Source organism: Oryzias latipes, chromosome 17 (assembly GCF_053564925.1).
Source record: "Oryzias latipes strain Hd-rR chromosome 17, Olatipes_Hd-rR_3.1".
NCBI classification, from domain to species: Eukaryota; Metazoa; Chordata; class Actinopteri; order Beloniformes; family Adrianichthyidae; genus Oryzias; species Oryzias latipes.
In genome coordinates this window covers 26354897-26462017 of record NC_136253.1, presented here as the reverse complement: position 1 = coordinate 26462017, position 107121 = coordinate 26354897, and the positions used below count along the sequence as shown (strand labels likewise).

Below are 107121 nucleotides of genomic sequence, written 5' to 3'. Positions count from 1 at the left end.
AAATACATAAAATTCTGAACTGTACAAATGCCAATTGTTGAAAAAGATCCCTTTCCTGTTGTGTTTCTCTGATGACTCGAGATGTTGTGTTGGTACTGAATGCAGTTAATGGATTCAAATAAAATCTGCCTTCATTTCCATGACTGATTTTGTCTACAGACAAATAATGAAAGTTACTGGATGTACACCTCCTGATAAATCCATTAAGGAAGTGCTGCATCAAAGCCTGACAATAACAATCCTTTACAGAACAATGCATTCCTCTAACCTTCTTTTTCCATGCTGGTTAACTCAGCTTTTTCACTTTTGCACGTCACCACACATGACATTCTTGAAAACAGGATGTCTCAGAAAGTCAAAGAACATTACATCATGTAATGTGCTTTGTATCTCTAATTCCAGAACTATTGCAGTTTGTCTACATTTATGTGTTTAACTCTACACCAAAGCGGAAAAAAAACAACCTAAAGTATAACTTAAATTATTATAAAAATTATTACTTCATGGTAGCAGAGATTATTATTTTGTCTGCTCTTGGTCAGGGATGTGATTTAAAGATGCCATATGCAAATGAACAGCTGTCTCTTTGAGATAGAGGGCTTCAGTGGCTCAAATTGTCATGATAAGGAACTCTACATGATAAGAAGTCAGGAACCCCACATTTTACGCAGACGACGAAATTTAGAAAGCAGTTTTCCTGATTTGTGACTTTTACACACAAAAGAAAATCAAAAGCATGTTTGTGGTTTTTATTGGAAAGAGAAACAAGGAGCTTCGAAGAGTTCCGGTGTTAGCAGGCGATACCATCGTCTAGTAAAAAGGTGTGCAATTAAATCACTAAATATAATAAAACAAAACCTCTCACTTTGACAGAGGGACATTTTGGTAGATGGTAATGCATGTGGAGGACTTGTTAATGTTCTTGGAAAGAACTGCAGAGGTAGAATACAACAATCTAAAGTGACAAATATTCACTAGAGCATTTTATATTTACAGCTACTCTCTATTTACTAATGCTTAATAATATAATGTAGGTTATGTAGTTTATTTGTGGGTAATTGGAGGCAGATGCGTGAAAACAATCCAAGACAGTTCTTGGTATGAAAGATATAAAGTGATTATCAGGTCAATTCTGTGATTTGCATTGGTCCATTTATGAGACAGGTATGAATGTCACGGTGAATACATACTGAGTAAAAAATAATATACGCTCACTGGCCTGGTGCCCTCAGAACTGCCTCAGTCATTCGTGGCATAGATTCAGCAAGGTACTGGAAGCATTCCTCAGAGAGTTTGGTCCACATTGAAATAATGGGATCACGCAATTGTAGCACATTTGTCGGCTGCATGTCCATGATGTCAATCTGCATGAATGCAATGAGTTGATGACATGTGATGGCGCATTTTACACTGTGGTCATAAAGGGATGGACATGGTAAGCAACAAAACTCAGGTAGGCTATGGCATTGTATTGATGCTCAACTGGTACTCAGGGACCCAAAGTGTGCCAAGAAAATATCCCCCAGGCCATTACACCACCACCACCACCACCACCCTGAACTGTTGACACAAGGCAGGATGCTTCCATATTGTTGACGCCAAATTCTGACCCTACCATCCGAATCTTGCATCAGAAATGGAGACTCATCAGACCAGACAACGTTGTTCCAATTCTCTTTTGTCCAATTTTGATGAATCTTTGTGAGTTGTAGCCTCAGTTTCCTGTTCTTAGCTGACAGAAGTGGTCTTCTGCTGCTGTAGCCCATCAGCCTCAAGGTTAGACGTGTTGTGCGTCCAGAGATGTTCTTCCGCAGACCTCGGTTGTAACAAGTGGTTATTTTGAGTTCCTGTTGTCTTTCTATCAGCTAGAACCAGTCTGGCCAATCTTTTCTGACCTCTGGCATCAACAAGGTATTTCTGCCCACAGAACTGTCTCTCGCTGGATTTTTTTCTTTTTCAGACCATTCTCTGTAAACCCCAGAGATGGTTGTGGGTGAAAATCCCAGTAGATCAGCAGTTTCTGAAATACTCTGACCAGTCCGTCTGGCACCAACAACCATGCCACGTTCAAAGTCACCTCAATCACCTTTCTTCTCTATTCTGATGCTTGGTTTGAACTGTAGCAGATCGTCTTGACCATGTCGACATGCCTACATGCATTTAGGTGCTGCCATTTGATTGGCTGATTAGAAATTTGGGCTAACAAGCACTTGGACAGGTGTGCCTAATAAAGTAGCCAGTGAGTGAATATTCTTTAGTAATCATTTGAAATATACTGTTATAGAAAAAGTAATATATTAAAATAATCTTTTAACCCTTGTGCTATCTTAGATGACCCCACCCTTACATTGACGTGTTTTTCCTACCATGACAAAGGTGGATAATTATAGTGACTTACCAGTAATCAAATGACATATTCTGGGTTGAATTAGGTGAGAATTGGTTTTTGACTTTGGCTCCATCTTGTGGAAGAAAATAGAACAGACACAAAAAAAGAACCAAGCTGCTCGATGTGCTGTATATCCAATCATCCTGCTTTTAATACAAATTCCAAGGTACAATATCTACATCTATGGTCTGAAAGGAAAGAACAAGTACATAAGTGAGGGGGATGGCATCATCAGAGCTGGCCCTCAACACATTTCATAGTAGGTTACGAGTGTGCTTGTTATATTTCTCTTGACACAATAATCATTAGAAAACAAAGGAATAACATATTTCATATATGTCAAACATCGTCAAGACTTCTGGACCACACATAGAGTTCATAAGAGAATAATTTCAAATTCAAACGATATCTTTCTCAGGGTGTGCAACGTGTGTAGCTAGGCAACTCTCACCTAATTTGGTCAAAAATACACTTGCTACCATGTGCCTTTAAGCAAACTAAACATCCACGGTTTGTCAGAAGTTTTCCACTGATAAGCCGGCGCTATATATCTATAACATCTCTGATGCTTTTTAAACTTTTCCCCCTGGGACCATGCCTCTGCTTCCATGATCCCCTTGCTGTGTGTCATGTAGATTGAGGGTATCAAAAGGGGCTCACTGATAACTTAAACTGCCTCTAATGTACATCTCTAGCTAACTAATCAGACATCAGTAATCAGTATCAAATAGCACCCTGCACAGAGGGTATACTTCATCAGAACAAAGCAAATAATAAAAAAAAGCACCAAAACGGACCATTATAAAAGAAACTGTGACAATATTGTCCTTCAACGTTGGCTCATCAAAGAAAAACGGTACAATATTGTATTGGTCATGACTATTGGACATCCCAAATAAATGTAAAAAAATAACAAAAAGAATAACAAATGTATCTGAAACTGATACAAAACAAAAATGACAGAGTGAACGATAACAATAAGGCTTTTTTGCGACATTGAGTACTACATCACATCCAACCCCTACATTATATTTGTGTGACATATGTAACCGTACTGTAAAGAACTCCAATGAGAAGACTGTATGTACAAAAAACAGTGAGTTTGCCCAACATTTCAGACACACTGTGCTGTTTATTCATTACACGGGACCAGTTATGATAACACATCAGGTTGTGATAGAGCAGATCTGTTGAAGTTAAAATGCAGATGGAGTAAAAAAAACAAAAAGATAAAACTAAGATTAGTGCGAGCACTAATTAATCTTTAATTTCCTTAATTATGAAAACAAACATGGTGAACTTAAATACAAAGCAATGCAGTTCAAGTAGGGAGACTTCTGAGGAGAAAACAAAACAAAAATAAAGATTAGATAAAAAAGCTTAGTACACAATACATAAACATGAAGCAGCATGTTAAAAAAATCCACATAAGGCAACAAAATACCTTAAAAACGTGAAAAAAAAGAAGAAAACTGAGACATAAACTAACTTGAGCTCAGTTCTTTCGTCGTCTTGTTCAATAAGCCACTGCTTGAGTGACACGGGGGATTGACATCAAAAAAGGAGCAGAGCCGGAGCATGAACAACAACAATAGCAGGTAGCAAGCAGGCATTGTTAAGTGGCAAATGCACTGGACTACAAATCCCAGCCCAGTTAAAGATACCGAGGGTTTTAATTGCTGTTCTGAGAGCAAGACCAGGGGCAGAAGACTGACCGTTTTATATTTTTTTTTTCCTCCAGAGCGATATGACTTCATGTTATGACAAAAGGAGCCATGTCTCCTTATAGGCCACAGTTCATGTTCGCGCTGCATGGTTTCTCTTGGCACTGTGCATGGAGTAAATGAGCATCCACATGCTTCTTCTGCAGTCCTCAGGGTGATGAGGCCAGACCCAAGCTCCTGCTCATGCAGAATCCGGTCATGTGCTTCAGACTGTTGTCAGAACTACCTGTGGTGGCAGTAGATGTCTCGCAAACAGACTCACAGATACATAGAAATGTTCACTTTGTAACTCCTTTAGAACATTAAACCAATAGATACAAAGTTGAAGATAAAAAGCCCATTTAGGGTGCAGCAAATATCCAGGCTTGTGTTTTTTTTTCCTCAAATCTTTTTGTATTTTATTATACACACAGAGTATCATAACTCCTGTTCAAAAGCCATTTGTATGTTACTGGTTCATATTGGAGATAGCTGACCACAACACACATGTATTATATGTCCTTCACACTGGAACACTGAGGTAAGTATATGGATTACACATGAATATTCTCCACACCCAGCAGAGAAACTACTGATGGGCATTCTTCTTGTTGTTGGTGAAAAATTGGTCTTTAAATCTGGACTCTGCAAAAGGTTCAACGTTATGCCAGACTGGCCTTTCCTCTCTGTTCATGTGTTGGGTTGTTTTCGTGGACGTCAAAGGGAACGATGGATGGACGGTTGTCTCTGCTCTTATGTTGCATAGTGGTCAAAGCTACCCAGATATTCCAGAGCAGCCTGGTAGCAGAACTGATACTCATCCTGATGAGAGAAAAAAGATAAATGAGACTTTTCACATGCTGAAATAAACCTACAGTCGGTGAAAAAAAAAAGATTTCTTAAATTTTGTCGTTTTACTGTAGAGTTATTCCAACTGTGCATATTCTCCTTTTGGCGTCTTTAATTTATTTCAAACAATAATAAAAACAACAACGGACAAATCAATAAAAACAATCAGCTATTCAGTCAAGCAGTCCTTTTTAGTCACAGAGAAAAAAAAGAGTATTTGGGGGAAAAAAGCATCTTTCCTTTTCCTCCTGTTTTGCTTTGAAAAGTTTTCCCCTTTCGTCTTACTTTGCTTCACTTTTTATTTAGCTTTTTCTCATTACCTCATTCCTTTGTGCAACTTGTTGTCTGTTTTCCCATCAGCCCTAGAGGGCATGTACATCATCCTTTCTCTCCCTCTTGCTTGTTCTGTTTTTGCAGCTTGTTTACTGGTCTTATATTCCTCCGGTACCTGTCTGTGTTTTGCATAATCTTTCTAAGCCGTTATACTCCATGCTATGGGTTTGACAACGATTCGAATCATTTCATCATTTGTGGTTGCTGTTATGATTTATAGTAAGTATTGGTCCATTTTGAAGGATTCGATTCACTGACCTAAATTTGATTAAAAATGTTTGGATTCATTTTGCTTCCCCTCTTCAGTCAAACAAATCAGTGACATCCACATGCCTCTGCACTGTTTACCTCCGTCTGCACCATGGCTGGTCTTTGTGTCCGCAGCATTTTGACAGTTTGGAAGATGTCCACTGCTCCTTCATAACGCATCCTCTCCAGGACAATGCTCAGAGTGATGAAGACACCCGTCCGCCCCACACCGGCGCTGCAGGCATCAGCACAGTCGACAGTGAGTGTAAGGTTACATTAAAGCATGGACGTCATGAGGCGCACACATGAAAGCAGCTTGTCACCTGCAGTGAACTGTTATCGGTCCATCCTGGCCGAACTGCTCCTTGGTCTTGTGAACTTGGCCGATGAAGTCGATGAAACCCTCCCCGGATTTTGGCACCCCTTGTTCTGGCCAATCGGTGAACTGGAACTGACGCACCGTCCTCGACTGGCCATCCTAAACAGATGCATGGCAATAATGAGGTCATATAATAAAAGACATGATTTAAAATGGTTATTCTTGTTATTTCAATGTGTAGAAAATTTGGTTGATGTTTCTTTTTATATTTAAAGAACTGTTTGCTTCCTCTTGTGCATTAAAAGAAAGGACCGTTTTTCTTCTTCTAACGATTGGTGTTATCTGACCCCGGATCAGTGGCTGTGGTTAACTTAAAGTTGTAACGTCAGTACATCTGCTACTGTCAGCCTCTCTGAAGGCAATTACATCTTTTCTCTTCTGCTCAGCCTTTCTGACTCCTCTTTAATGGAGATCAATAAGGCATCTGTCGATGTGGCATCACTGCAGGACAGGCTTAACTAGAGTTATCTATGACTGGCACATGGATGTGCTGGAGTGTGTGTGCGCACAGCTGCACACGCGTGTTGTGACAATCTGGAGACGGCACGGTTGAATGAAGAGCCTATTTGTCAAACGTGCCGATCTGTGGCAACACCCTACAGGTCTATAAGGGTTGCTTTGCACTGCTGGCCTCTATAGACAGGAAACGAAAAGTCTTATGTTTCAGAAAACAAGGATGGCTGTTGACATACAGATGGCAAGAACTCACCCTAGCATCTGTAACTTTGAACTCTCTGAGGATGTACTGAGGCATGTTGTACTCCGCCATCGGGTCGACGACAAAGTACTGATACCTGGCCGAGCGCTCAGCAGGCCAGTACTGATGACACTTTTCCTGAAGAGCAAAACCCAATCAGAAAACACTCCAAATGTGTGCTTGGTGTGACACTTTCTGTGAACATTGCTCTGTCCTACCCGTCCCATTTCTCTCAGCTTAGTCAGCATGACCACTATGGTGGAGTTGTGTTCCCACAGCATCCTCCAGAAGTCCTCCGTGGTCTCAGCCAGAGGACCCTGCGTGGCGATGTAGCCTCGCTGTTGCCTGAACACATAAACAGTCAGGGTTCAGCTCCTTCGTTCCTTCATCTTCAGTCAGAAAACGGGGTCAGGCTCGAGGCAAGAACAGGAACAGTCAAAACACGTGGGTTCAACCGCTGCGTGCAGCTGAATCATCAGAAAGTCCCCAGCATCTTCAGTGAGACGAAGAGACACAAACGGAGCGAATGTGTACACAGGAATGACGGATCTGACTGCTTCAAGGGGAGGAGACGGATGAAACGAGGAAAGAGAGGACAGAGGGGTCAGGTCAGATTACCGTTTGCAGAAAAACATACCTGTATCCATCTATGTAACTGGCATTGATGTAGTCAGAGCCCTCCAGACCTCGGATAGGCTGTAGGCAGACGCGGGTGGTTTCATAGGGCATTATGTTCACCAGTCTGTTCTTGAATTTGTTGCAGGGCAGGTTGGCTGTGACAAACCGGGATGTGTGGGCTTTGGTGTTTGCCAGGCGCTGGAATATAAAAAAAAGGAAAGAAAAGGCAGCCAAGAATGCATCATCTGTCCAATTGAATTATGTAAAAAAATAAACAGATATTAGGACACTGACCTGCTATCAGTGTACATCACGTGAGTATAAAGAAAAATTGCAGTCATATCTAATTTTTTATATAGTGTAAACAATGTTTTTTAACCCTGTAAAGCCCACTACATCATAGAATTGACAGAACATTTTTGGAATAAAGATGTTTTTTAAACCCTTTAATGAAATTTCACAAAACATTTTCGTAATATCCTTACAGTAGATAGTATCAATTATGATTTGTTGAGGGATTTGGTAAGTTTTTCTTCCCAACTGTTAGTTTAAGATGCTAAAATATTGACCCACTGTCTTAAATTTCATCCACACATTTTAAACATTGCAACGGTTTTATAAAGAATTAATTAATCATAAATGATTCATATAAAAAAAAAGGAAAAAGAAAAACAATAGATGAGTTTTTCTAACCAAAAAGTTTTAATAACTAATAAAAAAACTTTTTCCTCCAAAAGTGTTTTTGAGATTTCATGTGAAACTAATTTTGAAATACTGTTGAATGAAGCAGCAAAAACAACAGAAAAGAACAATAATACTTATAACCAAGAACTTGGATAAATGTTTTCTTTTTGCTACCTGATAAAAAAGGACCTAAGGAATAAATAAAATAGCATTTATTTCATTTTTTAAGTAAAATTCCTTTCTATATTTGAACATTTCTTTGTATCAGAAAATTCTAAAATCCTTTCATTTAGGATAAAATCCATGTATTATTTCCTCCTATGTTCTTCCCTACCTTAAACTCCAGCTCCATGCCTGGGACATGCTCTCCAGGCTCCACCTTGGACAGCTTCTGCATGTAGGAGTACAGACTCCGCGCCGCCACCTCGGTGATCCCGCAGGCCACGGCCTCCAGCAGGGCCTCATGGATGAAGCTGTACTGGTCTTCTGTTTGCACCATGTAGTTTCTTTGCGAGCGCATCAGCGTCACGTGACCGTAGATGTCCACGGTGCGCTCTTGTCGAATGCGCTCCAGCATGGCATCAATGACGATAAAGCAGCCGGTGCGACCAACACCAGCACTGAAGGGAGGGGGGGGCAATGAATGACTTTACATTTTGAAAGAAAATGCCTCTGATGATTCATTTTGAGATGAACCATTATCAATAATATACTTTAACAATAAAAGGCCAACTTGAAGATTTAAAATTGTCCCAAGTTTGATACGTCATTGTATGAATGTATAACTTGATTGTAATGTTTTTGTGTACTATTCTTATTTGATTGCTTGAAATAAACCATTTCAAATCAAACCAAAATCAAATCAAAATGAAACTGAAATAGAACTGGGCTCATCTTACACTACATTTGTTGCCAGAGTATACTTAGAGCTGCTCAGAAGACAGACCTCGATGTTTGTTTACCTGCAGTGAGCAATGATGGGTCCAGCATCCGGAGGGTTGCAGGCTTTGACCCTGCGGAGGAAGTTGAGAAAGGGGGTAGGATACTCTGGCACCCCGTGGTCAGGCCAGGCCGTAAACTGGAACTGACGCACCTCTCTCCTCTCACTGTTTCCGTTCTAAAAGGAAATAAAGGAGCAAAAAAATAAAAAAACAAAAAAACAACAGAATTTACTAAAGCTGTCACTGTGCTTGCATGAGTATTATTAGAACTCATTATTAGGGCAGTTTGTTCAGGTCCTTGGAATTTTGGGCTATAAACTGAGGTCCCATTCTGATCCTCTTCTGATTTTTTCTAAAAGTGTTCCCAGTTGTATTTTGATTATGATAATGTTGTTTTAGCAAAAATCAAAAAAGCATCATTTTCTAACAATAAAAGGCCAATATGTGTCCTCCATCATCAGAAAAATCCCACAAGAACATGTTAAAACCACCAAAAGCATAGTTTTCATTGGAGTGATTATTTAACCACTTTATCATATATCCTCCCACAGGTTTCCTTTTAAAAGATATTAAAAAAATATAAAAACAAATCAATTTAAAAAAAAAATCACTGATCCTAATTCAAGTTTAGTGTGGGGTTTCACTACTGCAACACTATATATAATTGAGTTTGATTCACAAATTCACAAAATTTTAATAAAATTAAAACAATTGATCAGTTTAAATGTTTAAAAGGTGGACTGTTCTATTTTAAAATGAGAAAATATTACAATAAAATGTAACTGAAAGCAGATTTTTGCCTGAAAAGTTCGTTTTTTTCTAGGAAAAATAAATTCATGAATCCGACGTCTCTAATATTTAACCTAACATGTATAAATTACACAGTATTTACATATTTAAAAAGCAAGTATTTTAACAGGCGTCAATAGAAACATAGTGAGGTGATGCTGCAAAGGGACCCTTCAGATGGCCTAATTTCTGTCTAAGTAGGCCAGTGAGACATGCCAGCCTGGCGGTCTGGGATGAGTTAGAGGAAACCACTCTGCTTCCAGCGGTGATCTGGTCTCTGACACAGCGAGGCTGGCCTGGATTGAGCCCCACACGGCGCCCAGACTATAAAATTACCCTCTGTGTGTCCACATACATTACTCGCTCTGGGATGGTTGAATTTCATGATTACTGCAGATGCACCTGGCTCCAAACTGGAAGCTCAAGGGATCAAAGACATTTTCAGAGGCAATAAGCTTAATAGAGGTGAGGGCAGAGCAGTGAGTCGCGCAGAGGATAAAGATTGAAGTGGAGGCTTGAAGAACAGCTTAATTTTTCACCTTATGCAGGGAAAAGGTGCGAACACAGAAAGTGGCGAGCTCCATTGTGTCCAGCAGTGTGACTTGGATCATGCCGTAGGTCTCTGTGCCGCGACTCGGCCAGTACTGATCACACTTTATCTATGAAAACAAATCCAAACCTTCAAATTAGTCAAGTTTTTGCTTGGTTCAGTTGCATTTCTCAACTATAAAAAGCAGATAAGTCTGAAAGTACTTAAGCGTGAACTCTAGAAGAGAACTATTGCAGATTTAGTTCAGTAGGCGAGGAGCTGCCTACTTACCCGGGACTTCTCCTCCAGTCGTGTCATCATGACGACTGAGGCCGTTCGCTGCTCCCACACCATCCTCCAGAAATCCCCGAATGTCTCAGACAGTGGTCCCTGGGTAGCGATGTAGGCATTTTGCTTTCTGTAGCCATCAATGAAGTTGGCATTGATGTAGTCACTTCCCAGGATGCCTGCAAAAACAGCCACATGTGAGGCTTTCGACAAATAAAATCCAGTCTGTGACATAAAAAATGAAGCTGCACGCATGACACCAAAGAAGATTTGTTTCTGGCAAGTGACAGGCTCCACGAGGCGGCAACAAAAGCAGGAATTTGTCGGTGTAAAAGCGTGAGATGCGGATCCAATCCGTTCTCCTTCTTTTACTGGAGAAGTCCTGGCTGCAGTTGAATGCTCTCCCTTCAGTTTCAGTGGATATTCAGGACTGGATGAAGCTTCTGGTCTCCTCCTCTACATTTTTCTTTACCTTCTGTCCTTTTCAGCGAACACTCACCTTCTATGGGCGACAGGATGACTCTGGTGTGGTCGTACGCTATCACATTTGCATAGCGATTCTTGGTTTTGTTAACCTCCAAGTTGGAGTGCTCCCAGGTGAACTGCTGACCAGGGTCGATTGACTGGAAAGGAGAAGCAAATGGACACATTAATATTGTGTAGTGGCATATCAAGTGGAGCATTTGAGGGTAATAGAAAGAGAGTGCTTTGTAATGTAGACAAGCTGCAGCAACAAATTTCAAGCCTGAATAAATCATGAAGGTGTAATTGGAACATAGATGAACAAAGTCTTAAAAACATTTGCTTTATGAGGTGGATGCTTAACAGGGTTAACATCACTAAACAATAAGGATGCTATCCATTCATGTATGCATATGGAAGGAAGATTTATTGCTCACCTCGTACTCTTGAGAAAGTCTCAAGTTGTCGTTGGCTTTCAGCAGCTCTATGTGCTCTGCCAGCTCGCCGATGGGGATGGGAGGGTGGCTCATCATTCCTGCAGGGTTGTACAAAGTCAGAACTTTAGCCAACCTAAATAAAACCACAGGTTGGTTTGACTCTTATGTAAAGATGCAGGGCTAATTAGAAAAGCAGACCACATCACATTTCATGAGGGAACACGGGGAGGCAGAAAAATCAATTTTCACCCACGTGCGAGGACAGGCGAGCCTGGTTTGTTTGGGAATTGTTTTTCTTTGATTAATGACTTTCTCAGCGATCAGAGGAGAAACAAAAATATACAGAAGTCTAATTAGGATTGCACACAAACACATAAAGGAAGCTACCTATGGGTCCTACACCATTTTCTTTCAGCAGCCGGAGGGGGGAAATGTAACGTTAAAGCAGCCGGATCTTCGTTTGAAGAGCAGCTGGTTCTGGCAGGGTTTAAATGACAAAAAGTTGAAACCAGAATGAGAATCAATATTTTTTGCTCTGGTATCTTAAAGTTCCACTCCAATCATCTTTTGATCTATTGTAAAAACGTTCCCCGTGGTCTTTTAATTATGAATATGCCATTTTTAGCCAAAAGTTGTGGAAAGCCCTCATCTCCCTTAACCTCTTTATTTGCACTCTCTCCCACTAGCTTACAGCCCCTAAACAATACCAGTACTACAAAAATGGTGAGCAACGTTGGAGCTATACAGCCATACAGTTTTGAGCCAGATGCCAGCTTGTATGAGAAAAACAAAGGCATGTATGGATCTATTGGTCTGTAAGTGAATGCATCTGAATAAAGCGAATCAGTCGCAATGTTCCAGGAAAGTATATTTTCTATGTAACAAATATGATCTTTTTCAAATGGCATTTTATCCTCTGCTCCTGATTCACAACAATTGAAATAAAGAAAAGCTCAGAAATGCAATTTTATTCTTAATTTTCTTTTTACGTGTCCTCCATCATCAGAAAAATGTCACAAATTCATGTTAAAAAACACAATTTTCCTTGGAGTAGGTCTTTAAATATCTGCAGTATTTCTTTTCAAGCTGTCTCAACCACTTTTCCATCACGACCATATTGACCTCTGACAGAATTTGCGGCTTTTCCAGGCAAAAGAATAACAACTGTGGAGCGTCTTAAAAGCACAAATCTCTAGGGAGAAGAGGAGGAGGAGGAGGAGGGAGTTTCAAGGTTCCTGCTGCACAAGAGAAAAAAAAAAAACATCTGATAAAAGAGAGGAGCCAAAGTCTGAGGGGAGGGGGGACGCTTTACTGGCTTCCAAAGAAGATGTAAAAATAGAAGACTTCCAGCCTTCATCGATTGAATACATGTAAAACTGTTTCTTTTTGACCTTTGTGTCTGTTGATGCTGATCTCCATGGTGACACTTCCTGTTACCTTTTTAAGTGACACACTGCAGAGAAGCAGCATCAAACAAAACTGCGGTTAGACTCGCAGCAGTATCTTAAGTGAAGCATTGGTAGCCTGTAGGCCACGCCCTGATCACTCAGGGAGCCTGTTTACTCATTCCCAACTTTTTTTGCACAGTAAGACATCAAATTCTCCGAACTTTCCCACGTGTGAACGCTCAGTTGCTGCCTGCAGTTTGCCGCCTGGCATGTGGAGTGTGGGCGAGCAGAGATGATGAGCTCTTGTCACACTCAGACATGACTCACCCCTGACGGTACTACCTGGGTGGCGTCCATTTTGATCTCTAAAAAAGTACTGGGAGCAGCCAGGTATGGGATCTCTGTGATGAGGACGGAGAACTTTTCAAGTCTAACCTATTTCCTTTTCCTTTTAAAATTAGCTGCATGAATATTTTATTTTCAAATGAACTAAGAAGAGCACTTTATCACAGAAATTCAAAGAGCATGCGCATTTATGTGCCTGTGCGGAAACACGCTTCATACCAGGAGTCTGGAAATTGATGCGTCTCATCGCCACGGGGTCGGTTGGATGATGGGCCATCATTTCTGCATTGCTCAAAAGGCTCTTGGTTCCGGGCTCAGAGTCCTTTCGCTTGCTGATCAGACAGTAACAAGACAAAAATGCAATTACCGCAGGCAGACAACCAGGACAGAAAACCACTGAAGTCTATTTGATTCGTGCAAAAAAATGCACTAACAGATATTCCATTTTAAGGCTCTGCACAAACCGTACTAACAACATGTATTTGGTAAGAGCTAAAAAGAACAGGGGCTTTGACATTGGTTAAATCTTACCTGTCAGGCTTGCTGCTTCCCATGAAACAAAAGGAAGGATACAAGCAGATTGTTAGAGAGGAAAATCAATAGTTTGCATTAGTATTCAAAAGCTTGGTAGCTTGCAGCACATAGCCCGGGCCTACAGCAGGGTCAGACCTCTTTGATGGCTGTCTGTAGGCAGAACAAACGTCCAAACTTGAGCAAATCTGACAGATTTCAAGCATTTGTGAGGGAAAAGAGCTGAACATTTAACATTTCCGTTTGCAGAATCATAAACAGGAGCAGCAAGCACAGATCAAGCAGAGGGTCAGAGAATGCACATGTACGTGTTACTGCACTGTGCCAAATCAGTGTTCAGCACTGTGTAAAGGTGTCAAACAGGATTAGCAATTTGAATATAGTGTCTTTTATTGAGTTTCACAGACTTACATTTATCAATTTGTCCTTTCATAAAAGGAAAAATTACTCATTGATGAGTGTTGATCAATATTAGCATAAAAGTTGGTTTAAAAGAGTAATTTTCAATATCAATCTCAACATTTCTTTGGAATTAGTGAATCACATCTAAACAAAATGGATAGTGCGTTTATATTTACTACAACATTTGCATGGAATTATAAACAATGATAATTAGGTAGAATTCAATATAGTGTAAGAGTGTGTCTGTAGGAAGTAGTGGGGAAGTTTGTAGAGGAGCAAAATATTGCCTCGAATAGTTTGAGAGTAATATTATAATACAAAGAAAACAATTACTGGTAGGTTAAAGGCGCACTGTGATTCTTTTTTGATCTATTTGAAAAGTGCTCACAGTGGTCTTTTAAATATCATTATAAAGTTTTTAGCCAGAATAAAAAAAAAAGATCAGAGCAGGAGGAGTTCATAAAAAATTTACCTATGAGTTGTGGGTGGGGTAAGCCTGCCCCCATTTCCCATCACCCATCTGTTTACACACTCTCCTGTTAGCTTACAGACCCTTACAACCCCAACCTAAGGTTACTGGTGCAACAAAAATGGTGAGCAGTATCAGAGCTTTTTAACTGTACAGGTTCGAGTCAGATACCAGCTCGAATGAGGAAAACAAAGATGTACATGGATCTATTAGTGTGCAGGTGGATGCATCAGAATGGAGTGGAGCAGGGAGCTTGTGGCTTGCTGTTGTTACTTTTACCTCACACCTACTCGCTTTTTGACCCATAGTAGAAACATTCTTAATTTTCCCCTTGGTCAGAGATAAATAAGTAGAAAATCATCACAATAAACTTTTAACATTCAGTTTACAAAATCCCAAGGATTATCATGGAAACTAAGCTTTTTGATGAGATCTGTGAATAAACTTGTGAGAATTTCATGCCAGTTTTTAGAGATCGAAAGTAAAAAAAAAAAGGATGAGTAAAACATATATGATGATGAAGATCATGTTAAACAAAATCTTCCTCTCAGCGTATCCTGAGTGAAGCGTCTCTGTCCTGACGGATAAACAGATTCTAAAGAGTTATAAACATCTCGTTCCAGAGAAGTCTGCAGCTATTCCTTCATGGAGTTTCCTTTGAAAAACCTTCAAGCAAATTCTTGTTTTTGTAAATCTTTCATTGTAGTCATCCAGTGTTTTCCTAATCAAGAAATACGGTTTGAGAAAAAACTGACCTTCAAGAGGATTTATGTCCCATTGGGACTGTTAGCAGATCCGCAGATGTTTTAAGAAGACCCCCAAGGGAGCTTTTATGGCCGTGGTGGAGCTTTTGAATACATTCCTTATTAGTGGACTCAGAGTTCTTCCTTAATATCCAATGTTTTACGAGATTAAACATGTCAGAAGGCATTGTAGCATGCTGCAACTGGAATTTCAAATCAACCCAATGTAAACTGCTGCTGCTGCTGCTGTCAAATTCTTATGCTTAATAATTTCCTTTAGGAACAAACATTATTTACTTTAACTTTTAGCAAAATTTGAAGCCTTTTTAAGTGTTATTTTTCCTGTTTTCATATTTATGTGAAACATTTTTGAAAAGTTTTGGTGTAGTATAAATTTGAAGACACAGACAGGGAATCTGAAATGCATCGGAAAACAAAACACAACTTGTTGACATTAAAAAAAAAAGAATAAAGCCAGTCTTATCCTCTTATCCTATGAGAATGAAAAGCGCTTTGGCATTTACTTGGAGCGATTAACACTCTGAGTCACTGCCATCGCTGTAAACTTGACATTTGCTTTTTATGAAGGTCATCCCACTTACTTTTTGTAGAGCAGGATGGCAATAACGATGCAGATGATGAAGACCACGGCCAGGACAGGACCCACCACCCAGATCAGCCCATCGCCGGCATCAAAAGGCTGGGGGTCGGAGTGCGGGGCAGTCACTTGGCTGGTGTAAGGGCTGGCCACGTACATTTTCTGCAGAAAACATCCAACACTGAACTTTATTTTGACTTTTTTGAGACAAAATGTTCAGAATTTCTTAAAAATAACAGTTCTCAGTTTGAGAAAATGATAAAATTTATTGCACCGATCTCTTCTAGTTCTCTTTTGCAGTGCAGTCTTTGAATCAGAGAAAAGGGTTGCAGAGGATTGCATTAGACTGAACAGATCTTGCTGTAATTGTGACCAGGGTGGCTTTATGTCCTGAGGTGACAACATCTTGTAAAAAGTATATACCAACACTTAGTAAAGCTAATGTTTTTGAGTCAATGTTTGCGCGACTCAACAGTATTGATCGCAATATATGTTGAGATCCTAAAGGAGGGGAAATACAGCTGATCGTGCTGGAAGGAAATAAAAGAGGAGCAGGTTGGCTTTCGTACCCCTGTTGTGGAGTTTAGCTCAGCCAGGATGAAGAAGACGTACTCCTGCCCCGGATCCAGCGCTTGGTTCTGAAAGCCTCCATAGTCCAGCTGGTCCCCCAGGGTGAAGAATGCTGGCAGGGTGGCAGGTGTGAAACGGGCCGTGATGTAAGCCCGCTTCAGATCCACCTGCTTCTGCTGCCTGGAATCCCTCTGCCTTTGACTGATGTCTTTCAACAGCTGAAGAGACAGTGAAGACATCAAGCAAGACGATACCTTAAAAACCCACGATTAATGTTTGAACAAGAATGATTTGAATGTATTATTCAGTTCTTGTTTCTGAGCTCATGCCTTAATGTAGGCAGATAGAGGTGTGATTTCTTACATCTTCCAGGTCCATTTCGTCTGGACTTTTCAGGTGTTTGATGACGCCTCGGGCTCGCCGTAGAGGAACCACCACAACGTACACATTTCTGCATAAAGAAAGAATGAAATGTCACGAGGCCAGAAGCCCTCATATGTTAATCTGCAGGATCTTGTCAGTCATGCGGTGCTATCATCCCCATTCTTAGTATGATCACATTACTTCAGCACAGCAAAGTCAGATTACTCTGATGGATGGTGACTGATAAGTATAAATACCGCCATGCCCTTATAAGAAAAGCATTACAGATAATAAAAGTCAGTTAGTAAATCTCACTTGACAGGAGTTCTGGTTTCCAACGACGGCAGAATTATAGTGATTGTTGTTTCAGTGTCACGAGTGTGGTCAATCTCAGGGCGGCGGATGGTGATCGGTGGGGATGTCTTAGCGGTGATGCGGTGGCGAAGGCCTCCCATGTTGCCTTCAGTAGAGGTGATTTTAAAGTCGTAGCTGGTGTCAGGCTGAAGGTTGGGAATGACTGCCTTTTTCAGACGAGCGTCCACCTCCATCTTCTGACGGTTGTACTCCACCTGAACAGACGGGAGGGTGTAAACAACAACAAGAAAAATGTCGGAAACATTTCAACTAAACATTTTGTCACTATGTAATAGTATATATTATTTCTGATGATAGACTAAATTAGTTATACTGTTTGTTTTTTAAAAACCTAATAACTCTAGTAAATTTTTAAATGAAACTTTATATTATTAGGTATATTTAACACAATAGAAAGGAAATCTCTTCACAACATACTAATCAACAGAAAGTAGAAAAATGAAAAAGAAAAGAAACAAAAATTCAGGTTTTTATACATTTTGCATTAAAACATGAGATGCTCATTTAACCAAAGTTATTCAGTTTAACTAAAATAATTAACAATAATGCAAAATAAAAATAAGCAAGGGATCAGATCCTAAGATAAAACAGACAAGGAGACCAGATTTATTTAGAGAAAGTTTTGTTTTCCAAATAAAAATGGTGCCGATCTTTGTTCTAAAATTGCATTTCCTATTATCAAATAGTTGCCTTTTAACAAAATTTTTTTTTATGTTTTAGATAGATTTGAATCACGCACCATGGATGAGAAGGAAGGAACATTGAAAAACAACTGATGTTTAATGTAAATAATGTTGACAGCAAAAGTGATATTCTGTCATCTGTGAGGTCAGAAATCGTTTTTCTCTGTTTTTAAAAGATGATTTTATTTTTAAAGCCTCAAAACTTATGTGTAAAAAGTGCTTCAGTGTATATATATATAAGCTGATAAATGAAGTTTTAAAAAAAAAGACTCCAAACAGTCAGAAACAGCTATTTTCTCTACAGACAATTGTTTTCTATTAAATCAGTAAAAAAGTATAGAAATATAAAAAAGTACTGTTTTAAGGGAAGAGTGGTTCCAAAAATAGTTCTTGTTTTTGTCTATTTACCAGCAAAAAGACTGGGCTCGGTCAAAACTCCACATCTAAGAGTCCGTAAGCCTTTTCTCTAAATCAAGTGTCAGTTAAAATTCTCCACAATAGAGTCTCCCTTTGTATATTTTTGCAATTGCTTCAAAGGAGCCAGTCTTTCATGTCTTCTTCTAAAATGACCTTAACATGAGGTTTTTTTCGGCTTTTCTAAAGATATTTAACAATTTTCCTTCTGCCCACAGGGACTGGTTTCTTTATTCTCCAAGTCATTTAAAGCTGACTTAATGAATCATTCAAGTGCAGAAAACTCAAAGAATAAAACAGAAAAATCCTCTAAAAAACGGTCACCTCCATAAAATGAACTGAAAATTAGGATTCTGCATGAAAATGGGAACTTTGAAAAGAACCATTGCCTAATCTCAGTTTAAAAGATTAAAATTAATTCTGGCTTTCTTGAAGTTAAAGCAAACAGAAAGGAGTTCAAACGGCTGCAGGTCACGACGTACAATGAAGCGGTACGGATTGCTGGTCTCTGGAAACTCCCAGGTGAGGAGAACGCTGGTCATTGTAGCCAGATTGACTGAAAAATTCCTTGGCACATCTGTGGGATGAAAACACAAACACAAACAAACAGAGCTCGAGTTAATGGAAGCAAAGAGTTTGATTCAAATCTGCAAAGCTGGTGCTCTCCCAGTGCTAACCTGCAAAAGTGGAGAAGAGTGTTACTTGGGGAAAGACTCATGACAGTTAGGAGGATGGGGAAGTGATGGGGAGAGTGGATGGCAACATTAATAAGAATATGTAACAGACAGGTTGGCTGCAGGAATGTGACATGCCACACTGTCAGTTTGTGTTTGCTCTACTCTAAGTCCAGCCTGTCAGCTGAGGCTTTGGAAAAGGTGGCAGTGAAGGTCTACCAAGAAAACAAAAACCCAAACCAAACAAATGACCGAACTAAACTTACCTGCAGATTCAGCTTCAGGTGCCAGTTTTATACTTCAAATAGACTGAGCACCTACCTCCTCTGAAGATCATTTGCAGTCCCTTTGTTTACCAGGGGGTTTGTGCTAAGCAGTGCTCTCGAAGCAAACCTGTTTCCACTGGTGGTGAAGGGGAAGTGATGGAGGTATACGTGAGTGAGTGGAGGAGAGTTGGGGGAGGAGTTCCTTTGAGCTTTGCATTTCTCCATCTCTCTGGGTTGATCTGCTGGGAGGCAGACCTGTAAGAGCTGGCCCAGACTTTGTTTATTTTTGTGATTTGGGGTGAACTCCAGAAAAAAACAAGGCATGTGAAGCGGAATCAGTGCTTGGGAGTAGAAAAAGGGCGCTCAGGCCTGAGGCCCGCCCTACCTGTTTCAAAGGCCAGAGTGAGGCACACTAGAGGAGGGCTGAAGGGGCCCGGCCCTGCCTTGTTGTGGGCTCGGATTCGCACCTCATAGGCTGTGCTGTGATTGAGGCCCAGGATGGTGTAGCTGGACTCACTTGCTGGCAGTGTGATCAGCCATGGAGGAACAGATGGGTCGGGTATGGCAGAGGGGACTGGGCCAGAAGAAGGTTTGGGGGGTGGAGCCATTCTGTATGCTATGGTATATTGGGTAATGACACCATTGCGCTCTTCTGAGGCTGGAGGCAGCCAGGAGAGCTGGAGGGAGCAGCAAGTAGCATTAACAAATTCGATTATTTTGGGGTTTCCCACAGGTGGGAACATGGGGATTGTTAATTCCTTCCTGGCAGCATCTCCATATCCTGCTCGGCTCCGTGCGGAGAGGACAAAGACGTAGGAGGAGCCTGGAGAGAGGTCTCCTGCGGTGAAGTTTCTCTCACGATGAGAGAACTCCACGGTGGCGTTTAAAGAAGCATTTTTCGGGCCAAACTGTAGGCGGTAGCCCTGGATTTCCACAAGCACCCTCTGGCCATCAGAGCCCGTCTCCGAGCAGTCCAGTGGAGGGGCCCACCTCACCACCGCAGATGAACCCGAACCTGGGAGTACCCAGAGGGAGGGGGAGCCTGGCACTGAGAACGACAGTGGAAAATGAGTTGCAATATGTTTCATAAAACTGTATATCATGTAAATTGCAGAGGAATTAGAATTGATCTGGCTGTTTATTTATGACTCTCCTTTGCTTCAGCTTGCTGTAAAATCAATGCTTGAATGTGTCATTAAATCCGGAGCTTTATATTCCTGACATATGCTCACCAATCCCTGTGGTCTTCACCAGCCTGGCTTTACTGTGTGCTCCATCTCCTTTGGTGGTGTATGCTGCCACTGAGACGGAGTACAAAGTCTCTGCTTTCAAACCTCCTAAAATCAGCTCCTGCAGGAGAAAAAAAAGCACAAAAATTAATTGCTGAGCCTTCAGACTAAGAGTAGATCTATTCTACATCTTTTCCTTAATAATTTAGCATCAGTGATGATCTAATTACATAACAGGATGATCAGATTTGCTGTGCTCAGACCTAATGAGAATTTTAATATATTGGATGTATGATATTAACAGAGAGCTTGTTAATAATGAGAGGCAGTCGGTCTGCACTCACATACAGAGTGGATTCGTCCTCCTCCATCTTGTTGCAAAGGCAGAACACACGCCGCAGGCAGGCGAGACAGAAAGGAGACGGATGAGTCAAAAATGCTTAAAGATGGAGCGCTCAAACATGACTGAGGCCCCTCAAACTCCAATCTTAACTACAATCATCTCACCTGAGACTCGTCCAGTAACAGGTCTTTGATTCGGGGCAGGGTGCGTGATTCACCGCTCTCTGCGCGGCTGAAATGCACCTGGTATCCTCGGATCTGGCCTTGCCGTAACTGTGGCAACACAGAGCGCCATGTCACTCGCAGTGCTGAGGAATTAAGCGGCTGGACGTCCACCTGGCGAGGCGCTGCACCGGGAACTACACACACAAACGGAATTAACGCGGCTATAAAACAGGAAAAACTTGAATCAAATAAGTATAATGGACTGAGTTTAATTAAATATCCAATAATTAAATTTCCCTTAAATTAAATGAATAAAAATATTACAAAATATGATCAAACCAAGTCACAACAGCTAATTATAGTTTTATGTACATTTTTAACATTTTTTTTAGTGAAAATAAAGGAAAAAGAAAATTATAACAAATATTCATGTCAGCTCAACTTTTTTTTATTGACTTTAGAATTAAACAATAAAAAAAGAAATTAAATGGTTTCAAGTCCACCCTGTTTGTTTTATCTCTATTTAGATATCCATTTAACTCAATTTATCCAACAAAACTAAATAAAATAAAATAAAAATATACTTCAAAATGCTTTATTGTATTTTAATTCATTAAAAATCTTTACAGAGCCTTGGACATGACATCCAACAACATTTTCCCTTTCAATCACATTTGCCACAATTTAGTATTTTGCGGTCACATTTTATTAGCATTTTTTTGCACAAGTTAGCATTTTGTGCTAACAAACTAGCATTTAATGTCCACAAATGAGCATTTTTGTGTACAAATTAGAAATAAATGCACACAAATTATTAATTTATTAGCAAGAATTAGCATTTTGAGGACAACAATTTGTACTTTGTGTGCACAATTTAGTATTTGAAGAGCACAAATTAGCAGTTTTTGGCCACAAATTATTATTATGTTTACAAAAATTAGTATTTTTTGCACACAAATAAATATTTGGTGGTCTCAAATTTGTATTACTTTTATACTGTTTGTGCACAAAACACTGATTTGTGTGCAGAAATGTGAACTTGTACTCACAAAATACTGAATTGTGTACACAAAACGCAAGTTAAAAGCTAATTTATAATCACAAAAGACTAATTTGTGTGTACAAAATAATAATTCATGGCCACAAATTATTCAATTGAGCGATCCATTTATTATTATTTTCTGAATGTCGTGTCCATAAAATGAACATGTAAATAAAATGTGTGTTAGCACACCTACCATCCTCATCGGTTCTACAGATCACAGGTGGGCTGCTGGGTCCGGTTCCAGCTGCAGTGGATGCTGCCATGGTAATATTGTACCAGCTCCATTTCTCCAACCCATCTATCACAGTCTGGCCCTGATGGGCTGGGATAGGAAGCTGTTTCACCTCCAGGCCCTGATCTCCACCTCCTGGCCCAGAAACCCTCTGGTATTTCAGCTCATAACTTTCCAATTCCCCATTCTGGCCCTCCACTGGAGGCGGCCTCCAACTCACTCTGAGCGAGGTGGAGGCGACCCGCTCGCAGGACACACCCTCTGGTGCAGCCGAGGGCTCTGATTGGAGAAGGGGCGAGCAGGGCAATTGAGTTTAGGAAAGAACCAAGAAAGAAGGGCCAAAAAAAGTGACAGAGGGGAAATTTACAAGCAAGCGGATAGAAATAAGGATAAGAAAGGAAACAATAAGAAACTAAAGTAAACTGAAAGTAATAACACTCGGCTGACAAAACATGGTTTGGGATACAAGAGGTGGTGTTGTATTATAAAAGCATAGAGTCACAGCCCAATGAAACAAGGCAGAAACAAATGCTTTGACTTGGCAACTTAATTATAAGCAAAGAAAAAACAGCATCTGAAAACCAGTAATTACTTTTGGGGCTTATAGGAAAGAGTAGGGTTAACCCTTTCAAGAAATTCAACTAGATCATGTCGGTATTTTTCTTTTTAAAGGAGGGATAAAACTCTCACCACACAGGAGAACAGAAATATATATATATATCCACACAGCAGCCCTCATTGCAGCATAATCCTCGAGTCTTCTTGATAATAGAGCAGTGTCAGACTTTCCTCTGGTGGCCAGAAGAGGATCTTGAGCATCACGGCCAGAGATAAAGTGAACTTATATAGATTTTAGTCGCTGTCAAAAGCATTTGGAATTTAAAAAAAATAGGGGAAAAAAAGGCACTCGGGTGAGCTAGAATGAAAGAAAGAGATGAATTAGGAAAATAAACAAACCCAAGTTGAGAAACATGTAAAATCACCTTCACCACCACTGATTTCCAAGCCGCAGATATCACTCAGCTCCTACAATGTCATTAAAGTAACACACCCTCAAAAGCCGAGCCTGGCCCAGGTGTTGGGGTTTGTTTGTGCCCCTCGAGTGTGTGTGTGTAACAGTCTTAGCTGACAGGTTCAAGTATCTATTCACTCAGCCGTACAGCCACTGTTCTGTTGGCCTCGGGGGACAATCTTGATGTGCACCAAAGCTTGGCGATAACAAAGCACACGCAACCTCCCTGGGAAATGAATTCTGCTGCATGAAATAGTCTGCTTATCTAGCACCACACTCGCCCTGCGCTTTGCCACCTCCTCTTGTGGTCTCCCTTTTAATTTAACAAAGAAAGGAGAGACAGCAAGCTACAACTGCTGTCTTCAGTGTGATCCCAAATACAGAAACTTACCACAACCTGCAGGATGCATTTTTGCAGCTTCTTTGTTAATTCTTTTTTAAAACTATTTTGGTGTCTTTTTAATATTCTTTGTAGATGTGACTACATTAAAGACCCACTCCAATGAAAATCGTGTTTTGGGTGTTTTTAACCTGTTCTTGTGGCATTTTTCCTCATATTCAAAGGAAATTAAGATTAAAATTGAATTTCTAAGTATTTATTTTCTGAAATCATTGTGAATCAGGAAAAGACGAAAAATGCTGTTGAAAAGAGCAAATAGCTGAGATCTAGAAACTACTAGCTCCCTGCTCTGCTCCATTCCTATGCATCCACCTGCAGACAAATAGATCCATGTCTGTCTTTGTTTTCTTCATCTGAGGAAAGTTCCAATATTTCTCTCTATTTTTGTTGCAGTGGTAATGTTAGGTTGGGGGTGTAAGGGGCTGTAAGCTAGCGGGAGAGAGTAAACAGATGGATGACGGAAGGTGAGGGCAGGCTTACTCCATGCCAACAGTCCTGACCACAACTCAGAGGCAAATTTCGGCTGCTCTGCAGAAACTATGTCCTAGAAAATGATAGGTTTTTGATTTTGGCTAATCATAATAAAAAAAGACAACTGGAAACACTTTTACAAAAGATTAAAATTTGATTGGAGTGGAACTTGAATGAAGTTAAAGTGAAGTTAGAGAGAAAGGATCCTTTTCGGTGTACAAAGTTCAGACCTTACCTCCCAGCACACCCTGCTGACCACCTTTCAGTAAAAACCCCAAATCACTTTCAGGCTGCAGACGGTTTCATTCTCTCTAAGACATTCGATACTGACAGAGTGGAAAATATGAAAGGAGGACTAAGAGAAGGAAAATAGAAACGTTAATCGGTGCTCCATCTCCATTTGCCAGGATGACTTGGCTGTGGAAGAAAGACAGCAGCTGAGCCGAGGGGGAAAGGCACAGTCAAATGTAGACGGATGGGCGGATGAATTTAGAAACAAAACATATGGAGGAATGAAAAGATAGTTTGTAGACTTTTCCAGGCCAGGAACTGAGGACAAAACACGTGTAAAGACCCTTCCGGCACAAAACCCAAACATTACAGTGAAGGAGCTGCACATGGGCGCTCACATGAGTACAGTATGTGAACACAGGTGAGTTGAGACGTACTGGCTTGTGTCGTCCTCTGCACCATTTCATGAGAGAAAGCTCCGATGCCTTTGCTGGAGATGGCGGCAAGGGAGAAGGAGTACTCGGTGTTTGCCTTCAGACCTTCCACGGTGTAGGTGGTTCTTGGCGTGAAGGTCAGCTTCTCCTGCGAGACAAGTGCCAGAGGAGAGAGCAGAGAGGCCAGGTGACAAAAAGAGAGAAGAGAGGAGGCACGTGTGAAAATGGAAGGATGGTTACTATAAAACACACTGAAACTAGTTTTCATTTTAGCCAGCATCCTGTTATGCTTTGTTCACACCAAGCTTAGAAATGTGCATTCAAGGAAAAGTCTATGTAATCGTGCGTATCTGCGTTTTTCACTTTCAATGCTCTCGAGTTCACGCATCGCTATGCACGTTTTAATTCCATTTTTTGGCGCAATGTACATTGAACGTGAATTGAAAGTTAAACCAGTTGAACTCTGACCAATCAGGGACCGAATTTGATGGTGACATATGCATGGCATTCTTTTCAAAACACGGAAGTAGAAACTTGATCATGAAGAACAAAATAATAATTGTGGTTTGTGCACGGCTGGAATTATATGGCACCAAGTCTTTTATAAATCAGAATAGAGCTGTGAAAGAAAAAGCCTTGAAGAAGATTTGCACCGCTCCGACACTGTTAGTATAAACACTGTCTGCTAAAAGCGCGTTTAAGAACCCGTGTTCAGCGTGTTCTTGAACGTGCATCACATGCCCAATGTATACGTAGCATTAGGAAATCACATCAGAAGAGTTTAAGGAAATCTTACCAGACTTCCGAACTTCACAGGCTTGTAGAGGAGCTCATAGTTGATAATTTTCTCCTTAGTGAATGGAGGATCCCAGGTCAGCTCAATACTGGTGTCTGTCACTTTTCCGGCCCTAAACTTCCCAGGTTGGCCTGGAACTGAAATGGACATGCTAAAATGTTCCTTTGTTGCACTTTAAGTCGCTGTGGTTTCTGACATAAATTTTACAGTTAGAAAACATTTTCATTACTCAAATCAACTCATAAGTTGAAGAAAACAAAATTATGTTGATTTTCATTTCTTTAGGTAGCTGCTACAGATTGACAGTCCGGCTGGTAACAGCATCAGAGATATAAAGCTGTCATCTGTGTGTCTCTTCCTACACATCCAGTTGCTTCACAGCGGCTGTCAAAGCGACACAATCAGCACTGAGACATAAGTGACACTTTTGAATCCTTGTTCCTGTTTGAATTCTGCAAATTGCACCACTTCTATCTAAACAGCAAAAATTGTGTTCGAGAAATTGCATTTCCTGACAGGTCAAGTCTTCACCATGGATTGAGAACCACATTTCCCATAAGCCAACAAACAAATGATCAGATTCAGATTCATGATATACTGCTTTTTTTTTTCTAAAACAGCTTGAAAAACTTCTAAAAGACAACAAAAAAAACTAAGTTTAGGAACAGTTTTACTTTACAAAACAGAAACAAATACAAAGGAAATGTTTCTCAGTAACTTCAGCAGATTTAAGACATGTATTAAAAACAACAACTAAACTTAAAGTTATAAAGCTTCTAAATCAGAGAGAAAAGAAAAAAAAGGCTTAAAGGTTTATAGCTTTGAAAGGGTTATTAACTTATTAAGTTAATTAGATTTGATGTGATGAATTATCGTCCATCTAGCTTCAGAACCCACTGAATCCCTTTACGCACACACGAAGCCAAAGTTACGCACGGATCTACCGTGAGACTGTTTTCACGTCTCACAAATTCGTCCGTAAGTGCTGCGTTTAAATACCAGTGGAATGCTCGGTCATTAGAATTTTCCTATCAGCCTTCCGTGCGTAACTTTGGCTTCGTGTGTGCGTAACAAGGGATTCGTGCGTGTTTTTTAAAGATGTGTTTGTGTAAGTAGTTTCAAGCTGTTGTAATCTTAATTTGTGCATACGTAAATTGCATTTTGTATTTTTTTCATTTTATATTTTTTTCACTTATACACAAAACGTATTATGTGAGTAACAAATCACGCACAAATCCAAATTTATGCACAAATCCTAATTTACGCACGCACAAAGCGAGAATATGCATACACAAAGCCTAATTTACGCACAAATCAAGATTTACGCACGCACAAATCCGACTGAGTCTAATTTCTCTCCATATAAAACAGTTATCTAGCACTTGATCACTTTGTTTGAAAATCCATCAGAAACCCACAGATGTGTAATGTTGAAAAGCTATTTTTCTAATCTGCAGCGCTTATTGCTCAGGAAGAATCAGAGTTGATGTGAAATTTAATGTTGGTGACCTTTGCTGGATGTGCCGGACCAGGGAGCCCTCAGGCAGCTCAGCATGACAAGCCGTAATGTCGGCTGCACGGTGACTTTAGCCATATGCAGTCCCTCAGACAAACCACAGCCTCTCTACACAGTCCGTGGCTACTTCCTGTTGTCATTTTTTAAATGGAACCTAAAGGCCGTGCATCCACTCAGTGTGGACATCCACCCACTTTACTCAAATGAGCTCATCCCAGACTGACCAAAACAAAATAGGATGGGAAAAATGATGCAGAAATTCAGCTTTGGCACTAGACATCTTTAACCATGGGTGATCTAAACATGCTTGATGCTTGCTTTTATTTCAGAAAACGCATCGATATGACATTGATTTTTGCTGACACGAACCTCCATGCAACACTTTGACTTTGATAGGAATTGAGAAGGGTCCATCCCCCACAGAGGTGAAAGCGAGGACTTGGACAATGTAGGTCTCTGAGGCGACGAGGTTCTGGATGGTGGTGATTAGGCTGTCCTGGACATTCTGGATCTGCCACTCATTTATAGGCCGGGATGGGTCCATAGTGTAGTACACACGGTAACCTTTCACCTACAAGTTAAAAAACAGAAAAAAACAAAATAGAGGTAGGGTTGAGCTTTCTGAGGTTACCGGAGACTGGTCTTGGATTTATGGTTTTCCCTTTAATCCCATCGCCACACAACCCATAGTAATCCCTAAATACCATGTTTTAACACTACTAAAATGTATGACACGCCAAAGTCATGGTCTTGTTTATTTAAAAAGGTTTTTGCCCTGCAGAGCTCGGTCAAACATTTACCTAAGAGGAATTCTCTTATTCTAGCAATTAAGATCTGATCAACCCTCCCCCCCCTTTTTTTTTTTTACCAATGCAGCAGATTGGTCAGAATGTATGTAATCCCTTTTGCAAACTTCTTAAATCTCCAGCTCCCCCACCTCGACTGTTGTTACTTTTTAATATCTATAATCCCCATATGCACTCAATTCTGTGCTTTTATGAATGCGGCGAGTCTTGAAAGAAGGAATTAGGTCTCAAGAGGGAGTGTTATCAATTTAGAGTGGACAGTCCTATTACCTTTTTCTTTCTTTGAAGAGCAACGGAAGCAGCAAGGGATAGAAATCTTAAGCAAGACATAATCCCTGTGTGCTGCCCCAAATGATACAGTCTTAGATCTTTCTGTCATTTTGGGGATACACATTTTTTTTGATTGAATCCTTTGCTCACCTGCCCATTGGGCTCCTCAGGTTCTTCCCAGCGGATGAACACACTGTTCTCAGAAATGACGTGAGCCTGGACGCTTTGTGGAGGGCTGGCAGGGGCTTGTTCTCCTGTACGAGCCTCCACACGGGTGGATGGGGGACCCTGGCCGATGCTGTTGAAAGCTGACACCCGGATCTCGTACTCAGTGTTGGGGTAGAGCCCCCCAATGCTGTAGCGGGTGGTGGTGATGCTGTCCACGGTCTCGTATTTGCTGTCCGGCCCTTTGGCTCGGTACTGAATAATGTAGTATGACACAGGGTCGGGATTACCAGAATCCCAGGTGATGGTGATGCTGGTGGCTGTGGTCTCCGTGACGATGGGAGTGCCAGGAGGTTTTGGTAAAGCTGGGGTTCAGAAAGACACACATAGATGTTTAATTTCTTTAATATAAATTGTCCAACTAATAAATAATGTTGTCAGTTCCCTGCACATTCTGTGTTTTGTTTGAGATAAAAATCTCAGGAGAATCCTGATATTGCAGTCTGAGAGAATCATTTTGTGGTCTGCACATTTGTTTTTTCTTCATATAGAAAATGTTTGCTTATGTTTCCTCAGTCTGGTCAGATTCCAAACACATTTTTCCTTTTTTCTTTTCCATGTAAACTTACATTACTACAGGGCATGCCTGAGCTGCACATCTCTACAGAGGAAGATTAAAGGAGAAATTTATTTTTGTGTTTTTGTACATGTGCAAGCATCTGTTCCAAAAGAACTTTGGGAAATGCTTCAACTGTTATTTGCACTTAAGATCTTAAATTAGCTAAAAATACAAGAAAATGGGATTTTTTGTTTTTAGATGTTTTGTTAATACACACCTATTCTAACATTTAGCACATTAAAATAAGTTAAAGGTTAAAAAAAGGTACAAAAGCTGAAACTTGAAAATTGTGACTTGTGACATTATCTACCAACATTAATGGAGAAAAGTAGGAGGATTTTTCCCATCAAAATCACAATTCAAACAGTTTAACTTAGATGTAAAGATGTTTAAAACCAACATGTGCTGCTTTCAAGATGCAAATTTGAATTTAACAGTGAAAAAAAGGGAAAAAACAGACTAAATGATTTTTTAGGTAAAAAAACTAAACTAGACTGGCATGTTTTCTAACGAGATATCTGGAAACCCTAATACGATGTAATGTTTGCTCTATTACACACAATAACAAAATGTTGCCATCACTAAACTGTGTTAAGACTTCCACTTCGATCATTTTTTTAATCTATTTTTCAAAAGTTTTTATTTTATTTTGATTATGCCGTTTTTAGCAAAAACTTTGTTTTTAAGACAAAGTTCCTGCAGTGTGACAGTAGTTAAGAAGAAATGTATTTCGGAGTTGTGGGTGGGACTGTTGGCATTGAGCCCTCCTTCCATCAAACTTAACATTAGCTGTGCAAAAAAACAGCGAGCAATATTGGAGCTATTCAGCCGTACAGTTTTGAGCCATTTTCCAGCTCAAACTGAGAAAACCAAGACGTACATGGATCTATTTGTCTATGACTGGATGCATCAGGATGGAGTGGAGCAGGGAGCGTATGGTCCGCTGATTGTAGCTTTTAAGTCACATCTACAAGCTTTTTGCAATGCAGTTTTAATCCTAATTTTCTTTACATAAGTCCTTCATCATGAGAAAATCCTCCCAAGATGTTAATACACCAAAAAAGACAATTTTTATCAGATTGGGTATTTAAGGGTTAAGAGAAGAAAAATAAAATGCAGGTGTACATTACCATTACCAATTTTATATTGAAGAAAAAATTGATTAAAAACAAAATAAAAACAAGTCTTAAATATTTTTCCTAGATATTTTCTATAGTTTCTGATTTTTTCTGCTTTAAGAAGGCAGGTTTTTATATTAGATGTAAAAAGTGCAATTTTCAAGCAGAACACCAGGACTGTGTGGATTATTCCCTCAGCTTCCAGAATGTAAACTCATTTTGGATCCTATTACAAGCTTTTTTTTTCTTCGAATCAGTAGGTTTAAAAATAAAGTGGAGGAAATTAGGTTTCCTCAGACAGGAGCAATCACTGCAGAGGTTTTTATGAAAAAAAACAAACAAAATAAATTTACACAAAAAAACCAGCAAGTGAGAAAGTAATACCACCGGTGATACATAATGGTAAACTATTTAAAATAAAAATTAAAAAGAAACCCAATTTTTACTTCAGAAAGGGAAATAACAAAGCCAGCGTTAAGAACAAAGTGTCTCTTACTCTTGACTAACACCTGAGCAGTGGCCTCCAGGATTCCCAGGCTGCTCATGGCCACGCAGGTGTAGTTGGCAGACTCTCGGACACCGTTGAGCTCCAGAACATTCCGTCCGATGGGCATTTCATCCTCGGGGGTCAAGTCCTCGTTGCCCAGCATCCACTTGACGTAAGGCATGGGGGACCCCACGGCCACGCAGGTGATGTTGACGCTCCCTCCTGGCATGATCTCATGGTTGGAGGGTAGGATAGAAAAACGAGGGGGCACACGACGGACTGAGAAAGGAGGAGAGTCGGGGTAGAAAGGAAGGGGTAGGGGGGTAAGAGATTAAAGGGGGTTAGGCAGGGGAGTGGGGAGGGGAGCAAGGAAAAGAAACATGGAGAGAAAGAAGGAAGGAAAAAGAGGGAGATTGAGAGAGAGAGAGCAAAGCATAGAGCAGAGAGATGGAGAGAAAGAGAGATTAAGAGCAAGAGAAGATAAAAAGAAAAAGAGGAAGAAAGAGAGGAGAGGTAACAGGAAGGGGGAGAATGAACTTCAGGGTTTTTACAGAAAATTACAAAGGGATATTTCAAGTTTAGTCCCAATTACTTTATGGTATTGATGATTCCAACAAAAAGACACAAAACTTGTGTTGAGCTCAACCATTCAGTGTGAGCTGCCTACTCAAAATAAAACAGTGACAAACTCTTGAGTATCGTTTCAACCAGGACATGGCAACTCTAGTCAGCTTCTCTTTAACAAATTGATCTGTTTAACAGAAGATTGAAGGATTTATTTTGTATTTTTTAATAACTATACAAGTTCTCCCTCTAAACAGAGACTGAAGGGAAACTTAAACTGCTTGAGGTTTCCTTGTTACTTGTGCAGCAGATGGGCTGTTTTTGGAGGGAGTGTATGCATCATGGAGGCCGATCAATAGGATCTGCCTGCTATTTGTGTCCCCCGTGTGAAGAACAAGCAAAGTGGCGAGTTATATCCAATACTGCATCTGTCAGAGCTGCCTAGACTACATTTTTTTTTTCCCAGGGAGATTCATCGAGAGACTGAACTCATAGGTCAGTTGCATGCCTGGGCGACTCAAGAGGAATAAAAATGGTTGAGAAACACAAAGAAGAGAACGAAGAACTGAGGAGAGGGGAGACAGAGAGGAGCGACGGAAGAGACGGAGGGGACAGACAGAGAGCGAAAGGAGGGAAAAGACAGAGAGGGAGAGGCAGCTCTGCGTCTCTTCCAGACAATGACAGGCAATGTAGCAAAGGACAGCCACATTGTGCAACAAGATACTGTACAATACAGAGGATTCATAACTGATACAGTGTGTAGGAAAAAATGAATTTGAGATGTGGACAGGAGTGGGTCCAAGGAGGTGTTGTGGCAACTACAAAGTGATCATTGGACACTGAGTAAAAAACACCAAGACAGCATGAAAGAGGCAAAACGGGAAAGTGCGAGCAAAAAGATAGATATGTGAGGTAGTATGTGCATGTTTATAAGTTAATAAACTTATGTACATGTGTCTGTCGCTCCTACACATCAGGGTGCAGACAGAATGCAAAGGAAGAAGAGAAAAAAGGGGGAGGAAAGGAGGGGAGTGAAGATAAAGAGAGGGTTAGGAGAGGGTTGCGGGGTTAGGAGGGAAAAAGGGGGGAGAAAAGAGGAGCGAGGAAGAAGAAAACACATGGATCTATTTTAAAACACGGCTATATACCAGAGTCAGGCCCATTCAGAAAGTAGATGCTTCAAAAGTGAAGAAAGTAAGGAAAAAAAAGAAAGAAGACTGATATAAATCGGATGTTGAAGGAGCAGAGAGGAAGAGGATACCCGAGAGTCACAACACAGGAAACAGAAAGTTACAGAAAAAAATAACCAGACAAACGTCTCTGGATGAGACGAGAGAATGGAAGGGAAGGGAGACTAAGAGCAGAAACACTGTCAAAAAACAGAACTCAAACTTAGAAAGCTTAAATGGGTAAAAAAAAAAAAAGATTGAGCAAATGACTTAAAGGTAAGAAGATTTCATAAAAAAGGTATTTTAAAAATCTCGCAGTAACAATTTATAAAAACTATCCTTTATTGCTAGTTAACAAATCATTAATGAACAGTTCGTTAGTTGGTTAAATCCCGGTTTAGGGGTTCATAAATGTGCCTTATAGATAGCCCATAGATAAAGATGTTAGTTAGCAAGGTATTAATGACTTGTTAACAATATATTAATGATTTATAACTTTATTAGTTATTAAAAGATCATGAATAATTTGTTAGTTAAATTATAACTAATGACTTAAGTATCAGTTAATAGTTAACATTTGGTTACAGGGCTGTTATGTTAAACGTGAAACTATTGCTTTTCAATAACTTCTAGTAAATGACTAACATCCAATTAATAATAATGAACTAATATATTAACTCACACTTTACAGATCTGTTGGTAATAATTTGTTGAAACTATTTTACTAAAACAAGTAAAGCTGTGTTGAACAGCCAATGGGTAGAACAAGTGAAAGGTACAGAAATTTGATGTGATTTTGAAATTGTCCCATTTTTGTACCTTAACCTTGTTACACCCACACGAGTTGGTTCTTTACCAAAGAAAAACCACAAAGGAAATGTTGAACATTCTGTCAAATGTCATCACATGGGAGAACAGCAGTCTACAACAGTACACAAACCCATGATGTTTGGGCACTTTGTGTGCAGAAAAAGCTCAATAGATCAATATCAAGCCATTGGAATTATTGATAACGCACAAATTAGCACAACTTGGACCCTCTTTCTATTGGCTATCTATAAGGTACATTTATAAATCTGTAACAAACCACTAACTGTTATTTAACAAGTCATTTATAGATCATTAATGAACAATTTATTAGTGATTTGTGAACTAGCTATGATAGAAAGGTATTACAAGGTCTTACCAAACTTATAATTCTATAACACTTTAAAGAAATGACTTCAGCAAACTAAAAAGAATAAATAAATACACACAATAGCAGGTAAAAGTAAACCAAAAAATAAATAAACACCGGGACATCTGCTGCTTAACCTTCACTCCATGACAAGTTACATCATGGAGTCTCATCCCCTCGCTTAAAGAATCTAGAAATGTTGGCATTTTTCCACTAATTAAAAAAAGTTGTCACGGTCGTTTAATGAGTAACAGACAAAGGTCAAAACATTTGGAACAAAAGAAAAAAAGAAGAGCCCAAAATACCCAGAATTGGAAACAGAAGTTGAAGAGAAGAAAGAGACAAAGAGACAAAAACAGGTAGATCTGTTAGAAACCAGACGTGACTGGGCAGGCATCTCCTCATCTGAGCATGCTGAGGTCAGACAGGCAGGCAGGCAGGCGGGCAGGCGGGCAGACTGCTCCATGCATTAGACAGACCCAGCAGGTGCAATGTAACATGGCAAAAAATCTGTTATTTACAAATGCAACCAAACCACAAATAATAACGATCTTCTATGCATATTTTGAGTTAGTTTGAATGTATGGAGTGACAGGATGAAGGTGACAGCTCAAGATGATTATTAAGGAACTCTGAGGACTGAGCTCTAAGAACCATCAGACCTTCTCAGTGACATGGCTGAGCGGGAGGATAACGTGGACTCATAACTGAAGTTAATGCATTACGTGCTCCCAGAGCCTCGAGCTTAAAGAAAATTAGGCTTTCGCTCAATTGGCCTCCACGTTTTAGACAGTTTGTAAGAGCTAGGCCCTGCAATCTTTATTAGCAGAGCTATCATTAGACCGCTTCTTTGCAGGGAGTCTGGAAGCTACAGGATGGGAAGACCTTGGCACAGCCGTGAGGATTACCACCGCATCTTTGCGCTGATATATAGCTGACATTTACTCAGCTCTATCCTGTCCATCTCAAGGACACAGCTCTTACTAACCACTTTAATAAGAGGGAATCATTAAAGTCCCCTCAATAACTAAAAACGAGAGTGGACGTGATTAATTGGAAATGTCATTCAATAGAGGGGTTTTAGATTGAACGCTGGAGATAGTAACAATAAAAAACACGAGTTATTTTACATTAATATGTCAACATATTTAAATACAGCCAGTAAAACTAAAAGTATGATTAAAGGACAGGATTATTTAAAACAGAACAAAACTAGACCTTTTTGGCTGATCTGAAAGCCAATCTGAACTTTGATATGGACAAAACAAGTGAACTCTGGTCCAAGTGAAACCAGGTTTGGTCATTTTGTAAGTAAACCCTGGTGCGATTAAACAACATTGGATTCTTTCAATCATCACATCAATTGGAACTCAGTTTTATCAGGGATTATTGTAACAACTCCTTAAAAGGGTAATAAAAACTGAAGTGGAGCAAACTGCCAAGAAAAGTCACACAATTACAGCAGCCACTGGCACGGGGGCTCTTCTGATAAAAAATGAGCTCCAACCAGGGAGGAAAGAAAAGCATAGAGAAGATAACAGGCTGCTCCTTATAGTCCTTCTGAGTATCGCCTTCACCTCATCACTTCATCACATTTACAGACAAAACAATTTAATTTCTGAGTCAAGCTTCTTCAGATCAGGAGTACCACTGTATATTCCTACTGCACTGTGCCTATACTCCTTACTCCTTTGGCTCACTTTAATTCTTTGGTCCAAGGATAAATCTATTCTCAGAGTCACACAAACTTTTTTTTTTTTTTAGGCACATCACTCTTTTGTTTTGCACCAGAGTTCAGATGCGTTTTCACAACGGTGAAACAAAGTGGACTATTAAAAAAAAGAACTCTGGTGTGAACCAAAAATGCCCAGCATGACGTCAATATGGGCAATATGTAATCTAAAGCTAGTGACTGATCCCTTAGCAAAACGTAGTACACTTGACGTTTATTTTAATCAGAGTATAGTACAGCATAGACCATGTACGTGTAGTTTAGGAAGTACACTGAATGTCTCTTCAGACTAAATTGTAACATTTTAAGTTTACAACTTAAAGATAGTATATAAAAGTAAATTTCAAGTATTTCATTTCGTTTTTAGTAAAGACTAAGTATACTCAGAGTCCACTTAAACTTCTTGGGATGTAAGTGCCTAGTTAAAACAGCAGCCAAATTTTTAATTTTAATTTTTAAATTTAAATTTAAATTTTTAAAAAGCAAGAATTAGAAAATTAGAAAAAAATGTTTTATGGGTAAACATGTTTTAGTGAACTTGTTTGGTGACAATTATCCCGTAGTGACAATTAGGGACAATTATCCCTAAAACACAATATTAGCACGAGTTACACTAGATCATTTTCTCCTTTGGGCTTCCTTTTTACCAATAATACTGCCCCCACATAACACAGTGTGTGAAAGCAAAGTCCTTTTTTTTTGGGGGGGGGGGGGGGGGGGTATTTTCTACTCGTTTCCCACCATAATACTACTATGTAAAAGCTTCCAAGTAAAAAAAGTTTAGACAGAAAATTAAAAACTTTTAAATCTTCAGGAATAATGGAAAACGTTTTCTAAATATAAAATAAAGAAAAAGAGAACTTCTTTGAAAAGTACAGCTAAAAAGCAAGCATCCTCTAATCTGAGGAAATATCTTGCTTATCTGAGCTGTTTTGCTTGTAGACACTGCATTTAGCAGCTCCGTATTCTCTAAATTACAATTGTTTAAAAACAACTTTATAGCTTATTTTTCAGCCTATTGGATTCTTAAAGAATACTTGCAGCCCTGTTATATTGCTTCATTTACAGAGACACATTTGCAGGGCAACATGGTGCTTAGTTTCCCTGCTTTTTTGATAGGTGAAGTGGGGCAGCTGGAAATCTGATCAGAAATCCTCTGACTAAAAGACATCAAGTTCATCTCCTGAGCTTTAAAAGCTCTCCCTTAAAACATTTGGCATGTGAGGGGAGGCCGGAACATCTGAGGAGCTGAAATCTCACATCAAACACGTCTAAAGCTTTGACTTTCTTTACCGCAGCAGATGGATTCCTCGATCCACAAAAGCTTATGGTGTTTAAAAGAAAACTGATGCAATGCTGCTGTAAACATGCTCCTGCTCCAGATTCTTAGAAACTGCCTTCTATGGTCAACTGAAAATGAAAGAAGTTTTTCATTGAGGTGCTTGGAATGGAATCCTAAGTATCAATAAATCTGAGTCATCAGGGGTTTGCTCTCTGGACCTTAGGTGACAGTATGTATCCTAGAATTTGTATGTAATGCATCAATTATCTATTACTAGTGATATGATGTCTGCCATCTTGAGTTTAAGTCATGGATTCAGCCCTGCAGGTGATGCCTCTAAAGCAAACATAAACTTCAGAACAAAGGCGACTATAGAAGCTTGACTATGAATGCAACTTTCCCAGTGAGTGCATCAACGGGAGCAGATGTGATGACATGGGAGCAGAGCCACAAAGTTTCAAAAAGAAAAAGCAACAAAAAAAAAAGACATGAGACGGCAGCAAGTTTAGTAAAACCACAATCTGAGCAGATCAGTAGGCGTGAGCGCACACTGTGCCATGCTCCTGTGTCAGTCCATCAGTCAAAGATCATGCAAGCAGAGCTCCTTTCTCTTTCTCTCCCACTCCTTTCATGCAAACATTGCCTCTTTTTAATCTTCCAATTCTTGGGTCTCCATGACAACAACATCATACCATGCAGAAAACATTGATCAGGGAGTGAAGGCAATACCAAGGCTTCTGTACACAAGGCCTCACAATGCAGTCAATGCACTCTGCTGCATAAGCAGACCACCTCTTCAGCGCAGCAGCTACGCTCCTCGTTTTTTGACACAGCTTGTCATCCTTTCACTCAGAGGCTACTCCTCTGGTTTTGTCTTTTTTTTTCCTCTCCTTTTTTTGTTTCTCTCTGTTTCAATAAGTGACGCTTTCTCTGAAACAAAGGAGTAACAAAAGAAAAGAAAAGAGCGCACCAACCTTCTCGAAGCTCTGAGGGATGGAAGGGGTTTGATGCAGAACACAATGACGTGAGAGGGGGAGGGGGGTGGGGGGGAAGAGAGAACGAGGAAACACAGAGAGAATAAAAACGGCCAGCGCAAAGCCACTCCACCGCCCCGTGCATTCGCCCCCCACACACACACACCTCTGATCCTCCACATTCACATAGAAACCCAACTTGTAAATCTGAACATCGGCTGTGGTCTTTCAACCACCAGCAGCTGTGCACAGGGCTGCATACAGATAAAGTTGTGCCAATTTAAAAACAAAATCATAACTTTTTTTAGCCTCTAGCACAGAAACCACATTAGTAGACAGATCAGTGATGCTTGCATTAAACTGAGGTGTGGGCCATTTTTAGTCTGGGATCACACCAAAGCTTAAGGCAGACTTGTTAAAGGTGGTTGTGGGAAATATAAAACAACAAGATCCACATGTATTGTAGACAATGGATGGGTTAGTAATACTAGTTTAAGTTATGGAAAAAGAGGTATCTTCTTACAACCAGTCATATTTATGTGCTAGTGTGTGTGTGTGTGTGTGTGTGTGTGTCTGTGGATGTGCATGAGTTTTCATCATTCTACCTCGAACGTAAAGGTTTGCAGGAGAAGAGTAGCGCACGCCTTTAGAGTTGGTGGCCACACACTCGTACTTCCCTTGGTCCGTCTCATCGCTGTTCTCAATCTGCAAAGCTCCTGTGGGAAAACAACAGAACTCTGAGTTGTTCTTGCAGGAAATGGTCCTTTTTTAATATTGTTTAACACTGTCAAATACCCAGTTTATGGCATTTGGTAAGACCAGCTTTTCTTTTGACAGTTTTCTTTCATAAAACTGTCGAAATTACCTTAATTTTGTTTTTATTTCTAAATAATTTCCAATCACTTACAGAAAAAAGCTTCCAGGTTTTTCCAACAGAACAAGACATAAAAACAAAAAACAAATAAGAAAAAAATGAATGCCAGATTTTATTGTATTTCAAAATAGAACAGAAAAATATAAAAAGACCACTCAAAGAAATAGTTATTGACATGAAACAAGAAATTATCAAAAAAGTTTTCAAAAATATATTTAAAAAACTGTGACTGCATAATACATGTAAAAACAATTATATTCATATAGACCCACTCAGATGAAAATTGTGTTTTGTAGCAACTTTTGATTATGGAGGAAATATATAAAAAAAATAAAGTCAAATTTGCATTTTGGAATATTTCTTTATTCAAATCATTGTGAATCAGGAACAGATGTATCTTATTTGTAATGTAGAAACTAGCTACTAGCTCCCTGCTCCACTCCATTCTGATGTAATCACTTGCAGACAACAAGTTCCTCGTCTGAGCTGGCATCTGGCTCAAAACTGTACAGCTGGATAAAGTTAGTTCAGTTGTGGGTGACCGGAAGTGGGGGCGGGCTTGCTCCATGCTAGTTGTCCCACCAACAACTCAGAGGCGAATTCCATATTAACTACTGCCCCTCTGCAGAAACGAAGTTCATGTAAACAATATAGGTTTTTTGATTTTGGCTAAAAAAAGCATAATCATAGTCAAAATACTACTGGGAACGCTTTTTTATTTTTTATTTAGATACTTGTTAATATAAAATACGTTTTTATACTTCATTCAACATATTCATCCAACAATTTATTCCTTTTTTTAAGGGTAGTATTTAAAGGGTAAGTATTTTATTTAACGCTCCTCTATATTTTCAGAGATAAAATTTTTCTTTCTCAAAGTTTAGAAAGGAAAAAAACAACAACAACAACAAAACAAGTAAACTCAGCTGTCATGTTTCTGCATCACCAAGTGATCCCTTACCCACAGCAGGCAGTTCTGTGAAGACAACCTTTTACTCTCTTGGCAGTAAACTTGCAGTAGCTTTACCCTGAGGAAGCGACCCAACAATGCTCTTGACTTCTTCACTTTTATCCTCCTACCAAAAACCTGCTGTGATAAACAGTATCTCCCAAAACATAACTATAATTACACTCATGCTCATCAGGTGTTCTTTGCATTCAAAAGGTGTTATCCTCCATCTGCCTCTTTTTTCTGAAAGCTTTTAAATGACCAACAGAGATATTTAAAAATGGTTGTTTTCTTTTTTTTTTCCAGCTGCTCTGTCACATTCATGTCACCGGAAACAGACTTTGACATGATGCCTGAGGAGGAAGCTCAAAATCAGGCATCACATTCTGCTGCAAAGCGAACTGGAAAGATTCAGGCGGGCAGAATCCAATGTGGAAAATGCGCATATTCTAAAATAGACACAATTATTTCAAACAAGTGTGTTGATAAACAGGCTTGTCCACACACACAGACAGCAGAGGGAATATTCTAAATGTGCTATTTTTAAAAGGGATCCTTTGAGAGGCTGACAGGAAATGGAGAAAAATTGCATCACAGAACATTTAGCTGGTTTTATTTATACACATTCAATTATTGGTCAAACAAAGGCTCATATTGATTTAGCACCGACATAAAAGGAGGAATGCTATCATGTCATAGATAATACAAGTCTTGAATTTTAAAATAAAAATGTAGAAATATCCTTTTTTCTGCAGCACCATCATGCTGATAGTGATGTGATTCTATTACATGAGACAAAAAAAACACATTTATGTTTATACATATTCAAAAGAGTTTAGGGTATCTAAAATATATCCTAAAATATATCCAAGAACCATTTTCTTTCTTACTTTCCTACAAGCCCCGCCCACTCTCACTGACTTTCACTGCTATCTTGGCACGGTGAGGGACAGATGATAAGCTGCTTTACTTAGCATTACCAGTGTGAAAATGTGTTATATAACAGCCTTCCGTCTCATCTTCCTGTCATTTGCTTTGCTTCAGCAAAGTGTTAAAGTAACACAAAATGAACAGAAAAAGAACCTTAAAGATGTTTTTTAATGTGAAACTCTGACCTCCAGCTGTCAACTTTGTTAACTGGGGGGTGGGGAGTGTAGTTTGTTGTCTCCTGATGAACATATCTGAACAAATCACCACGTTACACCAAGAGCGGCTCCTTTAATTACAACTTTGTATCACTGAACTACATTGGCATCAAGAATACCTGCTCCCCCCTTGAGGTACTTTGACAACGCCATCTGGAGTTAAAGATGAGCTGAGAAATATCAGACTAATTTGCATCAGAAGAGTAGATGACTGACATCAGGTTTGATGCCTAAAACTGTGTACCGGTATTTGTGGGGGGAAAAAAGAGACAAACAATGATACAAGCATGCAAAACATTGCTGCAGAACCTGGGTCACCTAACTGTTTAGCTACTGGTATAGCTGCTTACAGATAGGGATGTGTTATTTGTTAGTATTTATACTAACAAGGAATCGGCTCATGTCATCATTTGTGGTTGCTGATATGATTCATAGTTGATATTGGTTAATTTGGAATGATCATTGACCGGAAAACCCAATCCATGACATCTTTAGTCAGATATTTTCCAATACCGATTATCACTGACTTATTTCATTTTGATACAATTCTATGTTGACATAGGTCAATTTGATTACCAACTCGCCTCAGACAGATTGATTAAAATATAAATCAGTTCATTGATTAAGTCGATTAATCATTTTACCACTATTTACAGCCTTTATGTATTATTTTTGGTCAAAAACTGTATGAAAAAGCAAATCAAAATAATTACTCAACAGTTTTTTCACGAGGAGTGTTGTCATCTGTTTGTCACCCAAAGCGCGTATATATATATATATATATATATATATATATATATATATATATATATATATATATATATATATATATATATATATATATATATATATATATATATATATATATATATATATATATATATATATATATATATATTTATATATATATATATATATATATATATATATATACAAACGCACATATACAACCAAGCCCTAATTTTCAGTGAAGTAGTGTGCTCTAAACATATTTCTGAGTAACTGCTCGTCAAGACAGGTCAAAAAACCTTGTCTAGAGTAAATTAGTGGGGGTATGACAGTTGGATGATGCCAGAAAGTAGTAAATATCATTGAAAAACAAAACAAACTTAAGTCTCAGACCATCTTTCCATCCAAGTTATGGGTCTAGTTTGGTTTCATATATTCTCTACAGATACATTGTTTTTGCCCACATCTGCTTAAATTTAGATTTTGACAGGACTAAAAGTGAAAGAAATAGTATCATTTTAAGTAGAAAAGAGGTAAAGTTCAGCTCGTCACACTCAGCTGGAACACGAGGGGGTGTTTTGTGCATGAAAGTGTGTTTGGTGAGATTAGTCTCTTCTAGCTGAAGCTGTCATCCATTTGCCTCTGTGTTTTGCAGTTACATGAAAGGAAACCAGCTTGTGGCCCCCTCTTTCTCCCTATTTCTGTTCTCTCATTTCCCCTGGTGCAGAGCAGTGTTAGGAAATAAACAGGAATAAATTATTCGCCATACAAGACAAATCTTCGCTTCAGAAAGCGGTGAAGGCAAAAGAAGAGACAAGAGAAAGATGAGGGAGAGACGACGTGGAGTTGGACAGGTGGGTTTCTGCAAATGCAAGCTCTCCTGACAGCTGGAAGCGGTTCACAGGCCCAGACAGCACAAATTTTAAACTGACAAGTGAAATATTTTTCTATGCAAAACAAGTAATTATCATTCGTATAGAAAGAAAGCTGTTCTGTAAACTCAGACATAGAAAGGTCAGCTGGCACATATTCAAGAAGGGCAGACAGAGAACTGGAAATGAACCAAAGGTCTGAGGAATTAACAAGATGAGGGTGAGGACTTTGTTGGCCAGTCTTGAAGCAACTGAGAGAATGAGTCGCCTGAGGTAAACGGAGCTGCTGCAAATTTGTGGACGGTGTACTGTGTCTGCTGTTCTGTGTCGACAGCTCACTTGATAGCTTCACAAGAACACTCAGGTCAAAAAGCTCACCTGGACTCGTGACAGCACACAAGGTGAACAAAAAAATCCAACTACAAGTTGAAAAGCATAAAAATGTCATTAAGTTATCAAAAGAGGAGAAAAATCCTTTAACCAGCTCATTTTTATTAGATTATATGCAAACATGTTGATCACCCCTTTCACAACTAGATAAATAATGCTCAAGTCTTTCATATGGTGAAACTCATCAAGCAGGAGATGAAGTCTGGACACAACCAACATTTATTAAACATATTTAGAAGGAAACTCTCAGAGTTATGGTTCAGACACATTTGGCACCACAGTAATGTAAAACTGGATCAGATTTCTCACTAAATAACTAACAAAACCTTCAATCTTCTAAAATGTACACACAACTGTTTATATCCAACCTGTGATAAACTTTCAAGGGAAAATGTGACTGTAATTAGCATCAAAATTAGTTGCACTTAAGCACACCAGCAAAGAAAATAATAGCCAGGAATTATTTTTATTGTTTGGCTACTTTAATTTTTTTGTCACAACATCTGCTGTTGCATTAATTAATAACAACCTTGTCTTGAGGGGATACTTTCCAAATAAGGTCTTCTTTAGCCTGCTTCAAAGTTTCTTATTTAAGTTAAACTCTGACTTCTGTGGTGGCTTAGTCATTTAAGACAAGTACATGTCTTTGTCTCCTAGAACGATTCTTTCAAGTTTGGCCCTAAGGAATCTTCACATAGTCATCTTTGACTAAGCTTATGACTTCAGGCAGAAAGAAGAAAAACAATACAGGCAAGGACAAGCAACACATTTGTCCATCCAGCCTGTGGAAAAAATACAGCCTTAATGCAGATTTGTGTGTTTTTTATTAAATTCCTTTACTTATAAAAGAAAATAAGTAAGTTTCATTGGCCATAAGAGCCACAAAAGTTGTGTGTAGTGTTTGTTGTCTTTGCATTTACATAAATAATAAGCCAGAGAGGATGTGTTTCACCCGGAAAAGCCCACTACATCAAAGAATTGACAGAAAATTCGAATTCTTGGGATTTAAAGATATTGTTAAACCCTTTGAAAAGCCACTAAAGGTTTTTGCTCATAACAAGTTTAAGATGGAAAAATATTGACATGAGTGCACAGGGGGAAAAAAATACATTACCTATTCTATTGTCTTAAATTTGATCCACATATCCTTTAACATGGTTTAACTGTATTAATTAAAAAAACATTATCAACAAATTTTATATTCCTACAATACAGCAATCCTCTTTAAAAAAATGAATAGATGTTAAAATGTGTGAATCAAATATGGTATGATTGGTTATATGGGGTTAAGAAGTTTCATGTTTGTAATCCATAATAAACCATATAGCAGTGGTTGCAGTGTATTTGTAAGGGCATAAAAGCAGCTGGGATGCATTAGTTGTTTGTGTTTTTCCCCAAATAACAGCTTTACAGACTCAAAATAAAGCTTGGGAGTTGGGTTTTTACATTGAGGAAGGTCTATAATTAGTCAGAATTTCTTCGGAAAAGAGTGAATGTCTTCTCGGTCACATCTGCATTTGTAACAGTCTAAAGATAGATCTGTCCATAGTGAAAATATGCTGGGAGAGACAAGTGTGCTTCATTTAAAACAGTTCTAAACTACCTGTAGACTAAAACTGTATAAATGAATCAAAATCATAGGGTCGTGTGATAAAAACAGTGGTTCGTATCACCAAACAGGCATTCATCTGCTGTGTTTTGCCAATAAGAGGTTACAATGGCGGGCCAGTCGGAAAACATGCAGGACAATGGGCCCCATGGGCTGGAGTTTGACACATGTGGTGTACAGAGACGATGGAGGGTCCCACTTCTGAACTGGAAGTCATTAGGAAGAGTGTTAGCTCAGCACAAAGTATTAAAAAAGCCCAGAGATGTAACCAGATCAGAAAACATCTGGCATCAGGGTGGGTGGGGCTTTACCTCAAAAAACTTGTGTTTGATCAGGGTTTGGGGTAGACAAGCGGCAAACTAATGGCTTTCAATAAACATGAGCTGCGGAAGAAACATTTTATGCTGGTGTAAAGATATATACGATCACAACTGCACATTACGGCCTCTTTGCAAAGGGTACACTATTGTGTTTGGATGCAGACAGATGTCTGACCAGTTTCTCCTCTATCCTGACACACAGCACGGTTTAATGACTAATAGAACAGGAAACAAAACTCGACTAAATTATTTATAGAAACATTTTGAATTTGCAACCTAAGTTGTGACCGTCCCTAATGGGAAAATGAGAACTGAAACATGACACATTTCCTAAGAAAGACGGGATTTACCAGAAGTCGGTGTATGGGTCCACACTGTGCGCCATCTGTTAGAATTTTGGTTTATGAAGGTTGTTAAGTGGTTTGGTAAGCTTCTAGTCCCCAACGACAGGGATAGAAGGATCGCTTGTCAGGGATAACCTCACGCACATCTAAACTGCTGCAGCAGATGGCATGGAAATACAAATGGATGCCCGTTTGTGGTATATACATTTCAGAAAAGTTCATCTCAACACTGTACCATATGTCTCTCTCCCCAGGAGCAGACAATGTGTGTGTGTGTGCAGGTATCATATTAGCGGTATAAGCACAGTGTTCCCGGCTGTGGACCTGCTCAAGGAATGCCCCGCAGATGATGAGTACTTAAGAGCTGCGAGACAGCTCAGAGTTCCGCTTTGTGAGATGCACAGGCAGTCTTTTTTCTTTTTTTTTTATTTTTCACCTCGACCAATATAGGGCACACAGTTATTTCCCAGACCCAACACAGAGAGAGAAAGGAACAGCAGAGATTATGGACCAAAACACATCAAGTGCGGACCAGTGAATGTAATCCACTGCCTGACCACCATTAGCCATTTTACCCTAAAGAAGTGCTTCATCCATAACGCATTTTAGTGCTACTTTGTGCCTCGTTCATGTGTGATTGATTTTCTTAAAGCCATTTCACTGCAGCATTTGGTTCATTATGCAGCACATTTTGTTGCTCAGGTTTGCGATACTTTGGGTGATTTGAAATCCTATTAAAGTTGGCGATGGCTCTCACTGAGAGATTTGTCTTGCTGCTGTTTCACTGATGATAAATAGACTTTAAAACAGTGTGTTACTCTTGAAAAGGGCCAAACACAGTAAGGTAACAGGGAAAAAAGGTCTAAAAACTAAAGCATCTGCAAAAAAAGAGCATTTATTTTTCTGTCTTACGTGATATGACACACACAAAAAATTAATACACGAATAAATGTGTCCAAGACAAACATTATCAGACTGTTTTCATAAGATAAAAATACCTTGGGGCATGCCGATGACATTTCTGATGAATATATTTCAGGTCTGAAAGCTTTGCTTCTCTTCAAACCTCATGTGTGCCTCATTTTAGGATCATTCACCTGCATCCATGCAGCTGTAAAGCTATTTCTACTCCACACTCCACCCACCACCCACAGCCACACTGCAGACTGTTTTCACAAAGGTAATTACACTGTAGGTATTCTGTCGTTTATGTCACAGTAGCAAGCTCTCATTTCGACACATCAATGGGCTATTAGAAAGAAACTATACTTATGATTAGGCACAGTGAGAACAACTTGCTGTATTTTGTAAAGAGCAAAAATTTGAGGAGCTTAGAAAAGGAGCAATTCATAACAATATGACGCTGATAAGCTTTGCACCGAAGCAGATAATTTCTAGTTCAGACCAAAAACAAAAAAAAAACAAAAACTGATGATCATTTTTTATATTTACATAAAAACTGTTCAATCGCTGGCGGTTCATTGTTAGGAGAAAAGTAATGTCAAAAATTCAGCAGAAAAACTTATATTTACAATGAAAATTGTGTTTTTGTTGTTTTTAACATATTCTTCTGGCATTATTTGGCTCCGCCCTAATGATGGAGGGTAAAATAAAATTCATAAAAAAAATAAAATTAAATTAAGCTTGCATTTATTTCTTTATTCAAATCCTTGTGAATCAGGAGCACAAAATGCACAAAATGACAGAAAATGCAGTTGGAAGAAGCTTGTATGTATGATGTAGAAGCTAATGGCAGGCCACAAGCTACCTGCTCCATTCTGATGCATCCACTTGCAGCCAAATAGATCGATGTACGCCTTTGTTTTCCTCATCTGAGCTGGCATCTGGCTCAAAAATGTACAACTGAATTTCTCCAGTGTTATGTTGGGGTTGTAAGGGGCAGTACGCAAGCTGGAGAGCTGTAAACAGTTTGATGATGGGAAGGGGAGGTGGACTTATACTTCACTTACAGTCCACGGCTCAGAGGTAAATTGCTAATGAACTACTGCTGCTTTGCAAAAATTATGTCCTAGAAAATGATGTTGTTTTATTAGATTTTTGCTAAAAACTGTGCAATTATAATTAAAATACCACTGGAAACACTTTTGAAATAGATGATCAGAGGGGGTCTTTTAAAAACTTTTTCTCTAATAAATGGAAGCCAGTCTTTGATACTGTCTCATTTTAATCAAATGTTGAAACCCTTCTGTGTTCTGGCATGAAGAAAAGTCTTCACTGCAGCTTTCAAACAATACATTTTTGGTGAAAACAATTTCTCTGTTTTATTTTTGTCCTTTGAGATCTTGAGTATTTCTGGTCTTTTGGCTTTAAAAGAAACCCAAATTTAGTTATTTATTGAAAAATCATAAACTTGCTGCATTTTCATTTGACTAAGACAGAAACAATTCCTGCAAAACACAGGTGCAGATGTTCACCCACAATTAATCGAGACTAAATCAGACATACTCATGATATGAAAGCTGCAAGAATGTGGGGGTACAAATAAGCATGGAGCAACAACAAACAGTTTTTTCCTGACCATCACTTTGGATTCCCCAAGAGATGGCTTTCAAAAATCATGTATTCCAACTGCAGAAAGGTCTAGCAAAAACCAATTTTTCCGATTTTATTACAGCTTTGTGTGCTGGTTACTACTTTTCAGATTTATTAGTATGTATGGCTTTAACTACAACTTATTTGTCTAAATTAAATATTTATATTCAAGTATTTTCCAATTTCAGAGAGCACAACATATAAGAGAAATTTGTTGTGTTAAAACAGCATCTTCCCTTTTTGGCTTAAGACTGGCATAAACATCCTTTTAATGAAACTGGCTTTAAAAGGGTTTTACTTCCCTGAGGGATGCAGATGAACACAGAGAGCTGCATGTAATCCCTCAATCATAATTAAAACATGATAATCTCTAAATTTAGAGCAACAAGGATTTACCTGACCGCAAATTTATCTGTTCAGATGGACCCTTTGTTTTTTCATTGGCACAGAAAAAGGAACAGAGGTAAAAGAAAATAAAACTCTCACCTGACCGAAGCTGCTTGATGCGACCCTGGCTTGTGCTGGGGTCAACAGGCAGGAAGTCTTTAAACCAGGAGATCTCTGGGTCAGGGTTGCCGCTGGCAGCGCACAGCATGGTTGCTGTCTTTGTTCGCTCCACCACTTTCAGCTGAGGGCCCATGTCTATACTAGGAAAGCCAGCTTCCAATGTGTCTTCTGGGGGAAGAGAAGAAAAAGAGCATGCAAAATGAAAATTTATGCAGGGTATCCAGACAAGATAGAAGACATCTACAGACTAAATTTTAAAAAGTAAATTTTTTTTAGAGCTCTCAGCAGGGCTGTCCAACTCTGATTGCTACCACTTCTGCTTCCTGGCAATCCCTGCTCTATTTGCAGTTGATTACAGGATCAAGTGTGTCCAGTCAGTCTGAAATCACCCTTTTCAGGTAATCTGCAGTGTGGAAAAGCAGGGATACCTGGGAAACCAGCAGCATGTGAGCGCTTGAAGACCAGTGCTGGACAGTCAACCATTATAGAAAGCAATTTGCTGAAAAAAAATCCTGAAGGACAATCATCCTTATTTTTTCATTTCCCTCCTGCTGTTGCCACTTCATGAAAGACACCTGATTCAGGTAATCAGAGGTAGGTGGGGCAGAATAATCTGACAATGGCCCTCAATAACTGGAATCGGACAGCCCTGTTTTAAAACCTCAGGATTTAATATTTCTAATATAGTGATATATATAGTATAGTGATCTACTGTAATTCTCAAGGTAAATTAACATAACAGATGGTGATCAGAGTAGGAAATATCCCAGTTTTCATCTCCACTCTACTGTACATAGAAATTAAGTGGACCCAAAACCAAGAAAGTAAAAAGGCAGGAAAGTGTAGCATCCAACTGCTTCTATAGGAGCATTTTTCTGCTATACCCATATTAAATTAAAATCAAAGCTTAACTTAAATGTGTGGTTTTACCTCTTCAACACATGCTGAGTGCACACAGCATTTAGACTGCTGGCTTCCCCAAACTTACAGCTGGTCTGTGGGCACATAAATCTTAAATATTTGTGGCTCTGCATGACTGCCATTTTTCCACAGACTTATAAAGTAATGTTCTGTGTCTACAATTTTTCTTGCTCTACCATCTTTCAATAAATAGGTAAAAATATACTAGGGTACACATTTTTGTTACAAAAAGAAATCATGCTTTTAAGTTAAGCACAATGCCCGAGTATCCTGAGCAGAGTAATCATAGTAGCCAAATAAACTGGACTTTGGAAGTCAAATAAGCTCAGGAACAACATGTATTGGTAAGTGTGGGAATCCTCTTACAGTTTAAAACCTACACTGAACAAATACTATGTACTGTAAATTATGGACTATAAGTCGCACCAGAGTATTAAAAAAAAGCACAATAAAAAAGAAAATAAATTCTGTACGTTTCGCACTTGTGAGAAAAACAATGAAAAATGCCTTGACCTATACTGTGAAAAATACAGTAATCTCTTTATATCACAATAACTAAATCTATACAATTCTTTATTCTCTGTGTCACTTTGGAACAAGTCTAGGGTAAGACTGAGCGGAGCTTCTCCCTCTGCTTTGCTAACAGGGGCAATTACTGATACAAACATTTACAGTGCACTCTAGGGGTTAATATTGGGGGGAAAGAAACAAACATATTAGCCTATTTAAAAAAAAAAAATCCCATATAAGTTGCATCTGAGTATAAGTCGCACCCCCGGCTAAACCATGCAAACAAGCTGAGACTTATAATCTTAAAATTACACTAATCATAAAGAGTACTCACAACTGTTTTGTCATCGGTAAATGGCTGTTACAGCATGTTGAGAATGCTAACGTTGGTTATTGGTTTTGGATGCTGTCAGTCGCAAATACTGATGTAATCACCTACAATGTCATCTGGTGATTGTTAGAGGGAAAATAACAAACATATGAGCCTATTTATTGAAAAAAATGGTAAAATTACATACAGTATATGTCGCACCTGAGTATTAGTCGCACCCCCGGCCAAACTGTGAAAACGTAACGTATACTCAGAAAAATACAGCAGCCATAAAGAGTAGTCACAACTGTTTTGTTCTCAATGTATGGTTTTAACTGCATGTTGAGAATGCTAATGTATTGGTCATTAGCTTTGATTGTAAGCATTTAACAATATCTAACTGCAAATTTCACTAGAGCTAGGTTCTATTTTTGTATTAAGGATTTCTGACAGATTTCTATGAATATTTTACCAAAGCTCTGGTAAAACACATTTCTAAAATTAACCCAGATTTTCTGCTCTAAGCTTTTGCTCAGGTTTCAGGCTGCTCTTGTTGCGCAAGTGTACCTGCAGTCATCTAAAACACAAGTAGCTGGTTTGTCTGTCTGAACTGAAACAGTCAGCCTCATCGCACATTCAGCCTTTACTTTCCCTCATGCGGTGAAACATAGGACAAGCTCACATGCGCAGTCATGTAAGAGTTACTGTTCCTCTCGGCAGCATCTGCAGACATTTGAAAGCACAGATACAGTCTCAGATAGCTGAAGCAGTGTGGCCTTTGTGATGAAAGGCTCCAGCTTTGTCCTACAGCCAGTTAGTCATTAGTTGATACAGCAGGTGGGGAGGAACACAGCTAGGTTTTCATGTGTGTTTGACAGGCTGCCTCTTGAAGAGAATAAACACACCGCCCAGTCAGCGGGAGTTACTTCAGTACTGACACACATGCACACCCACACCGTACATGACTAAACCAGGGGCACGTGTTCGGAGGATGTGGTGTTGAAATGTGAGATTTTAAAAAGGTGGGGCTCCATGTTAGGCTCTGGTAGTGATTGCTGTCTAATCACTATGCAGAGAGCTGTTCAGAAACAGCAGCAGCAATTAGAAGGTGGAATCAAGAGGAGGGACAGGGCACTGAGGGTAATAAGAACGTGTTAGCAGTAATTGTAAAAAATGTACCAACTATTAGAGAGGCCGATCTCGGAAGTGTCTGAATATGTCTGATCGTGTTAGGGGGCATGGGACAGGTAAGTGTGTGTGCCGTATATGTGTGTGCAAATTTGCCTTCATGTTCTCCTTATTGCCTTTACAGACTTTGGGAACATTTAGATTCATGTCATGTGGCACCACTAGCAAAAATACACATAAAAAGTTAGAGTGTGCACACAGAATAGCCGTTGCTTTTGGTCATGTGTATTTCTACTGAATGGAAAACAGCTCCCGGTGACAACAGTCCAGATGGTCAGACACGTAATCTAGCATCCACCAGCCCACCTGTTTCTTCCTCTCTTGCCCTTTTAGCCACTCTCGTTAACAGGCACCAAATCCTCTTGCATAAAAAATAAATATATTCCTCTAGCTCCGAAGCAATAGATTTATTAATTAAAATTGTAATTTGCAAGCTATTTAAATCAAGCTGTAACCTCCTTTTATGAATTCCAGCAGAACCGGCTTCAAGTGTGCTTCCTCAACCTCAGTTAACTTGCCCAATCTGCAAAGCCTGGGACTGCAGCCTCAGGTACAATTTTTGTTTTCTCTTCTCTTCTAAACCCCCCTTTCTACCAAACCACATGACAGACACACACCATCTGTTAACAGACTCCTCGATGAAGAGAAGAGGTTGAATGGAGATAGGATCTGCTGCTCTCTTTCTCTGTTTCGATAGTCATCAGTGGCAAAGAGACCCTGTCAGATAGACACATCACGCTGTTCCTGGTGCTGTGAAGAGGAAGCACCGGGGACTGCCGCAAAATCGAAGCTCACAGGCGAGGATGTTTACTGTAGCCGACATGCCAAACTTTTGACACCAGAAAATGGAGACCGCAGTGGTTTCCATTTTTGGCCCCCCTTGCTCCACAACATCCTCGGCTGATCAATGCTAATTATCAACCTGCATTCAGTACATTGCTGGGACGGATAGGAAAGAGAATGGAGGCAGGGGAAGGAGATCGAAGTGCAGGTCAGGAGGTGCGCTTCCCTACGGAGAGGAATATGCTAGGTCCACATCTGCTTCTCTTTGCCCTCCCCCGAACCCGTCCCTCCCCTGAGAGAGTTCAGATGGTCTTTTTATCACTCCGCTGGCTACTGCTACATGGACTCCTCAGCTGTTAATTGGAGCAATCCACTAAGAATCTGACTTTGTCTGGAAGTCATTGATTTATTAATGCTCCTTGTGTTGCGATGTTAGTGGACCATGAACAAAAACAGTAAAGTAAGAGACACAAGATTATGGAAAAATTGATACCTTGAATAAATTATGATTTTTATCCTCTGAAAAAATAGTTAAATCAATAGAAAAAAAAAACAGGACATCAACTCTTACGCTACGTTTACAACGGGTTCAGAAACACGCATTAGAGCAACTGCTTCCAATGAAAGGTCTATGTAAACACGTGCATATTTGGCTTTATGTACAAAATGCACGGAAACTGAAGGTTAGAATCAATTTCAAAAACGTTACTGTCTTTCAGATGGGCAGCTAATTGCTTTATTAGCTTGCAAGATATTTTCCTGTCCACCAGAGTGCAGTAAAAAAGAAATCCACCGACAACTACGCTTCCCAGAGTCCCGGCCCTTTACATGTGATGTCATTGAAAAGCCCCAAATGCAGTAGTAAGCAGTGGTTGGGAGACATTCATGTTTAGAAATGTCCTCTACAGAGGACAAATTTACATCGCTAGTTGTTAGGAGAATTTTGCTAAAGTTAACATGGTGATGAGAGAGAAAACAGGGATGCAGAAAAACAAATCTGCAAACATAGGAAATCGGGACTCATCAAGAATTTAACTTTATTAACACTAAGCTGATCAGAAAAACATGCTTAGATCACAACATTTTGTTTGGACAACATTGAATAATTCAACATTGTTCACGAGTGGAGATGTTTTTTGACACGATTTTTAATCCAACTGCAGCACATGTCATTGAGGGGTTAAAGAATCAAGAGAAGAGTCTGGATTTCCTGTTGCTGTTCACTGCCAAAATCATTTCATCTGTAGCATAACAGCCGTTGAATAACCTCGTTAAGTTCAGCAAACAAAGCAAACAGATGTACAAGCTGACATTATCCAGATGTTGCAAATTTAAGAACTGGAAATGTTCCCAAGTCCTATCCCAGAGAAAGACCAGTTCTTGAAGAATATGTGACCTGAGAGAGCACACGACTGATCTTTAGAAAGTGTGTGACTCGTCCTGTGAAGCTATGTGAACAGTCAGCAGGCTTTGAGGGAAGCGTTCATATGGGCAGTCCATTTAACATTCGCTATTGTGTAAACCCGTAAAGTGAATCTGGTGGACTGTTCTCTTAAAAGACAGATAAATAAAGCACTCTAGCATACATTGTAGAAGTAAACTCTAGACTGAACAGCAGGCAGTCGTAGTGGACTCTTAAGCAAGGGAGTCGTAGTGGACTCTTAAGCACAGTTTGCTGGAGCAGAGGACAGGAAGCTACAGGTATTCTGCCAGGTTCCTGGATGACTAAGCGACCGCTTGAAATAGATACTGCGGGCATGGCCTTGATCGCACTTTTTGCAAAATGAATCATTTATCAAACACAAACACTGCTGCACAAAAGTCAAGCTTATTTTTTATCTCCTGGTTAAATTGATAAAACAGCCCATGGAAAAATGCACATTTTTTATCCAAACACTGCGTGTGTCAACAGGGTTTTGGGGAACATTGGCAAGCTTTCTGCAGCATTATTCCATGGAGCATTGTGTGTGTATTTGTGTGTATGATGGGGTTGAGAGTGTACATTTTGGCCTGGTTATGTTTGCAGAAGGGCAATCAGGCCTGGTGCCCAAAAGCAGTCAGCTGAGCCAACCAGATCTGGGCAAACAAACAATTTGTGTGTCCGTGCGCTCAGAAGCAGCACAAGTAAAGAGGAAAAACACACACCCAAAGAGATAAACACATAATGCAAAGGATGCAAACAAACAAACGTGAATCCAGATTTTTTTTTTACCTCTTGTATCTCCTTGTATTTTCCTCCTACACGCAAAAAAAGATAAGTCATTTCTCTCCTACACTGCACAAATTCCACCCTGCTCAAAAACAGGTTGCTTATTCACATTTCAGTGGAAAATGGCAATGTGCATGAAAGAAAGCAGCATAAAAGCTGATCTCAGGCAGCCTGATACAGGATTAATCTGCCAGCACACAGCGGTCTTCAGAGACTCTAATGCACCAACTCCCAGAGACTTCAGGAGGCCTGAAAGGGAGCACTTTAAATGCTAATAGAACTTTATGATAATAGATCACACCACAATGCAAATTCAAGCTCAACATCATGGATCAATCACACCAAAAAAAAAAAACACGTGTCCTCTACTGTGCCGTGCTCTATTTTTTATCATCAGGGACTCGACGACGACACAGGCGACACAAAGAACTGTGTAAAACAGGCGAGGAGAATATAATGCAAGAAAAAAAAAGAAAGAAGAGCAGAGAATGGATGGAAAGTGAAGCTGAGGGCATGGGATGAAAAAGACAGTTCTCCACTCAAGTAGCATAATCCTCTTGCAGGCTGAGTTTATACTTTCAGTTGTTTCAGAGTGAAATGCTGCCTGAGCCGCAGGCCTGCCGAAGCAGCCAACGCCTGCGGGGAATCACTGATCTGACTGTTGTTCATGTGAAGGGTGGTTGCAGCGCATAGCTCCTGCTCTTTCACGCTCTCATCCTCCTCGATTCCTCACTTCCCTTTCTCCTAAAATGGGACACCGGGAGGTGAATTTAATCAGGATTACTTTGCAAAAACCAGGCATACGGATGCAGATAAAGGCACACTTGCACACACAGAAAAACAAAGAATCAGTGTATTAATTCTAACACAACACTGAAGGTCGTGCACGCACACTAACATGCACAGCCGCAGTAATGAGAATCTCTCGCCCACCAAAGGTTTTCAGATATGCGGAAGTGCAGATATATATTCCTGTCTCATGAAGGCAAGACAACAGGAACTGCAGTCTCTACCAAAATGAGCCGCTTAGAAAAGAGATAAGTCTGAAAAAATGCAAAAAAAAAATAGAGTCAAGACTGATGACGTGGGGCCAAAGATAATGAAAAGATGAATAAAACAAAGGAGGAAAAATTAGAAACGGTTGTTCCTATGGGGTAAGGCAAGAAGCTGCAGTGGAAAAATATGAATGCAGTAAAGAAAGTAGCAAGTAAGTGAAGGGGATGGAAAGGGGTATGATGATGGTAGAGAAATATAAAAGAAGGACCATCTTGACCATAACCTGCTGGACCTGCATCCATTAAGCAGCCTATAGAGCAGCAGCAGCAGCAGATATCCCGAGCCACATCCCCTCACACAGTACAGAATTCAGCCGTTTAAAAGAAAAAAAGATGAATCACGTCAGGAGATGGACAGGCATTTCATGGGGAGTGGAGAATGGTGTGGAGCAATAATGGAAAGCCTCCCGTCTACTTCTGTGGTGGGTGATGCTTTTCTCCAAAGAACCATAAACAAAAAGCAAGGAAAACTTACCCAAGCGGAATTTCACTTTTCTGCACTTAGCAGCATTCTTAGATGACATGATCTATTCTGCAGTTCTCTGTTCAGCCAACAGGCTTTATTTGCACCCAGTGAGGAGAACTGCTGCTAAACAGGCATTAAATTTCTCAAAAATAGATATGATGGGTGGGAGGAAGTGTTTATACATCTATTTATACTATATTGTCATATTTCCTAGTATCATTTCTTCATCCTAATTTAGATTTTAGCATAACTTTTGCTCACATTTTTCTAATTAGAATATTGTGCTTAAGTGGTTTAAATCCCATCCACTTTTGTGAATCTTTGTGCAAATTTGTGTTTTTTTCCATTATAAGACAGATCACATAATTTCTCTACAGTTTTTTTTCACTTGCATTTTCTGTTTGATGGGAAAAATTAATTTAGTTTGCCTTTAAAAATGGACTTCTAACTATTTCATGCTCCTGTTGTGAAGCATCTGTGTCCTTCTTCCAAAGAAAAGCCATCATCACAAAAATAAAAATATCACATGGGTCATACATGAGGAGCCTTTCAAAAGCTCTAATCTGGTTGATTTGTCCTTTAACTATTAAAAAAAAAAAAAACAGAACAATTTTACAAAAATAAATCGCTTTACCCCCAAAAAATTTCATTTTCATTAATGGTTTTCAAGAAAACTCGAATTTGGCACACCTTTAAACTGTTCTATAACATAACAAATTTGAACAAATAAAAATGTAACGCCTGGACTAAATTAATTTTTTTAATGACTTGCAAGCAAACTGTTTGATCAGGACTGTAACAAATAAAATGTTCCCAATATTTTTTAAAAAGTTTACTCTTTTATGTAATCGCATAGAACCAGAACACAAAACTGATCCCCTGGCTCTTGACCGACTGGCTTCATACATTCTCTATGACAGGAACAGCTGACAAAGTCTGTCAAAATCTAGTGGGTGACAAATATTCAATGATGTAAACATCACAAGTAGTAAACAGCATAATCACGGGATCTCTGGCTGCAGACACACCGTCTGTCCATTCTGATTCAGGGAAATATTTAACCGTAGTCAAACGCCTCTGAATCTGATTAAGCATATCTTCATCTGCTGATGTCCCGCACCCCACTCACCCATCCCTCTGCTCTCACAGAGAGGCAGACTTGAATGGAAACACATTACAGTCACTCAGTTACACCCTTTTAAGTATATTTTTACAAATTTATACAGATTTTACCATGTGAGAAGATGTAGAAGAAAGCAGAACTCTAATTGAGCTATAATGGACTGTTTCTGTCTTTTCTTTTTCTCTTGCAACATTTTTATTCTAGCGCTGTGTATTAATATGAATCAGCTAGTAGCCAGCAATTGATGTAGTGCAGCTCTGACCAAGCAAATTTGAAGGATGCATCAGCGAGCCTGTAGCACACTGTAAATGCCTCTGAATCTGATTGAAGGGATTTAGAATTAAAAAAAAAAAAGTCAACAACTTGCGATTTGATGCTTGTGGAGCATCATTGATGGCAGGTAAAACCTTTATTTACTACAAAAAGAAATTCACTTATAACTCAAACACAGGAAAGAATCTATGTCTCAATAAAGAAAAAACTGAAGGCTAGGTGTGAAATGTCAAATCTGCGGATCCAAGCTTTTCTTTCACAACTTTATTCTGATGTGTGGAAGATTTGGTGTCGTATAATTTGGTGCAAACAACAAATAGGAATTTCTCCTCCATCATCAACTCTTCCGTGAATTAATGTGGACGTCATCTGTACGACACTACCAAATCCGAATCCCACATTTGTCAAATTTTGACCTGCTTTAACTCTCAACTTGCATCCAATTGCTGCTCCTATTGTACATAAAGCCCAAAACTTGTGTAGCTGTGTGTGAGTGCGAGTTTTAAACACTGAAGCCTGAAACGCGCATTTACGCATGCTTATACTGACTTCTCATTGAAAGTGGTTGAGCGCGCATTGCAGAGGGCAGATGGAAATATATATCTGAGGCTTAAAAATTGGATGTTTGTATTGGCCATGACCAATTGGGGAATTATTAGTCATAAATATTTTAACCTGGTTTGATGTGTCTCGCCTTTTGCGCACAGCCTGTGGATGACAGTTGTTCATTGGAGCTTTACAAATAAAATCAAAAACTAAATTCGGTTTATTATTGGCTATCAGACTTTATATTGGTCAACAAGTTTTTGAAAATATTGGAATTTCCTGGAAATTGTGAAAAATCTAATTTTGTGCATCTCTAATTTGTTTGATCAAAAAAGGCTTATTGCTGTAAAAAAGTTTAAAGTATTCCAGAAACTGCCTTTTAATTTTTATTTGCCTGTTTCCATATTTTTAAGATGACAATCAAAAATTCAAGATTCAAGATCAACTTTTTTAATCCCCGAAGGGAAATGTAGTTAAAAAAGCGCCGCTAAGTAGTTTTTTTTAACAGTTTCTTTGTTCGTCTATACTCAAGTAAGTAATTATTTTGGATGACAATAATACTAGAGGGTAAAGCACTCTTGAGTACAGTTTTCGGAAACTCTAGCTGCGGAAACATAATTAAGAGCAGACCTCAGCGACAGGGAAGCTAACACAACTGGACGAGGACACACAACCTGGGAGTCTAACCCATGAGATCTCGTTTCTGTGGTAATGTGCTTTAGATTGGGGCTGTGACGGGTGGGTTAACAGATGGACGGGAGTGTATTCCCCGAGTTACTTACCACACAGCTCCTGGCATCTCCACAATCCCCATCAATCTTCTCCATCCTGCACACCCCCCTTCCAGCTTCTCCATCCTCCCGTTTAAGTCACTTGCACTTCTTCAGCAGGCTCCACCTGCTGCACCCAAGCTTTTGTTCTCCTCCCCAGTCACTTGTAACAAAGGGTTGTTTAAAAAACCTCAACCCATTCTTATAAATTGTCTTCGTCAAGCATCGGTCTGAGCAGCCACCCTCTTCTTCCTTATCCCTTCCAGCTGTGCTGGGCGAGCAGCCAGTTCTCACATTCCAAGCTGCCTGCTGCAACTTAAGCTCATAACATGTTGAAGCGCCACATTTGATAGGTTTCCTCCCAAAGAGACAGTCAACATTAGATTAACACTCTCAATCTGGCCAGGAAGTGCAATGATTACAGCAAGCCGAACCGCTGAAATACCCCTGAGCGAGCATGGTGTCTGGCCCACTCTGTGGCCAGATCACGCTCTGTTGCACTCCGAAGGACTATAAAAAGAACAGTTCACTGCAGACTTCTTCTTTGCAGGGAGGGTGTGGCTTTGCTCTATTGTCATATCTACAACCGACAGCCCAGTGATGCAGGAATGATGGCTGAAGCAAACGGAGCACTCGTGAAGAAAAAAAGCATGTCTTAGGCCGGTTGTGCTTGTGCGTCTCTCTGCACCTTACCTCTCATGATGGACAGCTTGGAAGTGACAGACACCTCCCCTTCGCTGTTGCGTGCCACACACTCGTAGACATTCTCGTCTCGAGGAGCTCTGAGCGGCTGGATCCTCAGCACGGCACCCGCACCCTCATCAAACTCTATCGTCTGGACAGACAGAACCACACAGCGAGGCGGCGAGTTACAGCAGCGTAAACGGGCAAATCTACAACAACCAGCTCATGTTGCATAAGTACTAGGGATGTAACGATCAATCGACCTAACCAATGATTGATTTATATTTCCAACCAGATTGATCTGAGGAAAGATTTTAATCAAATTGACCTGAAAATAAAATAAATTGATTATATCGATAATGGATAATACCATTTGGATTGAGACATGGCATTTTACTAAAACATTAAAACAACCAAGTGCCATCACAGCCGACAACACACGTGTGTTGGCACCACGGCAGCCATATTGGTTCATGGCATGAACCAATATCAGTTATGAATCATATCAGCAAACACAAATTATGATATGGATCACATTGTTCTTAGTATAAATCCTTACATCCTCAATAGTTACAGTGAACTCTACCACTTCTTTCAGCTGAAATGCTTAAAGGAAACATGATTTACAGATTATTTTAATTTTCATGTATTTAGGCTTTTTAGTTTTTCTCTCTCTTGTCATGATATGTGTGTTGTATGTCTGAATTTTATGTATTGCAAACCAGGAACCGGCAGAAAGACAGTTTTTAAACTGAGTTGGGCCAGACTGTTTTTTAATCTTTTCCTGTTTTAGAAATCAAATCAATCCCCTGAAGACACTGGATGCTCATGTTTACTGACCTTATACTTACCGACACAAGAGGTCTATCAGGTCACTTTGTTGAAATGTAGTTTTTAAAAGTAGGTGACCTCAATACGTTCATTTATTTATAGTCAAGAGACTAAAAACTTCTAGATCACAAAGCAATTAGTACTTATTTGTGAATTTAAAATAAAACTTAAAAGTTAGCAATTAACTAAATATTTTATATCGCTATATAAAAGTTACAATAAAAAGCTGTGGGCTTGGTTTGGACTTAATGACCCTACAACCACTTTTTCTTATTTATCTTTGTTTTATGGCTGCATAATAGCTGCTACATAAAAATGACTGGGCCTTATTTGTTTGTTTCAATAGATTTGACGAGAAGATCAATATTGGAGTCTTTCGCTATAAAAGCCTAGAGTCAACATTGTGTCTAGCTCTGAATTACAGCTTGATTTATTCAAGCCCAATCACAGAATTTACACTTCTAGACGACGACTCCAGACAGACAAATAAAAGCACCTCATTTTAATGTCTGTGTTCATCTGGCTTCATGCATATTTAAGCACCTAAATTCCGTCTTTTCCCCTTCCTGTCATTCAGTTTAAAGTGCTTTGTTTTAGACCCCTTTTCCGAACAAATCCTCTCTTTATGATCACTCCTTTGTTTGAAATATGCCAAAGTATTAAGCAGTAAGGCTTTATGCAGATGCGTTACATAGTAATGTGAGGGAAGAGGAGGCTGGACTGCAAATGAAAGAGATCAAGGGCGGTGTCTTGTTGAGAAGTTGAGCGGGACTTTTTTTGGTGCTTACCTTACTGACGTGTAACATCATAAATCATAATAAAATTAAAAGAAGGAAAGGGAGTCTAAAAAAAAATAGACTTTAAGAGTTATAAATTGATGAGTTTTGGAAAGCTGGCGGAATTTTGTTAATTAGCCAGCAATCCTTGTTTCGACCTGCTGCAAAGTCTTTTTACTTTAAGAGCTGAAGTGTCATAATTTAACAAATCCAAGGGTAGTATCAATCTGTTTCTTTCTACAAAATTTTAATTTTTTTTTAATTTATCAGCTGAAGTGAAACTTTAGCATTTTTAAGACACCCTGTCTAATCCTCTTTTGATGTATTGTAAAAGCGTTCCCAGTAGTCTTTTATTTATGATTATGCTGTTTTTTTTTTTGCCAAAATCAAAAAACTTGTGTCGGACATAGTTTCTGCTGAGCAGCAGTAGTTTATTAGAAATTTGCCTCTGAGTTGTGGGCAGAATTATTGACACATAGCAACTCCACCCCCTTTCCCCTCCCTGTTCCTGGAGCATGGAGCTTGTTGCCCGCCCAGCGAATTTTCTGTGTCACAAATAAGCTCTTTTCAAGTGGCGTTTCTTTTGTCTGCTCCTGATTCTCAACAATTTGAATGGATTGTTAAATACTCAAAAATCCAATTTTAAGTTAAATTTTCTTAATATATGTCCTCCATCATGAGAAAATGCCTGAAGAACATGTTAAAAACACCAAAAACAAATTTCATCTGAGTGGGTCTTTAAACTAAAATATCAAGACAAAAAACATATTTAAAGATTTAACATTATCACCATTGACACATATATCCTTTCATTTTTAAAAAGTGAAAATTGTTCACTGTGACAACCACCTCAATGCGCTGGGAGTTGACCTTCTTGCCCTTCTTGTTCCAGTAGACGACAGGCTTCGGGTTCCCAACGGCCTGACACACAAATGATGCCACGCCCCCAGAGACTCCGATCTGGTCAGTGGGAATTTTTGTGAACCTTGGAGGAGCTGAGAAATGGCAAAGAGTAGGAAAAAAAATACATGTTAAAAAAAAAAGGAGTGGAGAAAGAAGCATTCAAACAGACATCAAAACTGGTACACAACCCGCAACAAGCCCTGCTGACCCCGCCCCATTTCACTGTGAGCGAACGGTCATGCTCGCTTGTGTTCTGATGGCTTCCCCAATGTGCTTACTTCCTGGGTATCATCTAGAGGACAAGCTGAAGGACTTCCTGTGGGTCATAAATAAAAGATGGGGCCGAGCTGTGGAGGAACATCTCTTTCTCCCTCCCTCTGCCTCTATGCAGCATAGGCTGTCATGACACATGAGCTTTTCACAGATACATGAAGTGTTGGCTGAAAATTCACAGCATATAATTGGTTTAAATGTATTAATACCAGAGGCGAGATCCTGCGGCTGCACACCTACAGGGGGATTTGCAGTTGCAGATGGAGATGATCCTAATAAATTCAGTGAGCAACACTAGTCATGTTAACTTCATGCTTAGTCTCAGCGGAGAACTTCAGCAGAACAATCCCAGTGATTACAGTGGAATGCTTATCAACTGAAGCTGCCCTCTGAAGGAAAAATAGCAATTTCCGAGTGTGATATTGAGCCAACAGCTCTGAACCTACACTTTTCACAGTGGCTGAGTCAGACCAGAGAAACAACCACCCCTTGCTATCTGTCTGTGGCCTGTTGCCATGGAGCCCAGCTTAACTCCTCTTCAGTTACGGAATCGCTGCCATCCATCAGGGCGAAGTCAGAATGACCCTTACCATGGCAACCTGAATCCCTCCTCCCCTGTGTCTGGGTGGGTGAGATCTTGTCGTGTTGACTGAAGATGGAGCAAGAAATGAAAAATAAATGTCTATTAAGAATGGCTGTTTGATTTGTAACCCTGTTTAAACATGTCCCCACTTAGTTAAACAGGTAAGTTAAACAGCCACTCAATGGTTTGTCTACTGTAGCTGGAAAACAATGGGAAAAAGCTGCACCTGTATCTGGATTTTGAGATGGAACTGCTCATATTTAGACTAATTTCCTTAAATGTTCTTCATTTGCAGCTGAACTGCACTTTTCTTATCAGCAGTAGAAGAATGAGAGCTATTAAAAGGGGAAAAGGAATTGATGGCCGGAACGGCTTTCTTCTTGCTATCGGATTACGATTGAATTTCATGTCCTTCTTAGGGCTAGAACATGGTTTTGGAGGGCTTTATGCTGAGTCCAGAATGTTTTTCCATTTTCTCTTAAACGCACTTCAGCACCAATCCTAGTGCAAAACCAACCCCACTGGCAATGTAACCACTTAAGCCTCTTCCAACAGCTAGAGAAAAGCCCTGCAAGGCGCTGGCTCTGGACAGATTTGCTCTCAACGGAAACTTGTTGTGATCAGGATGTTCTTGAAAGCTGCCTGAGAAATAAGGGACTAATGAGGACATCTGTCTTTTTAATGGTAGGTCTCACTCTGCTGTAGGTACCAGCCAGGTTTGAGATGAACTAGTCAGATTTTAATGGAACACCTTTGTAACTTGGAGTCATTTGAAGGAGTGACTGCCTACTGCTGTGCTCAGGATATAAATGGAAACAGTAAGTATAATGTTGCAGAGTTTTCTCTTTGCTGCGTGACAGACAAGTAATTGGAACTCTAAGTTTATCTCAGCCAGGACTTTTCAGGCCACAGTTAAAAAAAAGTAAATATGTAAGTCTTATTTTGAAAAAAATCAGTTCACAATATGATTTCTGATCAGATGTTTCATCACTGACTTGCAATAAGTAAGAGGAATAATGTTAGATATTAGCCTTGTAACCATTTTTATTTTTTCTGTGTTAGCTACGATTTATTGTTACTTCTAGGAATTTAACAGGTTACAACATAGAAAATATAATTTGGGAAGGAAATGAGCATCAAGACCATTTCAAAATATGTCCTTTCACAATAAAATTTCAACAGAGTCAAACCTTTCACAGGATTGTTTGAACTGTTGCATATTTTGTTATGGAAAATGATAAAAAAAATAAAAGACTTTGTAAAAAGTCTAATAGGTTTTTGCAAAGGGGGCAGATGTGGTGAAAATGTGTGAGGACCAACCATTCGACCTGCATTCTTTGAACCCTAATAAGAACATTTAAAGCAAATGAACGACTTCATTTTTTCTTTTTTTGCACTGGGATACTTTTTATTTTGTCATATAAAACAAAAATACATTTTAATTTATTGTTACCTAAATTACTGTGTTCATGTTTGAAAAGTCATGAATAAATAAATAAATAAATAAAATCTTGTCAACATTAAATATAGGTTAATCTACAGTTAAAGTTCCATTAGTTGATTTTGTGAAATTTGTTCTCCGCATTTGAACCATGCCCTGGGGGAGCGGTGAGTTGCAGATACAGCCGTGCTTGGGAACCATTTGGTGGTTCAACCCCCCAATCCAAATCCTTAATGCAGAGTAGAGTAGGGAGGCATCGTCTTTGGTATGACTTGGTCATGGATTTGAACTCATAACCTTCCAGTGTTAGGGCAGACAGTCTTCCACAAGGTCACTGAGCTGTTATGAAATGTGACATGTCATTCACAATTAATTGCTCATCGTAAACTTTTACATTTAGGTGAACAGGAAAATAACACAAACGGTTACTTTATTCTGATTTGATCACAGAAACAAATAAATTGGTTCCTCTTGTTTGGCCCTTTAGGCTCTGAAGGTCAAATAGCCACAGATTTACAAATGATTACAATTGATTATAATGTAATTCAGGCAATCTCAATCAAGAAATCATAGTTCTTGGAAAGTGCTGGGGGTTGTATTTTATTGATTTTGTGACAGGAGCCTGGCGGGTGGAAATTTGAATGCAGGCTGCAGTTTGCCCATGGGCCGAACTTTGGACATGCCTGGTCTGAAACAAAGGTAAAAATGAATAGTTCCAGCTTCATCCTATTAATAGCTGACATTTTGGTTTGTTGAAATCTATCTGAGTTTTGTTTGTGGACTACAAAAGCATATAGAACAGGAGTCTTTAGTGTGATGGCTGGTTTCTTCATCATCATGATCTTAACCTGAACAAAGAGCCACAAAATGCCACATACGCTAGATAAATTCCTTTACTTGACAGTCAAATACCTCCTTTAAATGAATGTGGTTCTTGAACATTATTCACATTTGATCCAAATTGCTTTTACTACTACAATGGATCATGTTTGCATTTAAAATAATTCCTCTTTTTATTTTCAGCGCCCTCTGCACTTCACATTGTTAATGGAGCAAAAAAAAGAAAAAAAAGCAACACTTGGTTTGAATTTATAGGTTTTTTTGAGTTTAACGAGGGAAAAAGGAAACCCTTCTCTCAGCACTGTTTGTTCTGCTGAGTTTCTCAGCAGGTGGTCTAAAAGCAGCTGTTGTGAAACTCTGCCTCTTCACTGTAAAACCTTCCATTGAGTACATCAGCTCTCTCAAAGGATCATCGCGTCAAATTGTTTGCACAATTGAAAAATGATCCATGTTTATGCCATCTCCCCGATCAGAAAAAATCCGCCTGGCAGATCCTCCGGAGCGGTGACAGCAGGCGTCTGTGTGTGTGTGTGTTGTGTGTGTCCAGACCACTGTGGAAATGTTGTAATCAAGTAGATGATGAGTAACATGCTGATGGGACCTCCCGCCTTTTCAAAACACATTAACGATGCCACAGTTCAGGGCTGATCTACTGACAGGCTGGGGTTCGCTCCTCGACTGACACCTACTCACACAACAAGCACTTTTCCATACATCTGTGTTTTTGTGTGCCACTTTCACAGGCTGACCTTCAAATGAGACACGTGTCTAGATCATCTTACCTAGTGCTGCACACATGCCGCTCCAAGGTCTGGTCAGCAGGAGGATCAAAGGCAGCAGCAAACACAGGGGGAATTGGCAAAGGCAGAACCCAAAGAAGGGCCGCCTGGACCGGGCCACAAGTCTGCCTGGCTCAGACAGAGACATGGCACCAGTGTCGGGTCGTTGGAGCTGAAGTAAATGCAGGCCGGGCTTCACTCAGCAGGGGTAGGCACTCTGCGAAGATAAAAGTTAAGCTTCTGTCACTTTTGAATGTCTGGTTTGAAAATCAATTTCTAAAGAAGTAAAAAAAAATAAATGAACAAATCTAATTCATTATGATGCAGGATTTTGATTAGACCAGTGCCGGATGTAGTAATAACTAAAGAAATAAAAATACTTTCAAAAAACGACAAAGAAAAACAAATAATAAATCATAAAAACAACAACAAAATACAAAAATGAAATAAAAGAAAAAAGAAAATAAATGTGAGGATGGACGAGCAAATAGGCCAATATATGAAAGACTTGGTGTCATGTAATTCCAACCGTGCACAAACCACAATTAATAATGTCTCCCCCGTGATCAATTTTCAAATGGTTGGTTGGCGCTTCCGTAAATTGCAAAGGACGCTACCCATACGTCACTATCAAATCCAGGTCCTTACTAGGTCAAAGTTCAACTGGTTTAACTTTGAACGCACGTTCTATGGCTGCATGTTTTGTATATAGAGCCTGAACACGGCCGTAGATACTTGCGTATGGATAGATGACCTGATATGATGACAGTATGGTTTTCTAAGCATTTTAGGTCCTTGGAGGGACAAACTCTCAGCACAACCAGACTTGCGCCCCTGACATTCTGCATGCACCCCATAAAATTCTAAATCTAGGACCGGATTAGACGCAAGGTCTCATGCCAGAACAATCCAGCCACTCCTTAATAAGTACTTCAAGAAACAGGCCAAAGTCGTTTACAGCTTCTCTATTAATAAGTCTCTTCTTCCAGTGAGCCGTGAAATGAGCTGAATTGATACAGTCTTAGGAGTTCTTTTTTTCCCCTCAGATGTCCCAATAATTTCATTTTAGCTTTGGCCTAATTCCTCCTTAGTGCCTGGAATTCTGGTGGCACATTCAGTCTAAGTATTAATGCAATGATGCACCCTGAATGTGCCTCCATAATGGAAAACGCTTAAACAATGAGGATTGGTGGGAGCAATAGGAATGAAGCAAAATTCAATAACAGCAAATGGATCAGAAACTGCCGCTTTAATAGATAGTCCCTCTAATGCTAAGCCTAAGGGGGTGACCACCAGTGTTTTTGCTGGAAAACACATAAACACACCAACGCAGAGTTGCACACTTTCGCCGCAGTATAATTCAGCTGTGTCTGCTCGCAGAGCTTTAAACAAGCTGTGCAGAGGTTCCTCGTCTGGGAGTCAATAACTCCTCAGTCTTATCAAGCTCTCCCGACCCCCACCTCACCAGCCGATGTGTCAGAGCGCAGGTGGGGAGGCCAAATGAGAAAAGAGCCTTTGTTAACCTGTCATTCATCACAGACAAACATGCTTTCCTTCAAGTGGCGGTACAGGATAACATATATGCTCTCAAGGAGACATCCTGCACATTCACAGGTGACAGGCCAAACTGGGATTGCCACATAAATATGTGGGAACATTTATTTCACCCTGACATCCTCAACGCAACGCCAGGAAGGGAGAAGCAGAGACATACAAGTCCCTTGTTCTCCTTTCATACCCAAGAGAGTCATTTTTGGTGAGGAACATATTCACAGATTCCTCCAACCACTGATTGAGCTAATGACACTTTCAAACGTTTTACTGTCTCCCAGCTTCTTTACTAAAAATAGCCGGAGTGAAAACACGTCTGTCTATCTGATATGGGCTCTTTTTCCTGCCGCTCTGCCCTCGGCTTATCTAACGCCACGTAATAGCCGCTGAATAGAAAAGCTTTCAGCGTCCTCTTTTCAATTGAACAATACGATAAGAAAAATCAGATGAGAGCTCGTTCAGCCATCATTGGCAGCATGTTAAGTAAATTCGCCTCTTACTGAAACTCAATTTGCCGGCGTTAATCTAACTGTTCTGCGTGCAGCCACACGGCCATTAAAGCACTAAGTTGCTTTTGCAGAGTGTCTGCCCCGTCCTGTGTGCTGGATTTGCAGGGGCACTAATGTCTTTTAGTGACCTCAGGCCGGCCCTTTGTATCAGTTTATCCACTCTTCCTTGTTGTCTTTCACCTGCTGAAACCCTCTTTGCTCTACCTCCACTCTACCCTCTAACTAATCCCTAATCTCACACTCGTCTCTGGAATTAGACTCCTGAAATCATCAGCTCCCTTCATCCTTTTCCACTGTTACCCTCCTGACTTGCCCTCCTTGTTAACCTCGCTTTGCTCGATGCCATCTCAACCATGCTACCCTATCATTCATCTCCTTTGCTTTTTATAGACAACTCTAATCTCTGCTTGTATACAAATCCTCTTCCTCCCTCCAGCTGTCCTGCACAGGCTGCTCCAGCTGTTGGTCCATTGACACAGTTCAAACAAAAGGGCTTACAGCTTCCTACATCTGTGGGTGATGAGGGAAGAAGCCAAAACAGATAGGCAGAAGCAGCAGCAGCAGACTGGGCTTGTCAGGGCATGACAGGGCTGGTGCTAATGGCATTACACGCCGCAACAATCGCGTCTTCTTCCTCTCCCTCACATCTCCAACACAACAATTCACTTTGCTTGTCACAGACGCAGAATTGAAACCATTTTAAGCATCAATATCTTCATGACTCAGGCCTAATGCAGCCCTCCCCCCATCAGAAATCTCACCTGCTCCCCCCAGATCATCTGGCTCAGCATCTACAGAGTAGACAGCGGGGGTTGGTCTTATTACCTTTTCAGAGTAACAACACAGATGGTCAGCCAGACAGATAGATTGATGGGGATACATGTGGTATTTATTGCAGGGAAACAGATAATGACACCACAGCTCAGGTGGTGCAACGCACACCGCTTATTGTGCTCCATCAGGCTGATGAAATAACATTGTTTAGGTGGCATCCAACCTGCCCCCTGCTCCTCTGGGGACACCCCTGAGGGTGACGTGTTTTTTTTTTTTTTTTCTTCACCTGGTCCCTCAAACCACACTCCCTCTTCCCCACACCTTACCCATCATGCCTATCAACACAAGTGAGTTGGGATGTGAGCTCACGAGGTCTGTCACCATGACAACAAGCCATCAGCCCTCATTCAAAGACCAGATCTTTTTTTTCTTCACGCTAGTTGTGAGAGAGTGTACCTGATGGAACTTTGTGTTTTTTTTGAGTCTTTAATCTAAAGTGTGTGAACGAAACATGTGAAATTAAAGCAATCGGTTCAAAAGATTCATGAAAGCTATCAGAAAAAGTAGGTGGCAGTTCACAAAAAGGTGAAAAATGATCATTTCTGCATGAAAATGATTCTGCATAATCTGCTTTTTTGCATGGAAAAGAGAGACTTTTGAATTTTTGCTGTGACCCTGGACCCTCCATGCAAAGTCCATGCAAAAACAAATGGAAGCAAAAACACACACTGACGTGGCAGATGGCAAAGCATCATGGGGGGGATTGGCTCTCTCACACACACTTCCTTTGCTTTTTTCCTAAACACACAGCCCAAAGACACAAACACACATGACGGCAGACACACACACTCACCCCCGATGAGGATCAGAGGCAACGGATGAAGCACGGCGTACTGCAGGCATGAGCTACGACGCCCTGGTTACATTTTTAGCAAAGAAAATAAAATATCTGAGGCTCCTCTACAACAAGAAAACAGACCTGACACTCAAACGCTGCTGCTTTGTGCCCTGAATGCAAATGAGTCTGGAGACCTGGGTACCTCCGATAAATCTCCATCAGTGCTGGTTTATGCTGCACGCAGGTTGGTGAAATTAGGATGGTGCATGTTCCATATGACACGCATCCAAACAGCATTAGCAGGGGAAATATTGACAAGAAGCAATAACCTTCACAACCGGCAGCTATCATTTCAGGTGAACGGTTGGAAATGATGAATTGAGATGCAATACCAATTTGAATTATTTTCAGAACGATATCACAGGTTTGCACACATAAAATGTCTAAAGCGTTGCAAGTATAGAGGAAAAACTTGATTTATTTATTATAAACTTGATCCAGAAACATCAAAAGATTGTCTAAGTGCTTCTAAAGTTTGATGGTGACGGTTTATTTATTATACATACTACTTATTGTGTAAAACTGATACATTCACTTTTTTTTTTCATTTTTAAAACCGTAAACAATTTTTTATGAGACACAAAAGTTAGTTTTACTCACATCATATTTTCAACTTCACTGACACATAACAGTTCACCAGATTAAAAATAACATTTTAATTAACTTTTTTATTTGTACTTCTGGGTCAGTGAAAGGAGAAATAAACTGTTTACCTAGCAAAATTTTGTCTTTTGTCCTTTTTTTATTTGTGGAAATGTTAAGTTTCAATTCATCAGTTTACTGTTGTTTTTCTTCCCTGATTCTCTAATGTTTAGAAAGGCACGATGGTAAACTCAATATAGGGGAGCATTTATATTTAGTGTGGAAGAAAAAAAATCAGCTCTAAGATGGAAAAAAACTGAACATGAAAAAATGGATCTGCTTCCAAATTTCTCCAGCTCTTTTCTCCTCAAAGGGGAGCTCCAGTTTTCCTTCAGGCCACTTTTTAATTACCTGATCACCCGCAGCTAACAGGGGGAATTTTCTGTAATATCAACTTTGATTTTTTTTTTCGAATCGCCAGCAATGCTGTCTAAGACTCACCCCCCCCAAGCACCCCTTTCCTCACCCCCACCCCCAACTAATTCCAGTAATAAGTAAATGTCATGCAGCCTCAGCACATCGGGGAAAGAGCACACCAGCATTACCACTAGTTTGCATCATTTAAGTGTTGCATTTACTAATGTCCATGTTTTTTTCAGCTGAATGGGATTTGGCAGAGCACAGAAGGCCGTAAAGAAGCATGGATAGTGGGCATTAACCGGTGGTTGGAAGGCTTCTTTTTTGAGAGCTGAGATTGTTTTTAAACTGCTACTACCTCTGACTTCCTTCAGCCATTCTAAGATCCTCTTTCGTCTAAGTTCAGCATGAATACGAAAAGGTTCCTTGCTGTTTTAAAGACAAACGTGTGTTTTGGGAGTTTTTAACATTTTCTTGTGGCATTTTGCTCATGACTTATATAACTTATATGACTTATATTAGGAAAATTGAGATTAAAACTGTGTTTCTGAGTATTTCTCTATTCAAATTATGGTAAATCAGGAGCAAACTAAAAAATTCTCCTTCAAGAGCTTGTAGCTGTGGCATAAAATCGACCATCAACGGACACCAAACTCCCTGCTTCGCTCCATTCCGATACATCCACTTGCAGACGACTAGATCCATGTACGTCTTGGTTTCCCTCTTCTGAAGTGGCATCTGGCTCAAAACTGTACGTCTGAATAGCTCCAATATTGCTTGCCATTTTTGTTGTTAATATTAGATAGGGGTTGCGAGGGGCTTTAAGCTAGTGGGAGAGGGTTTAAACAAAGCTCACTCCAAGCAACAACTCAGAGGTGAATTTCTGATGAACTACTGCTGCCTCTGCATACACTGTGTCCTAGAAAATTTGTTTGTTTTTTAATTTTGCCTATAAACGGTGTAATCATGATCAAAAAACCACTCAGAATGCTTTTAAAGTAGATCAAAAGATAATCAGAGTGGGACTTTAAAAGGTAATTGCCGTGTCACAAGAGCTGCAGTGCAGTTTTTACATTCACATGTCTGAACCAAGGCAGCACAAGCTTTTTGACGCGCGTGACTAACCAGACAAACTTTCCCTCTGACCTCCAACTCTGCAGGTCTAGGATAGAGCAACGCTGCCGTAGCCCAACAATGGTGTGGCGAATGAACACCCACACGCCTCAGAAGGGGCCCCCAAGGTCAGACAGACCGAAAAAACTGCAGAGAGGCATCTCACAATGGTTAGAATGGCTTTGGATGAGGTAAATGCACTGCATCCCAACGAGCAGGAAATGTATTATACCAAAGGATCTAAAGAACACATAGAGCAGCCTTTTTTCAGAGGGTCAGAGATGAGTTGCAGGAAGGAAAAGTTGGCACTGTTACAATGAGGAATCAGTAAGATTGCCTTTAAATGGGAAATGACTCCTGAAATCACATTTCTGTTAAGTGCCGTGATGACATTAGATCACATTAAATTGGAGATCATTAATCTCTAATCTCTTGTATACAAACTAATGCACCTTTTATTATTTTCAATTGGTTCTAATTTATTGAGGCACTTCTCTCAGCAGCTGTGCTGCCATGTGAGCTTTTCAGACTGGATCTTTTCTTTCTTTTTTTTAATAGCATCATATAACACAAACTTCAATTTCCTAATGTTCAACCTTTCAAATAAGGTGGAGGATTATTTGCTTCTTTGTTTGCTAGCCTTTACCCTTCTAAAGTCTCAAATGCAAACCGGCGGGTGTGTCTGCTGATTAAAAAATGGAAAACCCGCAGAGGCAGCTTAACCTGACAGGCAGGCGTTTCTGATCCGACTAAAGTTGAGGAGTATTCTCTGCACATGTCCACGTGTGGACACTTCAGTGATGCTCAGTCAACTGAAACAACAACAGAAACGCCCCGGTGATGTCCATAATTTCTGCCTCCCTCCATCCTTTGCCTCCTCTGTGCAGCGCCTCATTACACAGGTCGAAGGTTGACTCCTCGTTAACTCGCAGTCGCAGTCCAATTAGCATATCCAAGACTGGCGCAGACACTCATCCAAACAGGACAGAACTTTATATCCATACTGATTTCCACATGATTATGCACTTGCATGTATTTTCTTAATTGTGAAGCAGCTCTGCCATTAGATTCTGCCATTGGCCAATTAAGCAGCAAATTTCTCATCTTTATTAAATATATTTAACATATTTTTCAAATTCTCCAAGTGACACACGTGTAAGAAATATGGTCTGTTAGACAAGACTCACCGCAGCCAATTAGAGAGCTTCTTCTGGAGCAGGAGTGAAGCTCCCTGACAACGACAGGTCCCTTCATCCTCCTGGTTGTCATTGTCATCCTCACAGTCTTTACATTTCAATTGTGCTTCATTAGTTAGACATGCCAGCTATTTTTGAGACCCTGCTGTAGCCATTTAGCATCAGTCGGAAAACAAAAATGAGATTTCAAGACTCCCTGATAACATTGTTTCTTGAAAAACAGCAGAATTAAGAGCTGTGTTGTGCATTTTAATTTTAATTCCTATTATCCAATCTAATGAAAGCTTTGTTAACAAAAGTGATTTGTAGAATAAAAAAGACTTAAATACCCACATCCACCTGACACGGTGGGACTCCTCCACCTCTGCCCCTCGTCTCTTTTCTTGCCGCTTCCTAGTGTGCTGCAATCCTGAGCCAATCCTTGATTCACTTTCTGCTTATGGAAAAATCCTTTTGGGAAATTGTGCTTCGTATCCTGGAGACACATTGTTGTTTTTGCCAAGAAGCCCATTCTCCCTTGTGCATTGGTGCTGCTATGGTATCACCTGTCTGGCATGATCACATGATAGGTCGTCCACTGAGAGCTCATTAACTAACTTGCAGAGTAATATGCAAAAACACTGAGATGATCTACGGAGCGTTTTTATTCATGCGCACAGTTTGGCATTTAGTTAAGGTCAGTCTGTGCTGTAAAAGCCCTGCACCATTAGATTTGTTTTTATTATTTGGTTACATTTTCATTTCCCCTTAAAGGCAAGAGATTTAACTTAAATTCCGCTTTTAAAATATTAAACTTTGCATCTAATATATGGCTTTTCTGTTAAATCTAATGAATTTTCAACAGGTGGACTTTTGTCAAATGAGAAGCATCTCAAAGAAACTGGTGGCAAAAAAAACAAAATGACAAACAGCTAAAAGAGGCTCATAAACATTCAAAAGCAGTCCGCTTTTTTTCAGGTTATGCATGGCGGCGAACAAATCCTATTTACATGCCACACAGGAGCTCAGTCTAAGCAGTTCTGTTACTAACCAGCCATCGCATGACTTCCTGATGGGGGGTGAGATTTGTGATGCTAAATTAATTTCTCCTTGAGGGACAACAAGGTTGTGAAAAGAATCGAAATCGGGAGTAATGGTCTAGAAGAAGTGCTTTTGTCCTGCGTCCAGATGCTGAAGTCAGATGGAGAGCGTGTCTTCTTAAGTGAGGAGATGGGATGCATGTCAAGGGTAACACACTGCACATGGACGATTTCCACGAATGACTGGCCATTACTCCAACCTCTGTCAAATACTTCATCCAAAGTGGCATTCCTCAGCTCAGTTAGGAAAGAGCGATCATGAAACGCCACAAACAATAAATGCAGGGCTGGGTTGAAGAGTCGTGTCGACAAGCTGACCACCTGCGTCACCTCACAAACCTGACACGCTTTGGAGCTGTCCCCCTGACCCCCAAGGGACTCTAATCTTTTTGCTTTGGGGTTTGAGCTGTGATGCTGGAACAGAAAATAAGTTTCTTGGACATCATCTTTTTTCTGTTCCTGGTAGCTCTTTAAAGAATGAGGCTGTTTTGCTGCAACAAAGCGGTTTACTCACTGTCAGCTGGCATACCAGAACCTTTTCTTTCCTCTCATCGCAAGACAAGAACAGGACGCATGGTTATAAAAAAAATCACACAAACATCCCAGCAAGGAGATTAGGGTTTTCTCTCAAACTTGGTGTTTAATTGTGCGTAATGTTTTCTGGAAATCACAAGACTCTCTTCACCTGCACAAACCCAGCAGCAGGGCAGTGATCCTGTCGGCCTGCGGTGTGCGGCTTATCAAATCAAGCGCTATATCTGACATTAGCAAAACACTATTAGCGCTCAATAACAAGCCCAGGAGTGGAAAGTTCCCAAGCAGGTTCAAGGCTGAGCAGCTGCAGTCAGATGAGCTACGGAGATAAAGACAGTTCTCCTTTGCATATTTATAGACTCACACATAATAAATCAGGCAAGAGCATGAAGCTACATTTAAACTATTATAGGCGAGGAAGGGAGTTGTTAAATGAATAACAATTCATTAATCTATCATTTCAATGCACAATAGTGGATTTTAAGGCCACAATTGATTACTGGATAGAATGTAAACATTTGGTTCTAATAAACAGACGTGCACACTAACTGCTCCTATTTAAATTAAGATCTTGCAGCCTTCTTTACTAAAAAAAATAGGTAGATTCCCTTTTTTTGTAAAAAAAAAAAAATGCATTATATGAAAAAAAAATGTGCATGCCACCTGTCAGATGGTTTGAGACAAAAACAGGTTACATAACTGCTGTGGGACAAGCCAAGTTAAATTTTAATCCAGAGGAGGGATTCCATTTCATGTTTAACTGCAAAATGTTTTGCATGTAGAAAATTCTAAAATAGTAAGTTCATTTTGGATGATTTTGGCGTGTTCTCATTAAAATGCTGCTTTTGACTTTCATTCTTCATTTTAGCTCAATTTTAGCCTGACTTTGCTCGGTGGCTATGGAAAAAAAAAAAAAAAATCTTTCTAATGTTTTCCACAGGCGGGAAAGCAAACAGGGGCAGGGATTTCACTTGCACTTGTTCCCATGAGCCCCGGAGGTCTGCTGTGTAATCTGGAGAGTTCTCCGTTTAACAATGAAAACAACGGATAAACATATTTACTCTGACAGACGCTGATGTGGCCATTCTGAAAGTCACATTTAATATCAAACAAACAGAAAATTACTTTTCAAAATAGAAAATAAGTCTAATAAATAAAAAGTTGAGGATTTAATCTATAAAAAATTGATGTTTTTAGAACTCCTTGATTTAGACAAAGTATGTCTGGGTTGATTCTAGGTTGATTTTCTATTATGAATAATGAAAACAACGGATGAACATATCTACTCTAACAGATGCTGGCCATTACAAGTCACATTTATGATCCAAAAATACTGAGAATGACTTTTCAAAAAAGAAAAATAGGCCAAAAAAAGAAAGTTATGAATTTCCTCCATAAAAAATAGCAGGTTTTAAAAATCCTCGATTTTGAAGTAGTCTAGGTAGATTGTCTATTATTAAAAGAAATGAGCAGGAAAATAAGAATGAGAAATACTATTATATTCAAACAAAAAATAAGGTCTAATGAATAAACATTGAAATGTCAAATTATGAAAGTTTCATGATATAGTCTGATAAAAATTTGCAACCACTGAGGACTTTTTTTGAGTGTTTTCCAACAAGCAGCAGAGGCTACTCCAGCATTTGAACTTTAATTGAAGGCCACTTTAAAGCAGTGCTCCCCCATCGTTTTCCACATTTTGATTACTCAGATTGTCTCCTGCTTCATCAGCCATCTTGTCAGTCAGCCCTACCCACCTAATGACTCTTGTCACTCAGGGATGCAACTGTCAGACTGTGCCAATAGCTGCGCTGCTTTCCGCCGTGATTGGATAATGAAGTGCCTGCATCAACGTTTTGCCATTTTCAGTCCAGTAAGGGAAAGCTCTGAAAAAGTGCCTCATTTTGCTACGTGCAGAATTCCTCTTGGAAAAAAAAAGGGGACCTGAGCAAAACTTGATTGGATGGCGGAGTTGGATGTGAGAGCAGAGAGAAGGGTTGACCAGAGGACGGCGAGAAGGCAGGATCTCGTTGGCATAAATGAGGACAAGAGGATGGGGAGGGACAGAAAGAGCAGTAAAGATGTCTTCAGATGTGGCAGTAATGATGAGAGGAGAGGTGAATGGCTGAAGACAAGAGGTGAAGAGAAGAGAAAGAGGAGGAGAGGTAAGGCAGCGTGCATTATTCATCCCCGCTGACACATCAAAATCTCTGATTCATCAAGAGAAGGGCATCATCCAAGTCACAACCCATCTCTTAGCCTTCACTCATATATGCACACACAGACACATGATAAACACACATTTGAAGATGGCCTTGTGGCTGAAAAGACAAGATAATTATGGGCCCAGGTAGATATTTGCATGAGCAGGCTACAGAGCAGCTTTTGCTCCAGATAGAGAATATGTTGAACAGGTGTTTATCTGGGTTTAAATCTGCATACAGTTAATCAAACAGATGACTCTGAGGAGAAAAATCCACAAAAATACAATAACAAAACTACAGGGAAAGACAAGCCCTTTATGATCCTGAGGATATAATTAATAAGGCCATTGTTAAATACTTAGGATTACTAATGACTTTCCCTTTCTTTTAGCATGTTTACATGATATAACCATATTAGATTTTTATTATTGTTCGCCCATGAGCACACTCCATATTTCAGGCTAATTTGTTTTCTTTTCTTATTCATTACTATAAAGAAAAAATATATATATATATTATAAGTTTCCGTATTTTACATTTGCATCTATATGCATTTGTTGTTAGATGAAATGCTATACTTTTAAAAAATATCCTAGTTTTTAAAGGCCCATCCCAAAAAACGTCCAGCTTAAAATTGCTTTTCTGCGTTTTTCTTTATTTAAATGGTTGTGAATCAGGATCAGACAAAAAGGAGCTACAATCAACGTGCCACAAGCTCCCTGCTCCGTTCCATTCTGATGCATCCACTTGTAGATGACTAGATCCGTACGTCTTCATTTTCCTTGTCCGAGCTGGTTTCTGGCTCTAAACTGTACGGCTGGATAGTTCTGATATTGCTCACCATTTTTATTGCACCAATAATATGAGCTTGGGGTTGCAAAGGGCTGTGAGCTAGCAGGATGGGAAATGGGGGGCGGACTAACTCTGTATCAACAGTGGCGACTTTCTAATTTACTACTGCTGCTCTGCAGATACTATGTTTTAAAAAACAACGCAGTTTTCTGTTTTTGGCTAAAAACAGTATAATCATAATTAAAGACCACTGGAACGCCTTTAAATTAGATCAAAAGATGATTGGACTTTAAGTGTTTGAACTTTTCCTTTTTCACATGTTTATAACTGATATGAAATACATGACATCCCTTTAAGTGCACACAGTTTTGAATTTAAAATTACAATCAAAATTTTTACAGTGTAACAACATGATTTTGTTTTCTCCAAAAATGAAAAAAAAAACAGAGTTGTTGGTTATCTCTCATATTACAATAAATTATGCCATGTTTTACCAGAAAGTTTTGAGTTTTTTATTACAACTTTCTTACATTGATATGACTGAATGATTACCTCATGGTCTCTTGTGAGTTATCTGATTGTAAAGATTGCAACAATTCCTCAATCTTCAATAAAAGCTTCTTTATGCATTCCAAATGCAAAGACTGTTTAAAATATTCATTTTTGATCCGTTCACTCTGCTGTTCTCAATTGCCACTTTTTCAAAGTCTTCTTGCTGCATTCTGGCTCCCCCACTACTCACATTACTGTTGATTATATTTATGCCTTTAATTTAAAAAAAAAACTCTTCTTTGGTTGCCAGAATTGGTTGCATCTCAAAGTATAACAACAAGTGATAATACTCATTAGGAGCACAGTCATACAGCTAATGCAGCTTAAGGAATAAACTCAGGCATAAACTGAAAACATCACAAAAATAATCCCAAAAGGAACTTTCCTCAGATTTCTTAATCATTTTTTTACAAGAGTTTCTTTTTCATATGAACACTGAAGATGAAAAGCATCTGATATTTTAGCTTCAGGAAGTAGCTCACATGCTATGACTGGATTCCATTAAAAGTAGTCAGATCAAAACCTAACAGCAAGTAGTGATATTGCTCATCGTAGTTTTTTCATGCCATCCAAGCAGCTTGATTCTGCATGTTTAATCGTTTTCAACAACCTTTGAATAACCAAGACAAGAGGCAGAGCAGCCAAAAGCCCCCTTTTTGGAAGGCTTTGGAAATGTCAATTAATATCAATGCCAAGACAACAACAAAGTGTCTGTCTTCTTGTAGTACAGGTGGCTACGCTCACAGCATCAAAGTTGCATGCTTTGATGTCCTCCTTCCTGCCAGCTGACTGGTGCAAAAGCAAAGCTAATGGCCGTTGTCCAAAAGATCCTGACAAAATTCAGGGATGGGAGGAACATGCAGCACAAAGGAAGAACGTGCAGAACGGAGCAGCCGGGGAAATGGTGCCGGGAGAATCGGGGAATAGGACTTCAATGAAGCCTTTGACATGAAAGCTGCTCCGCTGGGTACATGTTTAAGTCTTCACGGATTCTGCACTGCTATCTGTTTGGACAAAGCAGAAAACCGCTGAGGCCTGTGGTTGAACCCTGTGAAATGTTATTTAAAGAGTCATAGATTTCATAAGACCTGACTCCTATCATCGTCTTGATGTGTTCTTGCAACACAGGGTATCTCTTCTAACCTTTTCCATATCCAAATAATGTAAAGGATAGTAATTTACCGTCTGAAAACATCCCAGGAGAAAACAAAAACTGTGCAATCCATGTGTGAAAATGACTGATTAAAACTGTTTGGGATGCAGAAATGGTTTGGAACAATAACCAGCAAACACGTAGGGCCTCGGGGAAAGTGGCCCATCTGTTTGGGAGGAAGAAAACCTCACCAGCTCCTCTTTACAGATGCCACACAGCAGAAACAGAGAAAACCTTAACACGCTTTTGAAACACACCTTTTTAAAACCCCCAAACAAGCAATAGCTCTCAGAAAATGTGTCAGGGTGACTAGATGTGTCATTAATTACTCTCCCTGTATGCCTGAGCGGCTGTGTTGAAAGCAAATTCTTCTGAGTGTAATTATGAACACATGAGAGGTCTAATAGCTCTGCCCGTGTGTGCAGATGGGCTTATTTTAAGTAATCCAGGAGCAGCAGATGCAGCAGCCTCTCTATTGTCTGCTTTGGTTACTTGGTCCAACCACATTGCCACCTGGTGCCTTCACACCAGCAATCTTTCTGCTTTAATGCATTCATAACCTGTCTCTGATCGGCTCTTGACAAGTGCTCTTCATGTCATTATCATAATCAGATTGGTTTTCTTCCATGGCAGGGATAAACCACAGTATTTATTTGTAATAAAGGATTTTTTGAGGATGCATTCTTTTGCTGTTTGTGTCTGTTTTCCTATTTTGGTTTTTGCTTTTTTTTTTATCGGCATTCTCATTGAAGAGTGACAAGATGTGACTGGGAGTCGTTTGCATCTGAAGGGCCATCAGGAAAAGCCACTTTAGAGAACGTGGCTGAGAAACAAAGGCTTTGGCAGTGCGCACGGGTTTATCGCGCTGGCCAGCCAGTCAGCCAGCCAGAGAGGATGAGGAGGAAGAGGAGAAGGAGGGGGGGGGGGGGAGAAGGGCTGTCGCCAACCAGCCGGATTTGCACGACCAACGCGCTCTGCAGTTCATACAAACATTTCAAACAAAGTCCTAAAGCTGCAATGACAGAGGCAAGGCAGAAGCAAAGCGCGCGGGATGCCCAGAGAAATGCAGACAATAATTCTTAGGTTTTCTGCAAGTGACAATGAATGAGCAGCCAGGGTGGGGTGCAACCCTGCACACATTAACATCAACAAGGATGAAGATGTACCTTGGTAGAAAGTGCCCCGTCTTCTTTCTGGTTTGCTCGATTCATGTGGGAGGACTTGCAGCTCCTGAAAACGCGCAGGGGTGACTGTAATCCAGCGCCAGCGGAACCTCTGTCTCTACGAGGGCTGCATGCTCACCACGCCGGCGTTTCCGCCACCTTTCCCGTCCTTCCTGACAACTGACTGACCGACCGACAGACCGACCACCCGGGAGCGGGTCACGGCTGCTCCTCAGCCCTTTTGTGGGGAGAGCGCATCGTTCAGTCGGGCGGCCTCAGATGCTGCTGCTTGATGTCATTGATACTCCCTGCCTCCTTTCCTCAACTCCCTCCCCCTTCTCTCTCCTCCTCTTTCACCGGAGCGCCCCCCTCCCCCCCAACACATGACGTGATGCAGCCGAGATCTCCAATAGCAACCGCATCCCCATCACCCCTATTACCCCCCATTACTACTTTGCATCCATCCCCAGTACCTCTATCTCTTCCCTGGATCGCTGACTTGCGCATAAGATGAGGCTGCTGAGGTAGTTTTGCTGTTGTATGTAGTGACTGATTTTTCCAGTCTCCCCCATGGCCTAAAATGAAGATAAGCACCTTGCAGCCCCGTAGGTTTCTCTAATACAGTGTCTAATCATAGCTGCTGGCAGGAGTCAGAATCCAGGAGAAGATTTCCCCGAGCAGGATTCCAGGAAAAGAATCCTGGATGTATCAAAACTATAGATGTGTGTTGGTGAATCAATTTCTATTCCTACGATCCAACCGGATCGATCCGTCACGTCGACCTATAACGTTGTGAAATCATTTCAAAATGAAATAAATCGATTATAATCTATATTGGATGGTATCATTTGGATTGAGGCACAGTAGGTTTGATTTACTGTAACGTAAAAACAACCAAGTTCATTCATTCTTGACTTGTTTGTTTGTACACATATTTAATTTACATTTGATTATCTTGCAAGAAATTAAATGAATCTGCAAACTTCAGCTGCACCGTTCAGTGCCAGATTTTATCTTTGAGGCACACTGGTTGAATTTTTTGGCTAAAGATGTTCTGGATTGATTTTAGGTCAATGAATCATCATTCAAGATTAACCAACATGAATCGCTTTGTCAACAAGATATTATGATAGGAATCGAGTAGTTGTTAGAATGAATTGTTACAATTCTTAATCAAAACACAAAGACAGACAGACTGCATTTGGTGGAAAAGTGTGTGTGTGTGGGGGGGGGGGGGGGGGGGTGCATGTAAAGAGCACAAAGCTGCATGTGAGTTTTGTCAACTTTAATAGACTTTTTTCACGATATTCATACTAAATGTCATCCAAAATGGACGACTCGTTTAAAACAGATCATCTGCTTTGAAATAATCAAACTGAGCAAAGCCTTTTCTGGGTTTGTCCTGTTTATCCAACGATGAAAAGATTAAAGTGGCTTTGCAAAAATAAAAGATGATTTTTCGGTTCCAACCCCTGTATAATCCTTGATATGCATTACCATGACAACACAAACATGAATCAGAACATGAGTAGAAGTGCAATGCTTGTGTGGAGTCACATTCCCCGACAGAAGATGAACAGAAGGTTGTGTTTCATATATTAAATATTTTCTATAGACGTGTTCCATAGTTTTACTGTAGGATTTGGAAGATAATGGCACACGGGCACATTCGAAAACGCCAGAGAAGTGCTCTGAAGGTTGTGCTAACAGTCTGTCCTTCACAAAGAGCATTATACCTTCCACCTGGAACAAACAGACCTTGCTGATAACAGCAACTCTTGAAGGGGAAAAATCCAGATTACTAACATCTTTATAATGATAATTGGGTTCAAGTTTTGTTTAAATGCACATCATTTATTTTCATCTAGATAAAAACTTATTTAAGATGGAGGGAATAAAAATTCCACCATTTATTGTTTTTTCATTTCAAGTGTTCTTACAGGACAAAGGGTTCCAGTTTAATCAATGTCCTTGCTACTTGTGACATCTAGTGGCCAGTGACTATAACAGTCTTCTGTACTTAAAGCCCAAACACTTTTCCGGGAGGAAACATTTGTGTTCTAGCACTTAGTTTTCTCAGAAACCTAAAATACTTTATGTGTTTTCAAATGTTTTTCTCCGCATGACTTATCCAAAATGCTCTTTTTTTATTGTTTAGTAAAGCTTCAACGTCACTGGGAGAAAAAAAACAAACTTAGACTTATTTTCGAATTTAAACTTTGGTTTTCTGGATAAAAAAAACTTGCAGCTGATTTAACCAACTATACCTGTAGTTCTACAAAATAAAATATTTCAGAACTATGAACTGCATCACTCGATGTCATGAAAACATAAAGCAGAATTTACAAAGTGGTGCCGACCAGTTCGGTCCAGATGTAACTTGCCATATAAATAGCACATCAACAGATAATGCTTATCTTTAGTTAAGCTTGCAGCAGTGAGCACCTGACACCACGTCTGTTTCCTGTTAGAATGAGTCTGAGCTGTCTCTGCCACTCACCCTGCAAGCGCCTTGACTGTATTGCGTTACAGTATTCCCATTTTCAGAGATGAACCAAGGACGGGATTCCTAAAATTAGCAGGCCGGTCGCCCTGCCTCTTCCCCTGCCCTGCAGCAGTGACGTTAATTACACTATTTTTACTTTAAAATTCAGGAGCTGGGAACGATCACGTTTCTGTTGTGCTTTATCCCAGCATCCCCGGACGTATGCGAGCTAATCTAAAGCTTGTTCTATGGAGAAAGATCGCCGGATTGGTCGGTGTTCTGCAAAAAAAAAGATTTAAATATGTCAAAGAAAACCCCCCAAATGACCTGAGATGAAAGCCTTCACACACATTTTCTCCTGATACAGAATTTTATTCAGGTAACCTGCACACCTTTGCTCTCATGTTATCACCGGTTAAATCCTTCAGAGGAGGAAGGCAGTGGTAGTTCAGCGCCTCAGTGGAAGTATTTCATATTTTATAGAGCTTTCTGTGCGGTCAAATAGGTGGTGCTTAGCACAAAACAAAAACATTAACAGTAACACAGGACGACAACAGAGAGTACATTAAACATAAGACAAATTGATGTCAAAGTGGATGAGAATCCATCCGCTTCGGCTTTAGGAAGTACTTTTGTGGTTTAACACAAAACTCCCTCTGAAAGGAAACCTTTCAGGGAATCTTTCAGAATTCAATCTTGGGCTTTTATTTTCCTAACAGCAAACATCAAGGCTAGAAGTGCTGCTGCTGTCTCCTACTGCAGACGGAGACGCCTCTGACTTTAATGTGCTTTCTTAATTAAGAAAAGCAGACGAGAGATGGGGGTGCGAGCACTCTTAAGCTCTTCGAAAGCAGGAATTAAATATTGTCAATAAAGTGTCAATACATCGGCCTCAGTTCTAGTCTGTAAAATTCAGTTCAGGCAATAAATATTGAAAAACAACTGGGTTAATTCAAACAGCAAGACCTGGCGTGGAAGATGCTAAACGCCATGTTTTTACCGAGTCCAGCTGATACCACTTCTCCAGTTTTTCAAGTAACAAAGCTTCAGGAGGTGGAAAGGTATCACAGTGTGAAATCTGAAGAAACTGCAGTTATTGATACTATGACCTCGGCCCGCAGTGTAAGGCGATACGTCTTCATCAGTTTACCTCCAGGAAAAGAATGTATGGCACAGTCGTTTTAGCTCCATGGGTGAACCAGACAAGAAATACCTGCTGGCGGATTTAAATAAATAAATGAGGAAGTTTGCTTTTTTGAAAAAAAAAAATGTTTTCCCCAACTCAATAAATCTGAAAATAAGTCAAAGTTTCCCCTTCATTTTTACTTTGTTCAAAAGGATCAGTGACAATGCTCCCCTATCGTATGGCTGAGCGGTCACATGAGCACCATCAGCCAGGAAAAGCCAACCAACGCTTTATTTTGACAGGAAGCTACGCTCACTTTTGAAGCCACCTTTCGCCGGAGACGCAAGCCGAGAGGCTTTTATTGCTGTGATTTTTGGTCAAAGTTGGTACAAGCAAGAGGCGGAGACAAAGACGGGCAAACGATTGACATATTGTGTCAATGTGTGTTGATGCGTCTCAGTGCAGCTCAATAAAAGCCTCTATTTCTTTAGATATCAGTCCTCTGTAAGGCAGCCTGTGCTTCTCTATCGCCCGCGCCGCTAGGCACTGGAGGGTGATGTAGTTTAAAGTATAAAGAGCCGGGTGCCCGCCGCTGTGCTCGTCCAGCAGCTCGCAGGCCATCTTCTTCTGTGCATTTGTGGTGTCAAAGTGGGCGCCGGCCTTCATGAGCAGCGCCATGATCTCCGGACAGCTATTGTTCGCTGCGACGTGCAGTGGCGTGTTGTTCTCACAATCGCGTGAATCCACATCTGCACCGCATTCCAGGAGCAGCGCCGCCACCGGCAGCGAGGGGAAGCGGCCCACAGGGTAGCGGCCCACCGACGTGGTTTCCTTGTCCGCCGCCATGTGGAGGGGAGTGAAGCCGCCCCGACCTCTGGGGTTCAGCTTCAGGAGCCGGTACACGGTGTGCTTCTTCTGGTGCTCCTGCTCCGGCGTGCACTCCAGCTTCTCCAGTAAAAAAATGAGGTGGAGGATGATGTAGAGGGCCTTGGTGAACTGGGGGGCCTCTGGGGGGCTATCCCTCTGGGCCACGGCCCTCTCAACCTCCCTCACGCTCTTCACCAGCACAGTCATCAGATCCTGGAAGGTGATGCTAGTCGACAGCGTGCCTTTGGACCTGTCCTGAAGAACAAAAGAGAAAAGCTCTGCAAAAGACAGGAAGCTGGCGGCCGTCATGGGACTCAGAGGATCCAGGTTGCTCTGCTGCATGTCTAAGGCATACTTCCACAGGCTGATACAGCGCTCAAAGTTGCCAGAGTCGGCGTACACAGCGCCCCTGTAGCGGATGTAAAATGAGGTGTCTGGGTGGGACGGCCCGAGGATGCGCTCCCGGACCAACAAAGCCTGCATCCGCATTTCATCTGGGTCTGTGATCAAAGCCTCCAGCTCCTCTGCCGAGCTCACCTCCTGTGCACAGCCATACGCAGAGATCGGGGGTCCGGGTGGAGGCTTGGCCAGCGGTCCGGCTTGGTCCCCTGGCTGCCTCAGCTCCATGGCTCTCCTCCAGTACCTAATGGCCCCCATCAGATCTCGCTTTTTGTCCACAAAGGTGGCTCCTAACAGTTCCAGAGCATCAATGCGCTCCTCTCTGGAGGTCCAAGGCTGGTGGGCGAGATATTCCACGATTTTAGTGTGACCCGTGACACTTGCAGCCAGCAGGGGGGTCATTCCGTAGCCATCCCTCTCCATTCGGGCATTGCACTTCAACAGCATCTTCATGATCTCCAGGCTCCCGGACTCTGCGCAGTCGTGGAGGGCGGTGTTCCCCTTCACGCTTTTGCGGTTCACGTCCGCACCTCGATCAAGGAGGAATTTGGCGATCTCCTTGTGGCCTTTGTAGCAGGAGATCATGAGGCAGGTGTGACCGTGGCGGTTGGCCACCTCCATGTCGGCTTTGTGCTCCACCAGGTAGCGGACGATCTCCAGGTGACCGTCAAAGCAGGCGGCGCGGAGCGGCGTAGAATTGGTCAGAGTGGCGTTGTTCACCGACGCGCCGTGTTTCAGAAGCGTCTTCACCACCGGGAGGTGACCGGCGGCCGAAGCCGCCCACAGCGGCGGAGCCCCCTCGATGGTCTCCCCGTCAAAGTTGACGGAGCCGCCGAGCTCCACGTTCGCCTTACAGTGAGCCACCAGGTAGTCCACCACCTCCAAGTGTCCGTTCCGGGAGGCGATCAGCAATGCGGTGCCTCCCTGCGTTTTCTCCCCGGCCAAAACCTCCAGCTCCTCTGGACTTTTGTTGCTCAGCAACTTCTGGAGAAGTTTTAGCTTACCCTCTCTGGCCGCGCAGAAAACCGCCGTGTTTATATCCATTTTAGAGGCTTTGTGCTGCGGCGCCGCTCAACAACCCCATAACCGTCCGCCTGCGGGGAAAACAAGTCCTATTTTATGCTTCAGAGTTGCGGTGTCGCTGCGGGGACTCCGTTTCGGGCTCACATCTTCCTGCCATTTTGAGGGTGCTGTCAAGATGGCGTTTCTGTTGTTTGACAGGTCGCTGTTGACGCGTTCAACAAAGCATTGTGGGTAATGTATTTTAGGGCATGTTTTAGTTATTTACACCACACACTCAATTTCACATGTGGCAAACGACCAAAGCAATTTACATACAAATGAAACGAATGCAAATCTGACCAATTTCGTATCATTTCGTACCGGAAATATACATGAAATCCTTAAAAAAACAAAAACAAAGTACACATATTGGAAAGAAATACAGCATGTTACCACAATTTAATAGAAATGTCACTTCAAATGTTAGGGGATATAATATAATATAATATATAATATTTAATATAATATACAATATAGCAACCCAACTCCTCTTCCCAACACCCACAAATTAGAGCTTTACATGCTCTTCTGCCAGCTTACAGACCCTCAAACCTCCAACTTAACATTACTGGTGCAACAAAAATGGTGAGCGATATTGAAGCTATTCTATTGAACAGTTCTGAGCCAGATGCTAAAGACTTACATGAATCTAATCATCTGCAAGTGGTTGCATCAGAAAGGAGCAGAGCAGGGAGCTTGTGTTTCTACGTGACATATATTTTTTAAATTGCGTTTTTTTCCCTTCTTGATTCACAAAGATTTCGGTAAAGAAATATTCAGAAATGCAATTTAAGCTTAATTGTCTTTACAAATGTCCTCCAAAGCAATTTTCCTCAGAGTGGGACTTTAAGAAATTTGATTTGCCTAAGTTTCTTTTTTTAAACCCTTTTCTCTATCGAACCATTGAGCATTACAAAACATGGCTTCACTCGTAGTGAATCAACAAACAGCAACAAAACAAGTTCTGAGTATTTGCAGCCAGAATAAAACAAACAGAACAACAGACAAGAAAATAAATAATGACAACAATTGTAAATCTAACAATGCAGGGCCTTTTAAAGGTTATATCAGGCAGAGTAAAAACAAATAAATAAAACTAAAATTCAAGAAAAGCAAAACAAAACAAGTCAAAGGTCAATAGAATATACAAATATGTATATACTTGTAAAAATGTAATGCTCTGAAATATGATTAATATTATTCATTTTTTAAAGGATATGGAGGTTGTCCAACTTTAAAATTGGACATCTAAATGTAACTAACATTTAATGTAACATTTTGTATAAATGTAACTAATTTTAAGGCATGTAAAATGCTGACATTACTTTTTAAAAACGTTTTAATGACCTTTTATTTTATTTATTTTTTGTTGTTTTTTCAGGCCATCTGTATCTTCAGTTAATTCTTTAGAAAATGTAAGATACCTACTATGTCAGCATCCTCAGACAAATGAACACACTTTGTCCTTTATTTACCAGGTTTTAAAATGTGTTTGTTTTTATAACTGTATTTTTTATTAACCAAGCAGAAGATATTTGCAAGATTAATCTTTATGTTCATCAAAAAAAAAAAAATCCCTATAGACAAATACATTATTGACAGCCGATACTTTAGGTTGCTATTGCATCTCTGGCCAACCGGAAATTGAATTCTCAGCATTAGACAGGGAAATGACTTTACAGCCTGGATGTTAAATGGTAAGTCTGCATGCATTCACATTTTAAAGGACTGGTTGTTGCCACTTTTTTCATAAAAAACAAATAGTCTGAAAACCTGTTTTGCAAGCCTATCTCAATAAGGCAAAGCACATTTTTAGTGGTGCAGCTATTCATAGAACAAAAACACAGTCAAACACAATCCTCAGATGATGATGACTTAAGCTAAATTTCCATTTAATTACTAGAAAAAATTAATGGTGTTGGTTCTTTATATAGCTCACACGGTTCCCTAAAACAAGAAACCACCCAAAGCTATTACAGGCTCTTCATGGGAGTCTTAAGTATCAGTGAGTCTCAATCGAAGCTGCAGGCTGAGTAAAGATAAAAATAACTTCTGTCTCATAGACATGAGCCTCCCTGGATTGTGAGCAAATAACATCACCTGCTGTTAATAGTTGATCATGGATTGTACCAGGCTTCATAGTATCGTAAACAATCATTTTGTTTTCTCTTCTGGACTATTTTTCCAGTAATAAAGGAAAGTGCGAATGATATACCTGTTTTACATTGCTTTAGATTGTATGTCAATTGCAGCAACTTATAGAAATGTATGATGCTGCTTCTTTAAATGAAAGAAGCATTACAAGTGAAAAACAAAGATGATGCTTTTATGAAAATAACAAACAAAAACAACTTTATTATGGAAAGAACAGGTTGCAAACAAAAGTCTACAATGTAGCTGCTATTGTGTGGGAAAGTAATAACCTTTAACATATAGGGATCTGCCAATTCTGCAGCATCAGGTTTATTGAAAAGAACAAAACAAAACATACAAAAAATTGTATGAAATAAAGAGTAAAAAGGGTGCTGGGGTTGAAAAATGAACAAGGTCTGCATAAATGCTGACATCTAAATGCAAAGAAATGATCAGATAATCTCAAATGTCAGCCGCTACACCCTTGTGCCACTGTTCTCAAACTTAAGAACAAACTTTTTAATTTAAAACCTGTTAAATTATTAGACTGGTAAAAAAAAGCTCATTGAAAACAGATTATTGTGACAAAATCTGGGAATGTTTTTTTTTTTATTAGAAAGATTAATCTATTCTTCATTTTAGTGCATGAAAGTAATTTTCAACTAGTTTTAACAGAGCACTCATTAAAATATTAATTATCTTTGTGGAATTAAAATGTAAACGTCCATAGAGGATCCCAACAGCTTAGTATAGACCCAAGTGCTTAATTTTCCTAGTCAGAGACTATTACCAGAACACCAACTGATCATTGACTTGCCTAAAGCTGTCCAAATCCCGACCAGTGTAAATTAAATGACCAATTTACTCAATAACTAATGCAGACAGTAAGGTTTGGTTCACATAGTAGGACCGGATTTAATCAATTTAATAAATATATTTGCTATAGAATTGGTGAAGAGACAAATTGTCTAATGAAACATACAGGAAAATCATTAAGATCAGGTTATTAGTCTCTGTAAAAAGCCTCAAATCTTAATGCTACGTTCACACCGTCCTTGGCGATGAGTCTTTAAGCAGCCACTTCCAATGAAAATTCTATGTGAACGTGCGTAAATGCACGTTTCAGTCTTCTGCATTCAAAACTCACTCGTTCACATTTCAAAAGTTTCTACTACCGTTTTCTGGATCTACTTACAAAACGCTCGGCCCCTGAATGTGCATTGAAAGTTAAACCAGTTGAACCCTGACCAATCAGCAACTCTATTTTGATGTGGGTGTGGTCCCTTTAATTCACGGAAGTGCTGCCAACCATTTGAAAATTGATCAAGGTGGAGAAATTCATAGTTTTGGGCTCGCCTGGAATTACATGACGCCAAATCTTTCATCGTAAAAGAGCTGTGAAAGGAAAACCCTGGAGCAAGACTTGCAGCACTTTGACATTTCATACTTAGCCTCTTCCAAAAGTAGGTGGCGGACATGTGCTAGTATCGGGCAGCGGCAGTCCAGTGTGAACAGCATTAGCTAAACATCAAGAATGTGCGTCATATGCCTTGTGTGAACATAGAAAAACACTTAAAAGAGTCTTTATGTTTGGTAAAACATTAATGCAAGAGGGTGAAATAGGAAAAAGAAGGTCTGTTTAGAATTTAAAAATAAAACAGATTTCTTAGTAAAAGGTTGTTGTTCTATGTGGTCTTCTCACTTATGATTCAAAGCATTATTTAAGGAAAGCAGTGCCTTGAGATTAGAGAGTTTTTAGATTGTTGGGACTAAAAAGATCAATACTTTACAGAGGAGCAATTATAATGACCATCAGGAGCCTAGTTTGCAGAGAAGAGTATAAGAGTCCTGTGGACAAATTAGTTCTTGTCTGTCTGTAGCAGAAATGTGCTTCTTTGTCTGATGATAGAGCTATAAGACAGTCGAAGGTTTTTTTGTTCTGCAAGGACTAGAGTTAAGGAAAAGACATTGCTACAGATTGATGCTCTGAGCTTTAACAAAAAATTTCATTGACATGCTATCATCATGCTGCATCACCAGCAGAGGGTGCTGCAGTGCCACCCAAAAGTGATTCTCAGTTGGCCTCAAGGGTTCAACCCTTGTGCTATCCTAGGCACTTTAACGTTGGGAGTTGGGTCATCTAGACCCACTAGACAGTGCGCTGAACCTTTTTTCTTCAATGATTTGTGATCTTCACTGGTGTCCATGGATTACATGAAATCTTTCCAACTTTATCCACCTTTGTCATGGTAGGAATAACAGATCAATGTAAGGGTGGGGTCATCTAAGATAGCACAAGGGTTTTAAACATAAACTTTAAACTACCAACCAGGACACATAACACATTTACCGTCTTTCTGTTGGCAGTTTTTCTAAGCTTGGCTGTAAGATGATCAAAGTCTTCTGCCATCATAATGACTGAACTCAGCAAAGGATCATAAACTCACTAAAAAAAATGAATTTGAGTGCAACAATTTTGCGAAATATAAACCGAAAAACAACCATGAATGTCTTGCTTTGCCTTGTTTAATGAATGACAGTCTCAGAGATGCTATATTGAAGAACTTTAGAGCCAAAGAAAGAACAATTGGCATTCTTTTTGACCATGAAGAGAATGTGGAGGAAATACATGCAGAAAGAAACCCAGACGCCCCCAAAAATTGAAAATTTAAAGAAACAAGCAAACACTGGAATAACTTCTTGTGATGTTTATTCATACTTTTTTAAACTGAGCACATTAAGATCTTTTTTTTTACAACACATCTGCAAGAAGTTACAGTGAGTAAACATTCATTTTTACTTTGGACTTTTTCATGCAAAAAATACACTCTAAGGTTATTAAGATTTATCACAAAAGTAAAGCTGATGCAAATATCAACACAGCTAAATAGTAGCACATCTATGCATCATGTGTCATTGCTTCAAAAGAAACACCTGAAAGTCAAAGCTCCAAAGCTCACATCGCACTGTTTCTGGCAAGCATGCAGGTTGTAGCTGCTTGCTTTTGGTAAAATTGGACTTAAAAAAAAAAAAGTAAATAAAAAATGAATGTGTTTAAAATCAAAGACATAAGCTAAGAGCATGACAAAACTGTTTTCAAATGCTTTCTCCTGTCCGGCATTTGTCAGCTCTGAAGTGGTACAAAAAGGTTGTCAGTGTGAAGGGGAGAAAGCCCTCCACCTGTGACAGGTGACTGTTTTCTCCCGAGTCTTGACAGGAGATGTCTAAAGGCCTGCAAGCAGCTCACTGAGGAGCACCTCCCTTTCCCCAAGTAACACGTCTCTCCTCAGACTGGTTCCTTTGTTCACCACCTTTATCTTCATGGCCAGGCTCTTTACTTGTGCCTGGGGCAGTGCGTCAAAAAAAAAGTCTTCATTGAAAACCGGGTTCCTGCTGTTCTTGATGATGGTGCTTCTTTGTTTCTGCTGCTTACCAGGGTTCAGGTAGAGGGCAACGCAGCAGTTGATGCTTTTGAGATCCGTCTGCGTGTTGTATAGGGCCTCTGCAGCTAGCACTCGAATCCGCAGCCGGGCCGCCTCGGCATCGTAGTGAGTACTCAGTCTCAGTGTGCCCCCCTTGTGGAGATAGATCGTGTGCTCGCGCTGCAGGAGATCTGACGCTGCGCCCCTGGTGCTGCTTGTTTTACTTCCCCTGAAAGCAGGAGAGGGGGGGCAGCGCGTGCGGCGCCGCTGCATGTTGGGGCTGTTGTCCGCTGAGCTGCATTCATCAGTTGAGAGAGAGCTGTGGCGAGCCAAGGAGCGTTTGGCACGCGACACCTGAAATAAAAAAGAGACAGCAGGTTCATAAGCAATGCAGAAGAGAAAAACACAGAACTCGTGCACAACTAGGAGTTTGTACCTTGGCTTGTGTCTCCTTGGTAATAGAGCGCAGTAGGGAGGCAGATCGAGACAGAAGAGGAGAGTTGAAGGGGGAAGATTCCGCTGAGGAGCAGGTGTCACTCTCACCTCCGCTGAAGTACCTGGAGGGATTGGGGTCAGCTGGGGCCAGAAGGGTCCCACCTTGGGAACGCCTTTGGGAGTTAGGGGAGGTGCTAGGACTGTTGGGGTCGCTGTGGAACAAACTCTCCTTACGTCGGGTGTGAGGAGACTCCACCAGGGTAGAAAAGCCATAGGAAGTCTGGGCCTTTGGAACATACGGTAAAGACATTGCAGTCTGCGACTGGGGGTCAGCGTTGGTGTTGACGTCAACATCCCCCTTCCCCGCAGACCCAGCAGCAGGCTCATCCGCACTCTCAATCTGGATGATATGGCGGTTAGCTGACTTTTGAAGGTTTTTCGCAAAAAGGCGAGGGCTGGTGGGATTCTTGCTTCTCCTAGCTCTGGGGCTCTTGCTGCAGATGGCATGGTCTGACGCGGATGGCCTGAGAGTGGAGCAGTGCAGAGGTTCTGGGCTGGGAGACTCATCTGGCGGGCAGCACACAAGTTTAGGTGGGATAAAGAAATCAGGGATCCTTTCTGGAGTGAGTACGTTGGCATAAACGGAGACTGGAATGGCCTCTGTCATCTGTGGGGTCTGGGAATTTGTCCCACTGCTCTCTACGGAGCTGCGGAGCTTCTCCAGTAGCCACATGCTTGTTTAGATGCTTCAGCTCACAGTTTCTCTAACATAAAAAAAATGTAAATAAGACTCCATACCAATAAAATGAGATGCTCTTTATAGTTTAAAACATTTTATTTACCAAAACAGGAGTTCCAAATAAACCCCAAGCTTTTACCAACTGTTTTTGCAAAGGAAGTTGCAAAAATGCTGAAACACAACATCATCCAACAACTGTACATCACACATTTCAGTTTATTTCGGCATTTTTCTATCAGCAAAATACACAAAAAGCACTTTTTTAAAATAATGTTCCTACTTTAGTCGATTGAACATTTTTTAAAAGGACTTTTGCCTTCAAAAAGACCCACCTGTTGTTGTTTCAAGTGTCCTCGCAGAACGCGCAGCGCAGCGCCCGTCTCTCTCTCCTGCGCGTAAAATGACTTTTTTCCTGGCTGCTGTGAGCCTCCGCGCTCGCCTGCTGGAAAAGGGTTGCTGGATCAGTCACTCTCGCTTTATATGATGGGGTCTCTGACTTCTGAGCCAATGAGAGGGTTGTGAAACCTTCGCATGATATTTGCCTTCAAATTGTTCCCTGCGTGCGCGCGGAGGCACGGGGGGGGGGGGGGAAGAGAGCGAGGTAGGCAGCGGGGAGGGCATTTATCAGCTGTTGCCTCAGCTTCTAAGTGTTGCAAACTTTTTGAATTCTCTCTTCCTCGTTGTTTCGATTTATCTCCTTTCTTTTTCTTTCATTTCCAAATGAATTGTAGTTGGCGTTTAGGCTCGCGCCATTCCCTCGTGAGTTATCAGCAAGCCTACACAACAGTTATTACGCGGAACAAAAACGCCTTAACTGGACTGAACTCAGCAAAGGATCATAAACTCACTAAAAAAAATGAATTTGAGTGCAACAATTTTGCGAAATATAAACCGAAAAACAACCATGAATGTCTTGCTTTGCCTTGTTTAATGAATACAGTCTCAGAGATGCTATATTGAAGAACTTTAGAGCCAAAGAAAGAACAATTGGCATTCTTTTTGACCATGAAGAGAATGTGGAGGAAATACATGCAGAAAGAAACCCAGACGCCCCCAAAAATTGAAAATTTAAAGAAACAAGCAAACACTGGAATAACTTCTTGTGATGTTTATTCATACTTTTTTAAACTGAGCACATTAAGATCTTTTTTTTACAACACATCTGCAAGAAGTTACAGTGAGTAAACATTCATTTTTACTTTGGACTTTTTCATGCAAAAAATACACTCTAAGGTTATTAAGATTTATCACAAAAGTAAAGCTGATGCAAATATCAACACAGCTAAATAGTAGCACATCTATGCATCATGTGTCATTGCTTCAAAAGAAACACCTGAAAGTCAAAGCTCCAAAGCTCACATCGCACTGTTTCTGGCAAGCATGCAGGTTGTAGCTGCTTGCTTTTGGTAAAATTGGACTTAAAAAAAAAAAAGTAAATAAAAAATGAATGTGTTTAAAATCAAAGACATAAGCTAAGAGCATGACAAAACTGTTTTCAAATGCTTTCTCCTGTCCGGCATTTGTCAGCTCTGAAGTGGTACAAAAAGGTTGTCAGTGTGAAGGGGAGAAAGCCCTCCACCTGTGACAGGTGACTGTTTTCTCCCGAGTCTTGACAGGAGATGTCTAAAGGCCTGCAAGCAGCTCACTGAGGAGCACCTCCCTTTCCCCAAGTAACACGTCTCTCCTCAGACTGGTTCCTTTGTTCACCACCTTTATCTTCATGGCCAGGCTCTTTACTTGTGCCTGGGGCAGTGCGTCAAAAAAAAAGTCTTCATTGAAAACCGGGTTCCTGCTGTTCTTGATGATGGTGCTTCTTTGTTTCTGCTGCTTACCAGGGTTCAGGTAGAGGGCAACGCAGCAGTTGATGCTTTTGAGATCCGTCTGCGTGTTGTATAGGGCCTCTGCAGCTAGCACTCGAATCCGCAGCCGGGCCGCCTCGGCATCGTAGTGAGTACTCAGTCTCAGTGTGCCCCCCTTGTGGAGATAGATCGTGTGCTCGCGCTGCAGGAGATCTGACGCTGCGCCCCTGGTGCTGCTTGTTTTACTTCCCCTGAAAGCAGGAGAGGGGGGGCAGCGCGTGCGGCGCCGCTGCATGTTGGGGCTGTTGTCCGCTGAGCTGCATTCATCAGTTGAGAGAGAGCTGTGGCGAGCCAAGGAGCGTTTGGCACGCGACACCTGAAATAAAAAAGAGACAGCAGGTTCATAAGCAATGCAGAAGAGAAAAACACAGAACTCGTGCACAACTAGGAGTTTGTACCTTGGCTTGTGTCTCCTTGGTAATAGAGCGCAGTAGGGAGGCAGATCGAGACAGAAGAGGAGAGTTGAAGGGGGAAGATTCCGCTGAGGAGCAGGTGTCACTCTCACCTCCGCTGAAGTACCTGTAGGGATTGGGGTCAGCTGGGGCCAGAAGGGTCCCACCTTGGGAACGCCTTTGGGAGTTAGGGGAGGTGCTAGGACTGTTGGGGTCGCTGTGGAACAAACTCTCCTTACGTCGGGTGTGAGGAGACTCCACCAGGGTAGAAAAGCCATAGGAAGTCTGGGCCTTTGGAACATACGGTAAAGACATTGCAGTCTGCGACTGGGGGTCAGCGTTGGTGTTGACGTCAACATCCCCCTTCCCCGCAGACCCAGCAGCAGGCTCATCCGCACTCTCAATCTGGATGATATGGCGGTTAGCTGACTTTTGAAGGTTTTTCGCAAAAAGGCGAGGGCTGGTGGGATTCTTGCTTCTCCTAGCTCTGGGGCTCTTGCTGCAGATGGCATGGTCTGACGCGGATGGCCTGAGAGTGGAGCAGTGCAGAGGTTCTGGGCTGGGAGACTCATCTGGCGGGCAGCACACAAGTTTAGGTGGGATAAAGAAATCAGGGATCCTTTCTGGAGTGAGTACGTTGGCATAAACGGAGACTGGAATGGCCTCTGTCATCTGTGGGGTCTGGGAATTTGTCCCACTGCTCTCTACGGAGCTGCGGAGCTTCTCCAGTAGCCACATGCTTGTTTAGATGCTTCAGCTCACAGTTTCTCTAACATAAAAAAAATGTAAATAAGACTCCATACCAATAAAATGAGATGCTCTTTATAGTTTAAAACATTTTATTTACCAAAACAGGAGTTCCAAATAAACCCCAAGCTTTTACCAACTGTTTTTGCAAAGGAAGTTGCAAAAATGCTGAAACACAACATCATCCAACAACTGTACATCACACATTTCAGTTTATTTCGGCATTTTTCTATCAGCAAAATACACAAAAAGCACTTTTTTAAAATAATGTTCCTACTTTAGTCGATTGAACATTTTTTAAAAGGACTTTTGCCTTCAAAAAGACCCACCTGTTGTTGTTTCAAGTGTCCTCGCAGAACGCGCAGCGCAGCGCCCGTCTCTCTCTCCTGCGCGTAAAATGACTTTTTTCCTGGCTGCTGTGAGCCTCCGCGCTCGCCTGCTGGAAAAGGGTTGCTGGATCAGTCACTCTCGCTTTATATGATGGGGTCTCTGACTTCTGAGCCAATGAGAGGGTTGTGAAACCTTCGCATGATATTTGCCTTCAAATTGTTCCCTGCGTGCGCGCGGAGGCACGGGGGGGGGGAAGAGAGCGAGGTAGGCAGCGGGGAGGGCATTTATCAGCTGTTGCCTCAGCTTCTAAGTGTTGCAAACTTTTTGAATTCTCTCTTCCTCGTTGTTTCGATTTATCTCCTTTCTTTTTCTTTCATTTCCAAATGAATTGTAGTTGGCGTTTAGGCTCGCGCCATTCCCTCGTGAGTTATCAGCAAGCCTACACAACAGTTATTACGCGGAACAAAAACGCCTTAACTGGATGTACTGGTGGTGTTCTGGTGAAAACAGCATGCACCACCAGTGGGGGTTCTACCCTGAATTACTCCCCGGGCGAGACCCTCCTCTGGCGCCCCCCCCCCCCCCCCCCCAATAGAGTCACTTTGTCCATTTATTGTAACTGAAAATACAGTTAGGAAATATTTAATAAACACAAATAATCTGAAATAAATATTATAAACTACAAATCACACAAATAATACACTAGAATAAATGTAACTGCAGCACTAAGAACAGAAAACACTAACTAAAACCTAACCTTTGTGGCCTTCCTGATGCAAGCTTGTCAATAACGTCATCATATGAAATCTGCTCCCCCCCTGAATGATTGATACTAACAACAGCAGGTTAGTGAGTTGCTCCTGAGACATTGGTGATCTCAGGTATGACTTGATCAACTGGAGTTTTGAAAAGCTAACAGCAGCAGCAGCAGCAGCATGCTACCATCACAGCTTATTTAACATTATGAACTAATATACAACAATAAAACACAACAAAAACTTTGTGTTACAGCAGAGCAGACAGACACACGAATCATAACTAATGTTACAAGTTAAGGCAGAGCAAACATTTAAGAATAAATATCTTAAAAATGACGTTATTTGCAATATTTGGGCCTTATTCAGTTTTGGTCATGATAGACCAAACAAGAGATTTTTTGTTTGGCCGCGACCGTTGCCCCCCTGGAAGAAGATCCAGCCAGGTTTGCGCATGCGTTTTGCGCTCCGTGCTCACCTCTCAGCCTGCATCCTTCACCCCGCGCCCCCTCCCTTCTCCTTCTCACACACATTTGCGTCTACTTCTCAAAGACAGGAGAGAGCGCAGCTGCGGGGCGGGGGCGCCGCCAGGTTTCAGGCTGTTACAAACTCTGTGATATAAGTAAACCAATAGTGATGCATAAAGTATTTTACAAGAGCTGAGCCGCTGGCGCCGCCCCTCCGTCATTTTTCCGCCCCGGGCGATCGCCCGTATGGCCCGTGCCTAAAACCGCTACTGTGCACCACCTGTACTTTTACAGAGAATTGAGCTGAGGATGGAACACTGATTTCCTTTATAGAAAGTGACCTAAAAGTCAACAGCAAGGTAAAGAAAACATAGCATTCAAATAGCTATTATTGCAAAGTGAAAATTGTCATCATTTTTTATGTAATCACTTATATTATTGTACTTTTTTTTTTTTTTACTTTTTTGGTGTTATATTACTAACTGGGCAGTGTCAGGCTTTTTATGTTTATTTCTTCAAGTCCCCTCCCCCACCCCACCCTCAGCAGTTCACAGTTTGTCACCCATTCATCAGTAGTGTAGCTTTTGACTTGTTGAAAACAAAAAGCAACGGGTTTCAGTTACTCTAAGGCAGGGGTGACAAACTCATTTTCACCGAGGGCCACATCGGCATAGTGGCTGTCCTCAAAGGGCTAGATATAGTTTATACATCTAATCAAATGTAATGAAAAATAAATGTAACTGCTCCTTAATGTTAAATAACTCATCATTTATTATACATTTTTAAAGTGACAATTATGGAGTCCTATGTTGTTCATAATTAGATAAATTGCAGTTGCAGAGACAAACATATGTTTGCTTACTCTAGCATAAATCTTTTTTAAATTTGATTCTTTCAGGTTAGGTTATATGGACAGTGTTTAAGTCCTAATTTATAGTTGGCAATTCCGATAGTTCAAGTCCAATTCCCCCTTAATATGAATAAATATACTATATATATATTATTTTAAGAAATTAAAAACTTTATGCTCTCATGGGCCACATAAAATGACATGGCGGGCCACATTTGGCCCCCGGGCCTGGGGTTTGACACATGTGCTCTAAAGCTACGTCCACACCGGGCATGTGACGGGCTAAACCGTTTAGCACATGGTGTTCTCGCTGGACTGTCACTACCCGATTGTAGCGCATGTTCACCATCTGTGAAGATCCAGTTCACCATCTTGAATTCTCTGGAAGAGGCTTAGTGCAAAATGTCAAAACGGTGCAAATCTCGTAAATTTTGCTAAAGGCTTTTTCGATATATGAAAGACCATGAATGCATTTTTTTATCTAGAGCCCAAAAATAGTCCCAAAAATGTGCGTTGAGACGCATGAACGTGAGAGTTTTGAATAAAGACGCCTGAATCACGCATAAAGGCATAAAAAGTGTGTGTGTGTGTGTGTGTGTGTTAGCCTGGGAGCGGTCCTGGCAACACAGACTCTTGCTAGAAGGGGCTGTTCGCCTCTTTGTGATGTCACAATGTGAGGACCCACTCATTTTTCTGGATGAGAAGGGGCTGGTGATCAGAGCACAGGTTTTTAGGGGAATACTCAGGGTGTAAATGGATCAAAATACTGTTTTGGGGTTGTTTTTTATGAGCAACTAACATTATAATACACTTAAAAACTCAAAATGTTGATTTTGTGTGATATATTTTAGCTGCAACAAATAGATTTTTGAAATTTTGTTAATGAATCATAAATTTCCAAATGAGCTGTTCATAGTGTAGTAAGCGACAAAGCCCTATGATCCTTTTGGGGGTTATAATAAAAGCAATTCCAAAAGCTGCTAAACAGCGTCTCAGGCTGAATCCGCATTCTTCCCCTACTCCCACAGCTTCTCCCTACCCTTACATTTAGCCCTCCAAACAGAGATTTATGGAAAAATAGTCATTGTGTCCGAATTCCTTCCCTACTCCCTACAAAGTGCGTTTGCCATTTTTGAGTGCTGTCCGAATCTACAATTTGAAAATCGAGTGCCCTAGAAATTTCCCAGAACTCTCTGTGAGAAACCAGTGTGAGGCTATGCTCACTAGATTGTTGAATATAGACCACAATGCATTGTGTTTGAACAATTTTTGCGAAGAAAATGTTTTTCAATTACCTTTTTTTTTAATAAAGTATCAACATTTTCATCTTCAGAACACAGTGGATTCATAAACGGTCGTCGCAAAACGCTCATATCAGTGAGTTTCTCACTTTGTGAAATCAATAAAAAAAAAAAAAGAAAAAAAAAGTAGTAAGCATGGTGTCTGAATTGCTTTCAAAACCCAGGGCACTACATAGTCAAGCACTATATAGTTTTTTAGTAGTGAGGGAGTAGGGTGGGAATTCGGACACAGCCGGTGTCTTCTAATTCGCAAGTAACTCTATAATGTCATCAATATTCACCAGTCAGCTACGTCACCGTGGAGCTACTAGCACTCGGAAATACATAAAAACGTTGGTTTTATAACTTTAAAAAGGTCATGTTAATACAAAAATAATTACTTACATTTAAATGTAAACTTCTGTGCATCAGAGCACAGCCATGTGAAAAAAAGCGCTTCTCCTCTGTGGCACATTTTGCTTTTTTGTTTTTGAATGATTTTTTTAAGATTTCACCTTCCTAGCAATGTCAGTGTTTCTACACTGCACCCCAAATTACTAATGTTCTTGGGGTCAAATAACCTATTTCTACTGGAACGGTCTAATGGAGTGTCTCAAATCTAATCCTAGTTTTTCGAGTAATTTTTCAATCCCCGCAGTCTGTCTATAAATCCAGTTGTGATAAATATGTTGAATTTTACACACTGCCATGGTTTATGTTACACTGAGCACACAGATCACAAGGCCCTGCAGTTTTTAATACCCTAAACCCTCACAAAGACCTACAGCATTGCTGGCGTCTGTAGTTTGGAAGCCAAATCTGTAACAATCTCCCTGCTGATTTGAGAACAGCTCCTGAAATGAGCTGTTTAAGCCCCCACAGACACACGGAGACAAATGAAAAGGAACTGTAGATCTTTCTTAAATGCAATTCCATTGTGTTTAGCATATTCTGACAGTTGTACCTATGGTTTAAAAATTGCACAGAGATGAACTAAGCCATTTGCAATTTATAAACCCAAATATACAAACTGACATGTATTTTACCGTCCAATTTTTTAAAAAGAAATGAAGGGTTACAGAGAAAATGGAGCACCATTTTAAAGCTGTACAATGTGTTTTTGAACAAACAGAACAAAAGGCAATTTGAGATTTCAATATTTTTTCAGAAGATTGACCCACTCATATCTCAGCTGGTCAGTTTATAAGAGAAAAAAACAAAATGAGAGGCTCCCTCCTATTTTTCTAATACGTTTTCTACAGTAAGATTCAAAGATTTGGAGTAGAGCCAAACTGTCATGCACAAGAGAATAAACACTGGGCAATTCACTGCTACCATTTTATTGTTTAGGGAAAACCATTATCTGTAAAAATAAAAGAGAGAAAAAAAAACACAAGAATGGCCAGAAAAAAATGTATGCCAAATAATGAACACGGAGGTGGATCTGTCATGGTATGAGCAGTCCTCATGTAGGAGTCAGTAGATGTTTTGCAGGGATTTAAAAATGGACAATACATACGAGGACATCTTACATGATCTTCTTCATTGTCTTTTTCATACTAATGACAAAAGACTGAAAGTCTTTAAATGTTTGCACTTTGTGTTTGTTTTTCAGAACTTATTTTTGGAAACTTCGTTTCATTCTCCTTTTTTTTTTCATCCGAAAAATATTTGATAACTTTACTTAGAAAATTGTATTACTTCCAGTGACAGTATAGTGTATACGATTTGTTTATGTACTTAAAATCTAACATGTTCTATTTTTTAGAATTAACAATTACCTTTTCTGAAGTTTAATTTTATTATAATCTAATTTATAGAGAGAGATTGCGAATCATTGATCTCGTGTGTAAAAAATATTGGTACTCAATTTTTCTGAACAGATCATGGATATCCGACTATTTGGATACTTGTTACAGCCCTAATTTCTTCAAAACAAAGTCTCAAAGAGCAAATATAACACGGTATTTTTGAGATTTATGACAATTTTTCCTCATAATTACCTCATGATAAGCAAATTTCTTTTATGATAAAGGAGAGTCATATTGAAATCAATTTTCAAAGTTTTACCACATGTTATTAAAATTGTGTTTTTAGGATGTTCTTGTAGCATTTTTCTGATGATGAAGGACATATATAAAGAAAATGAGATTAACCCTTGTGCTATCTTAGATGACCCCACCCTTGCATTGACGTGTTATTCCTACCATGACAAAGGTGGATAAAGGTGGAAAGATTTCATGTAATCCATGGACACCAGTGAAGATCACAGATCATTGAAGAAAAAAGGTTCAGCGCACTGTCTTGTGGGTCTAGATGACCAAACTCCCAAGTGCCTAGGATAGCACAAGGGTTACAAAGGCATTTCTGAGTATTGCAAATCATTGTGAATTAGGAGCAGACGCAAAAATGCCATTGGAAAAAACTTGTAGCCGTGACGTAGGTGCTGCAATCTGTGGGCCACAAGCATTCTACTTCGTTCCATTCTGATGCATCCACTTGCAGACGACTAGAGCCATGGACGTGTTTGTTTTCCTTGTCTAAGCTGGAATCTGGATCAAAACTGTACGGCTGGATAGCTTGAAAACTCATCACGGGTTTTTTTTGCACCACTAATGTTATATTGGGTATGTGAGGGGCTGTAAGCTAGCAGAAAACTGTGTAAACAGAAGGATGACGGGAAGTGGGGAAGTATTGCTCCCCACCAACAGTCCTGCCCACAACTCAAAGGCAAATTTTCAAGGAACTACTGCTGCTCAGCAGAAACTGTCATAGAAAACGACACAGGTTCTTTGATTTTGCCTAAAAACGACACAATCATAATAAAAGAATTTAAAATGTTTCAAAATATACTCTACCTGTTCAGTCAATACATCAGTTACTGATTCCTTTATGGCAATTAAACTTCTGTTTATCTTTTACCAAAATGTCTGAAAGACAATAGATACTTAGTGCATGGCTTATTTTAGATTCACAGTATGTTTTATTGTTTGCTTATCACTACACAATGTGTATGAAGAAACACCAACATATAGTGTGAAACTCAACACTTGCCAGAAAAATCCTACAACAAAGAAAACTGTAAGACTGCAAAAAAGTCAGCCCACTCTTTAAACGATAAAACACGAAGCCCAACTGAGTTCATGCAAAGACAATTAAAAAAAAACACAACTTATTACAATTTAGCCTGAGAAAAAACCTCCTTCAAAAAACTCTTACATTTTTTATCATATTATTTTTTAAGTACCATATTTTCACAACCATAGGACGCACTGGGTCATAGGGTTTAAGTTATGGGTGCTTTTCTGTATTTAAAACATTACAAAAGGCGGACCGGGTTTTAAGGTGCGGGCACTCTATCAAACACGCCAGGTTCCCTTTCGTCAGAGTCTGTCTCGTTGCTGTGCGGCTTCATATGAATGATGCTGGCTTTTGGGAAAGCTCGAAGAACAGTGCAAGCGTACACGTAAGCCCAAGCTTCTACAATACATTCACAGATTGTGGCGTAACTCGCCCAGCGCCAGCTCCCTGTCTTAGTAAAAGACTAAGACTTTGTAAAAGGAGCGGAAGAGGGACAGCTTTTAGTTGTAATACGCTGGAAGTTACTGCGCCACCGTAATCCTTACCCGGATGGAAAGATGGCCCCGTTTCATAAAACGAAAGCACCAAGACGGACCTCCTAGAAAATGTTCAATTTTCATTTCCTCTGCAAGCGTTACTGCCTTCAGTCAAATGGTGACAGTAGAGGCGTTTCTCCCAGCTTTTAGCTGATCGTTAACCCATCGCTCGAGTCGGTCTTCCAACTCAGCTCCTTCTTCTTGACATGGTCGGAGTTTGTTTTCCAGCTTCCTCCACTTGCAAACCATAGATTCATTCATCTTGAATTCTCTGCAGCTGCTCGATTCCCATGTTCCTCTGCATAGCTGATAGCTTGCAGTTTAAACTGTGCTTCATAAGCGTTCTTTTTGCTGGTGGCATTTTCAGGGTTTACAAAATGATGTTGTTCTGATAATTCACATACCTAAACTGTTGTACTATTCAGGAGTGTGTCTTCTTTCACGTCCACACTTCCCCCCTTACCGTTCTCATGCTGTCCGCTCTTACGTCCTCTTTACCGAAGTCACACAACAACACATTAGGCGCACCGCACCATATGGCGCTCCGTACACTTTGGAGAATATTTACCACTTTTAAGTGTGCCTTATGGTTACAGTAGTTGTTGTTTTGGTTTTGATATTTTTCTGCTTTAATTTTTTTTTTTTGTTGTTTCCAATTGCAAAAACCACAATGTGAGCAGTTGTTTCTTAAACACACATTTTGACATAAATGTATTCCCTGAAGAATCCAAAAAAAGTGAGAAAGCTTTTTAAACAAAATGCATGAATTACAATTCATTATTTAAAATAACAAAAATAACACTTCAGGACATGACTCATTGTTTGTAGGGGAGTTTTTCTAAAGGTAAGCCAAAAAAAAGAAGAATATATGAAAAACTTGCACTTACTCTAAAATGAGATAGATTTTCTAACAAAAGTATATTTTTGGGGAAATTTTAGGTCTGGTAAAATGACATTTTGTTTACACACATCTGCTTCGACAAGTGTTGACTGAAGGCTTTGTGTACTGCTCAAAACATAGTCTTGAGTTTCTCTGCTTGAGTAATGCCTCTTTTTCAATCAAGACAGATTGCACTACTTAATTTTTCTTTTTTTGTAAATGTCAATTTAATCAACTGGATCTTCACAGCATCTTAGTTTTTGGTCGTTTTATATTTATTTCTTATTTTTGTAACAAAACGTCACGCTCAAATCCGATTTTAAAAAAAGAGTATAGCTTATGTTTGCATTAATCAGCCTACAGGAAGTTCCTTCTTATGATGATCAGTCAAAACAGTTAAAGAGCTATAGTGTCACTTGTTGATGCTCAGAAGCTTCATGAAGCTTTAATGCATAACTGATTATGTTCCAGGTGCGCTGAAAATAATCTTCCATTTGTTTCACATGACTGCCCAGTAAAATAATGAAAGATCATGAGGACATTTTTGACAAAAAACAGACTAAGGTAGGACTGATGATAGGTTAGGTGTTGTATTCATCATTATTGTCACAAAACGCTGAGTATTTTCTTGGATGGCTCCTATTATTGAAGGTTAAAGAAATAAATGGCAGCTTATTTTGACCAATTTAAATTGTGTTTTTGTCAAGTACGATCCCTTAACACAATTTACATTAAAACGACTTGATCTGGTTGAAATCAAATCCCTATTAAAAACAATTGTACAGTGGCTGAGCTAGAACATTTGATTTAAGGGGGCAGAAGGGGGGCAGAAGACTTTGGCAGGGTGGCAGTTTAGAATAGTGGAAGGCCATAACAAATGAAAGATCAAAAATACATATTTTAAACAGTTTTATCATCGTTATTGTTGGCGAGTTCTTTCAGCTGAGGTGCTATTACTAGTGCTAAAACAGGGGTCGGCAACCGGCGGCTCCGGAGCCGCATGCGGCTCTCATGCCTGTGCTGCGGCTCTCTGTGGTTTTGTAAAATAACTATCATGTTCCAAGATTGTCGTGGTGCCTTTAACACCGTCCGGTAGACTGAGCGGGCAGGAGAAAGAGAGCAGCATGAGCGTGTGGAGGGGCCATATCTGCACCTGTGAACGCGGACTAGAGTCTGTTATGGGATGGAAAGTTCTTCTAAAAAGCCAGTCAGTGGTAATATGGTAGGGGACACATGAACGCCCCCCAAAAAAGCCAGTTTTTTTCCCTAGACCAAAACCACCCATTTCCGCGTAAATTAATCAAACATGCTGGAAGGGGGGTTGCACGCGGGGGAAAACAACTTGGAGCTGCAGAGGTGTGAACAGGTAGAGAGGCGGGGGCGGGGCTTAGACTCACCGCTGATGATTCCAGACCCCCCGACAAACTAACAGCTGCTTCCTAACAAAAAATAGTTCTCATCCATAAAATTAATATAATTTATTGGGTTTACTAGATTTAAAGAACAAAAAATAGAAAGGAGTCTGCATTAAAGTGAATTTGTTTCCATCATCTCACTCATCGGAAAAGTCTATTCAACAACTTTTTTCTAACACCCCTAGAGTTGCGGCTCCCTGTGCTCTCACTTCTGTGGGAAACTGATCCAAATGGCTTTTTGAGTGGTACAGGTTGCCCACCCCTGTGCTAAAAGAAGCTTCTATTATTGATTTCTTAATCTTTGTCAGTTATGATACTGATATTGACCCAATAGCTCCCCCATGCTACTGTATGTCTCAAGCTTAATTATCCCAAATAATGCATTGATCAGTGATTAATGTTACCTAGTTTACACAATCACATGTTTTTTCCTTAAGCTTGGAATAGTTGTTAGCATTCATAACACAATTTTAAAGTTTACCTCTAATTGAAGTATTTTTTTTGGCAACATTTCATATAATAAATTTAAAATGTTAAAACAAAATCACTCTTTTTCTGGAAGCATTAAGAAAAAGCCATCTTTTTCCTCATGTATGACAAAACACGATCATCTCACAAAGTATATATGAACATGAGTGTCTGCAGGCTCACACAAATAGTGTGACTGTCACTTTTAATTGGTGCAATGCCACTTGGCCTCCATGTATAATGAGGGCTCGCACATGTATCTGTTTCTTCCGGACCTCTCCTACAGGAGGGAACCCAGCATTTCTTGTTCCAATTAAGCCCCAGCTATGGGCAATCTTTAGGTGCGGTAACCATCCTCATCGGCACACTCACACATAACTTCAGATGACCATCACCTTGTCCAAATAGCAACTTGTCACATTGCATTTCCCAATAAAAGAAAATAGGAGCTTTCTGCAGACGTACTGTTTAATTTTCCTCTGGAAGTTTTAACGAAGTTTTGCTTTCAGTTTTCATGCAGATTTATCTTGTCTGCTTTATTTTTTACATCTGTCATTTGTTTTTTGTTTTTGTTTTTTTGTTTTTTTTTAACTTGTCCTGTCCAACAGCTGGGCAGACAGATGAGAGCTGAGGGCCTTTTGTGTTGGACATATTTTACTTTAACAAGAGGGGTTATTCATCTTCAGACAAACCAAAGGTATGTCTGAATAAACCCCTTTTGTAATTGAGGCCAAACTTTATTAATTTCAATCATGTCTGAAAATCTTTGGTGTTGGACCGGACGGAAAAGGAAAGAGGGGAAGAAGAGAGAGGGACGTTAGAGAGAGGGGGGGTAGGGGGTGATAATAGGAGGGGAAGGGGGATAAGACCATGAAGCAGCATAAAGCAACAAGTTTACTGGTTGTTAATCATTATGGTAAGGTTCAAATGTAGAAAAAAAAAAACCAAAAAAATAAAGGGGCGGAGCCTGTCCACACACACACTCAAATGTTATAAACACACCTGCTAGCTGCAAAAATGTCCATCTGTCGACATGTACACAAAACAGATAGTGTTCACACGCATACTTATGCCTTAAAACCAACTAGTGTGAAATATTTCAGTCATTCAGTCATGCAAACTGTTAGTGCAAAGGTGAGCTAACACCAGTGCTCAGGTGAGTGTTTATGTTCTTCTAAAATGGATGGTGGAACGTGAAAAGAAGGAGGGAGAGTGCCCAGCCATCCCCACCCCAAGACCCCCACCGCAGCAGCAGCGGCAGCCGGAATCCCCCCAACGCCACACAGGAACCGGCAGGGAACAACCGCCGCCCGGGCGACCAAGCCCGCCACCCAGGCCAGGGCCAGCAGGGCCGCCGCAAGGCCCCCAGAGCCAGAGGCCAGGGACGCACGGAGGGAAAGAGAGCGCCGCCCCAGCCCAACCAGGAGAGCAGCCCCCCCGCCGCGCCGGGAGAACCCAACGCAGGGCCCCACCGGAGAAGGACGCCCACAGCCCCAAACGAGCACCCCACCACCACCCAGGAGTTCCGGGCATCCCCCCGTCCCAACCCCAGGTACGAGCCAGGACCCCCCAAGGGAGACCCGCTCCGCACTCCAGGCAGCCACCCGCCCGGCCCACGGTTGGTCCAGGGAGGAGCGAGGCAGGGGCCCGCCGCCCCCGCCCAGGAGGGGGGAACCCCGGGGAAAAAGAGGGCCCACAAGGGGTGTTGTAAATATGGCCCGACCAGGCTCGGCCACAGTTGGAAATTTGGCGGGGCCCAGCACTCAGGAGCAAGGACCAGAACCTACCCCCCAGGGACCAGACACCCCCGGCTCAGATGTAATGTGAACCCCCCCACCGCGCGGAGAGAGCACCGCCGGGCCCAGGAAGCCGGCACCCCGGGGCCGGCTTCTGTCATTTGTTGTGATGGTTTATTT

The 107121-nt window shown here is 40.4% G+C and overlaps 4 protein-coding genes across 17 annotated transcripts; all 4 read right to left on the bottom strand.

Moving 5' to 3' along the window:
- Positions 1-2513: 2513 nt before the first annotated feature.
- ptprsb (protein tyrosine phosphatase receptor type Sb) lies at positions 2514-79834 on the bottom strand. Of its 14 annotated transcripts, none has more exons than XM_078935657.1 (37): positions 79481-79834; positions 64964-65177; positions 60991-61136; positions 58544-58685; positions 47676-47864; positions 38010-38120; positions 37405-37416; positions 32022-32036; positions 30516-30785; positions 28268-28647; positions 27411-27612; positions 25526-25662; positions 24733-24877; positions 22143-22460; positions 20905-21098; positions 20742-20768; positions 20401-20518; positions 19554-20216; positions 18711-18805; positions 17072-17325; positions 16757-16844; positions 16393-16611; positions 15828-15985; positions 13612-13623; positions 13300-13412; positions 11348-11445; positions 10948-11071; positions 10452-10627; positions 10171-10290; positions 8864-9018; positions 8236-8521; positions 7237-7415; positions 6818-6944; positions 6612-6737; positions 5847-6001; positions 5623-5758; positions 2514-4914 (listed from the first exon to the last, which is right to left on the bottom strand). In XM_078935657.1, the coding sequence occupies exons 2-37, from the start codon at positions 65106-65108 to the stop codon at positions 4846-4848; spliced, it is 5904 nt and encodes a 1967-aa protein (XP_078791783.1). In that variant the 5' UTR covers positions 65109-65177; positions 79481-79834; the 3' UTR covers positions 2514-4845. The 14 variants fall into 14 exon arrangements, with proteins under 14 accessions (XP_078791783.1, XP_078791782.1, XP_078791786.1 ...); XM_078935656.1 differs by having other exon boundaries at positions 60988-61136; positions 79481-79815; XM_078935660.1 differs by lacking the exon at positions 37405-37416.
- A 2479-nt stretch (positions 79835-82313) lies between these two features.
- Positions 82314-85592, bottom strand: fem1a (fem-1 homolog a). Its single transcript, XM_004079178.5, has one exon. The coding sequence runs from the start codon at positions 85396-85398 to the stop codon at positions 83545-83547; it is 1854 nt and encodes a 617-aa protein (XP_004079226.1). The 5' UTR covers positions 85399-85592; the 3' UTR covers positions 82314-83544.
- A 4653-nt stretch (positions 85593-90245) lies between these two features.
- LOC101169316 (C2 calcium-dependent domain-containing protein 4C) lies at positions 90246-92722 on the bottom strand. The gene is made up of 3 exons (XM_020710996.3): positions 92478-92722; positions 91408-92168; positions 90246-91325 (listed from the first exon to the last, which is right to left on the bottom strand). Exons 2-3 carry the CDS (start codon positions 92137-92139, stop codon positions 90774-90776), a joined length of 1284 nt encoding a protein of 427 aa, XP_020566655.2. The 5' UTR covers positions 92140-92168; positions 92478-92722; the 3' UTR covers positions 90246-90773.
- A 516-nt stretch (positions 92723-93238) lies between these two features.
- Positions 93239-95957, bottom strand: LOC111949108 (C2 calcium-dependent domain-containing protein 4C). The gene is made up of 3 exons (XM_023965522.2): positions 95473-95957; positions 94403-95165; positions 93239-94320 (listed from the first exon to the last, which is right to left on the bottom strand). Exons 2-3 carry the CDS (start codon positions 95132-95134, stop codon positions 93769-93771), a joined length of 1284 nt encoding a protein of 427 aa, XP_023821290.1. The 5' UTR covers positions 95135-95165; positions 95473-95957; the 3' UTR covers positions 93239-93768.
- Positions 95958-107121: the final 11164 nt, after the last annotated feature.

What these genes read in the sequence shown, in the direction of transcription:
- LOC111949108 (XM_023965522.2), bottom strand. Translation starts at nt 95,134, where the DNA reads ATGTGGCTACTGGAGAAGCTCCGCAGCTCCGTAGAGAGCAGTGGGACA. An exon ending in CCAAGGAGACACAAGCCAAG is followed by an intron (nt 94,321 to 94,402) that starts GTACAAACTCCT and finishes TTTTTATTTCAG; the next exon opens with GTGTCGCGTGCCAAACGCTC.
- fem1a (XM_004079178.5), bottom strand. Translation starts at nt 85,398, where the DNA reads ATGGATATAAACACGGCGGTTTTCTGCGCGGCCAGAGAGGGTAAGCTA.
- LOC101169316 (XM_020710996.3), bottom strand. Translation starts at nt 92,139, where the DNA reads ATGTGGCTACTGGAGAAGCTCCGCAGCTCCGTAGAGAGCAGTGGGACA. An exon ending in CCAAGGAGACACAAGCCAAG is followed by an intron (nt 91,326 to 91,407) that starts GTACAAACTCCT and finishes TTTTTATTTCAG; the next exon opens with GTGTCGCGTGCCAAACGCTC.
- ptprsb (XM_078935656.1), bottom strand. Translation starts at nt 65,108, where the DNA reads ATGTCTCTGTCTGAGCCAGGCAGACTTGTGGCCCGGTCCAGGCGGCCC. An exon ending in GAAACCAGAACTCCTGTCAA is followed by an intron (nt 16,845 to 17,071) that starts GTGAGATTTACT and finishes TTCTTTATGCAG; the next exon opens with AAATGTGTACGTTGTGGTGG. An exon ending in GACTTTCTCAAGAGTACGAG is followed by an intron (nt 11,072 to 11,347) that starts GTGAGCAATAAA and finishes TCTCCTTTCCAG; the next exon opens with TCAATCGACCCTGGTCAGCA.